This window comes from Halichoerus grypus, chromosome 4 (genome assembly GCF_964656455.1).
Source record: "Halichoerus grypus chromosome 4, mHalGry1.hap1.1, whole genome shotgun sequence".
NCBI classification, from domain to species: Eukaryota; Metazoa; Chordata; class Mammalia; order Carnivora; family Phocidae; genus Halichoerus; species Halichoerus grypus.
In genome coordinates this window covers 93,962,514-94,094,858 of record NC_135715.1, presented here as the reverse complement: position 1 = coordinate 94,094,858, position 132,345 = coordinate 93,962,514, and the positions used below count along the sequence as shown (strand labels likewise).

At 48.3% G+C, this 132,345-nt stretch overlaps 2 protein-coding genes across 2 annotated transcripts; one reads left to right on the top strand and one right to left on the bottom strand.

Annotated features, from left to right (window-relative positions):
• Nucleotides 1–46,140: 46,140 nt before the first annotated feature.
• Nucleotides 46,141–52,283, top strand: TMEM37 (transmembrane protein 37). Its single transcript, XM_036079651.1, has 2 exons — nucleotides 46,141–46,260; nucleotides 51,422–52,283. Exons 1-2 carry the CDS (start codon nucleotides 46,240–46,242, stop codon nucleotides 51,992–51,994), a joined length of 594 nt encoding a protein of 197 aa, XP_035935544.1. The 5' UTR covers nucleotides 46,141–46,239; the 3' UTR covers nucleotides 51,995–52,283.
• A 2,105-nt stretch (nucleotides 52,284–54,388) lies between these two features.
• Nucleotides 54,389–130,441, bottom strand: SCTR (secretin receptor). The gene is made up of 13 exons (XM_036079621.2): nucleotides 130,322–130,441; nucleotides 109,049–109,169; nucleotides 89,370–89,477; nucleotides 82,968–83,071; nucleotides 76,419–76,516; nucleotides 75,337–75,469; nucleotides 73,095–73,248; nucleotides 66,023–66,083; nucleotides 64,700–64,769; nucleotides 61,529–61,620; nucleotides 59,942–60,068; nucleotides 55,752–55,793; nucleotides 54,389–54,669 (listed from the first exon to the last, which is right to left on the bottom strand). Exons 1-13 carry the CDS (start codon nucleotides 130,388–130,390, stop codon nucleotides 54,499–54,501), a joined length of 1,350 nt encoding a protein of 449 aa, XP_035935514.2. The 5' UTR covers nucleotides 130,391–130,441; the 3' UTR covers nucleotides 54,389–54,498.
• Nucleotides 130,442–132,345: the final 1,904 nt, after the last annotated feature.

Below are 132,345 nucleotides of genomic sequence, written 5' to 3'. Positions count from 1 at the left end.
TTGTGATGGGGCGCCTGGGTGGCTCAGTTGGTTAAGCGACTGCCTTCGGCTCAGGTCATGATCCTGGAGTCCCGGGATCGAGTCCCACATCAGGCTCCCTGCTCAGCGGGAGTCTGCTTCTCCCTCTGACCCTCCTCCCTCTCATGCTCTCTGTCTCTCATTCTCTCTCTCGCAAATAAATAAAAAAATCTTTAAAAAAAAAAAAAAAAAAAAAAAAGAACACTTTGTGATGTAGGAAAAAACTAGCAAACTATAGGGCCTACTGGGAGCCCAGCGTTCATGTGGGACAAACATGGAAAAAGGTTTTCCATTAAATATAATTTAAAATGACAGTGGAGGGACACCTGGGAGGTGCAGTTGGTTAAGCGTCTGACTCTTGGTTTTGGCTCAGGTCGTGATCTCAAGGTCGTGAAATCAAGCACTGCGTTGGGCTCTGCGCTCAGCATAGAATCTGCTTGAGATTCTCTCTCCCTCTCCCTCTGCCCCTGCCCCTACTCTCTCTCTCTCAAATAAATAAATATTTAAGAAAAAAGACAGTGGAAAACACCATTAAGAGAAGCCAAAGGTAACCCAGAGTGGGAAAAAAATGTTTGCAATACGTCTATCCTACAAAATACTCATATCCAGAATATATAAAGAACTCCCACAAATCAGTAATAAAAAGACAGATAATCCAATGGGAAAAAAGAGCAAAGGACTTGAACTTCTCAAAAGAGGCTATGCAAATGACCAATAAACACACAAAAAGGTGCTCAACCTTGCTAGTCATCAGAGAAATTTAAGACCACAATATGATACAAGTACACAGCCACCAGAATAGCAAAAATGAAAAAGAAAAAGAAATGTCAAGTATCGGCAAAATGTAGAGCAATCAGAACTCTCATATGCTGTTGATGTTCCATCAGCACAAATATTTCAGCTCAAATATCTTAGATAACTGTCTGATAGTAAAGCTAAACATATGTATACCATAGGGCCCAGCAACTCAATTCCTGGGTATACACCCAACTGAAACACGTCACAAAGACCTGCACAAAAATGTTCATAACAGCACTATTCATAACAGCCCAAAACTGAAAATAACCCACATGTCCATCAACAGGAGAACAGAAGAAGTAATATGGAATATTCATGCAATGGAATAATATACGATAATAAATGGACAAACTACAATCTCATGCAATAATACAGATGAATCTCACAAATATTACAGTGAGTGGGGAAAAAAAGACACAAAACGTTACATAGATGCAAAAATCTTTAATAAAATATTACCAAATCAAATCCAGCAATATGTAAAAAGGACAAAGTGAGATTTATTACAGGAATACAAAGTTGGCCTAACATTCAGAAACAAATCACTGCAATTCACCATATTGAAAGACTGAAAAAACAAAATGTGATCACCTCAGTAGATGCAGAAAAAGCATTTAACAAGTGTAGTTCCCCATCCATGATACAAACTCTAAACAAACTAACACTATAAGGAAACTTCTCCTTATGGTGGTAAGATGTCCATTCTTACCACTTCTATTCAGCAGCATCCTGGAGCTTCTAGCAAGGACATGTGGCAAGGAAAAAGGCATCTAGATTGGAAAGAAAAGAAACAATATCATAGGATACAAGGTCAATATTAAAAAATCAGTTCTATTTCTATGGACTAGCAATCAACAACTGAAAATCAAAATTTAAAAAACTTTACAGTAGCATCCAAAAACATGAAATAATTAGGGATGAATTTAACAAAATATCTGCAAGACTTGTGCAATGAAAACATCAAAGCATTGTGAGTGAAATTAAAGAAAACTCAAGTAAAGAGGTATACAATACTAATGAATCAGGCGGAGAGATTCCAAGATGGCAGAGGAGTAGGAAACCTTAGTTTCATCTGGTCCCAGGAATTCAGCTAGATAGCTATCAAATCATTCTGAACACCTGCGAACTCAACCAGAGACCTAAGAAAAGAATAGCTGCAACTCTACAAATAGAAAAGCAACCACTTTCTGCAAGGTAGAAGGTGCGGAGAAGGGAATCCAAGGTGATATATGGGAAGATAAACTGCGGGGGAGGGAGCCTCCGTCAGCCAGCTCCAGCAAGGGATAGAGCAGCGGAGAACAAAATCAGAACTTCAAGAAGTTGGCTCTGGTGAGGGATGTCCCCACCTGAAAGGTGTTCAGGTGGCGAAGCAGATTGGAATCCTAGGTGGGACAGTGTGGTCTCAGGACCCTCGGGGTCACAGAAAGACTGGGGGTGCCTGAGTGAGGCAGAGCTCCCAGGTATCAGAGCGGGGAAGCCGGCTGTAACCAGTGAGCCTAGGAGTGGGCTCTCAGCTCAGTGTTGCCATAAACCCTGAACCTTGACATGGTCAGGCAACTGCTCCCCAAGCAGGGGCCCAGCAAGCTGCAGAACCGGTGAGACCCTCCTTCCTCCCCCAGGAGGAGTGGTGGGGGAGCCCGCTGCAGGTGTCCGCAGGGTTTGCAGACTCAAAACACGGTCGCATGCCTGAGATAGAAACGCTATGTCAGGGGCGCCTGGGTGGCTCAGTCGTTAAGCGTCTGCCTTCGGCTCAGGTCATGATCCCAGGGTCCTGGGATCGAGTCCCACATCGGGCTCCCTGCTCGGTGGGAAGCCTGCTTCTCCCTCTCCCACTCCCCCTGCTTGTGTTCCCTCTCTCGCTGTCTCTCTCTCTGTTGAAAAATAAATAAAATCTTTAAAAAAAAAAAAAAAGAAACGCTATGTCACAGGCCGGGTGAGCACAGAGTGCACAGACAGCTGAAGGAGACAGGAGTGCTTGACTGCTTTTCCCTGAGGGCGTGCTGAGGAGTGGGACCCTGAGCTCTTGGCTCTGGGGCCAGAGATTGGGAGGCTGCCATTTTCATTCTCATCCTCTAAAGCTGTGCATAAAGGCTTCAGGGAACAAAAGCTACAGAGAGCAAACTGGAGCAGATTACTTAGTCCCCCCCAGAGAGGGCAGTGCAATTCCGCCTCAGGCAAAGACACGTGGGAATCAATGCAACAGGCCCCTCCCCCAGAAGATCAGCAAGAACATCCAGCCAAGACCAAGTTTGCCAATCAACAAGAATTGCAAAACTCCAGCACTAGGGGAATATAAGATATAGAATTCATGGGGTTTTCCCCATGATTCTTTATTCTTTCAATTTTAATTTTTTTTTCTCTTTCCTTTTTCACCCAATTGTTATTTATCAACTCTTTTTTAAAATATTTTTTAATTTTTTGGGGCGCCTGGGTGGCTCAGTTGGTTCAGCTACTGCCTTCGGCTCAGGTCATGATCCTGGAGTCCCTGGATCGAGTCCCACATTGGGCTCCCTGCTCGGCAGGGAGTCTGCTTCTCCCTCTGACCCTAACCCCTCTCATGTGCTCTCTCTCATTCTCTCTCTCTCAAATAAATAAATAAAATCTTTAAAAAAATAAAATAAAATAAAATAAAATAAAATAAAATATTTTTTAATTTTTATTTTTATAATTACATTCTATCCTTTCCTTGTATTTGATTATATATATATATATATATATATACACACATATATATATAAGTTTATATATATATACGTTTTTCTTTCTTTACAATTCTGGGATACAGTTTCTTCTAATAGACCAAAATACATCCAGAATTTAGTGTATGGCTCTGTTCTTTTCACCTGTCTGATCATATTCTCTCAGTTTTTTTCTTTCTTCTTCTTCTTTTTCTCTTTTTTGTGTTTTGTTTTGTTAAAGTCTTTTTTAATTTTCATCTTTACAGTTACATTCTATCCTTTCAATGTATTTAATTTTATTTTTGTATATATATGTTTTTCTTTCTTTATAATTTTGAGATGTTGTTTCTTCTAACAAACCAACAAAAATACACTCAGGATATAGTGTATTGCTCTGTTCTGTACACCTATCTGTTTATATTCCTTCTTTTCTTTCTCTTTTTTTGGTCTTTTAATTTTCATTTTTACAGTTACATTCTATCCCTTCATTGTATTTAATTTTATTTTTGTACATATATAAGTTTTTCTTTCTTTACAATTTTGAGATCTAATTTTGTAACAAACAGACCAAAATAGACACAGGATCCAGTGTATTGTTCTATTCTGTTTATCTGTCTGATTATATTCTCTCTTTTTTAAAGATTTTATTTATTTATTTGAGAGAGTGAAAGAGAGAGATCATGAACAAGTGGGAAGTTTAGAGGGTTAAGCAGACTCCCCGCTGAGCAGGGTGCCCAACGTGGGGCTCGATCCCAGGTCCCTGGGATCATGATCTGAGCCAAAGGCAGACGCTTAACCAACTGAGCCACCCAGGCACCCCTATATTCTCTTTTTTAAAATTATTTTTTCGGTTTTGGGTCTCTTCTAATTTGTTTAGTGTATATTTCTCTGGGGTGTTGTTGCCATTTTATTATTTTGTTCTCTCATTCATCTCTTCCTCTCTGGACAGAATGACAAGACAGACAAACTCACCTCAAAAAGAGAACAAGAGGCAGTACTGACTGGCAAGGACCTAATCAGTATGGACATAAGTAAGATGTCAGAACTAGAGTTCAGAATAATGATTATAAAGATACTATCTGGCCTTGAAAAAAGCATAGAAGATACTAGAGAATCCCTTTCTGGAGAAATAAAATAACTAAAATCTAATCAAGTTGAAATCAAAAAGGCTATTAATGAGATGTAATAAAAAATGGAGGCTCTAAAAAAATGGAGGCTCTAACTGCTAGGATAAATGAAACAGAAGAGAGAATTAGTGATACAGAAGACAATATGATGGACAATAAAGAAGCCGAGAAAAAGAGAGATAAACAACTACTGGATCATGAGGTGAGAATTCGAGAGATGAGTGACACCATAAAGCAAAACAATATTAGAATAATTGGGATGCCAGAAGAAGAGGAAAGAGAGAGGGCGGCAGAAGGTATATTGGAGCAAATTATTGCAGAGAACGTCCCTAATCTGGGGAAGGAAACATGCATCCAAGTCCAGGAGGCACAGAAAACCCCCCTCAAAATCAATAAAAATAGGTCAACACCCCGACATATAATAGTGAAACTTGCAAATCTCAGAGACAAAGAGAAAATCCTGAAAGCAGCTCGGGACAAGAGGTCCATAACCTACAAAGGCAGAAACATTAGACTAGCAAAAGATCTATCCACAGAGACCTGGGCAGGCCAGAAAGGACTGGCATGATATATTCAGGGTGCTAAATGAGAAAAATATGCAGCCAAGAATACTTTTTCCAGCAAGGATGTCATTCAAAATAGAAGGAAAGATAAAAAGCTTCCAGGACAAACAGAAACTAAAAGAATTTATGATCACTAAACCAGCCCTGTAAGGATCCTTTAAGTGAAGAGAGAGCCCAAAAGTAACATAGACCAGAAAGGAACAAAGACAATCTACAGAAACAGTGACTTTACAGGTAATACAATGGCACTAAATTCATATCTTTCAATAGTTACTCTGAATGTAAATGGGCTAAATGCCCCAATCAAAAGACACAGGCTATCAGATTAGATTAAAAAGTAAGACCCAGGGCGCCTGGGTGGCTCAGTTGGTTAAGCGACTGCCTTCGGCTCAGGTCATGATCCTGGAGTCCTGGGATCGAGTCCCACATCAGGCTCCCTGCTCAGCAGGGAGTCTGCTTCTCCCTCTGACTCTCCTCCCTCTCATGCTCTCTGTCTCTCATTCTCTCTCTCTCAAATAAATAAATAAAATCTTTAAAAAAATAAAAAAAAATTAAAAAAGTAAGACCCATTGATATGCTGTCTGCAAAAGACTCATTTTATTTTATTTTTTTTTAAAGATTTTATTTATTTATTCATGAGAGACAGAGAGAGAGAGAGAGAGAAGCAGAGGGAGAAGCAGGCTCCCAAGGAGCAGGGAGTCCAATGCGGGATTTGATCCCAGGACTCTGGGATCATGACCTGAGCCGAAGGCAGACGCTTAACCATCTGAGCCACCCAGGCGCCCGAGACTCATTTTAGATCCAAAGATACCTCCGGATTGAAAGTGAGGGGGCGGAAAACCATTTATTATGCTAATGGACATCAAATGAAAGCTAGGGTGGCAATCCTTATATCAGACAAATGAGATTTTAAGTGAATGAGTATACTAAGAGATAAGGAAGGACACTATATCATAATTAAGGGGTCTATCCAACAAGAAGATCTAACAATTGTAAATATTTATGCCTCTAACAGGGAAGCAGCCAATTATATAAACCAATTAATAAGAAAATTAAAGAAACACATTGATAATAATAGAATAATAGTAGGGAACTTTAACACCCCACTCACTGCAATGGACAGATCATCTAAGCAGAAGATCAACAAGGAAACAAGGGCTTTGAATGACACACTGGACCAGATGGACTTCACAGATATATTCAGAGCATTCCATCCTAAAGCAACAGAATACACATTTTTCTCGACTGCACAAGGAACAGTCTCCAGAAGAGATCACATACTGGGTTACAAATTAGGTCTCAACTGGAACCAAAAGATTGGGATCAATCCCTACATATTTTCAGACCACAGTGCTTTCAAACTGGAACTCAATCACAAGAGGAAATTTGGAAAGAACTCAAATACATGGAGGCTAAAGAGCATCCTACTAAAGAATGAATGGGTCAACCATGAAATTAAAGAAGAATTTAAAAAATTCATTGAAACAACTGAAAATGAAAACACAACTGTTCAAAGCCTTTGGGATGCAGCAAAGTCAGTCCTAAGAGGGAAGTATATAGTAATACAGGCCTTTTTCAAGAAACAATAAATGTCTCAAATACATGACCTAACCTTACACCAAAAGAAGCCGGAGAAAGAACAGCAAATAAAGCCTAAACCCAGCAGGAGAACAGAAATAATAAAGATTAGAGCAGGAATCAATGAAATAGAAACCAAAAGAACAGTAGAATAGATCAAGGGAAACTAGGAGCTGGTTCTTTGAAATAATTAATAAGATTGATAAGCCCCTGGCCAGACTTATCAAAAAGAAAAGAGAAAGGACCCAAATAAATAAAAGCATGAATGAAAGAGAAGAGATCACAAGCAACACTGAAGAAATACAAACAATTATAAGAACACATTATGGGCAACTATAGGCCAATAAATTAGGCAATCTGGAAGAAATGAATGCACTCCTAGAGACATATAAACTACTAAAACTGAAACAAGAAGAAATAGAAAACCTAAACAGACCCATAACCAGCAAGGAAATTGACGCAGTAATCAAAAATCTCCCAACAAACAAGAGGCCAGGGCTGGATGGCTTCCCAGGGGAATTCTACCAAACATTTAAAGAAGAATTAATACCTATTCTTCTGAGGCTCTTTCAAAAAATAGAAATGGAAGTAAAACTTCCAAACTCATTCTATGAGGCCAGCATTACCTTGATCCCAAAACCAGACAAAGACCTCACCAAAAAGGAGAATTACAGACCAATATCCCTGATGAACATGGATGCAAAAATTCTCACCAAAATACTAGCCAATAGGATACAACAGTACATTAAAAGGACTATTCACCATGACCAAGAGGGATTTATTCCTGGGCTGCAAGTGTGGTTCAACATCTGCAAATCAATCAATGTGATACATTAAATAATAAAAGACAGGACAGGAACCATATAATCCTCTCAATAGATGCAGAAAAAGCATTTGACAAAGTACAGCATCCTTTCTTAATTAAAACTCTTCACAGTGTAGGGATAGAGGGAATATACCTCAATATCATAAAAGCCATATATGAAAAGGCCACAGCAACTATCATTCTCAGTGGGGAAAATCTGAGAGCTTTTCCCCTAAGGTCAGGAACATGGCAGGGATGTCCGCTATCACCACTGTTGTTCAACATAGTATTAGAAGTCCTAGCCTCAGCAATCAGACAACAAAAAGAAATAAAAGGCATCCAAATTTGCAAAGAAGAAGTCAAACTCTCACTCTGCAGATGACATGATACTCTATGTGGAAAACCCAAAAGACTCCACACCAAAACTGCTAGAACTCATACAGGAATTTAGCAAAGTGGCAGGATATAAAATCAATGCACACAAATCAGTTGCGTTTTTATACACTAACAATGAGACAGAAGAAAGAGTAATTAAGGAGTCAATTCCATTTACAACTGCACCCAAAACCATAAGCTATCTAGGTATAAACCTAACCAAAGAGGCAAGGGATCTGTACTCAGAAAACTATAGAACACTCAAGAAAGAAACTGAGGAAGGGGCGCCTGGGTGGCTCAGTTGTTAAGCGACTGCCTTCAGCTCAGGTCATGATCCCAGGGTCCTGGGATTGAGCCCCGCATCGGGCTCCCTGCTCAGCAGGAAGCCTGCTTCTCCCTCTCCCACTCCCCCTGCTTGTGTTCCTGCTCTCACTATCTCTCTCTCTGTCAAATAAATAAATAAAAATCTTTAAAAAAATTAAAAATTAAAAAAAAATTTAAAAAAGAAAGAACTTGAGGAAGACACAATGAAATGGAAAAATGTTCCTTGCTCATGGATTGGAAGAACAAATATCATTAAAATGTCTATGCTACCTAGAGCAATCTACACATTCAATGTAATCCCTATCAAAATACCATCAACTTCTTTCACAGAGCTGGAACAAATAATCCTAAAATTCGTATGGAACCAGAAAAGACCCTGAATAGCCAAAGGAATGTTGAAAAAGAAAACCAAAATGGTGGCCTCACAATTCCGGACTTCAAGCTCTATTACAAAGCTGTCATCATCAAGACAGTATGGTACTGGCACAAAAACAGACACATCGATCAACGGAACAGAATAGAGAACCCAGAAATGGGCCCTCAACTCTATGGTAAACTAATCTTCAACAAAGCAGGAAAGAATATCCAATGGAAAAAAGATAATCTCCAACAAATGGTGTTGGGAAAATTGGACAGCCACATGCAGAAAAATGATACCGGACCATTTTCTTACACCATACGCAAAAATAGACTCAAAATGGATGAAAGACCTAAATATGAGACAGGAATCCATCAAAGTCCTTTGTTCTTCTTGCCCAAGATTGCTTTGGCTAATTGGGGTCCTTTGTGGTTCCATAAAAATTTTAGGATCATTTATTCCATTTCTGTGAAAAATGCCATTAGAATTTTGATAGGAAGGCTCCTAGCTGGCTCATACAACTCTTGATCTCAGAGTTCTAAGTTCAAGCCCCACGTTAGGTGTAGAGATTACGTAAAAATAAAATCTTAAAAAAAATAATTTTGATAGGGATTGTATTGAATCTGTAGATTTCTTGGGTAATACAAGCATTTTAACAGTTATAATTCTTCCAATTCGCGAGCACAGAATATCTTCTGTTTATTTGCGTCATATTTAATTTCTTTCATCAATGCATTTTAGTTAGTGTACAGGCTTTTCACCTCCTTGATTAAATTTATTCCTAGATATTTTATTATTTTTGATGCAATTGTAAATCAGATTGTATTCTCAGTTCTTTTTCTGATAGTTTATTATTAGTATATAGAAATGCAACTGATTTTTGTATATTGATTTTGTATCCTGCAACTTTAAAGAATTTGTTTATTAGTTCTAACAGTATTTTGGTGGGGTCTTTCAGGTTTTCTACATATAATATCATATTGACTGCAAATTATGACAGTTTTAGTTGTTCCTTTCCAATATTGATGCCTTCTATTTCTTTTTCTTGCCTCATTGCTCAGGCAAGGACTTCCAATACTATTCCAACATTATAATAAAGGTGGTAAGAATGGGTATCCTTGTCTTGTTCTTTTTTTTTTTTTTTAAAGATTTCATTTATTTATTTGAGAGAGACTGAGAGAGAGAGAGCACATGAGAGGGGGGAGGGCCGGGAGGGTCAGAGGGAGAAGCAGACTCCCTGCCGAGCAGGGAGCCCGATGTGGGACTCGATCCAGGGACTCCAGGATCATGACCTGAGCCGAAGGCAGTCGCTTAACCAACTGAGCCACCCAGGTGCCCTCCTTGTCTTGTTCTTAATCTTATAAGAAAAGCCTTTAGCTTTCCACTGTTAATTATGATGTTAGCTGTGGGCTTTATTATGTTGAGGTATATTCCCTCTGTACCCACTTTGTTGAGACTTTTATCATAAATGGATGTTCCTTTGTCAAAGATCAAAAGATAAAAAATGGACCATTTTCATATGGGTTTATTTCTGGGCTCTATTCTATTCCATTGTTCTCCTTGCCTATTCTTTCCCTAATACCACACTCTCTGGATTACGGTAGTTTTATTAGTCAATTGATCTTTGACAATGGTTCCAAAATAATTCAGTGGGGAAAAGGATAGAGTTTTATTTTTTTTTAAGAATTATTTATTTATTTGACAGAGAGAGACAAAGCAAGAGAAGGAACACAAGCAGGGGGAGTGGGAGAGGGAGAAGCAGGTTTCCTGTGGAGCAGGGAGCCTGATGCAGGGCTCGATCCCAGACCCCTGGGATCATGACCTGAGCCGAAGGCAGACGCTTAACAACTGAGCCACCCAGGCGCCCCACGGATAGAGTTTTAACAAACGAAGCTGAAACAGCTCTATGTCCTTAGGGGAAAAAATTAATAAATCCATCCCTTATTTCATACCAGGTACAAAAAGTTAACTCAAAATGGATCATAGACCCAAATATAAAAGATAGAACTACAAAACTACTAGAAGAAAACATAAGAGACAATATTTGAAAACTGGGGTAAGCAGAGATTAGATAGGACACAAAAAGCACAAACCATAAAAGAGAAAAATTGATAAACTGCATTTCATCAGTATTAAAACCTTTACCCTTTAAAAAAACATAGTTAAGAAAATAAAAGGGGAAGCCTAAACTTGGAAAAAGATATTGAAAATACATTTACCTGACAAAGAAACCGTATCTCTAATATATAAAAAGTTCTTACTAAAAAGAAGTTCTTACACTAAAAAGACAAACAACCCAATTTCTAAAAATTGGCAAAAGATTTGAATAGTCATTTCACAAAAGAAAATATGCAAAAGGTCAATAAGCACAAGAAAAGATGCTTAACATCATTGGTCATCAGAGTTAGTTAAAGCCACAATTAGATAACATTACATATCCGCTAAAATGGCTCAGATTATAAAAGATTAACAGTACGAAGCGTTGAAGATATGGAGCAACTGGAATTCTCATCCATTGCTAATGGGAATGTAAAATGGTGTGACCACGTAATAATTTAGGAGTTTCTTATAAAGTTAAACAAAACCTTAGCAGATGACTGAGCAATTCTTCTCTTTGGTATTGATTAAAGAACGAATGAAAACGTATGTCCACACAAAACCCAAATGTTCATAGCAGTTCTATTCTCAGTGACCAAGAAAGAACTCCACTGTCCATAATGGGAGCATGGAAAAGCAAATTGTGGTGTATTAATACACTGAAACTACTATTCAACAATAATATGGAAATACTGGTCCACAGATGAATATCCAGTACATTATGCTGAGTGAAAGAAGTCAGACACAGAGTACATACTTTATATTTCACTTTTATATGAAACTCTAGAAAAGACAAATCTAATCTGTAGGTTCAGAAACCAGATCAGTGATTGCCTTTGGCCAAGATGGAAGCTGGGAACCATTGATTGAGAAGGGACACATAGAAATTCTTTTGGATGATATAAATGTCCTCTATCTTGATTATGGTGGTCTAACATGGTTATGTAAATTTGTCAAAATTCATCAAAATATGCACTTAAAATGGGTGCATTTTATAGTATTAAAATATATCTCAATAAAGTTAATATTTTTAAAGTAACAAAAACATGCATTAGAGGCAAATATAAAGTTGTACTTTAATTACATCTTATACTTTTTTTTTTTAAGATTTTATTTATTTTTTGACAGAGAGAGAGACAGCAAGAGAGGGAACGAGTGGGAGAGGGAGAAGCAGGCTTCCCACCGAGCAGGGAGCCCAATTCGGGGCTCAATCCCAGGACCCTGGGACCATGACCTGAGCCAAAGGCAGATGCTTGATGACTGAGCCACCCAGGTGCCCTACATCTTATACTTCAAGCCTATTAAAATTTGGATACACTTCGGGTCTTCCTATAGTAGGAAAGGCTATCACATACATGATAACTATTCTAAAATAAATTATCATAGGAGAGATATGTCTTGGGATAACATCTGATAAATTGATTTAATTTGTTTCAGAAATGAAGATAATAGGCAGAGGTCCTTGTGGGCCAGCAAGTTATCACCCTGGAGAAGGCAGAATTTGAGGCAGACATTACATTGAGTAGAATCTGTGTGAGAAGCAGAAGACGGCATTGGAGGGGGGAGCAAAGCCAAGCCTGAAGCTATGCAGGTGACCGTGGCCATGATATACCTGCGGTAGGAGAAGGCTGGGCTGTCAGGAGACCTGACCGCCCAGCGTCCCAAGCAAAGGCCGGCCAGATCTACCCACTGTCGCAAAGGAAGCAGGGTAGGGGTGGAGACAGTCCAGAGAGAGCCAACTACAGTTCTCAGAAGGACATGCAGAGAGACGGTGTCATTGATTTCTGGGGTGGAATGGGCCCCGATCTGGAGGAAAGAAGGCCTGGGGGCCTGATGAGCAAAATGTGTAGCTTCCGGGTAGCCCTAGAACAGAAGGCCTAAAAAAAGCATGAGATTTATTTCAATGCCAGCAGGTTTGGATTCCAATCCTGGCTCCGCCACTTGCTAGTTAACCTCTCCATGATTCCATTTACTCATCCGGAAAGGGGGTTGTTACTAGAATTCAAGGAAATCGGATGTGTTTAGATGTATGTAGTGCTTGGCGTCCAGCATCTGCTCAATAAATCAGGCAATTTTTCTTGTGTGGAGGAAACAAGGACTTGGTGTACAAATTCGAGAAGGTGAGGACAAGGAGTCCTTACTTATTATGGACACATAGCCAACCGCTTCTCTGGGTTCTTATGATATCCTACGTGTATGTCTCTTGCTGGACTCATGACAGGCATGACATGTAAAGGATCTGTTTGCGTCAGTCGCCCCCATTGCCTACTAGACTGTGGGATCGGAGCTGTACCTGACACACGTACACATTCTGTGTATACAGTAGTCCCTCCTTATCCATGGGGGATACATCCCAAGATGCCCAGTGGATGTCTGAAAACCACAGATACTACCAAACCCCATGTATACTATGTTTTTTCCTACACATACATTCATACCCATGATAAAGTGTAATTTATCAGTTAGGCACAATAAGAGATTAACAGCAATAACTAATAATAAAATAGAACAGTTAGAACCATATACTGTAATAAAAGTTATGTGAATGTGGTCTCTCTCTTAAGATATCTTATTGTCCTGTACTCACCCTTCTTGTGATGTTTCGAGATGATAAAATGCCTACGTGATGAGATGAACTGAGGGGAATGACGCAGCCATAGTGACGTAGCATCAGGCTACTACTGACCTGATTATACGTCAGAAAGAGGATCATCGGCTTCCGCTGGGCGGTTGACTGCAGGAAAACCTGGTCTAAGTGGAGACTACCGTATTCAAGAGTGAACCTTTGTGGGAAGCACTGGCGCGCCCTCTGGAGGCCAAGGGAAGAACTATGACGGTGCCAACCTGTAAGAGTCCCAACAAGCTTACTCAAGCCCATCGCTCAGCTCACCGGGCGGCCTCTTCATATGGTAGCACTGTGAGAGTAGATTTCTGCTGAATCCTGAGGTTTTATGCAGAGCTCAGTCCTGGACCCCACCATCTGCCTCTTGCCACCTGCCTGGTGGGACCTGAGGGATGTCTGCTTCCCTAGCCTACCTCCTGGTACTCCTGCCCTCCCTAACCTCCCCCTGCCCAACTATAGAGGCGGCTGGCCCCAAGCTATGGCAGCCTTGTTTGCCTTTGAAACCTGTTTCCTCCTTCCCCCCCGAAATGGGAACTCCCTACTCTATCCCACCCGCTCACTTGGATATATTTCTATCACAGGACACTCTATTTGTTTGTTTGTTTTAAAGATTTTATTTATTCATTTGAGACACAGAGATACAGAGAGAGAGAGAAAGCATGAGCAGGGAGAGAGGCAGAGGGAGAGGGAGAAGCAGGCTCCTCGATGAGCCAGGAGCCCGATGCGGGACTCAATCCCAGGACCCTGGGATCATGACCTGAGCCAAATCCTCGAAGACGGGAGCTATGTCTTCTCTGTCTCTGTATCCTCAGGACTTAGCCACGTAAATCCTCAATAAATACTTGTTGAATGAATAGACGGATAAATGTAAAAATTCCACCTTTTTCTTGCCTTCCTCCACCCTCCCCCTTTAAAGATATTCCAAAATAAATAAATCTCCACTGCTATCCACCATTACCATAATTAAGACAACATTATTGGCTGTGACAGCTAAGCCAAAAATCTCGGTGGCTCAATACAAAAGAATTTTATTGCTCACTCATGGGAAGCCCAAAGCAGATTTCCCACTCAGTGGATGGGGTCCTCCACGTCCTGGCTCTGCCCTCCCTTCCCCAGCTTTAGAGTTGTCCATAGTCAGTGTGTGGACTGGAAAAAAGATGGAGGCTTTTGCAGGCCAGCTCTGGAACTGATGTGCCTCACTTGCACTGATATTCCATTCCCTGGAATTCAGTCACACAGTAGCCTAACTGTGGGGGTGGGGAAATGGAGTCTGGCTGTGTGCTCAGGGAGAAGAGGAAATGGGTTTGCTTAGTAGCCAGCCAGTCTCTGCCACACCATCTTAATGGGAATTCTTTTACTAACGGGAAGATGTGGGAATTTAGATTCCGTCATTTACATGGGTGGAAAATTATAGTACCAGAAAGACTTTGAGTAGAGAGGAACACTTCCCATCACTTGTATAGGAATTCATGTGGTTGTTTTTTTTTAAGATTTTATATATTTATTTGACAGAGAGATAGAGAGAGAGCACAAGTAGGCAGAGAGGCAGGTAGAGGGAGAGGGAGAAGCAGACTCTCCACTGAGCAGGGAGCCCGATGCAGGGCTCGATCCCAGGACCCTGAGATCGTGACCTGAGCCGAAGGCAGCCGCTTAACTGAGCCACCCAGGCGCCCCGGAATTCATGCTTTTATTAAACAACACAATTTTAATAAACCACGTTTGGAGAATATTTTTTTTAAAGATTTTATTTATTTGTCAGAGAGAGCCCAGGCAGGGTGAGTGGCAGAGCAGATAGAACAGGCAGAGGGAGAAGCAGGCTCCCTGCTAAGCAGGGAGCCTGATGCCAGAGATGTGGGACTTGATCGCAGGACCCAGGATCATGAATTGAGCCGAAGGCAGCTGCTTAACCAACTGAGCCACCCAGGCGTCCCTGGAGAATAATTTTTCATAAACATTTGAACAGTGATTACAAACTCAATTCAATACACTAACATGATAGTCTTATCACAAACTGATTATTTGAAGCTTTAAATACTCTAGTCCAGGGGCGCCTGGGTGGCTCAGTTGGTTAAGGTCCGACTCCTGATTTCAGTTCAGGACATGATCTCAGGGTCCTGGAATGGAGTCCCATGTCAGGCTCCGCACTCAGCAGGGAGTCTGCTTGAGGATTTCTCTCCCTCTCCCTCTCCCCTGTCCCTCTCTCTCTAAAATAAATAAATCTTTTTTTAAAATGAAAAATAAAAATAAATAAAAAATACTCTAGTCCAGGAGTCAACAAACTACGGCCCACTGTCTCCTTTTATAAATAAAGTTTTACATGCACACAACATGGTGCTCATGGGCAACAGCCATGCCCTTCATTTGGAAGTTGTCTATGGCTTCTTTTGCTCTACGACAGCCGAGTTGAGTAGTTACAACACAGACCATGAATCCCACAAAGCGAAAAATATTTACTATCTGGCCCTTTAAGAAAAAGATCTAGGGATGGGGTGTCTGGGTAGCCCAGTCAGTTGAACATCTGACTCTTAGTTTCAGCTCAGATCATAATCTTGGGGTCATGGGATTGGCCTGCACCAGGCTCTGTGCTCAGTGCATTGTCTGCTTATTCCTCTCCCTCCCCCTTACCCCTCCCCCAGCTCACTCAATGGCATGCACTCTCTCTCTCAAATAAATAAATAAGGTCTTTAAAAAAAAAAAAAGTAAAGTAGATCGAGGGGCACCTGGCTGGCTCAGCTGGTAGAGTATGCAACTCTTGATCTTGGGGTTGTAACTTCCAGCCCCATGTTGGGTGTAGAGATTACTCCAAAAGAAAATCTTAAAAAAAAAAAAAAAAAAAGATCTAGACTGATATAAAATATCCACAAATCCAATGACTATAAAACTACTACATTTACGTTGAAATGTGTTTTAAAATATCAGCACCATGGGATTCATCTTACAACCATCACTCTTACACTTGTTCTTTTATGTGTGTACAATTATGGTGGTGCTTATTTTGATACCTTCTAGGAATACAGCAAAAGACCTTGAAAAATGAGTGGGAGGGGATAGAAAGGGGAAGAACCAGAGAAGGGGGGAAAGGAGAAGGGGAAGGAGGTAGGGGAGGAAACACTCTTGCCTTCTGAGGTCTCATTTTAATTAAGTAGAACAACTAGAGGTTTCATCTCCCAGAACTCAAGGAATAACATCTAGGCATCTCCTTTTGGAGACTTACCTCATCCTTCACCTTGCAACACACTTTCTTTCTACTTTGTGATTTTGTGTGACTATCAACGATACTCTTCCTGGTCACCTCTTGCCTGCTTGCACATCCCATATTCAACCATTCCCACTTACAAACATAAAGAACACGTTGGACATAGTTTTATAAACAGACAGAACCTGAAGAAATAAGAAAGCCATACATAACACTTTTTTTTAAGATTTTATTTATTTTATTTGACACAGAGAGAGAGCACAAGCATGGGGAGCAGGAGAGGGAGAAGCCAGGCTCCCCACTGAGCAGGAACCCCCCCCCCCCATGCAGGGCTCCATCCCAGGACCCTGAGATCATGACCTGAGCCGAAGGCAGAAGCCCAACCAACTGAGCCATCCAGGCACCCCCATAACACTCTTCTTAATATTGAAATGCATTTAAAATACTGTCTTTGTATACTTTATATAAACATTTCGAACTACCATTATGGTCTCAGGTCTTTTTAGACCAGACTTGCTCTTAACAACTACAATTGTTATTCAACTTTGACACTCAAATTGTGGTAAGTGGTTGCCAACTGTTGCAGTTTGGCCAACCAGACCCTTTGTTCTCTTAACATGACCTGCCCCCAGGCCCACCCCACATCTCAGCAATCTTTCATTGTTAGAGGGCAACAGCAGGATAGTTTAAGCCCATTCTTGCTTTTCTCTTCCCTGGACATGGAATTCGTTACCTTCTAATGGAGTCCTGATTCCCTTTAGGGCAGAATTATGTTAAAGTACCAAACCTGGCTCCTTAAAAATTAAGCAAAATCATAATCTTCACTTTTGAAGTTAGAGACCTAGAAGGTGTCTTTTGAATGTGTCAATGCTCACCTTTCAAATTAATTTCTTTTTTACCCTAGAAAGATAGCAATCTTGAAAACTTGACTTTATGGATAGAAAAGGCTTTCCGATTTCCAAAAGCTTCCCCTTACTTATCAAAAGCAAAGCTTGGAGGACAGAGAGTCGACCATTAAAATAAGCTGCAGTATAAAGAGGATGCAAAATCTGACCTAAGTAAGGGTTTTTTTCACTTCCTTGGACAAGGGGGAGCCTCTACGTAGGTCTGGGGGGAAGGCAGAAGACAGCTGGTAGAGAGAGAGGGAGGGCAGGAGGTGAGTCCTGAGAATCTTCTCTTCCTCTTTCCCTCCTGTGGCTGAATATGGAGGAGGGAGATCAAATCCCCTAAGAGCAAAATACTGCAGTGTCTGGGCGTGGTGACACATCAGACAGGTGGCTCCTCCTGCTTGCAGGCACCCGGTGGGGAGATCTTGGGAAGCCCTGAAGGCCTCTGCCAAGGAAAACACCAGTGTGCCCATGAGGGCTGGACGTGCCCATGGTCCCAGGAGGATAACCCAGGTGCTGATTCCCTCAGCAAGGCGCAAAGGGAATCTGAGGAAGAGGGACACAGGCAGGACTCGTAATCCAGGCGACCAGGCCTCAAGGATGGCAATGCCAGTAAGCAGGACGTGAGGGCAAGTGAGCATAGGGGCCCAGGAGCGCTGGGCTTCGGGCAGAAGGCATCAGCAGGTCCTGAGTTCCTGGGGCCACCCAAGCATCACTAAGGGGCTTAGGCGTGCCCCACACACCGCCTGGGGCCAGAGCCCACCCTCTGCCTCTGACCTCTGACCTCTTAGGAAGGATGGGAGTGCACATGCCTTCAGAGAGGAGGCCTGATGGGGAGTCTTAAATCTGAAAACTATTTGCAAAAGTCTTGTAAACTAGGGGAGACCCGGTACCTTTAACCTGCAAGTTACCGCCTCAGTTCCCACCCTCAGTGCGCTGCGGGCACAGCAAGCTAAGGCAAGTTGAACATTTGCCTGGGCCAAGGCCTCGTCCCCCGGCGCCTTTCTTGTGTGTAAGTCTCGCCTCCCTGTTGGACCTGCCCAGCGTAGACTGCGTGGCTCCTGGAGGACGCGGGCCAAGGGGAGCCGGCGGGGTGTGGGGGTGCCGCGGGCGCTTTGACAGTGACTCGCGCTGTACTTTGGGCTCCTGGCCTCTAGAGGGCGCGCCGACGCCTCCAGTCGCCAAGCCGGCCACGCATTTTTCCAGCCTCCTTGAAACCTCTGTTCCGGGTGGCGCCCCGCCCCCCCAGTCCCCCCACCCCGCCAAGAAGTGTTTCTCATTCTTACCAGCTTACCCGAGCTTCACCGATACTTCTTTACTTTGGTAGGCTGCGCTGCAATTCGGTAGGGCTTTTTCCCTCTTTGAAACATGTTATAGGGGCGCCTGGGTGGCTCACATGGTTAAGCGTCTGCCTTCGGCTCAGGTCATGATCCCAGGGTCCTGGGATCAAGTCCCGCATTGGGTTCCTTGCTCAGCGGGGAGCCTGCTTCTCCCTCTGCCTCTCTCTCTCTGTCTCTCATGAATAAATAAATAAAATCTTAAAAAAAAAAAAAAAAAAAGAAACATGTTATAATTCGATGTCGTTTCTAAATACTCGTGTCCCATCCCACCCCGGAGATTTTCATAACGCTACACACACAGGCCCTTGAGAGTGACTGTGGAAGGCCTGTTTCCCCCCAGTGGCCATTCTCCAAGACGTCCTGGGACAGCCTGGGACAGCCCCATTCACTTCTGAGCTCAGTCCGCCCAGAGCCTCTGGCCTGTGAGCCCCAAGGATGGGAGGGGAACTCCCTTGATAGACGCTCCCTGCCACGGTTCCATTTTCTGGACTGTTCCCCCTCCTCTCAACCCTTCTCCAGAAATGACGGGATTTAATGCTGCCCAGGAACATTTGCTTTTCAAAAGGAGAAATGAGGAACAAAGCAATGTTTAACTTCAAGAGGTGACTCACTCCTCCCTCACGCAAGCATCAGAGAGCCAGGGAAGCTGCGTCTGGGTGATGTCACCTTCCCGGGGCCCCTCCCAACCTAGGCCACTGGCTCTCCCACCTGCACCATCTGAGGGGTGCACCTGGGTGATCAGGCAGATGGAATAGCTGATCGCAAGAAGGATCACCAACCTTGGGAACATTTAGCAGCTATGTCCCGGGAAGGCTACTCTGAGCTTTCACGTGGAGGAGATACTATTATCCCCACCTGACAGGTTCAGAAACTGGGATCCAGAAAGTTCAGTAAGTTGTACCAGGTACGCAGTGAGGGGCAGAGTGGCTGTGACCCAGGTATCTGGCCCCAGAGCCTTTCCCCTAAGAGGAAGCTGCTGAGGCGCCTGGTCTTTGGACACAGAGGTGTACAGAGATCCTGCCACACACGGATAAATCCGACTTGTCCCTGGTTTCCAGAGTTCTCAGTCACCAGAGGACAATGCAAATGGAACCACAGCTCCACCTCTGGTTCTGCTTGCCAGCAATCTCCCCTTGATCTCATCAAGACTCCAGATGGAACTATCAGCTCACAAGAAGTGCAGGAGACAGAGGAACACGTTACACAACTCCAGAGGGAGGCAACCGGCAAAATCCAGGCGTACCAACGCTACCGGGCGAAAACCCAGCTCTCTCCGAAAAATGCCTGGTAGGGGAAAATGAGGAGGGAGGGAGGGAGGATCCCTATGAGACAAATCGACCAAGTGCAATGCATGGACCGTGTTTAGATCCTGATGTGAACAAAATAACTCTTAAAAAAAAAGTGATGAAGGGCACCTGGGTGGCTCAGTGGTTAAGCATCTGCCTTCAGCTCAGGTCATGATCCCAGGGCCCTGGGATCAAGCCCTGCATTGGGCTCCTTACTCAGCAGGAAGCCTGCTTCTCCCTCTCCCTCTACCCCTCCCCCCATGCATGCTCTCTCTCTCTCTCTCTCTCTCTCTCTCTGTGTCAAATAAATAAATAAAATCTTTTTTAAAAAATGATGAGGTAATAGGAAATGTGAATACTGATGGACATTGGATGATACTAAGGAATTACTATTCTGGGGGGAGTGTGATAATGATAGAGTGTTATGCTTTTTTTTATATAAGAGCTCTTATGTTTACATTTAACGATACACAGAAGTATTTATATATGAAATATGGCATATGTGCTTAAAAATCACTGGGGAAGGTGAGTAGGTAATAACATATAGATAAAACAAGAGTGGCTATGAGTTAATAGTTGCTGAAGGGGGGTGATGGATACATGGGGTTTTATCTCTGCCTTTGTGTAGAATTTTCAAAAATTACCATGTAAAATATAAGTCTAAGGGCACAGGTGTGTAAAGAATCAATGACCCTATCTGCAGCCCGGCCCTCAGGCTTGAATCCCCCATCTGTGGAACCAGGCCTCTCCCACCATCAGGAGCTGAGTCTTCCCTGAATTCCTGCCGCTCTTGGGGAAGCCAGGGAGCTTCTGCGTCTCCTGACACCCTGACTTCTTGAGGAGCCAGAATTCTAGAATTCCGTAAGTAACCCAGTCATTCCTTGACTACACCCAACAGAGGGCCAAACCCACGTGCTGCCCACCAGTCGCTAACAGTGAGCACTTGCTGCGCATCATCCCCTACCTACCTGTGTCCACTGAACACCCAGTGATTCGGCACACCCGGCTTGGAGGACAAAAGCAGCTTGTACAAGGCAAGCCATTCATCCAGTTGGCTCAGAACTGTTCTGGTATGAGCACTGACAGTCCCCTGTCCTAAAAAAAGCCCAAACTCTCCTCAGCCCTGAGTTGAGCAAACAAACCTGGACTGTTGGTCACCCTGAGCCTACCGCTGAGGGGCCCATCGTCTTTCCACCACAGAACATGGCTCTCCCAAGTTGATGTGTAGAATGTTCTCAATGTTAAGGGCTTTTCCCATACGCTTATTTTTCGTGGCAACCAATTAAAAACAAAAGAAAAAGTTAATATTAATGGAAAACTGAGAAAATAATGATGAACGTTAGTTCGATGCCCCATTTTTTCTGTGTGGGCTTCATAGACTCGTGGCCCCTTCATATATCCACCTATGTCTTTACCTCATGGAGCCAGATTGTCTACTAGTTTGGGAATTGCTGCTCTACATTCTGCTGTCTCTTCGACCCGCAGCAACCGCCCGGTAGGAAGGAAGAAACCAGCTTGGAGCTGCAACTCCCCGGTGGCCAGGGTTAAAGGGGGCAGGGGCGATAAGCTGGTGCTTTCCTAAGCACTACAGGTGGCCGACTTTGCCGGAGTCTGGAGAACACCCACAGTGCTGGGCAAAGGTTGCTGGTTCCTGACCCCTCCAGCTACACGCCGCCACTCCATCCAGGGCCTCAAGGGAATTTCTTTCTTTTTTTCCCTTTTTTTAAAGATTTTACTTATTTATTTGACAGAGAGAGACGCAGTGAGAGAGGGAACACAAGCAGGGAGAGTGGGAGAGGGAGAAGCAGGCTTCCCGCGGAGCAGGGAGCCCGATGCGGGGCTCGATCCCAGGGCCCTGGGATCATGACCTGAGCTGAAGGCAGACGCTTAACGACTGAGCCACCCAGGCGCGCCAGGGCCTCAAGGGAATTTCTGCTCAGCATTTGAAATACAGAGCCAAACCCCCAAACTGAAGCACAGCCTGAAGGCATTTGGAATGTGTTTTTCCTCCTTCCAGGCATTATTCAGTTCTCCATTCATTCATTCATAGATTCATTCATTCATTCATTCATTCATTCAACTCCTCAGGCATTTGCTGATGGCGCTGTGTACGGGCCCACTGAGCCCAGACAGATCAGCTGCTTTTAGTACAAGCTGGTAAATGGAAGCTTCCTCCATCCCCTTAGTGGTCCCCTGGCCCCTGCCCCTTAAGCCTCCCTCCTGAAAGGGTCCTCAACATCCAGTGACAAAGGGTAAAGGCCAGCCCAGTGAGGAACCTCCAGGGCCCTGCTCCGTGATGCCGGCTCTGTGCAGTTGTCCCAGTGCTGGACATGAGGTGTTGGGGGCCTTACGGTGCAGACACAGGGCTAGCCCCTGGTGGAGGCCACCCAGCCCAGACCCTGAGAGTCCAAGAGTCCCACTGAATGCTCTGGGTCCAGCAGCCATCCGGGCTCTACACGCAGCAGCTTGTCCCCAGGAGGAGGAAGGAGCAAGGTGAACTAACTTATAAAATGGCTTAGAGGGTGTGATCAGCCCCTTCCAGGCCTCACAGAGTCCCTGGGATGAGGGAGCAGAAGGCGACCTGAAGACAAAGCATAAGCTGACACCCAACAACCTCCCCACCCCCACTCCTGACTGGAACAGGTGTGACATTCCTCCAGGAAGCTCCCGACTGTCTTCACGTTAATGCCTTGCCAGAGGGAAAAACAACCTTAACTTGACAAAGGCAAGGCCTCCGTCCTCTTTAGCATCTGAAAAGTTCTTTTGAAAACCTCCCTTCTTCCTTAGCGCCCCAAGCCCCATGGTATATAATCAATTGCTCCTCACAGCCTCAGTGCCTCTTTCTGCCCATGAGGAGTCTAGTGTGGAAATGGAGAACCTTGCTCTTTCGACTAACCAAACCCCCTCGCGTCTCTTTCCCCAGGAGCCTCTATTTTCTCCTCCTCAAAACGAAGGGGTAGGAAAGATTTGGATGCCCCCCTCACGTCCTGGCTCTGGTCCTGCTCTGCCCTCATATCTGCACCTCCTATCCGAGCAGGACCGGCTGCCCAGGCTGTGGGCCCAGAGCAAAATGGAAAAGCAGAGCCCCTACGACACTCCTACGAATTTCGAGGTGGTGACGGCACAGCATTGAACCAAGCCTGGGCCTTCCGGAGCATGGGGTGCGTTGTGACTGCTTGCGCCAGCTCGGGCCCGGCGGAATCGGACAGAAGCAGGCGGCCCCAGTGAAGCGCAAGGTGACGCCTACTGAGCGCTCACTGTGTGGAGGCTCCAGGACCTCAGGCTGTCAGCGTGCCTGCGGGACAGGAAGCTCTGCCTGCGGAGGCCTGTGGCCGACGCGGACAGCGGCCAAGCTAAGAGCCATTCCTTACTCTGTGCTTGTTCGCGGGTGCCCAGGCGAGGAATCCCAGTGGGCCTCCACCAAACATGGGACTCGCACGTGGCCCTGTGTTCTCCTGGGGTTCGTGGGAGGGTTTTCACCCTCTGTGATCCTTATGATGGGGTTTTGGAATATAGGTAAGGTTCAGTGGGGTGGAGTCCGGAGCCGACGACCAAGAAAGCATTCGTTAGACGTCTTTGGTGCAAAATGGTGGTTTTATTAAAGCACAGGGAGAGGACCCGTGGGTAGAAAGAGCTGCTGCACCGGGGTTGTGGGGGGTGGGTGATTATATACTACAGTGGGGGAGGTAAGGAAAAGGGAGGCCTCAAAAGGATTTTCATATGTTAAAGAAGATTCACAGGAGACCGGAGGCCTTACCATTGTCAAGTTAAGGTTGTTTTTCCCTCTAGCAAGGCATTAACATGAAGATAGTTGGGAACTTCCTGGAGGAACATTATACTCTGCCATCTTCAAGTATATGTCGATGGGCTGCAGGTTATAAGGGCATTTAACTGTATCTACATTTCCTTCTGGAAGCTAGGTTATTGATAGAAATGCTTTGCTAAAAAAAAAAAAAAAGAAGATAGCAGGAGGGAAAGAATGAAGGGGCGGAAATCGGAGGGGGAGACGAACCATGAGAGACGATGGACTCTGAAAAACAAACTGAGGGTTCTGGGGGGGGTGGGGGGATGGGTTAGCCTGGTGATGGGTATTAAAGAGGGCACGTTCTAGGGGCGCCTGGGTGGCTCAGTCGTTAAGCGTCTGCCTTCGGCTCAGGTCATGATCCCAGGGTCCTGGGATCGAGCCCCGCGTCGGGCTCCCTGCTCCGCGGGAAGCCTGCTTGTCCCTCTGCCATTCCCCCTGCTTGTGTTCCCTCTCTCGCTGTCTCTCTCTGTCAAATAAATAAATAAATTCTTTAAAAAAAAAAAAGGGCACGTTCTGCATGGAGCACTGGGTGTTATGCACAAACAATGGAATCATGGAACACTACATCAAAAACTAATGATGTAATGTATGGTGATTAACATAACATAATAATAAAAAAAATTTTTTTTAAATGCTTTGTTCTTGTAGATCGCTAAAGTATTTGTAAACTGAGGGAGACTCACATCTTGCAGGATTGTGATCACTGTAAGTTTAACTATTTGTTTTTCCTTTCCTTAGCTTTAAGGCAGCCAGGGGTGCCTGAGGAATGTCACACAGATCCCATGGGGGCGGGGGCGGTTGTGGGGTATCAGCTTCTGCTTTGTCCTCAGCTTGCCTTCTGTTCCTCATCACTTATAACCCCTCTTTCAGCTTCCCTGGTGCCTTCTGCTTTATCCCACTTGTGGACCCGAGATGGTCCCCCCCTCTTCTCCAGACCAATCCTGGATTTGAATGGGCCACAAACCTTATGATCCAAAAGCATTTATAATGTAGGAATTAGGCAAGCTTAAAATTGGGTGTTAGTGGGACGTCTGGGTGGCTCAGTCGGTTAAGCATCTGCTTTCGGCTCAGGTCATGATCCCAGGGTCCTGGGATCGAGCCCCGCATCGGGCTCCCTGCTCCGCGGGAAGCCTGCTTCTGCTTCTCCCTCTGCCTGCCACCCCCGCTTGTACTCACGCTCTCTCTGACAAATAAATAAATAAAATCTTTAAAAAAAAAAAAAATTGGTGTTAGCAAAAATGCCAGGCACTCCGTATCTTAGGGGGGGGAAGGACAAGGGGGTTTTACGCGGATTACCTCAGCTTCCTTCAGGGGATGGGGAGGCCCAAGTGACAGATTACCTCCTGGGGCGTTTATCAGAAAATTCCTGATTCACAACTTAAGGTTTACATTTTTGGGAGAGGTTGAAGCTGCCTTTAGTTTAGGTATTAGCTGGATGTGGTGATTTGGCCTAAGTGACACCATTTGGACCTGTGGTTTTCTTTGTATCACTGGCCACCTTTCGACTGCAATATTCCAGTCCCTCAAAGGCAGAATGCAGGCTGGAGAGGGAGGGGTCCGTAGTGACCCTTGACTAAGAGAGCGAGGTCACCACCACTCCAGGAGCAGCAGGGGTGGGTGGCCGGCCTCGGACAAGTTCCCGTGACACGTGGCCACAGGAACATGGCAGGCTCTGGCTCCTGATCCTCACGGGTGAGACAAGGCTCGTCCTAGGAAGAGGGTAGAGTGTCCCTAGCTTTGAAGATTAAGGTCTTCGAGGGCCAGCAGCCCAGCCGATCACTGCAGGATCCCCTCCCCCACTCTCCCTAATCTCTAGTTCGCCCTTTCCCCAGGGACGACCCTCTGCTTGTCTTCCTTAACTTCGCCTCCCTGATAGAGAGGAGACACTTTTCTGTCCATGCAACACTTGTTTAGAAGCTGGAGCCTGAGCCCTTAACCTGGGCTTAACTGGACCCAGGACACCCCTAGAAGAACACGTTAAAATGGACGACCAGTGCACTTGAGTCTTAATCTGACTAGCGGGTACATAGGTATTTTGGGTTCTGCATCCAGTTCCAATGTGTGGAAAGACGGGGGAGGTTCACATCCAAAGTAATTCTCTGACACCAACTGGGAGTCCTACAATTCAATTCAATTCTGACACTACCCAGAGACAGCATCGGATTCCATAGCTTAAGGGCTGGGTCCCACAAGACTGCCCCCCACCACCCCCTACTTCAGATGCCAGTCACAGCCAGATTATCACCTGGGCTTCTGACCACTGGCTATAAATCAGATGTTCCCACAACCTCCACCTTGGGTTCAATTAATTTGCTAGAGCTGCTCACAGAACTCAGAGACACACGTTACTTACTAGATCACCGCTGTATCATGAAAGGATGTTAAGTCAGAAACAGCCAGATGTTGGAGATGTGTAGGGCAACTTGGGGAAAAGGCAGGGGGCTGCATGCTCTCTCCAGTGGCGTCCCTCTCCCAGCACCTCCCTCTGTGCACCAACACAGTAGCTCTCTGATCGGTCCTTTCGGGTTTTTACGGAGGCTTCATTCCATAGGCATGATTGATTAAATCATTGGCCATTGGCAACTGGTTCAACCTCCAGCCCCTCTCCCCTCCCCCGAGGCTGGGGCTGGGGGGTGGGACTGAACGTTCCAACCCTCCAATCACACAGTTGGTTCTCCTGACAACCAGCCCCCATCCTTAGGTGCATCCAAAATTCACTTATTAATCTAACAAAGGACACCTTTATCACTCTCATCACTTAGGAAATTCCAAGAGTGTTAGGAGCTCTGTGCCAGAATGGGACCAAAGATCAAATATATATTTCTTATCATAAATCATAATATAAATCACATTTTATGTCATATTTAAATCTGTCACAACAGATTTCTTGAGATTCTCAGAGGGCTCTGATTTGCAAAAGAGATCAAGATTGGACATTCTTGAGTTACTCAAATCTTGCCAGCTCCTTAAAACCTCCCAAAACTCTTGCAGTTTTCTCCTAGGTTGGAGGTTCTTTTAACATATTTCTGGGGTTTGAAGGAATGTTCAGGAAGCTATTTCAAACCAGGCGCTGCAGCCACCAGAGCCTCAGAGAAGAATCCTTGAAGATGGTTGTAGAGAGCAAGATGGAATCACTCACGTCAAAGAGTGAGTCATGTCAAGCAGTGATGTGAGCAGCCAAGGGCGTCGTAGTTAAGACCAGTTATCAGCAAAATCAGCACAGGTTGGCGGCACCTTCAACTGATAACTAGGAAAGCTTCGAAAGCCTGGAAGAACCAAGAGCTGGTAATCACCACAACCAGGGGAAGTCTGCAAAGGCCCAAGACTGAATTCCTTTAAAAAGGGAGCATTTTGGCAGCCACCTGTCGGACTCTCCAGACGCTGACCTGTGCCCTATGATGCATTTGAAAGGCAGCTGTCCCGGAGGCTGTGCCCCGTTGACCTCTGAGCAGAACAGAGCTCCTCCACCCCGCAACGAGAGCTGAGCCAGACTGCACCTGATCCAAGTCTCACCTCCCCCGCACCGCACTCATGGACTCACTGCACGTTTGGATCGTTAACTTCTTACCCCTTATCGTGTCTTGTTTGTCATGTGACTTTGTCTTGTGCTTGCTTTGTGTGACCTGTATGAAGCCAAGTTAAATGGGTAGTGAAATGTCATTGACTTTGGAATCCTGGATCTGCTTTACAATTACGTTAACCTTGCTTTATGACTGGATAAAGCTGACATTGTGGAAAGACACAGCCCTTGTGTGCGCCTTCGCAGCACGCTGGGTGACAGTGGAGTGGTACAGATGCCGTGGTGTGGGTGACTGGGGGTGGAATACACCTGGAAAGACAGACAGACTCTTCCAAAAATCCTAAAGCAGATTCATTCACCCCAGAAGGGCTCATGGAGCACACTGCCAAGTAACTGGTCCCAAAATGTTCCTTCGACAGAACAGAACCCTGGCTTTGACAAACATTCGATACAATGTGTTTTATTTATTTATTTATTTTTAAGATTTTATTTATTTATTTGAAAGAGACAGAGATAGAGAGAGCAGGAGCGGGGAGGAGGGAGAAGCAGGCTCCCCACGGAGCAGGGAACCCGATCTGGGGCTCTATCCCAGGACTCTGGGATCATGACCTGAGCCAAAGGCAGATGCCTAACTGACTGAGCCACCCGGGTACCCCCGGTACAATGTTTTGACGGGAAAGTCCTTACCCAGGAACAGTGGGTGATTAGTTTCTGTCCCAAATCAGAGCACTGACATGGTGTCTGAGCATAGTAAGCAAAGGAACTGATCTTTCTCCCCTGGAGTTCCACCCCGTTTGGGCAATCCCATGGTGGCTGGATTGCCAGGGACAAACGTTCAGGAGTAACCAGAGTCTGAGGCACGTCTGAACACTACCGACATTTCCTCAAATCAGATCAATTGTAGTAAGATATACATGACATGAAATTTACCATCTTAGCCATGTTTCAGTATACAGTTCAGTGTAAGTATTTTCCCAGCGCTATGCAACCATTATCACCATGCATCTCTGGAACTTTTTCATCTTGCAAAACTATACCCATTAAACTCTGACTCCCCATTTCGTCTTCCCCCCCAGCCCCTGGCAACCATAATTTCACTCTTTGATTCTAGGAATTTTACTATTTTAGATACCTCATATAAATGGAATCACGCAGTATTTGTCTTTCTATGACGAACTTATTTCATGTAGCATAATGTCCTCAAGTTTCTTTTTTTATTTATTTATTTGTTTATTTATTCGAGGGAGAGAGAGAGAGAGAAACAGCATGAGAGGGGAGAGGGTCAGAGGGAGAAGCAGGCTCCCCGCTGAGCCGGGAGCCCGACTTGGGACTCGATCCCAGGACTCCGGGATCATGACCTGAGCCGAAGGCAGTCGCCCAACCAACTGAGCCACCAGGCACCCAATTTCCTCGAGTTTCATCCATGTTGCAGTATGTGTCAGAATGTCCTTCCTTTTAAAGTCTGAATAATATTCCATTGTATGTTTACACCACATTGTGTTTAGCTGTTCATCTACTGATGGACACTTGGGCTGCTTCCACCTTTTCATGATTGTGAATAATGCTCCTGTGAACATGGGTGTGCAGATATCTCTTTGAGACCCTGCTTTCAATTGTTTGGGGTGCATACCCAGAAGTGGGATCACTGGATCATATGGTAATTCTATTTTTAAGTGTTTGAAGAGCCACCATACTGATTTCTATAATGGTTGCACCATTTTACATTCCCAGTAATGACGCACGAGGATTGTAATTTCTCCACATCCTCACCAACACTTGTTACTTCCTGCATTTTTGATAGCAGCCATCCTAATGGGTGTGAGATCCAGAGGAACAGCTTGTACCCGTGTCTCCCTCGCGTAAGTTACTCAGATCAGTAATGCCATCCAGCCGCCTGCATAAAATCTATCTGTATTTGGGACCCGAACAGAGTATGGAAATAAAGGCTAATACTGAGAGGAGCCATTAAGTGGAGACTCCGGGAGCCATGCATATCTCAGAACATTCCAGCACGGACCAAGTGTGATCCCGTGGCAGACACTGCCTATTACCCACCTGATACCCATGCCCCCTTTCCTTCTTACCATAGGACACCAATTTTGTATGGGAAAGCGGTGTGACAGTGAAAAACTACAAATTCCAGTCTCATTCACAGCTAGAAACGGCCAGTTCTGGCTAAGGAGAAGCCAAGGTTGTTAGATGAGGCATCTGGGAAAATCCTTTCAGAGGGGGCTGACACGTGCCTTTTGCTCTTAGCTTGGACCCTTCTTTCTGCCTAGAATGGAAACACCATATTGAAGGTGGAGCAGTTACTATGGGCCCACAAAGAGACAAGCTTGAGACCAAAACACACTTGATAAAGATGGCCAAGCAGGAAGATGGAGTTTGGGCCCCCAGTGGCAACACGGAGCTGCTGTATCATGCTTGGATACCCCAACACCGGGTTTTGGATGTGTGAGGAAAAATTAGTTTTCTGATTATTGAAGAAGAAGAAGAAGAAAAAGAAAGAAAGAAAGAAAGAAGGAAAGAAAGAGAAAGAAGGAAAGAAAGAAAGAAAGAAGAAAGAAAGAAAGAAAGAAAGAAAGAAAGAAAGAAAGAAAGAAAGAAAGAAAGAAAGAAAGAAAGAAAGGAAAAGAGAAAGGAAAGGGAAAAAAAAAAAAAAACCCACACCATATTTCTACTTTCCACTGTAGAAATTGCTGTTGGGCCCGCCAACAGGAGGTCCCATTTTGGTCCTGCCCTGATGTGTCTTGCCCCAACAATCCTTGTTCCAAACCTTTCAGAGAATAGTAGGAGAGAAAAACAAGAAGGTTAACAATAGATGGCTCTGCAGAAATTCAGCGCCTTATCATTGACTCAACCTCTGCAGTAAAAGATAATTTCTTTATTATGTTATGTTAATGACCATACATTACATCATTAGTTTTTGATGTCGTGTTCCATGATTCATTGTTTGTGCATAACACCCAGTGCTCCATGCAGAACGTGCCTTCCTTAATACCCATCACCAGGCTAACCCATCCTCCCACCCCCCTCCCCTCTAGAACCCTCAGTTTGTTTTTCAGAGTCTATCGTCTCTCATGGTTCTTCTCCCCCTCCGATTACCCCCCCTTCATTCTTCCCCTCCTGCTATCTTCTTCTTCTTCTTTTTTTTTTTTTAAACATACAATGTATTATTTGTTTCAGAGGTACAGATGTGTGATTCAACAGTCTTGCACAATTCACAGCACTCACCATAGCACATACCCTCCCCAAGGTCTATCACCCAGCCACCCCATCCCTCCCAGCCCCCACCACTCCAGCAACCCTCAGTTTGTTTCCTGAGATTAAGAATTCCTCATGTCAGTGAGGTCATATGATGCATGTCTTTCTCTGATTGACTTACTTCGCTCAGCATAACACCCTCCAGTTCCATCCACGTCGTTGCAAATGGCAAGATCTCATTCCTTTTGATGGCTGCATAATATTCCATTGTATATATTTACCACCTCTTCTTTATCCATTCATCTGTCAATGGACAAAAGATAATTTATTTTTAAGGAGAAAGAAAGAAAGAAAGAAAGAAAGAAAGAAAGAAAGAAAGAAAGAAAGAAAGAAAGAAAGAAAGGAAGGAGGGAAGGAAGGAAGAGAGAGAGAGAAAGAGAAAGAAAGAAAGAAAGAAAGAAAGAAAGAAAGAAAGAAAGAAAGAAAGAAAAAAGAAAAATCTTCCTGTAGAAGAGTTTTGCCACCATCCCTGGGATGCAGACATGATGCAGGCCTTCATTAAAATCCGCGCTCTCGCTTGGCCTTGCTGCAGCTGGGACGCCAGCTCTGAGGGCGAGGAAAGCCACATCTTGGCCCTTTGTGGGACACCCTGCCTCCGTGGGTTCCCGCGGCAGTGCAGCCCCCAGCTGTGTGGACATGAGGAGGGGAGAGGTGCTCCTGTCGTAGGGCCCTCAGCCCCATCACTGCGTAAACTGAGGCTTCCTTTGAGGCCCTCCCAATTTAAACACACAGGACCAGAACCACTGGAAGCAAGGAAAGCATCTTCCCCAGCTCAGGAGAGCGTGAGAGAACTTGGCATCTTCATTGAGGGGTGCACGAAAGGACACACATGAGAAATGTTTGAAAAACACAAAGTCAGTGAATGCTAACAAGTAGTGTGCTCACTGACCGAGGGTACTCCCAGGAACACGTGGCCAGTCGGTTCAGCCATATCCCAGGGAAGTGTGAAGATGGGAAACCCTCCAAGGAACCCCCAACTTCCTCCTTCAGGGCCTTTACCTCCACTGGTTTTAGTTCCCACGGCAAAGCCTGCATTCCATTAAGGAACCAGCCCTGTCTGGGTCTAGGAACTCCTATGAGGCTCCTAGTCCATCCCCAGTGGGGTTTCTCTGGGCATTGGCCTTAGAGCGGTGGGCAGGCTTCCTTATGTGGGAGGGGGGTCAAGCCCACAGGGACCCCAGGGTCTCAGCTCCTCCCAGGGAGACCCCCAGGAGAAGGGGTCTTATAAGGCCCCAGGACTGTCCTGTTTGGGTTATGTGCCCACCCATCAGGCACATCGCTATCACTACCTCGGGCGACAGGCCCACTGCCATTGGCAGGAGGCACGGATTCTGTGATTGTAGCTCTATCGGAATGCAGAGACATGGACAGTGGGAGAGAGCCAGTCTCCCCGCAGAGAACTGTAACCAGGAGGGGGGTGTGTGTGTGTATGGGAGGCAGTTGGGTGCCAGGCTTTGGTGGGGGAATGAAACATTGATCCTTTGGCTGTAATCTCAGGCAGAGGCCAGCAGAGGGAGATGTTGTGATTTTCTGGGATTTGTGGGGTCCTCTGCCCAGAGACAAGACTTGGGAAGCCCAATCTACGCCTGGCTGGGACGATTCTGTTGGTGGTATTAGGGAAGAAACATTTTCATCTACCCTTCAAGGTTCTAGTGGTCCAAGAATTAAACTGACAGATTAACAAGAGAAAATCAGATATAATTATGGACATGTGGGGAGTCCACATAAACATAAGATTCCAAAGACAGTCAGGCAGAACGTGGAATACACGTCATCCTGAACTAAGGAGAAGTGGGTAGGGGTCTGGGGATTCAAAGAAAAGTAAGACAATTCACAGGAAGATGAAAAAGAGTAAAGGTTTGGTAAACAAATGTTTGCTGGGCCCCCTCAGGAAAAAGGAGACATAGAGAGGAACTGTAACAAACAGACTGCTGAATTCCTCCCGGTCCACCATCCCCAGTTCATACCATACTGTGGTTCTCTATGGTGATAGCCCCCTTTCTGGTACAGGTCCTCTACCTATGTACTTTTAGGCAGTTAAGGGGAGGGCCAAATTTCTTCCTAAGTCTTTTGTGCCTTGATCATTTTCAGCTCGAAATAATTTTTTTTTTAAGATTTTTATTTATTTATTTGAGAGAGAGAGGGAGCACAGAAGGAGGGTGAGAGGGAGAAGCAGACTCCCTGCTGAGCAGAGAGCCCGATGCGGGGCTCGATCCCAGGACCCTGAGATCATGACCTGAGCCGAAGGCAGATGCTTAACCCACTGAGCCATCCAGGTGCCCCAGCTCGAAATAATTTGTAAGCAAAGTGGTACATCTTGGGGCGACTTGTTCTGAACCCCTACAGTGGTGACCTGGGGTGAGTGGCAGAACAGCCCAGCCCAGCACCCCCCTGCCCAGGGGGCTGTGGGGTGGGCAGACCGAGAGCCACAGACCCACAAGCCTCCTGCCTGGTCCACTTTCCAATGACATTTTGCCCAGAGAGAGACATTTTCTTGTTCTCTGCTCGCCATCTTGGCAGCCAGGCATTCTGGAAAAGCTCTAGAAAATACCATGGTAGGCTTAGGAGACTCTTTAAATAAGCGCTCTTTTTAGAGCACCCAGGATGTGAGCAGTGAGTCCGGGTTGTGAGCGTCATGCTGAGGTTCAGAGTGCTGACCTTGCAGAGAGGCCTGGATTTAAACCCCAAAATGCCATTACCGTCTGTGTGTGCCTGGGTCTGTTGCTTTACCTCTCTGTGCTTGTTTCCTCTCTCCAAATGGATATAATAATAGTACCTGCCTTAAAAGGGTGAGAGGAGGAATAAATCAAACAACATATTCTAGCATGCTTGGCATGGTACCTGGGACAAAAGCGCTCAGCAAATATTACTATATTATTGGGCCTCTAACACAAACCACACATTAATACCTTATTTATCTGACTGCACATAAATCAGTCTTCCAAATATTTGCAGCTGGCCCCGTCAGGCACCAGTGCTTTTTTTTTTTTTTTAAAGATTTTATTTCTTTATTTGACAGAGAGAGAGAGCACAAGCAGGGGGAGTGGCAGGCAGAGGGAGAGAGAGAAGCAGGCTCCCCGCAGAGTAAGGGAAGCCCAATGTGGGCCTCGATCTCAGAACACCAGGATCATGACCTGAGCCGAAGGCAGTCGCTTAACCAACTGAGCCACCCAGGCGCCCAGGCAGCGGTGCCTTTAGGTCCCTAGTGGGCTCCCTGTCCTCCTAAGCAACTTTTCCCATTGACCTGAGGATCTAGGGACACCAAGCAGTGTAAGAAGTGAATTCAGTAATGAATTCAGCAGGGACTCTGTTTGACTGTTGGGGAACTTTTGGAGGGCTGATTTCCCAGTTCTCACTTGTGTTTGAGACATGGGACTCTGCCAAGGAAATGGATAAGCAAGGACTCTTGTCTCTCGAGAGAGATGTGCAAACAGATGTAGCTAGATGGATCCACACCGTACATACGTACACACACGTGGTCTCTGACAACATTTACCGAAATGAAGAACCAACACCCACTCTGCCCTTCTGAACCCACATTGCTCCGTAAGCAGTGGTAAGCAGACACACAAGCAAAACTCTAAGGTCAAAATGTTATAGGATTTTTTTCTCCGTGGCTGCCTGTGGTTCTTGGTCACGCCACTTCGAAGAATGAAGAGGTAGACCAGACAGAGTGGCGGTGGGCAGCAAAACAAGGTTTATCGAGCAATAGCAAAGTAATAGTGCAAAGCTCCCGAGGAGGGAGGGGACCCGAGAGGGTTGCCACTCAAGTTTCTAAGTTTAGGGGTTTTTAGGGGCTTGTTGGCAGGCTGTTTTAGTCTGATTAACCCTCCCTGTGCCCGTCATCCAATCAGGTTTTTGTCACATGGAAAGGGTGGAGGGCTTCTTCCAGGGTGATGTAAAATCCTTTTTAAGGGTGGTTTCCTGTTGTGGGCGCCTGGGTGGCTCAGATGGTTAAGCGTCTGCCTTCAGCTCAGGTCCTGATCTCTAGGTCCTGGGATTGAGCCCCATGTTGGGCTCCCCGCCCAGTGGGGAGTCTACTTCTCCCTCTGCCTCTCTCCCCTGCTCATGCTATTTCTCTTTCTCTCTTTCTCAAATGAATTAAAAAAAAAAAATCTTGGAAAAAAAAAAAGGCTGGTTTCCTCTTAGGGCGGGGTGGGGGGATGGTCCTTGTCCCTGCCTGCCTGCCTTCCAATTATCCTTCATCAAAAACATCTTCTATGAACCCAGAAAAGAAGAAAGTAGGCGAGAAACTAAGGAAAGCAGAAAGCCCTTAGGACAGAGATTTTCAATCTCAACTGCATTTCAAGATCATCTGGGGAGCCTTAAGAAAGAATGTCCATGCCTGGCCCCACAGAGACACTGAGTTGATTGGTCTGGGGTGGGGGCTGGCCTTGGTGTCTTTTTAAAACTTCCCCAGGTGATCCTAATATGCAGGTAGGGTTGACAATCCTGCTTGAAGGTCTAGCGTCAGCCTAAAAACGCTCTGCAGTTCCACTTTTCTACAGGGCCTGGTAGTGTTCATATTAGGGGTCTGTCTCCATAAACCAGTATCTGCATGTTAAAAGTTCACTTCCTTGGGGCGCCTGGGTGGCTCAGTTGGTTAAGCGACTGCCTTCGGCTCAGGTCATGATCCTGGGGTCCCTGGATCGAGTCCCGCATCGGGCTCCCTGCTCGGCAGGGAGCCTGCTTCTCCCTCTGACCCTCCCCCCCTCATGTGCTCTCTCTCTCTCATTCTCTCTGTCTCAAATAAATAATAATAAATAAAATCTTTAAAAAAAAAAAAAGTTCACTTCCTTGAGGGAAGTAAATTGGCCATTTACCACTTAACGCTAATTAGTTCCTCACACCCAGTTGAGTTCCAGGTCAATGAAGGAAGGAAGCTGGGGAAAGGGGAAGTAGAGAATGTTGGGGAGGGGACCTGGGCAGGGTGTGCCCCAGCCACAACTCTAGAGTCTAGGACAATGTTTTTAACTGGCCAGCCCAGACCATTACATCTAAACTTCCATCCACTGAGCAGCCATAGTTGGGAACCACTGATTTAGGGGGAGAAAGTCACCAGGAAGCAGACTGGTAATGAAAGAAGATATTGTTGGAAAACAAAAAGTTTTCCCCTACCCTCTTATGTCAAGTGATGGGGGCCTGTGAATTAAAGAGACAAATGACTGCTTAGCAAGAGCAAAGACAGAGTTTAATCATGTACAAACAGGAGTACACACACACAAAACATGACTGAAGGAGGTAGTTGGAATTTGGTGCTTCTATGCCACTAAATAGAGAAGGGAGCGGGGAAGAAGGTACTCTTGGAAAAAACAAATGACTTCTTAACAGGGGAAGTAGGAGAGAAAGGGCACTCATGGGAAAACAAACGACTTTTGGGAAAGATAAACAGGCTCTTAGGAGAGCAGATGGAAGATGTGATATTGTGACAATGTCTATTTAGGTGGGATGCTGATTTTTAGTCTCTAGTGATAAGAGTCCATCCTCCCTTGTTGCTCCCGGGGAGGGGATTTATGACGATTGGGTTAGAAGGGTAGCAGAAGATGCCACCCCATAATAGGCCACTTTGTCATAAGGATTATTTTGAGCTGAAGGCAACTGAGAAAAAGCAGAGACAAGACAAGCTCTCTGCCCTCCCCCTAGTCCCCTAAAAGCAGAACATACATTTACAAAGGTGTCCGTCCTCCCCTCTCTACTGGGAAGGACAAAACTTCATCACAGGGGACAACTGTAGACCCTTATGACCCCAGACATGGCCCCAGAGGAAACTACCTTACAAGCTTACTGACTAGCCCTTACCTTCCACTAATCTCCCCCGTGGATTTGCCTCCCCACAATTCACTGCTCTGGAAACTCAGCCTTTTTCCTTTGTCTTGTCATTTTTTATTTCACTTGTATGTGGAATCTAAAAAGAAAAAAAAAATGAACAAACAAAAGTAGACTCAAATACAGAGAACAAACTGGTGGCTGGGGGAGGGGAAATGAATGGACTAGATAAAGGGGATTAAGAGGTACCAACTTCCAGTTGTGAGACAAATAAATCATGAAGATGAAAAGCACAGCTTGGGGGATAGATAGAGTCAATAATATTGTTTGTATGGTGACAGACGGTGGCTACACTTATCATGGTGAGCACTGAGCAGGGCATGGAACTGCGGAATCTCTAAGTTGTACACCCGAAGCTAATCTAACATTGTCTGTCAATTATACTTCAATAATAAGTAAAGATCACAAAATAAAATAAAAATGTATTGTTCTTTCATTAAAACGCTGCATAGCCAAGTTCTAACCTACCCCTTTGAGTTACTAATCACTGAGTGCCCCCGCCCCCAGTGTATGTGGGTGAGGTTCATGCTAACAAACTTCTATTTGTTTTTCCTTTGTTTATCTGTCTTGTTTATCAAATCTGTTGTTTATCTTATCAGTCCAACTGACAGGGCCCCAGACAATGAACCAAAGACGGGTCAGGGAAAACAGTTTTTCCTTCCCTTCAAGTTCTTTTGAGGCTGGGCTTTTAGATGGATAAGGCAGATCAGAAAAACACGCAAACAAACGGAACAACCTATTCTCAAACAACTTCAGCTCCAAAGGGTTTTGATGTCCCAGTGGTGAATTCTGGATCACTTCAATATGAAACCCTTAACCTCTCTGAGACCTGGGCCTGTGTTCTGGGAAAATGATAGAAAATTTCTTCTTCTCGTCCTGTACCCCAATTCTCCAAGATGGCAGCCCTGGGGCCATAAGAGAGCTCTAGTGGGCCAGGCCTGTTCACCGTGCCACCACAGATTAACCAGCTTCTAGGAGAGGCACACCCAAGTCAGAGCAGGAAACTCTCCCGCCCCCCATCCCCCAAAAGCTTGGAAAACACAAGGGGAGAGAGTTTGGAACACACTACCTCCATGGTTAGGAAAACCTTTTTATACCTACAAATAAATACGTAAATGTGTAATATACACCTTAGGAAGTTGGAGTTTGGGGGCCTTCTCAGTCCCTACCACGTACTTGTCACCCCACCACCCCCACAGAGCACATCAGCAGGTCTTCAGACTGATAAAAGTTGAGAACAGTGGTTCTTTGATGGGGTCAATGGTTTAGCCCAGGGGTCACCAATCATCAGGGGAGGCAGAACTGGGAGAGCCTTTTGCAATGAATGTCTAGGAGTCCCCACACAAACGTGTACTTTTCTCAATCAAGAAACTATCATGTAGGACTCTGAAAATTTTTTGGAGTTATAAAAATGCCCTGGTTTATACCCATCAAAATAGCAAATTTTAACAAAGAGGATAAAATCAGACGTCGACAAGGATGTGGGGAGACCGAAGCTGACGCAGCTGCTGGCGCTGGTAGGCACCCAGGACTCATTCTGGGGAGCGACAGGCACATTGAGCAAATTCAAGTACATACCTGGGCTTCGTGCCCCGGCATCTTGAGAACAGGTCACGCGCATTTGCTAAGTTATTTGAGAACATTCAGTTCTGCCAGAAAAATGGGAAGGATGAAACTCAGAAGGTGTTGAGTATAGAGCGATAGGACATAACAGACAGACCAAAAGATGGTACTATGAATATAGACAGAAAGGGGTTGAAGGAGCAGAAGATGCTAGCTATTCCTGGTATGTTACATTTCCCCAGGGGCACAGACTGTTTACAAACCTAGATCTACACAAAGCGTACAGGGCACCTGATTCTCATGATCTTGATGGGGCTTCCCGCCGGTGACCCATTCTGCCCCAGGGGTCCTCTGCCAGAGAAAGCCCAGGGCTGTTTGTCAGACTCTTGGTGAGTTACAGCTGGGTCAGGCCCACTATTCCTTTGACTCTAATAGAGCAAGGGTATGTGTTAGTTAGCCCCAGGGCACCTTCTGTCTGCTGGGCCCCTTGCTCAAACCTCAACTCTAGCCGGTATAATTCACCTTCAGTAGAAAAGGCTAATGTCAGGGAGAGAGAGAGAGAGAGAGGGAGAGATAAGACAAATGAGCATTGCATAGTCAGGATCCAGGTAGTACATGCCTTCCAGCCTTCTCACACCCTGTCCTAGGTAGGTTGACGCACTCCATCTCTTCCTGTCTTCTTTCTGTGTGCTTTCAATTGATTTAATACTCCCTGTGATGCGGGCATCCTAATTTGGTCTGTGAACCTTTCTATCTGGTGATCTTTGGCTCAACATGCTTGGTAGTGTACTTGGAGGTTTTCATGGCATAAAGGTAATTCCTCATACAACAGAACATGAATCAAGATATTCATCAGTGTGGCTGGCAGGGGGCGGGGCTCTGAAGTGACCTACTGCTCATCACGGAGATCAATACAATGCAGTGGAGGAGTAGAATACAGCACTCTGTATTCTCCTCAACCAGGAGCATTCGAGCTTTTTTTACTGAGACCCACAGTAAGAAATACTTCTCCCATTGTAATTCATAACTATCTATCTGTCTGTCTATTTTGAAAAAAAAAATTCATGAAACAATATTTCTCCCCCTGCTGTGCGCACTCTCTCTCTCAAATAAATAAATAAATAAATAAAATCTTAAAAAGAAAAGAAATAGGGAACAGAACAAGATTTTTTTTTTTTAAGATTTTATTTATTTATTTGACAGAGAGAGAGAGACAGAGAGAGAGGGAACACAAGCAGGGGGAGTGGGAGAGGGAGAATCAGGCTTCCCGCTGAGCAGGGAGCCTGATGCAGGGCTCGATCCCAGGACCCCGAGATCATGACCTGAGCCAAAGGCAGACGCTTAACAACTGAGCCACCCAGGCGTCCAAAACAGAACAAGATTTATAGCCCAATGCCACTTAGGAAAGCCAAAAGCACGCATCTGTGCGCGCGCACACGCACACAGATCCGCACATAGTTAAGGATACATAGCAAACACATTAAAGGGGGTGCCAAAAGGAAAATGAACAAAAAGAAGGTAAATGCCAAGCAGATCTTGAGTGCAAGGATCATGCCACTGTGCCATGCTTGGAGCAGAATGGTTGACTGTACCCTCACCGGGGTCTGACAAAACAAAACTGGGGTGGGAGAGTAGGTCTCTTGCTGGAAAAGTTGGAGAATCACATAAATCTCCAGAAATACATAGATTTAGAATTCTTGAAATGCATTAATAAAATCAGTTTATAAGGGTCAGAGACAAAATATCATCCAGGGCACACTTGGAAGTGAGGAAGAAGGGTCCCTTCACCATCGACAAGGAGATGCCCTCTGAAAAGGAGGCGATGGGCTTGGAAGCTTGCATAGAGGAGAATCAGAGGCATGATTGGTCAGTATATATACCCTGCCTTGCTCCCATCCCTTCCTTACCCACAGCCTCTGCTGCCCAGGAGGCCATATCTTGTATCATGTGACCCCGTCCCCAGCCCTTGGTCACAGCTTTTCTGGACTGGGTTAACCCCTAGCCCCAGAGTAACCAGCACTAGGCTGTCAGGTTCCCTTTAAACTAAGCAGCTTGGCACTCCTGGACTAAGGGGATTCTGTCTCCAGATCCTGAGCACAAACGGGAGAGAGACATCACTGCCATAAGAGTGAGAACGGCTGCAGGACAGTCATGAATTTGGGCAGGAGAGGCTGGGGTGGGTCTCAGGCAGGCCAGAGTTACAGGGAAACAAAACCAGGGCCACACAAGAGAAGGCAGTGGTGGTGGGATAGAAATATGCAGACACTGAAAACACGACTGGGTTACTTTACGAGCACAGCACAGAGCTGGGCTTACACACTGAAATTACGAGGAGGGCCAGGCAGGCAACACACAGGAGTGGGCAGAGCCCGGGGTGAGATCGGTGGGGCCTGCAGAGAACCGTCTGTCCAAAGAACATCCGCCCAAAGTGGCCATCATTCCCACGTGGGAGAAGGACCCTCAGCGTTCCAAGGTGGTGCATTTTCTAGAAAAGCCAGAAATCAAGGATTTAGTAGAAAGCCTCCCAATTTTTGAATTGACATTTTTTGCTTTTAATTAGAAAACACTGCAGGTGAAACGTGTCCACGGATGGAGGATGGTGAGCAGCCAGTCCACAGAGGCCCTTGCCCCTCTCCTGGGGACACGATCCTCCTCTGGTGAATTCCCTAGAGATTGTTGTCTCCCTTATCACTCCTCCCAGATCCTTTGACCCAGCCAGTTTTTCTTGTAAACATCAAATCTAATAACCTGGGCGGAGGGGTATTTCCTGGGCTTCCCCAGAGCTTAGGCAAAGCCCTGTCTAAACCATTTAATTCCCCCTCGTCATCAGTCTGTGCTCACCAACCATTCCTGCGGCCTAATCTTGATTTCTGGGCACTTTGATCTCAGTGGGGTGACCTGATTAGGGAAGAACCCCACGCTTTTCTCAGGGCTGGGCTGGCAGGCTGCTCTATACAACCTCTGAGTGTACTTGGTTAGCAGGGGACCGTCCCCAAGACACCGGCTGCCTCAGAGTATGCCCACAAGTCCGGTGTCCTGGTCTGAAAAGAAGGTGCTAGAAGTGTCCCCAGCACAGGTATGAAGTCTGCCTGGAAATCTTTGGGTCCCGGTGCCCTGGAGGCCTCCCATCTCAAGGAAGGACTTGCTTTAGAAAGCAGAGAACCCATAGAAAGGTCGCCGTCAGAAGTCCCATCGACATCACTCCCCACCACCTTCAAAACGCATGTGCATATTTGTGTGTGTGTGTGTGTGTGTGTGTGTGTGTGTGTGTGTGTGGTTCCTGCTTCATTCACTCATGGCTCCGACCACAGCCAGGTCTCCCCACTAACCCCCAGCAGAAGCTGGTGCCATGGGACTTGCTAAAGCTGCAGAGATAACGTTACACCTGCGGCCTGCCTGGAAGGAAGGAGGGACAGAGGCGAGCCCCTCGGCCCCCAGCCGCACTAGAATGTGGTAAACAAGGTCTGTGTGTTGCAATTGTGGCGCCCGCGACGACGGGGAGGTCAGAATGCGGGGCTGGAGTGCAGAGCCGAGGAGGCAAAGGGCAGGTGGAGGCCTGGTGTGGAGGCAGCTGGGAGAAGAGGACGACCCAGTGGGTGAAGGCAGGACAGTGGGGAGGAGGCGCGGAGGGGAGTGGGGAGAGGCGGCGGGTGGTGCTGTTCTGTCTCCAAGGCCAGAAAGCAGGCAAGAGCTGGAGAGGTCCGAAGTACAAGGCGAGCTGCAGGCAGGCTTAGTCATCAGCTTGCAAGCTGCCCTGTGAACCGTGGCGCTCCTGGAAGACTCCCTTAGTGCCTTCGAGTCTCTGGAGTGTCTGCTGGTCTTGTGCCTTAGATCAGGAGCCCCTGCCCCCCAACCCCAACCCCAACCCCTCAAGGGAGAAAACTCTAGGGCAGGGATCTCCCTCCGCAGGCTGAAGCTCCTTAACAGCAGGACTGGAGCGTCTTCTCCCATCTAACCGTCCCTGGGGTCGGGGACACTGGATAGTCCAGACCACAGAACGTCAGGCACGTGTATGCCAAGCAGTCTGCAGGGCACTTCACAGCAGTTGCCTCATGTGACCCTCATGACACCAGGAGGGGTAGTTTCCCCATCTGACATCAAAGGGAGGCTTCCAGAAGGGAAGTAATGGGCCCAGAATGCATCTGAAGCCTGGTCCATCGCTTTGCGCTCTGCGAGCTTTACTGAGGGTCCCTATTTTTAGGACTGGGCATGCAGCAGTGAGAGACAGTCCCAGCCCTCATGGGGCTTCTGGTATTTTAGAGGGGAAGGCAGAAAATCCAAGAAGCAAATAGAGAAGCTGAGCTAATGATGAAGAGCATACAAAGGTCATAGAGAGGGGCAAGTGTGTTGGGGGGGGGTGCTGCTACTCAGGCTGGGAAGTCAAGGGAGGCCCCAGCCCAGCCCAGCAGACACCCCTGCCCAGCAGACACCCTAGAAGTAGGGAAGTGGGAGGGCCTCCCGCACAGAGGGAGCAGGGAACACAGAAGCCCTGAGACCAGCTGGAGCTTCCTGCCCTGGGCCCGAGTGGCAAGCAGGCAAGGGGAGCTGGACCTGAGCACGGAGGGGTGGGCAGGGATCAGATAACTCCAGCCTCATGGGCTTTGGGGAAAGGGGATGGGAAGCTGCAAGAAGGAATAGAGGAGGTGGGAGTGGAAAGAGGGAGGCCAGGTAGGAGGCTAGTCCACAGGCATCAGGCTCAGAGATGATGGGGCCTACGGTAGGGAGGATGGATTGGACCCAAGGTGTGAGGGACTAAAGAGATGGAGGATGTGGCCTGAACTGGGGAGGCCAGGGAGGGAGCAGAAAAAAAAGGGGGAAACAGAATTTGACCCTAAAACCCAAGCATTTTACCACTGACAGAGACTTTGTCTTTTTCTTCCCTGTCCCTCATTGGCCAGGACAGTGGTGGGTACAGGGTAGGTATTCAATCAACTCATTGGTGTATTCAGTGAATATTTATTGAGCACCCACTATATGCCTGGCTCTGTCCTAGGCACCAGGGATATATCAGTGAGCACGGCAAAGTCCTTGGCCCCTTGGAGCTTACACTATAGAGGGAGAGGGGATGGGCGCGTGCGTGCCTGCGTGCTTGTGCGTGCATGTGTGTGGTTGATGACTACAGGGGGCTGGTTTTAGATGTGGTGGTCATGGTAAGCTTCCCTGAGCAGGTGATCTCTAAGCCCAGACCTCAAAAGAGTGAGGTGGGGGGGGCCTGGGTGGCTCAGTCGGTTAAGCATCTGCCTTTGGCTCAGGTCATGATCCCAGGGTCCTGGTATCCAGCCCCAGGTCAGGCTCTCTGCTCAGCGGGAGTCTGCTTCTCCCTCTGCCTGCCGCTCTCCCTGCTTGTAATCTCTCTCTCTGTCAAATAAATAAATAAATACATAAATCTTAAAAAAAAAAAAAAAAAAAGAGTGAGGTGGGGAGCCTTACATGTGAGTATCTTGAGGAAGTACATTTCAGACAGAAAGCAACAAGTAGCAAAGGCCCAGAGGTGGGGGAGTGCTTGTTGACCAATCATTTACTTGTTGATTCATTAATCAGTACCTGTGTCTCTGCCTTGGAAGTCTCTGAGAACAATGCCTGTGTCTTTTCCACCAAAAGAGTGGTCAGAAGGGCAGAATGGGAGCCAATTTCTTCCTTTCTTTATGCCATCCCTCTTTTCCCAGCATGGGCCAGGCCTAGAAGCAGGGAAGTGGGATGGACCGATATTGAAGCTGTCACATGGTCCGGAGGAAAGGCAGAGAAAGTCAAGGACTAGGGCCGGTTCTGTGCTGTCCCAGAGGCCATCACTCACCCCCATGCTATTTCTGCTTTTAATTCCTGGGGGTCCCACCCAGTCACCCTGACCCTCGCCTCTGGCCCTGCCATGGTCCCCATGGCATGGGGGAACCCCTCACCCCTCCAGATAGTCATCCTGGAGAGTTATTTGCCTCTCTCACCATCTCCAGGGATTAAGGGTACACCAAGGGGGTGCTGTGCGCCCACTCGGCTCCAAGCCCTGGGAACCAAGGAGGTACCTAAGAAACTCTGGGATTCTAGAATGCAAAGGACCAGCCCAGGTGACCAGCTCCCAGACTTGATGCCTGGTTCTCAGCACAAACTCCACCCAGACTCCTGGCTGTGCCTGGGCCTTCCTATAACAATAAAATGACCATCACTTCCTCCTTATGATGTCTAAGCCATTTCTGCTTCTCCAGCAATCTTGCTGACAAGACATGTTCTAAATTCCACTGATTCAAGACTTTCTATTCTTACCAAGGAAGCATAACAGGCAATGGATCCCCAAACATGCCTGACCACACATGGAATCTTAGAAGGCGTGTGAAAGCACACGGTGGGGACGGATCAGCCAACCTGACAGTTCTTCCTGATTTCGAGTCCAGGCACTCCCCTCTGGGTCATGTGAAATTCTTCAGGCCCCAGAAACCCCAGAAAGGCCCTCCCACAGAGCATCCTAGGGCTCTGGAAAGGGAACCCCAACAGGGCTAGGTCCTCTTTTCCTGTGTGAGCCCCTCCTCTAGAGCCCTGGCTTCTGGGAGCCATAAGTGGGGGAGAAGGCAAGTGAGAGCCATGGAGGGAAGGCCTCCAGCAGAGAGGGGCCGACCTGGCTGGGCCTGGCCAGCTGCCCTTCGCCTTAGCTCAGTGGTTCTCCAAGCGGGGCTCCCAGACCAGGAGCAGCAACAGTCCCCTGCTGGAAACACACACACACAGTGGGGCCTTGCCCTCCACCTACTCCATCAGAAATTCAGGGCTGGGGCCCAGCAATCGCTGTTTTAATAAGTCCCCCCAGGTGATTTTGGTGCAGCCTGGTGGGAAGGGGTGAAAGTTAAGCCCAGGCCTGGCTTTCCACTGAACTTCAATATGCGAGGCTGAGTGAGGCCCTCCTGTGCCTACGCCCAAGGACTGGGTTAAAGGATTTTACAAAGTCTCTCAGCCAGTGATGGGAGTCAGATGAACATCTAACAGGGAGATGCAGACTACCTACTGTAACTCTCCCCCTTTCGTGCACGGCTCTTGGAAAAGAGAGAAGTGCCCTGGTTTTGTTGTCGTTGTTGTTTTTGTGTTTGGTTTTGTTTCGTTCTTAGCATCTGGAAATTCTCTGGTCCAGGAGAAATGTGGTTATTTGGAATGTCCTTGGGTAAAGTCACAGGGAAGCTGCCTGCCTGCCTAATTGAGCCAAATAATTTAATTGATCCCACTTAGTTACAGAGAAAGAGGATCTTGCTTTATTTTAAGCAGACGTCCCCCTCCTAATCCACACACACTTCCCTACAGCTGAGGAAGGAAAGGAGGGTCTTAGCTGGAATCTGTTGCCCTTGGACCCACTCCCCACTCCCACTCCTTTTTGGTTGGGACTTTATGGGCTGCCTCCTCTAGAACTCAGGCCCCATCAAAAGTCAAGGAAGAGTTATCAAGAAAAAAAAAGTCAAGGAAGAACAATGACTTTTGTTTTGTCCTGTTTGCCTTTTCAGTGGTCCCTGAGGCCAGGAAGGGAGCGGGTTTGTACATCCCCCTTTGGGGGAGAGAAAACGATGCAAGGATTGCCCCAGGAAGTTCCCCTCTGTTTATACTTACTGAGGGCCTCGCAAGGCCCCGACCTTTCACACATATTATTTATTGACCCTGGCTCAGAGACGTTAAATAAGCAACCCAAGGCCACACAGCGGGTGAGGAAGACAGCAGAGCCGGGGAGCGTGCCTCGTCTCTCTGGACCTCACTGCCTCCTCCGGACAAGCTGGGACTGGAACCGACTCCTCTGGCGCTGGCCTGGCCCTCCCTTGAGGAATAAGCCCCAGGAGAAGTCTTTCCCCCAGGTTCTGCAGCAAGGAAGTTAACTCCCGGCGCCGAAGTCAGCCGGATCAGCCCTCCCGCGAGTGCCGGATCCTCCTCCCTCAGACTGTGGGGGACCCTTGCCGGCTCAGGCCTGGTCCGCGCCCCCCCTGTCCCGAGCCCTCCCTCCCCGCCCCTGCCCGGGGGCTCCTCCAGGCCGCCAGCGCTGACTCAGCGTAAACCGAGCCGCGAAGGGCGGCGGGGCCAGACGCGCCCGCCCCGGGGCTCCAGTGCTCCGCTTTGATTGCCCCGTCCCTCTCCCCCGCCCTCCAGCCGCCCTGCTCCGCCCCCGGGGAGAGGGCCCGGCCGGGAGCAGGCGCCCGCAGCCGAGCGGCCGGAGGGCTCGAGGAGGAGCGCGCGGCCGAGCCCGGGCGCAGCATGACTGCCATCGCCGTGCAGGTAACCCCGGGGACCCGGCGGGGCGCTGAGCCCGCTGCCCCCGAGCGGCCCGGGGCTCTGCCCCACCGGGGGGCGGGAGGGGACTTTGCGCCGAGCACCAGATCCAGCCGCGGGGGAACGGGGGTGCCGGGAGTGCCCCGTCGTGCCCGCCCTCTGTTGCAAGCTTGCGGGGTTCGGAGGAAGGTGGGCCGGAAGCAACTTGGGGGCGCCCCCCCCCAGTGCTGCTCCTGCGCGCGGTCTCCTTGCGGCCCTGCAAGCACCCGTGGCTCCCAAGCTTCTTGGGTGGATTTTTCTGCTTCTCTTTGGGGGGTCACCAGTAACCGTGGTTAGGCTCACCAGAGGGGCGCCTCCTTTTTAAAAAGGAGAGGCGCGTCTGGGGTGGAGGGATGGACACAGTCCACTTGCAAAGTGAGGCATGTCTTATGTAACGTGAGGATGCGTCTCCGGGGAAAGCCAGAACTTTCTTGGGCAGGGGCTAGAAAGACCATCTCCCAGACGCGTCTTGGGTGCTGGGGCGGGGACGCACTCGCTGCGGCGCGCGGATACTTATTAGAGAAGGCTGTAGCGAGGGGTTGGGGGGGACCCACATCCCCAAAGGTTTGATTTCTCAGACTGGAGAAAGATGTTTTTGTTGGCTGAGAACCTACCCCGTTCCTGCCCCCTCCCTTCGGGCGCGCTGCTGTCCGAAGGCAAATGGGTGGCGGGACCGCTAGCTACCTTGCGAGCGAGCTTCTCCACGGAGGCATCTCAGCAGCTCGCCTCGTCCCGACTGGCCCGACCGTCCTAACGATTACAGAGGCTCGTTGACTTTGCATGCAACTGCCCAAACCCCCGCACCCCAACACTGACTCTGGTAGATGCTGTACCGCCCAGTTGATAGACAAAATAACTGAGGCTCAGAGGTGAAGTAGCCAGCCCATGGCAGCGGGCTAAGGGACATAATCTAGATGCAAAGCAGGACTTCTTGGCTCCGAATCCTACTTGCCCTTTCTACTTTTTACTAACAGGAGAAACCCTACCCGCCGGGCACCCCCCAAACCCCATCTAGCCAGGACACAGCCGCTTAGGGGAGGAGGGGCGGGTTGCAGCGAGTCCCTCCTCTTTGTTCTAGATCTGAACCTTGAGTCTTGAGGAGGGAGCGTCCGGGCAGGCCCTGGGAAGAGGGGGACCCACCGTGAGAAGGGTGGGACAGGGTGAGGTTTTCCCCTCCGGAAGCCCCGCGGTCCAGCTGCGGAGAGAGACTTGCAAACAAGGATTTAGAAGACGTGTGGGGAAGTGAGTGCTAAATTAAGAGGTGCAAAATCGGCAGGCTGGATTAACGGGACGGGGGCGTTGTGTGCGGGCCCGGGAGGGGGGGGCGGGGGGTGCAGAAGACTGGTAGCAGGTGAGGGACCTCGTTAGCGTCGGGAGAGGCGGGGGAGGGCCGTGGGGCGCGCGTGGGCGAGAGGAGCTCAAGCCCCAGGCTCTGCCGCGAGGGTGGCGCGCGGCACAGGCTGCCCTGCGGGGTGGGCGCTGTCCCTGTCCGACAATCGTCGCTGCTGTTCAGGAGTCCCTTAAAGCCGTGCCAGGGGCTGTTCTAAGATCTTGTGTTAACTCATTCCAGCCCCACCCACAATCACCAGGAGGAAGATGCTGTATCTTCCTTCGTAGGCAAGAAAACCCAGAGAAGAGGGATGCATGCATGCCAGAGGACAGACAGCAAAAAGCAGGCTGGCTGGGGTCGTGCAGGCCAACTCTTTAGGAAGCTGGCGAAGAAATTTCTGGTTACTAATGATGGGGGCCTGACCTGGGCCTTCCCAGAGTGGGCAGAGTCTGGAGGCATGCATGGGGTGGGGGGTAATGTTGGGGATATGAGGACTGAATAGTGAGCAGACCCTCTGGGGTTGAGGGGAGCCGGTGGGGTCCTGGGGTATAGAGGAAAAGAAGACCTTGGCATTGGACTCAGTGGCCCAGGACTGTCGAGTGACCCTGTCTTGGAGATCATAGAAATCATTCAGATTTAGAGATGGGAAAGAGAAACACATTTTTTCCGCAGAAGAAAAGAGATTAAAGTGCCTTGGCCAAGGTCCCACAGCTGGAGGCGGGCAGGGCAGGGGCAGGACTAGACAGCCTTCATTCCTTCTTGTCCATTGGCCCTCCGCTGACCACACTGTGGCGAGCTGCCCTCCAGAAGGTTTCAGGCCCTGGGTCCCTGGAAGTCAGCAAAGCTGCAGGCAGCTTGAGTGTGGGGCAGGGTGGTTAGGAATGAAGACTCCAATATGCGTTCATCTTGTTGCTCATATTGTCAGTAGCCCCCAAGCACCGTTATGGACGTGATCTCATTTAATCCTTGGGAGTTTTCTTGGTGATCAGAGAGTTTCCACGAAGCCCTGCGTTCAGGTGGGAGGGGAAAGAAATGAACTGATGTGAGCTGTCTTCTCTTTGATCCCAGTGTGGTGTCTGAAGGGCTGGAGACTAAAGTCCAGTCTGTGCCCAAGGCAGGTGGGGCTGAGCGGGGGACAGGACGTACCTGTTCCCTAGGTCCTGGGTCCTGGGTTTCGTGACTTGACTGGGGCCTTGCATCTGGGGCTCTCCCATCCTAGGACCTTACCAACCAGCTTCTGGGGGCCTCGTAACCTGGCCAGGTAACTTCATGGCACCTGCTGTCCTGCAGGGGTCGCCAACTCCATTTTGTAGATGAGAAACCCAGGGCCAAAGAGATTCAGAAGCCACCCAAGGACAAACACCTTTAATGGTTTGTAGAAGCAGAGGTTTCAAGATTTCCTTAGTCTGTTTCTTAGCAGGAAAGCCTTTTTTTGGTTTGTTTTTTGTTTTTTTTTTTTCTCTGATGGAATCCAAGACAGACTCCTAGGCCACCAGTGTCTCTAGCAGGTAAGAAGGACCTGTTGTGGTTGAAGTGGGAAGCGTCCCCTACCCCCTCCCCCCCCCCCCCCCCCCCCGCCCCGCTTCAGCACCTGGAAGCCGCTTAGGAAGCAGAGGGTCACAGTTTGAGAAACCACAGCCAACTCCACTGGGGTGTTCTTTATAACGCCCCAGGCTACCTTTGGGGATGTGAGTTGGGGCCCTGACCCCGCCTCGGGCATCCCTCTGCACTCTACTCCTTTTCCTCACCAGTCATACTGAGCCCCTAACACAAAGGCCCCGAACTTGGAAGGCCCCCGTCAGTATGTATTGGCTGGATGCATCCCATGCCGTGCACATTATACAATTGTCCAGGCAGCTGTAACAGGCTTTACTGTGATTTAGGTGAGTGACCTTGGGGAAGTCATCTGACCTCTGCGTGACAGTTTCCCTCTTTACACACCCCTGCTGGAGCTCCCTACTCTTAGGAACCTCACAGGTTTGAGTAAAATAGGGCCCTGCTTAGGCAGAAGTGCTGAAAGCAAACCGGGTCCTTACTCACATAGCCCTCAGGCTGAAATTTATCAGTCGCTCCTGCTCAGGTGGGCAGGTTAGCAGCCGGCCTGATGTTCCTGCTGGGGCTCCGACCGCAGGAGTCTCCCAGGAGCATGGCTTTGCTTTCTGTCCCTAACTGAGAGGTGTTCCCACCGACTGGCCTCTGGAAGCCTCCATTTGCACATGGTACAGGGTGCACCCCGTCGTCCTTGTTCGGTTTCCCCCGCGGTGACAGATGCGCATGAGTTACCTGCTTTGCTTGCCTCCCAGACTGGGGTGTGACCTGGGCTGCTTCCATACACACTGTAAAGGAGGTAATTTATGACTGGGTAGGAGACTCATTGAGAGGGAGCTTCGGGTAGCAGTGACAGTGGTGACAATGACCATTCATCCCACGGCTCTGCGCAAGCTGTCACTGAATGCCCAGCTCAAGCTCTGCACCAAGCACCAGGGATGCAGCAGTGCCTGATTGGGAGGCCCTGCCCTCCTGGAGAGCACAGTGTCTGCATACGGTAGGCAATATAGAAGTACAAGTCGGAAGGGAATGGACAACTGGTGGTCAGAACAGTGAAGAAAACAAGCCACCTGACTGGAGGAGGCCTGGTTTGGATGGGGTGGGGGAGGCAGGAAAGATCTCTGAGGAAGGGACATTTCCACGGAGACATGAAGAATGGAGAAAAGGAGGTAGCCTGGAGAAGAACCTTTTAGGCGGAGGGGCCGGTAGGTCTGAGGAAGAAAGTTCTAGGCTTGTCCTTGGGTCTAGAAAGAGGGCTGCTGTGTCTGAGCAAGGGGGACAGGAAGAGTGTGTTGGGTGAAGTGGGAGAGGGAGGCAGGGCAGAGGGTGCAGGGCTTGGCAGTGGTAAGGAGTTTGACTCTTTGAAGTGTTTTTCTTTTTTTGCTTTCTGGTTGGGGATGGAACCCATGCCTGGGTGGTGTCCTGGCCCAGTTTGCCAGAAGAGAGGGGTGGGTGCACCCTTAAGGGCTGAAACTAGAGGCTGAAGGAGAGCCTCAGGGGCCTCTCCACGCCCAAAAGCTGCTAGACAGACATATTGATTGGCGAACTCTGGGTGGGGTTCAGGTTCAGGCTGAGCAAGACTGAAGGGCAAAGTGCAAACATCATTTTCAGTACCGAGGAAAACAAGGTAATAACATGGAGTCTGGGACATGCAGAACCAGCTGGGTGGAGATTAGGGTAAAACTGAAGTGTACTGGGAAGTCCTGGGAGAAGGGGAATGTAGCCTTGTATTAGCGTGCTAACTGGAAAAAAAAAAAAAAAAGAATACTAATAATCCGGTGCCCGGATTCTTGCTTTGTGTACAAAGAAACCCAGGGGGTACTGCAAGTTCAAGGTCACACTAGCCTGGCCTGACGAGTTTTCTGAATTCAGAACTGACGAGGATCTGCCAACCTGCTGGTCAATAGAATTTGGATTTCTTATTCGTGAAGATCATTAAAGAAAGAAGGGTCAGGGAACTTTTCATGCCTGGTGAATAGTTGGATAGTCGGTGCTTCTAGGTCTTGAATAGAGGACAGGAGCAGGTGGAATGGGGGAAAGGCTCCCCAAGGGAGTGGGTCTGTGCTGAAAGGTAAGGAGGAGTTGGGAAGGAAGCTACTTGCAAAGGTGGGCATTCTGGGCCTCGAAGGAGACTGCAGCAGAAGAAAATAAGGCTTTGGGAAGCTGGGGGCATGGACAAGGATTTTCCCTAAAAAGGTTGGAGGGGTGGAGGAGGGCCCTCCCTGACATGCCCTCCGTGGTGTCTTCCAGGCCCAGAGGCTGCTGGCCCAGAGGAGGCCCCAGCGGCCCTTCTTGGAATCCTTCATCCGGGCCCTCATCATTGTGTGTGCTGCCCTGGCCTTGGTCCTCTCCTCCGTCTCCATCTGCGATGGCCACTGGCTGCTGGCTGAGGACCGCCTCTTCGGGCTCTGGCACTTCTGCACTTCGTCCAACCAGACGGGGACACACTGTCTCAGAGACCTGAGTTGGGCCCACGTGCCCGGGCTGGCCGTGGGCATGGTCCTGGCCCGCAGCGTGGGCGCCTTGGCCGTGGTGGCCGCCATTTTGGGCCTAGAGCTCCTCATGGTGTCCCAGGTGTGTGAGGACCTCCACTCACGGCGCAAGTGGGCCATGGGTTCTGTCGTCCTCCTCGTCTCCTTCGTCCTCTCCTCCGGGGGGCTCCTGAGTTTTGTGATCCTCCTCTGGAACCACGTCACGCTCACTGGCTTCACCCTGATGTTCTGGTGCGAGTTCACGGCCTCCTTCCTCTTCTTTCTGAATGCCATCAGTGGCCTTCACATTAACAGCATCACCCATCCCTGGGGCCAACCAAGGAAATTTTAGGCCCCCCTCCCAAATCCGAGGACATCAGGTTCTACGAGAAAGTGTGGTCAAGATGGGACGTTTCCAACACGTGACCTCTGGTGGGGGGGGAAGGGTGGGGCAATGACCTTGAAACTGCTGCCTCTCAGCCAATAACCTTTGGGTGGTTGGCCAGATTCAGCCCAGCAGCCTTTGCAGCTGGCCTGCAGGGCCAGAGGCCAGGAGGGTGCTTCAGTGCCACCAGCTTTAGCCCAGTTATTAGGATGTTGATTTTAGGAGAAGTAACACGTTTTAAAACCCTTTTCTTGAATCCTTCTTTTAAAATCCTTTCTTGAATCCTTCCAGGATGGGAATAGATTTGGAAGCAGTGTGGGTAACGGCGCCTGGGCTGGCTGCACAGCTAAGTGCAGCTCCCAGTTGTTTTATTGACTCTGTGCCAGGATAGGGGCTGTGGGGCCCCTGGGGTCTCCTGGGATTAGGCCCGGAGTGGATCATTCCTCCAGCAAAGCATATCCAGTCAGTGCCTCAGACTGTTCTTCCACCAGCTCAAAGGGCCTTATGGGCACATTTCCCTGCTATAGCTTCAGTCATGATAGGGAGGCAGAATTCAGGATTCCCTCGATCTCTTCCACATGCTAGGTTTTCAAACCATTTGACTCGATTTGAACCCTGCCCTTTGCTGTGTGTGTGTGGGGGGGGGGGGGGCGGTGCATAATCCTTGAATAACTGCAACTTCCTGCAGCCGGCTGTCCTGTCTGGGGATCCTGCCTGAACCCTTCCAGCAAGCTTCTCAGGACAGCCCTCCAGCCCAATACACGGTCCTCCCGAGGCGAGCGTGTGTGCGCGTCCGGCTTTGATAAGGGTCAAGACGGCCTCGGGTACCATTTTTGATTCTAGAGCACATTTCCAAAGAGTTCATGTCTGGACCTGCGGAACTCCAGGGGGGTCAAGGGGCCTTGCTGGGCCTTGAGTAATGATTAACAGCCATCCTGGGGATGAGTGCAGGTGAAGGGGACCAGGAACCAGTGGAGATTTCCATCCTTGCCAGCAGATGTGCATTTCTGGGGAACCAGTTGCCCCCTTCCCAGTGTCTTTTCTGCCCCAGAGCTGGGGGATTTGCCCTCAAGCCATTTCATTCCACACTAACCCCTTCCCTCTCCACCGGCTCCACTCTAGCTACTTCTGGTATGGGTTTTTGGTCTCTGCCCCGCCCTGGTGGGCAGGCTCCACTTTCTGGGCTGGGCTGGGTGCTTCTCTCTCTCTCGTGGGTTTTTAAAAAACTTGGACTCCAAAATGTATATGGAGTCCTTGGAGATCACTGAAGAAAGGTGTCATGGGCCAACCCGGTTTTCAGAGAACAGAGCTCATCAACCAGACGGGCTGGGTTCTTAGCCCTGGGAAATAGGCACCTGACCTTTCATTCCAGGGGCCATTCATCTGGCACAAAGGGGTGTGACCTTGTCTCTGCAGTGGGGAGGTGCGGAGGTGGGAAGCCAGGGCCCAGAGGGGGGCAGCACTTGTCCAGGGTCACCCACCAGCAAGATGCCTTCTCTATGTTGTGCCTTCTGTCCAGAATGCTTCCCCCCCGCCCCCGAAAACACTGGTAGGCTTTGTTTTATAAAAGGGTTCAAATGTTCAGTTCACTTTAATCCTCACATGGCTGGTGATGAGGGTGTGCTTACAGTCAAGGGAACTGAGATCCAGAGAATAAAGGGGAGACAGGCCCCTGTCCGGTGCCCAGGAGTGAAGAAACAGACGCAGCCTTAGAGCATGGGGATTTGAAACCAAAAGCCCTGGACTGAACTCATGCCCCTTCTTGCAGAGTATATTGGGCAAGTTGCGGGACCTTGGTGAACCTGTTTCTCTTTTCTGTCCCCTGGAATCTATGCTCTATTCCCAGCTGTTGTGCCCCCAGGGCTGTAGATAACTGCAAGCAGGAGGAATAGAGGGGTGTCTTGTGCCACGCTAGGGTTACTGAGGAAGCTGGGGGTCTTGGGGCTCTCTTGGCCTCACTGACTTGATCAGATTAATTCAGTCGTCTTGAAGTGTAGGGTCAGAGCAGCTGGGCAGGTGAGTTGTAGTGAGGCGTAGGGAGGGTCCACCCAGGGCCAAGGGTCTCCATTTCTCCTGTTTCATGGGCTTCAAACTTAACCCTGGAAACTCCAGGAAGGGGTAGGGAAGTGAGCGGGAGCATCCTCCTTCACCTTGTGTCTCGAGGGCCAAAACGAGTGGGCAGTTAGAGACCAGACCCATCCCAGCTACCATTTATTTCCCTGTCCTCTTCTGGAGCCCCTGACCCAGGCCCTCTTCCTGCCCCATGGTCCCCCCGTTATTTTCAGTTCCGAGGAACCTCTCACCAGAGCCCCCTCCCCATCCCAAGGCTCAGAGGAGGGGGGGTTGTTGGTCACAGGAGGAAGCAGATGATGTCTGCTGAGAAGACGGCTCCGGGACTGTCCCGCAGCAGTGTCTGGCCTTCTCATGACCCGTCTCGGTGTCTGTCCCGTGGATGGCCCTGCTCCAGACTCTCAGATGACACCGGCCCTGCAGGTGGCCCCGCTCTGCTCCGAGGTGCTGGCCTTGGTGCTGTGGGCCAGACCGCTGGTGCCGTTGCTGAAGGAGGAGCTGAGGGCCACGGGGCGCAGTAGGGACTCACGGAGGTGCCACTGCCGCCACTTCTTCTGAACCTCCAGCTGCACCTGGCCCGGAGACCAGCCGTCAGCTGGGCAGACGGGCACCTGGTGCCCACAGGCCCGTTCACTCGCCCGGGACCGCGGCACGCGCCCTGCCTCTGCCGCCCAGGGGTCCTGCCGCCCCTTCTCCCGCAGGCCACTCAGATGGGCCGTTTCCAGCCCCAATGTCCAGTAGGGATCGAGGGCCCCCTCTCGCCTGGACGCCTTCACCTGCCACCTTACTGCTTGTGTCCCGAAGGGGCCTGGGCTTGTTTCACGAATTCCAGAACTCCAACGTCCAGATCATCACCCGGGACAATGGGACCCATTCCCATAAAGCCACCCTAGTTCAGACCTTATCTGGGGACCCTGGAGTTGCTCTTTGGAAATCTTCACAGTTCCCAGCTGTAGCAGCCCAAAACCTTTGAAGCCAGGCTTTAGGCTTGGAGTTTGGAAAACAGAGGTTCTTCCCATTCAAGTGTGGGGAACCAGATAAATGGTCACCAGTTACAGAAAGGCCTTACTTGTGTGAACACTATTCAACTAATGTGGGCTGCACGGCTTGTGTGGGTCCCCACCCAAATGCTCTGGGGAGGAGCAGAGACCTCGAGGTAAGTGTGCAGCCCTCCTGGGGAGTCAGCACTCATGTGGGGGTCAGTGAGCAATTGAGTGTCAGAGATTTCATCATCGAGTCACTCATTGAGCAGAGGGGAAGACTGAGGCCCAAAGAAGGGCAATGAGCAGGATCACCCATCAGGCAAGCAGCAGTCAGGAGCCTGGGTTTTTGTTGGGGTGCTTGCCCTTTCCTCTAGTTCCTGGACTCGCCCAAGGATAAGAATCATCTGGAATGCTTGTTAAACATTTTCAGGCTCCAACCCAGACGTACAGAATCCTTCTTTTGCTGAATTAGAAATGGGGGGTGAGTAGGGCCCAGCAATTGTTTTAATTAGGCCTCCTGGTTCTTCAGTGCTCCTAGGAAGTGAGCTCAGGGGACCCAGGCCTCCCCCAGCCACACCATCCATGTCTCCCCACCACCCTTTCCAGGGAGCTTCTGAGCAGGAATCCAGTGGCTAGGGAGCTCCTCCATCGAGGCAGCCGAGGACACTCACCTCCCCATTGAGGAAGCAGTAGAGGACCGCCACCACCAGGCCCTGCAGGGGGGCAGAGCAGTAGGGGGTCAGTGCAGGTGCTCCGGCACCCGGCCTCCTTCCAACCTCCTCCCCATGTCCTTAAATTGCCAGCCCCAGGCTCACTTCTCCCCAGGAAGTGCTCCAGAGCCTTCCCACACCTCTCACCCCCCGGGGGGGGGGGGCGCCTGGGACTACCTCTTCTGGGGTCCCCACAGTGTCTCTGGCTGTGGCGGCATCATCCAGCACAGACTCAGCTCCTTGGGGCAGGGCTAGGGTCCAGAGTGGGGCGTTGCACACATGGGATTTCAGAGTAGAAGCAGCTAACGGGCCAGTGGGGACGGGGCAAGTCACCTGAATTAGTAAGGTGGGCCATATGGGAGAAGCAGGGAGTGGCGGCCCCTGATGTGCACCTGTCCCTCAGGTAGGGGGTGGGGCCAGCCCATGGGAGACCCTGTGCCCTGTGTGGGTGGGCTCATTTTCAAGATAAGCTGGAAATGGAGATGTTCCAAAACAGGCAACCATTCAAACTGAAACACGAATGTGCGAGCGTGAGGTCCGGACAAAGCCCGGAGTGTAGGTTCCGGCCAGCAAGCAGTGGGTGTGACTTCCTGCTTATATCACCTTGGCTGGGGCCGTGAGGCTATATACACATTATGTTCCCTGGTGGGGTGGGGGTCAGTACCTGTTAGGACCCTCCTTCCCTAGTATCTGGAGCGCCTGTTTTCCCAGGGGTGCCTTCCCCTGCCCCCCAATCCTGGCATGGAGCTTTGCCAGGACAGGGACTCTGGTCTCGAGATGCAGGATTTGAGGCCCAGAGGCCCGCTTGGGACCATAAGCTACGGGCAGGGTCCCTTCAGTGCTTATGTCCTGCTCACCTCCTCAGGGAGCTGCCTTGGGCCAGCCTGCCTTTCCTTCTGCCCTGAGGCTTCCCTCCCCCTCAGAGGCCTGGGTGTCCTAGCTCTGACCTCAGGGGGCCCTAAGGCCCCCTTCCGAGTCCCATCCAGGCCTGCCCTCACCTACTTACTTGGAAAAGACCCCCAAGAATGATGAACCAGCCCTGCTGTGGTGAGCTTAATACATACAATTGCTCAGGGCTGCGGTCGTTGTAACAAGAGTTAGTGACAGACCTGGAAGAATTTGCTTTAGAATATCGGGCACCGAGGACCGCTACCCAGAATGGGCATCATTTGGAGGAGGTGAGCGGCTGGAACAGTTACTCAAGGCCGCAGTTTCCAAATTTTGTAGCACGTTAGAATCACCTGGGAGTAAACACTCCATACCCCAAGGCCAAATGTCTGAGGATGATGGAAACCGCAGCAGCTTTGAAAAATCCCTGGTGGTTCTAATGGACATTCCCAGTTGGGAACCACTGTTGGAGGGTGTGAAAGGCTAAGAGATGAAACGGAACAGGATGCGGCGTGCCACCTGGCCTGCTTACTTGTGGGGTGCTGGGTCCCAGATGCTTCCTTTAATCCTTGCCAAAGCCCTAGCGGGGAGGAGCCCTGTCTCCCTCAGGGAGGAACTGAGTCACAGGGGGTTTCGGCAGCACTGGCGCTGTGTGCGATTGGCCCAGAGCTGGTGGTCAGGCTGCTGGCTGCGGGGGCTGCCCATCTCACTGGGCCCAGCGGGTCCTACCCCTGGGCCTCCAAGATCCTGGGACACATCTGCGCAGGTCAGGTGAGGGAGCCCCGAGGGAGGGAGAGTTAGTCGTGCCCCAAATATCGATAGGGCAGGCCTCCCACAGCCAGCAAGTTTAAGAAATTCCACAGTTTTTATACAATCATTAAAAATGAAGTCTTGGAAGACAGAGAATTAGAATAAGCAAGTTAGAAAACCGCACACAGCATGACCTCAGTTATATGGGCTGTGTGTACATGTGTGTCTTCCTGGATAGAGAAGAGACTTAAAAAGAAAAAAAGAGGGAGAGAGAGACTTAGAAGTAAACCCATCATCATTTTAACAGGTAATTTCTGAGGTCATGAGATTATGGATGATTTTTTTTTCTTTTTTAACTATTCCTTATTTTCCAGATTTTCTACAATAAGTGTTATTTCTATAATCAGAAAAAGCAAATCAACTTTCGTTTCTAGAAGTCTATGACTGATAATATATTGTGGTTCTGTGTGTCTTTAAGCCCCTGTCTTCCAGAGATGCGTACTAGAATATTTACATTTGAGTAAATCCATCCCTTTGATGTGCTTAAAATGACGGGGGATGGGGTGAAGGGAGAGGATGGGGACAGAGATGGAACCAGCCAGGACTTGAGTGGGCAGTGGTCACATAGTGGGTTCACTATCTACTATTCTCTTCACTTTAATATATGGGAGACATTTTCTATAATACAGAATTTAAAAAAATATGTACATTATATAGAATATACGTGTATAATATACAATAAAATGATATATGTTTGTATGTGAACAAAGGTTTAAAAGCCTCAAAGACTTGCGTAAACATTTCTATGGGAACATTAGGAAAGCGCTTTTGGTTTTCTCTTGACAAGCCATTTCCTTAGAAGCCGAATGGCCTTCACTGGCAAGCCTCGGCCCCAACCACAAGCCCCAACTCCAGGGGACAGGAAGTTCCCTTTCTATGCAGGGAGGTCTGGGTCTCCATGCTCGAAGTGAGGTCACTACCCATTTCTGGAAGCCAGTTCAAGGTCTTCCACCCTTGTGGACCTGGAATCCCCACCCCTGCTAAATGGGCCATTGTGTGAGCCCAGCCTCCCCACACGTTACAAGAGCAGGTGGGCATGAAAGCTCCCTGGTCCAGAAACAAAGAACATGGATTATGCAAGAGGCTGCGTTCTCTGGAGGCCTGGGCGCTGGCAGGGAGCGCTGGGCAGAGGAGAACCCAGTGAGGAGAAAGGGGACAGCCCTGGGGTAGGGTCTGAAGGCAGGGTTAGGACAAGACCGGATTCTGCTCAAGAATGTGTTCCCAGTGTTCCTGGAAGCTGAAAGTGACAGGAGGATGACCCTGATCCCCGCCCCCCCCCCCCGAACCGAACTCAGGGACTGGGGGAGACTCTGAGCCCCATCCTGAGACCAAAGTCTCCCCAGTGAGGAGGACTTTGCAGGATAATCAGTGTTGTTGAGGACAGTCTGGCTTCTTGAGGAAAATCCCCTGGGAGAAATTTCTCTCAGGCCCCAAAGCCTATAATGTCTAGGCTTTTCCTGAGAATTAGCTTGTCCCCATCTATAGATGTTATAAATCTTGGAACAGATTGTGTTTCTGTCTTTGCTTTGGCTACTGTGAAGCTCCAAACCAAATGTCTGACCCATCTCTCCTACCTTCATAGCACTCTATTGAATTTGCTTCTCTGTATGAACTCAATTTTGACTTTTATTTTATTTTTTCACTGATCCTTCATCTACTTTTTTTGGGGGGGGGTCCTCTGTATGGTCTTCCTGAAAGCTACATCATATTATTTTTGGAAGGAGACAGCTATGAGAGTGTAAACAAAAGTCCTGTCCAAACATGTTTACTATTTGTTTTTTGTTGTTGTTGTTTTTACCATTTGTTTTTTAAGCCTCACAAGATCTCACTGAATTAGGAGGTAGGTGATTTCTCCCCTCACTCTCCTTTTTTTTAAAGTTGGTTTTTATTTTTGATACATTGTGTGTGCACATAGTTTCAAAGAGTCCAATGATTCTCCTCACAAAACAAGAGCAGCCTCCGAACACCCCTGCCCCCATTTCCTGTGCCTCAGAGGCAACTACTTGGAATTCTCTTTGCTGCTTCTGAATAATATGCTGATGCTGCTCCTTCTGGATTTTTCAGTTTGGGGCACTTTCATGGACTTCCCAGAATGAAGAGGAGGACTTTATTCTCTTTCAGACACCCACCCTCGCCCATTCCCACAATGCCCATCTTCCTGCCCCGCTTTTTGATGGCTCAGCCACAGCCCTCAGCTAACGTCATTTGACTATGTATGTACCCTTTTGTCTTCTCTGGAGTCAGTCTCTCTCCTTAGTTTTATCTCCCACCCCTATCTCACCGGTGCGGGGACTTGGGTCCCACTCAGGGTCCCACAGCACAGTGAGGTCCTGCCCACCTCCTCTTGGGTGTGTGCCTGATGAGGCATCCCACACCGCAGCGCCGGACCGTTCCGGGGAGACCTGGCTTGCTGTCTCTATGAACTCCCAAGGGTCATAATCCCTGAAACTTACCTGGAACGAGCCAAGGGCCAATTCAAAGAACCACTGGACCTCAATGGCGTCCTCTGGGGAGAAGGCGAAGATGATGTAGTGGACTCCAAAGAGGGGGATCAGCAGGAGGGTGGACTTGGCCAGGCGCCTGCAGACACAGACCCGCTGGTGTCCTGCCCCCTCCCGCCCGGCACAGCTCTGCAAGCCCCAACCTGCCAGATTGCAGAGGCCTGCAGCGGTGCCCCCAAATCTTTGTGGTTTTACTTTGTATTTTGGAGAATTTCCAACTCCCACGTACCCATCACCCAGGGCCAGTCCTCTACACTTTCTGATCATGCACGCCATCAGGAAAAAAAAATGTGAACACGTATCCACCCAAATAACTTTATTATTTATAAATTACGTGCATGTGTCATTGAACCTATTATTCACGAAACCAGCATTCTTATTTTTCTGATAATAAATATCTATAAGGAGAAGTTCTTTCATTTTCTTCCCAGATCCCAGATTAGGGTTGCTAAATTTAGCAAATAAAAATACAGGATGCCCAGTTCAATTTGAATTTCAGATAAACAAGGAATAATATTTTGGGGGAGTAAGTGCTAAAACACTATTCATTGTTTATCCCAAATTCAGACTGAACTGGGCATCCTCTATTTTATCTGGCAACTTTATCCTGGATTCCCCAGCTCCACCCTACTGTGGTGCCCACTGCCCTAAAGATGTCCTGGAGAATCTGTCACCAAGCAATCCAGGTCACTACCAGATTCTCAAAGCCCAGAACATCACAGAGAAGTCTTCGTTGGACACTGATTTGCCTTTAAAGATTCTGTTTTGAATTGTGTCTCCCCCACCCAAATTCACCCATTGAAGCCCTAACTGCAGGACCTCAGAAATACCTACCTGTATTTGCAGGTAGGGCCTGTAAAAAGGTGACTAAGGTAAAATGAGGTCATTAGGGTGGGACCTTAGTCCAATCACCTGGTGTCCTTATAAGAAGAGGAGGAGGCACCCAGGATTCCGGCACACAGGACAAAAGGCCAGGTAAGGGCACAGGGAGAAGGCACCCGTCTACAAGGCCAGGAGCAAGGTCTCAGAAGAAATCAAACCTGTGGGCACCTGGATCTTGGGTTTCCAGCCTCCAGAACTCCGCATAAATAAATTTCTCTTCCTTATACCATCCCATGTGTGGTTATTTTGTTATGGGGGCCCTATCAAGCTAATACAGCATCTCCCTTTAACATCTTAAAGGTTTTAAAGTATTTTTGGATCGCACATCTTGAAAATCAGATGAAAGCTAGAGCCTTTCTCCCCTGAAAAATACACAGACCTATACACATTTCTCTGAATTTGGGTCCCTGAAGCCCATTGGCAGACTCCCTAACGCTGCCCCAAACACAGATCTCTGCTCCCTGGGATCCTGAGAGATTTCTTTATCTTCCCACTGCTGAACCTGCATCTAAGGCTTCCCAGTGGACCCACTTCTCCCCACCCCCATTCCCAATTGCATCATAACCTCCTTGGAACCAGGGCCAGTTGGGTAAACCATAGGCACTCTAAATACCTGTTGACTGACTGAGCATGCCTGGGTCTTTGCTCTCCACTTACTTATAATGGCTCACTTCATTTCCTCTTGTTTCTTGGGTTCTAAGTTTTCTCATCAGGATTCTTAGAATGTTTATGAAAAGGATGAAGTTAATCTGTAAAACATAAGAGGAGAGTGTGGGCTGAAGGTGATTGCCACCTCTCCTGGCCTTGACCCCTTGGCCCTGAGGGCAGAGAAGGCATTGCAGACCACACCCGGGATTGCAGGTCGCTGAGCCACCCGGCCCAGCCTGCCGCCCCAGAGTCCCGGTGGAACAGGCTGTCTAGAGGTGACAGCTGACACAGCACCCGCGCCTATCCCTGGCTGCAGGAGCTCTAAGGTCTGCTCAGTTGTGGCAGGGATTCCTCACACTGGAATGCATTGGCGTTCCCCGGTGACCTTGTTAAAAGGCAGGTCACCGGTGACCTGAGATGCTGCATTTTTTTTTTTTTAAGATTTTATTTATTTATTTGCCAGAGAGAGAGAGAAAGCACAAGCAGGGGGAGCGGCAGGCAGAGGGAGGAGCAGGCTCCCCGCTGAGCAAGGACCCTGATGCAGGGCTCGATCCCAGGACCCCAAGATCACGACCTGAGCCAAAGGCAGACGCTTAACTAACTGAGCCACCCAGGCATCCCGAGAGTCTGCACTTCTATCAAGCTCCAGGTAATGCCAAATCCAGTCCTTGGCTACACTTTGAGTGGCAAGGCTTTCTTCTCTCAGAGGTTCTTAAAGTTTTGGGTGCGGATTGGGGGTCTCCCTCCCCCAGAAGTTCCAGGTCAGTAAATCTGGGGTGGGGCCCCCAAATTTGCATTTTTTAACAAGCTTGCAGGTGATGCTGAAGCTGCTGGTCTGGGGACCACACTTTGAGAACCACTGCTTCAAAGCCTTATAGTCACTTTGCAGTTTAATCACCAACTCCAGGAAGCCGCCCTTGATTACCTATCTTTCCTGATACATTGCAGTTAGGGATCATGTTACTGCGTAAGCACTTGAAATATTTGAAAGAGGCCAAACACATGCACCTGTCAAAGTTGTGTGTGTCTACTTACGTGTCAATTCAATAACTTCCTAAAGGACAGGAATGCAGTCTCATTATTTCGTTTGGTGTCCCCTTCCCCCAGCCCAGTGCCAGAATGTTATAAAGGTGCTCACGTGGCGCCCAGTACCTCTCCTCCTCTCTCACCCACCTGCCAGCTCCAGAACCATTTAGAGAAGCAGGGATCAGTGGAATCGCCCAGCCGGGCACCCTCATTGTTCACACAACCAGCCTGGGGCCTGGAAATGCTGGCCAAAAGACAAGGATTAGTCGCCTGTCCAGGACTTCTAGCCCAGCTGCCTCTTTGAGAACTTTGCTTCTCAGCTTGTTGTTTGTTTATGCATCTTGCTCGGAGCTGGCGATGCATGGTGTAAATGAATAAAGGCTATTTTACTTTTATTTATTTTTTTAATCTTAGAGTTGCATTTAACTTCATAGGGAGCACTTGAAGGCAAAAATAAAAACAAAAACAAAAACAAAAAAACCCAAAAAACAAAAAATAAACTTTAAGCTCTCAAGAATGAGTCCTAAATAGTGGAATTCTAGGCCCCATGACCTACTGGTTGGGAGATGTTTTTAAGTTCTTATTTATTTATTTAAGTCATCTCTACCCCCAGTGTGGGGCTTGAACTCACAACCCCAAGATCAAGAGTCGCATGCTCTACAGACTGAGCCAGCCAGGGGCCCTGTTGGGAGATTTTGCATCAGGAGTGCTCACCAAACATCACTAGAGAGACCAGAGTCTGGTGAAATCCGCCAGGACCCCCAGGGTCCATCGTCCCTCAGCCGGGGCTCTCCTGGGCGGCGCGGTCAGAGCCCCAGAATGATGGCAAGGAAACGGGCCTAACTAAAGGAAGAAAGACCCTCCTATGGGAGTACTATGCAGCCAGAGCACATCGGTGGATCAAATAATTTCAAAGGCCACGGGACAGCTCACATCTGCTGCTAAGTGAGAAACACGAACTAGTATACAAAACTATATTAAGCATTTTGAAAAAAAGTGTGTGTGCTCAAAGAAAAAGATAGGAAGGAAAAGCACATGTGTATTCACAGTGTGTGTCTCAGTGCTAAAAGTATGTGTGATTTTATTTCCTTTTGGAAAACACATTTTTTATCTTCCAACTTTTTTTGACATGAATTCTATTATTTTGGGGAAAAAAAAAAGAAGAAGAAAAGAAAAAAGAAGGAGGTCCTGGAATGGCCGCCTCCTCCCAGCTGCCCCCTGGAAGGTCCACGAGCCAGCCAGTGAAAGAGGTGGGTGGGGGCTGCTGCCCTGGGCTGCACCCCACCCCACCCCCCACCCACCTGCAGCAGATCCACGAAGGGAGCTTCCTGCCAAAGGGTCCTGCGGCCATGGTGTCCCTCGGAGCCCTGCACACAGCTGAGGGGCTGATTCCTTCCAGGAGACAACCCCGGTGGGTCCCCCGCCCTCTGTCCCCCTATTTCCTGTCTCTACCCACAGGCTCAGCTCCAGGCGTCCCAACCCTACTGCAGAGCAGAAGCACCTGAGAACTTAAACCCCCGCTGAGCCCTCAGGCCCCTTCCCAGAACGAAGAGAGCCCGAATCTCTGGCTACCCAGAGATATTTGAAACAGCTCCCAGGGGATTCTGAAGGGCAGCCCAGTTGAGACACTCTGAGCTCCCGGTCCATAAGAGTCGCTCCTGTATCTTCTCCCTGGGGGCCACCCCTCCAGGCCTGCCCCCCCCAACAGCACCCCAAAGGCCCAAGACCAAGCCTCACTGAGCTTTCCCCAGCCCCATCCTATGGCCCCAGCTCAGTGATTCTTCTCAGTTTAACAAGAGGAACGCCTAGAAAAAAGATCAGGACCCAGAGATCCGAAGGGGGCGCATTTCGGGCCAGCACAGAGCCAGCCAGTGTAGGGCAAGGAGCTCTGCTCGCCACATTTTAGTGGCCACTCACGAACCAAAGAGAGTTATGTAAACTTTTGCCCCTCATCCCACTCGCACCCCCCAGCCCCCATTCTCCCATCCCCCATCTAGACCCTCCTGCTGCTGACCAGCCTCTGGAAGCTCTGTGGTTCATCCCTCCCCGCTCCTGGAGGGAACAAAGCTAGTGGTCTCTCTTGGCCTTCTGTCCAGGCCAGTCACTCTTTCCGTCTCTCCCACTGGAGCCCAGCTCGGCAAGACGGCCACTCACCAGGATGGAGAGGATCACGGGCCCCCGAATGACCCACCAGATGGACGCGTTGGCGTTGATGTCCCAGCACCTGTGGAAGGACAGCCAGGCATCGTTAGGAGTGGAGAGCTGAGGGGACCAGGAAAGACTAGTTCCCTCAAGTGCTCTTCTGAGGAAGGGACCATGCTGGTGGCCCCGAGCACTGCGGCTGGGGGCCCAGCCCTGTTAGAACTGACCCTCTCCGGCCGCCCGGGAGCACTTCGGAGGCCGCTGGAGCAGCCCCCCGGTCTCCACACTCGCCCAGCGAGTGTCCGGGGCAGCGGACCTGTGTGGCACCTGACAGCCAGAAGATCCCAGAATCCCAAAGCGAGTGCAGTGACAAACTCAACTGCCAACAAGGGCCAGGCAGGTGACATCAGTGAGTGAAGTGGCTGGGTAACTGACATGTGGCCTCAGGACCCTGGGACATCAGGTGTGGGGGGCTACCTGGCAAGCTGGAGAGCATGTGTGGGGCCTAAGGCAGCCACATTGGCTCCGGCTGATTTTTGCCACAAGGGAAAATGAGAGATGTTGGTAGAACTTCCCATGTTCTCCAGAGAAGCTAAAAATCCAGATTTTACAAAAAATCGAATTCACCCAATTAAAGTAATTCTTTTGAAATGATTATTTGGGGCCAGAGGTGGACCGAAAGACACTGGCAAGCCTCCTCCGACCGAATCCACATCCTGGGCTGGTTGCATCAGCATGTCCGTGAGAAACTGCCTCTGCTCTGTCAGGCCGCCTCACTTCCTCCTCGGCTTCTCTCCTCGTGCCTACTTCCCAGCAGGCCCCCCTGCGCTTACCTCCATCCTCAGCGCCTGGCAGCTTTAGAGAAAAGACTAGATCTCTCTGTCCCCATCGGGAGTCACTGGGGATGCCACTATCCTACACCCACCTCCTGGACTCTCACACAGCAATCCCCCCCCCCCCGCCCCAGGGGTAGGGAGGAGCAGAGGAGGGGATCCCAGGAGGAAGGAAAAGCTCGGTTGGCCCAGAGCTGCCTCACTGAGTGGCACCTGCCTGGACTTTCACGGCTCCTGCCTAGCACCTGCTTTCCACAGAGCTGATGGTGTGGGCAGGCCCAGGAGGGTGCGGACGCGGTGGAGGCCACCACCCATCTGCAAGCTCACACCAGCCCAGCACTCCAGAGTACTCGCCTGTGGGCCCCCTGCACCCCCCGCCCCCCCCCCCCCCGCCGTTTAAAAAACAGGCCTCTTCTAGATAGCTCCAAAGAAGTGCCCATCCTGCTTGAAGAACTGGACAATATAAAATACACTCTTGTTACCTCTCCTTCAAACAGCTTACCCGACATCTTCCAGAAAGTGCCTGCTGATAGCCCACGAAGCAACAAAAATGACCGGGGAACCTGAAGATTAAAAATAAAGGAGGGAGCGGGGAGAGGGGACTCAATTTTCAACACCCCCCGTAAGGGAACAGGGCAGTTAACCCAGCCCGGGAGTGAGCAGGTGTCACAGAAACCCCCTTGTAAATCCTGTGCAAACAAATCCTTGTAACTTCCTGCTTCTAGGGCACCAGGCATGCCCTGCAAACTGAGGCAGAATCAGAGGTTCTTGAACGCCAGGAGGGGCTCAGAGTGTCCTGGGAGCCTGAGGCAGACCCAGGAGGCCCTCTGCAGGGAAGAGAAGGGAGAAGTGATGGTCTACAGCTGGGCTGTCCTGGGCAGCGGCCGCTCTCCCCACGTGGCTATGGCCTGCTCGCCATGTGGCTGGTCCCACAGCACATGTGCAGTAAGTGCAAGCCACCCGATTTTGAAGACTTAGTAGAATGTGAAATATGCTAATTTCTATATTAGTTATATGTTGACATGAAAATATTTTTTTTTTTAAAGATTTTATTTATTTATTTGAGAGAGAGAGAATGAGAGAGAGCGAGTACATGAGAGGGGGGGAGGGTCAGAGGGAGAAGCAGACTCCCTGCCGAGCAGGGAGCCCGATGCGGGACTCGATCCAGGGACTCCAGGATCATGACCTGAGCCGAAGGCAGTCGCTTAACCAACTGAGCCACCCAGGTGCCCGACATGAAAATATTTTTATACTGGGTTAAATAAAATAGATTATTGAGGTTAATTTTACCTGCTTCTTTTTACTGTGTTTACTGTGGCTACTAGAAAATTTTAAGGTATATATGTGGCTCATTCTATTTCTAATGGACGGGCTCGCCCGCACCAGAAAATGGTAACAGCCCCGTCCCTGGGCTGCTCAGGTTTCAGACCTCCAGCAGCCAGGTTTACACCCAGGCAGGAGATGAAAGAATTTTTCTCTGGAGGAATCTAACAGCCCCAGACAAAGGGCCTATAGATGGCGATGCTGGGGACCCCTTCCAACACAGTGGCCACTTCCAGCCCAGTCTCCCTTGAGAGACATGCCCCGCCACCCCACACATGGGGCCTTCAGTCCGCTCTGAAGTGACTCATTCTTAAACATGAACAGACAGTCAAGGTCACGGACATCTGAGGAAAGCTGATTACATAAAAGACAGGGACCAAAACAATCAGAGAGAAGGAACTCAAAGGAAACAGACCGTGCAGGCTGCAGGAGGAACTTGAACAAAACAACTCTAAGGAATATCATCAGAGAGATAAGAGGAAAGATTACATCTGCAAGACCCAAACAGGATGCCGAAAATAGGGAGCAGTCTGAGAACAAGGAAGAGGGCTTAGAAATTGAATATATGATAACCAAGATAAAAGACTCCATAGATGGGTTGGAAGATAAAGACCAGGAATCGCCCGGAAAGCAGAACACAAAGAGTGGAATGAAAAGTAGGAGGAAAGACATGAAAAAATCAGAGGTCAATTCCAGGATATGCACCATCTGATTAAAAGTTTCAGAAAGAGAGGATAAAAACCCAAGGGAAAGAAATCAAATAGGTGATGTAAGAACATGGTCCAAGAAATGAAGGATGTGAATTTTCAGATGAAAGGACCACCAGATGTCAGCGAAAAGGATGAAATCACCTCGAGTTGGGGCACATCCCTAGGGCATTTCAAAACAGAGGGGACAGAGAGAAGATCCTGCAGCTTATGTAGAAAGAGATGAGTAAAAATGCCCGGGGAAGAAGAATAACATGGCAGGGGCACCTGGGTGGCTCAGTCGGTTAAGCATTTGCCCTCAGCTCAAGTCATGATCTCAGGGTCCTGGAATGGAGCCCCACATCAGACCCCCTGCTCAGTGGGGAGTCTGCTTCTCCCTCTGCCTCTGCCCCTTGCCTTCTGCCCCTGCTTGTGCGAGTGTTCTCTCTCTCTCACTCAAATAAATAAATACAATCTTAAAAAAAAAAAAACAAGAATAACACGGCACATCCTGTAACATCAGATGCCCAAACAGAAAGCCTCCAAAATCCTAGGAGAAAACGATTTTTTCAACCTAAATTTTTGCCTAGGAAAACTATAAATTAGGTGTGAAAGTTGAAGATTTTCAGATATGCAATGCAAAAACATGTACATTCCACGAACTCTTTGCTAGACAGGTGCCGGAGCATGTGCTCCAACACCACCAGGGAGCAACCACGGAGGAGATAAGAAATAAAGGAGGAGCACCGGGGTGGCTCAGTCGGTTAAGCGTCTGCCTTCAGCTCAGGTCATGATCCTGGAGTCTTGGGATCGAGCCCCCAGTTGGGCTCCCCGCTCAGCAGGGAGTCTGCTCCTCCCTCTGCCATTCTCCCTGCTTGTGCTCTCTCTCTCAAATAAATAAATAAAATCTTAAAAAAAAAAAGAAAGAAAGAAAGGAATAGGATTTATAGAGGGAAATGAAGGAAATTCTCAGCATGAAGGGTAAGGGAATTGAGCAAGTCTAGAGAACAACCAGCCCAAATAGGGCAGGAAATCAGAAGGCTCTAGAAAGAACATTGTTGGCTCTATCAGGTTGAAAAGCATCCTCCCTAAATTCCTATCTACCCAGAACCTTAGAGTGTGACCTTATTTGGAAATAAGGTCTTAGCAGGTGTAATTAGTTAAGAAGAGGTCATACTTAGAAGGATGCCAGTCATATGGGGGACCTAATCCAATATGACTGGCATCCTTATGAGAAGACCATGAGAGACACAGAGCAGAAGGACACACAGCGGAAAGAAGGCCACGTCAACACGGAGGGAGAAATCACAAGGATGCAGCCACAAGCCAAAATCCGCCAAGGACTGCCAGCAGCGACCAGAAGCTGGAAGAGAGAGAGGCATGGAGCAGTTCAGAAGGAATCAACCCTGCCAGAACCTTGATTTTGAACTTCTGGCCACCAGAACTGTGAGAGAATAAATTTCTATTGTTTTAAGCCACCAACTTTGTGGCAATTTGTTTACGGCCACCCATAGGAAACGAATACAGCAGGAAGAATCCAACAAATAGGAACTAATAGATTTCCTGTTGGCATGGGATGATCTGGGAAACAGCACTGGAGGGTTTTCCAGTGCTCTGGGTGAACTGGGGGGAATTAAGGACAGCAACATAAAACAAATAAGTCAATCAAAAGTGACTCCGTAAAAAACAAAAGGTTAACTATTGGAAGTAAAATCATTGTACACCACTCGGCTCAGCAGTAAACATTTACATAGATATAAGGATACATACATAGAATAGGACTTTTTTTTAAAGATTTTATTTATTCATTCAACAGAGAGAGAGTGCACAAGCAGGGAGAGTGGCAGGCAGAGGGAGAAGCAGACTCTGCTGAGCAGGGAGCCTGACGCGGGGCTCGATCCCAGGACCCTGAGATCATGACCTGAGCTGAAGGCAGACGCTTCACCGACTGAGCCACCCAGGCACCCCGCTATTTAATTATTTAAACCAAGTATGTGCATGACTTTAATAAAAATAATATATATATTTTTTAATTCCTTGGCTCAATTTTGGATGCTTTGGGCAAAGAACATGGGTTCTGAAGGGCCACCTGTTCGTTGTCTCCCATCTTTAACAGAGTTGGCAGAAAGTGGGAAAACCAATAATGGCTCGAGTTAGGGTTTCTTAGTGTGGTCCCCAGACTATCAGGATCAGAGTCACTTGGGGCCTTGTTAGATGTGAAGAGTCTCTGGCTACACCCAAGGCCAACTGGCTCAGAGGCACTGGGCGTGGGATCCAGCCAGCTGGGCTTGACACACCCTCCATGTGACTCTGATGCTGGCTCCAGTTGGAGAGCCACCAACTCAGTGAGTGGGAGCTTGGTTCATCCCCACAAAAGCTGAGGTGTCACCCTTTTCTGGGTGCAGACAGACACCCCAGCCACCTTGAAAAAGTAAAAGTGTTGGGTAAGTATTAAAAATCTTGGGGCGCCTGGGTGGCTCAGTCGTTAAGCGTCTGCCTTCGGCTCAGGTCATGGTCCTGGGGTCCTGGGATCGAGCCCCATGTTGGGCTCCCTGCTCAGCGGGAAGCCTGCTTCTCCCTCTCCCACTCCCCCTGCTTGTGTTCCCTCTCTCACTGTGTATCTCTCTGTCAAATAAATAAATAAAATCTTTAAAAAAAAATAAAAAAAATAAAAATCTTAAAAGTGCCCACTCCTTTTGATCCAGTGATCCCAATTCTAGGATCCCATATTACACATGGAAATAAGCTTTGTCCATAAAAGTATTTATCACTGTGTTATTTATAATAGTGGAAAATTAGAAACAACCAAACGTCCATACAATAGGTATTTGGTTAAATAGGTCCAGAGACGAGTTAAAAATGTTTATGGCAGAGGTGGAAGAATACAGAGCATGCCTGTGTGTCAATAGAAAGAAACAAGATTCAGAATTCTACATTTAGAATGACCACAACAGGGGCGCCTGGGTGGCTCAGTCGGTTAAGCGTCTGCCTTCAGCTCAGGTTATGATCCCAGGGTCCCAGAATCAAGTCCTGCATCGGGCTCCTTGCTCAGCGGGGAGCCTGCCGCTCCCACTGCTTGTGCTCGTGTTCTCTCTCTCTCTTTCTCTGACAAATAAATAAATAAAATCTTAAAAAAAAAAAAAAAAGAATGACCACAACAATGCAGAGAAAAACTCAGTAGGAAAAATAGTCTGGAAGAAAACCCCCCAAAATGTTCATTAGATGAGACCAGGGTAATTTTTTTCTACTTAACTTTATTTTTTGCAGTTGTACAGTGAGCATGTACTCATTTAAGCAACCCATCTCTGGGGAAACAAGTTGCATACAAATTGAGGAGGGGCCCCTGCTTTTGCAAGAGAAAGGCTTCTCCCAGACGGAAAACTTTAGACCTTCCTAAGTCCCTTCAAGGTCTCCTTGGGGCGGTGCAGGCAGAGAGACCAGGAGGGGAGGAACCTCTGCTTTAGGTGCTGTTCTATCTCAGGGCCTCGCATATAGTAGATGCTCATTAAATATTTGAGAAAGAAAGGAAGGTTCTCATAATCTCACTTAAACCCTCCTAAAAATCCATGGGGCGCTGGGTGGCTCAGTTGGTTAGGCATCTGCCTTCGGCTCAGGTCATGATCTCAGAGTCCTGGGATCGAGTCACATCAGGCTCCCTGCTCAGTAGGGAGTCTGCTTCTCCCTCTGCTTCTCCCCATCAGCTTGTGCTCTATCTCTTCTCTCAAATTAATACAAACCTTTAAAATAAAATAAAATAAACCCTCCTAAAAATCCGTGACGGAGATGTTGCAATGCAATTTTGTCTCCCTGCTTGACTATGACCCCTTTGAATGATGGAACTGTTTTTGTTTCTGTAATCTCTAGAAGCCCCTCTGAGCACAAAGAAATGCTCGAAGAAAGTTGAAAAAATTATGATCCTGATATTACAGATAATGAAACTGCCTATATTCATATGATGAGATCCTGGCAGATATGGGAGTCAAGGTCAGTGAACGAGGTTCCAAACGGGGTCCTTTTTTGGGGTCAACTGCATAAGGCAGGTCCCTGGTCCCCCAGTACTCTGGGACTACTGTTCTCTGCAGAAATCCAAAGATCTGCAGAGTACCACAGCTCCCACTGGCTAAGGGTTATGTGCTAATCAGGCTGCCAAAGTCTACAGGAAGGCTCGGCAAGTTCTGGCAGCTCAGGTGACTTCCCTGATGTGAGGAGATGGGGCCCTTGCATGGAAAGATTTAGACAAGCAGAAAAGAGAGGGCTTTCCTGGCAGGGGCATTTCTTAATTAAAGGCACTAAGAAGAAAGCAAATGAAATTAATGGCTGGTACACATGACTATCCCTGTAAGCATATGAGTCACTCAGAGGAACCTGGCTATCTTTCTAGAACCCAATGGGTAACTTACATATGTTTATCAAATGAACAATGGATGGATGGATGGATGGGTGGATAGACAGATGGATGGATGGGTGGATGGATGGATGGACGGACAGACGGATGGATGGGTACATGGATGGACGGATGGATGGATGGATGTTTGTTAATGGCAGAATAAGAGTTAAGGGGCCTTTGGAAACAGGCAAGCCTTGGTTTGAATCCTGGGTCTGCCCTTGACTACAGTGTGAGCTGAGCATATTACATCCCGTCTTTTAGCAGGCTTCTTTGAAGGGCCTCTGGAGGTTGTGGTGGCAATTAATTAATGCATGTAAACTGCCCTGCTCATAGGAAGTGCTCAAGAAATGGAGTTATCATCTTCATTGATCAGAAAGCAAAGGGGGAAGAGAAAGAATGGGGCCTGCAGTTGGTTATCTGACTGCCATTTCCCCTCCTTCCTACAAATGAACCCTGAAATTCCTTTGGGAAGCCATGTGGTTTGAATAGCTTAAGCCAATCAGTGTATTCCATTCACTCAGGCCTCTGTGATTGGCTCAGAATGTGTCTGAGACAAGCTGGTCCAATCAGAGTGAACCTCAGAGTATTCGTTGGGAATGCTGGGCCTTTTTCTCTCATTAGGTACAACAAGGAAGCTGGTAGCCCAGAAGCTGTTGGCAGTTACACTGGGAGCACCAGCCTAGAGATCAAGCTGACGTTACAGAAGGCGAAGTCGAAAGGCACAAAGAAATGTTGTTGAGCTGCTGGATCCAGCCTCACCTGAAGCTGGTGATCCCTGGACTTTTCAGATACATGAGCCAATGCTTTCTTTTATGTTTAAAGCTGATCTAAGCCAGATTTTCTGATACCTACAATCAAAAGTACACTAACTGATATAGAAAGGAAGCAAGAATGAAAATACATGAATGGAACGTCTAAGGAAGATGAAGCAACAAGTGTTGGGTGGTATCAAATGGTAAGAGACTTTGGGTGGCCAAAACTGGGGCTACATTTTAACTGTGAATTCCTACTTGACATACAAGTAAACCAACGCCAGGGGGTTAAACAAGAAGCAACTTGCCTAAGATTCCACAAGTTAGCTAACTTAACTGTGTGTGGAGCTGGAACTAGAAACCGAATTCTCTGGCTCAGCGCCTGTTTCCACATACCCCCGCCGTTCTACCCATGGAGAAACATACCCCATCCGAGGGCAACAAATCCCCGGAGGCACTTCCTTTCGGAGAAGAAGGAGATGACGAGGAGAGTGTGAAGGTAGAGGCCTTCCACCAGCAGCCAGGCGTAGTTGGCCATGATGCAGTACTGGAAGAAAGCCATGACCAGCTTACAGCCCACCTGCACAGAGAGAGGCAGGTGAGCCCCAGGGCTGGGCAACAGCGGGCTCCCCACTGGCGGCCACCCCTGAAGGACGTGACAGGGCGTAGTAGGGGTCAGGTTGCAGAGAGAGTCTCTAATGGCCTTTCCTTTCTCCTGGCCATCCCCTGTGGCTGTCCACTCTCAGAAGGCCAGGCCCAGGAGTTCTCTAGAGGCTGGAAGTCCACATGCCAAGAGGCCCAGCCAAGAAGGCTAACGGGCCATCCCAGAAGGAGGCGGTGCATTCAAACCCTGGAGCTGACCGCCAGCAGTAAAATCTGTGTCATATAGGGCCCAGCTCCCAAGTGCCTCCTTTGCAGATGAGTACCAGGCCGAGAGAAGGAAAGGGATTTCTGAGCCAAAGAGTAACAAAATCCTTTCCAAGCTCTTTCCCCGGAAACAGATGAAGAAGGGACGTACCAATTATGTTAGGAGGGCAACATTGATTATAGTGAAAATGGCCCCCGATTGGCACACTGCGTCTGTTCTGGAGACCTCTAACTACCAGATGGGGGGCCAGTGCTGGCCTTGCCTGACGCAGTGACTTGTTAGAGGCCTGTCTCTTGCGGGGATCGCCGGAAGCTGTGCCTGGGGACTTGTGGGGCCCGAGGCTACCGTCCCAGCAAGGCAACCATTCCCATGCGGCAAGGGTCCCCTTTCCTTTCCCCGAGCTGTCCCCTGGGGAGAGGACAGTTTCTGGGATGGCCCGAGGGCTGCTACATGGGCTACGTGGAGGTCACATCCACGGAGGAGGAGAGGCCGGTGTTGCCCTCCGGCCTCCCGCAGACTCGGATTCCGGGGGACGCCCGTGGTTGGCCCAGGAGTCTGATGTTTGGTGGAACCCAAGAAGGTTCCCTGTGGGGCACTGCTGGACTTCTCCACTGCTGGTCAGTGAGGTGGGGGGCCTGAATTTAAGTCTTCTGACTCTCACTCTGGTACTCTTACTTCATCCTGACAATATCCTGAAGGGAGATTCAGCTGGAGTCAGAAAACACACACACACACAACTATGAACAACACAAACTTAACAGATCCGTAAGGAATTACAGATTTGAGTGGTGGGAAGTGACAGGGAGGTTGACCGAACCAATCTCAAACTCCAATCCCTTCTCCCTTGTTTTCCTCTGCTATGGAGACTATGATGGTAAAAAAAATCCGATCTCCCAGCTTCCTTTGCAGTTAGGTGTGGTGCCATGACACGGTTCTAGCCCATGAGATGTAGATAGGTGTCTTGGGGCAGGCATTCTTTCCCACCCTAAAAAGGCAAAGCTGCCCAAAGACAAAAACTGTTTAACCCTGACTCTCTTTTTTGACTGGAACATGCATGTGAGGCCTGGGGCTGCAACAGCCATGTTGTAAACAAGCAGTGTTAAAGCATGGCATCAAGCACGCTGGAGCAGAAAGAGGGCAAAGGACTGTGTCCACCACTGCATCACGGAGCCGCCGTACGACCTCTGGATTGCCCATCTGTGGACGGCTTATGTGGGAAACAACCCCCATCCGTTTGAGCCACTGATGTGCGGTGTTCTGGTATATGCTGCGAAAGGGATTCCCAACTGATACACAGAGCAATATTGCAAAGAATTAAGAGTTATCTGAGCATTCAGAAGGAGGAAGGGGGTTAGATTTAACAAAACAATTGTTTTGCTACAGACCTGTGTTTGCAGAACCTAGGCATATGTTCGCACTTTTCTTTCTACACCCAACCCCAGCCCTCTTTAGACCTGGCCATCTGTCCATAGCTGGGACTTGGCAGGTGGAGGGAAAAGACAAGCCTCACTATGTATCTAATTGCCAGAGTGGCTAAGCCACTCCTGGACGCTGGGAGTTGAAGGGCAGCCCCCAGGGGCCTCCTGACAAACTGCTCTCATACATGACCCAGGCTGTGCACATGGAGACATGGGACTCTCCCCAGGCCCCCTGGCCCAGCACTGGCCCCTCTACTCTAGGCATTAAGTGCAACCTCAGCTGGGACGTGGGGGAAGGGCAAGGGGGCCACCACCCTCTCCCGGAGTTGGGCTGAGGAAGGTGGGCAGCCTGGCCACACTCGGGGCCATGCAGGCATGTTACCCTTTGGGCATCACAGTGAGCGACATCGTCCGAGGAGAAGAGCACGGCGTCCTTGATGAAGTTGGACAGGGCACGCAGGATGAAGGACACAAAAAGGTGCATGTGGATGTAGTTGCGGGTGCAATGAAGCCTCCTGGAGAGAGAGAGTGCAGGGCCATGGGGGCCAGAGCCACAGGCGCATGGCCGCTTCTTAGCTAGACGACCTTGACCTCGGGCAAGCCTTTTCACCTTCCAGAGCCTGAGTCTCCTCCTCTGCGGGAGGGGTCAGAGGTCTGTTACTCTTTCCCCGTCTTCTGGTACCAGAAGCAAGCTTTCTTATGGGGAACCCATTCCAGCTCTGAGTGGGGGTGATTCCATCCTCCCACCCTGTTGATAGACCTGACCAATCAGAGTACTCCACCTCTGGCTGCCGTGACTGGCTCAGGTTGGGCATGTGACCCAAGCCCAGCCTATGAGATATCCCCACCCCCTCCCCACCCCAGGACTTTGATTGCAACTAATGGGGAAGAAGCTCTCCTTGTCCTGGTGTGGCCGAGCCGGTGGAATGTACCCCTGAGGCTGCTGGTGGTTGTCTCTGCCACCCCTGCTGAGAGCCTACCTGAGGATGAGGCCAAGGCAGAGTCGAGAAAGGGAGGGAGATAGACCTAGTTCTGCCGATACCTTTGAGCACCTAGATACAGCCATTCCTAAAGCCAGCACCCCTGACCTTGTCAATTATGTGGGTCAGGTCACCTTTGTTTACTTAAACTGTTTTAAGGTGGGTTTCTGTTTCTTGCAACCAAGAGTCTGGCTAACACACTTGTAAAACGGGGGTAATAATACCCATCTTATAGCATTGTGTGAAAATTACAAATAGTACATGTGCAGTAAGTTCCTCGTTACACGCAGTAACTGTGGAATGAATAAAAAATATGAACAAGGTCACAGGAACATCAGTGTTTGGCCACGGGTAAGGTTAAGATCAAGAGGTCACCAAGTGGCCCACCCAGACCTTCCTTTCTCTGGCCTGAGTAATTTAAAGAAACCCAAATTCTGTGCCTGTGGAAGGCTGGGGAGACAGAGAGATGGCAATGTGTTCTCACCGGAAAGCACAGAGGATGCTGAGGGCGACCAGGAGCATCACCAGGGAGGAGCTATAGCCCACGGTGTACATGACCTTCAGCTTCATCAGGTACTCGTGCTGCAGAGAGAGGCATGTGTCAGCCCCACCCACCCGGTGGCTGGGCTTCTTTCTGCCTCAGAGTGTACCTGCTCAGGCAGCTGGAACCTTTCAATACTGACTGCTCTGCTGATCAGATTCCGCGGACCTCAGCTCATAGACTCGGAACACCTTGGCTTTGGAAAAGATCTCGGGGATCATCTGATGCCAACTCAAACTTCTACCCCATGCGTGGTGCCCCTTACCATCACCCTGAATTCAAGCCTTTGCTTGAATACCTCCAGGGATATAGGCTCACCTGGCCTTCTGAGGAAGTCATCTGGTATACAAGGGTGCAAAATATTAGGTAATTTTTTCTCACGTGAAGCTAAAATCTATTACTTTTAAATTGCTCCTATTGGTCTTTTTTCTGGACCTACTTTTGGAGCCACTTGAAATAAATTGAATTTGTCTGTACCTAAGGCCTAGCATTATTTTTTTTTTTTTAAGATTTTATTTATTCATCTGACAGAGAGAGACACAGTGAGAGAGGGAACACGAGCAGGGGGAATGGGAGAGGGAGAAACAGGCTTCCTGCTGAGCAGGGAGCCCGATGCGGGGCTAGCATTATTTTTTTTTAAATAAACTTTGCATTTTGGAATCGTTTCGGGCTTCTAGAAGGGTTGCAAATATTGTACAGAGAGATCTGTCATTTCTTAATACAGCTCTTCTACCCGCTCGTCTCTCACATATAGTCTCAGCATTACATTTTTCCTGTGTCTTCAATCTCTTTCCACAATCCTTCACCCTTCTGCTCAATTAATATGCTATGTTGTCAACGTCCTTCCTAAATAAGACACCCAGAACCGAGAGCTGGAAAGCTCCAATGTACTCTCTGAGCAGGAAGGAGAAGAGTGGGACCATCACCTCTCCTGATCTCTACACTGCACTCATATGGATGCAGCCCACAGCCACTTCCCATTACTGACTCATCTTTGATTCAGAAAGAATCTCAATGGGATGGGAAAAGGCGACATATAAAGATAAATGTAAAACCTGCATCTTTTAGGTTAAAAAAAAACCAAATTGTGCGACAGCCTTAAAAAGAATCAAAGAAATGAAAATTAAACCAATAATGCTATACCATCTGTTCCCAACCAAATGAACTAATATTTAAAGGCAATAATATTCTATGCAGCTGAGGGTAGAGTGGGACCCAAAATTGCTTCAATCTCTCCTGAAAGTAGCATGTATCCAGAACCTTTGAAATATGCATTCCTTTTGACCTCCCTTCTACCTCTAGGAATTAATTCTAAGAAATTAGCACACACACACACACACACACACAAAGAAATAAGCACAAAAGGAAAAGCGTATTTATACATCAAGATGTTCATCACAGAACGATTAGTGATGAAAAACAAATGTCCAACAATAGAACAATTAACTAAATTATTTTAAATCATTGTTTTAATGTATGCTGCCATTAAAATGCTGCTTACCAAGCATTTTAAAAGATGTCAGCAAGTGCTAAGAATGTAACGTTATGTGAAAAAGCAGAATACAAATTTTTTTTTTAAAGATTTTATTTATTTATTTGACAGAGAGAGACAGCGAGAGAGGGAACACAGGCAGGGGGAGTGGGAGAGGGAGAAGCAGGCTTCCCATGGAGCAGGGAGCCCGATGCGGGGCTCGATCCCAGCCAGGATCATGACCTGAGCCGAAGTTAGACGCTTAACTACTGAGCCACCCAGGCACCCCCAGAATACAAATTTTATATGTACAGTGTGATTCCTGCTATCTGTTAAAAAAAAGTATTAGGTTGAATTACATGAAATTGCCCTCTTTTGTAGGTCAAATGATTGAGTACCGGCCATTTCATGTGGTTCAATCTCATACATGCATAGACCATAAGGCTGTAAAAAGATGTGATAGAGGTTAATAATGGTTAACTTTGGAAGATAAGTTTGTGGACAGAGTTGTTATTTTTATTTTATTTTTTTCTACACTTTTCATTTCTCTCCAGGGGGTAAGTACTATTTTATAACCAGAAGGAAAAGGTAATTAATTAAAAAAAAAAAAAAACAGGCACAAGAATAGTATTGGGGAAACCTTGCTGACAGCTCTTCATATGAAATGACCTTGAGGTTCAAATGTCCCAAGCTCCATGGCGTTACGAAGTGTACTGCAGGGAAAGAATGCAGGCTTCAGAGCCGAGACAAGGTTTCCAAACCCAGGACTGTTACTCACCAGCTATGTGACCTTGGGCAAATTACTTAACTTCTCTGAGCCTCAGATTCCTCATCTGCAAAATGGGGGATAATATCTACCTTGCAGGCTTGTCGGAAGAGCAAATGAAGTATCAGTTAGAGTATCTAGACAATGCCTGACACTTACAAGACACTCAGAGCATGTTAATTTTTCCCCACCTCTACCCCTCACCCCCATCATCCACCCTTCAACACGAGTCATGGGTCCAAGATCATGGTATGAAGTATGAGTTATAAAGAAGCTATATTGCATTCTCAGTTACAATAACGGAGTGCTGTGGGACACCAGACAACACTGGAACGTTTGGAGTGTTTCGTCCAGTTCTGGGCATGCTATTTTAAGAGGCACATTAATAAACTGGAACATTTCCAGAGAAGGGAAGAGTGCATGAAAAAACTGGGTACATTGCACCCCGAGGAAACAAACAAATAAACTTGGGAAAAAAAGTATTAGGACGATTGACAGGTAGAAGCATTAGCTCCAGGGGGAGGAAGCTACCAAAAAGATATCTGACTCAGTGACCAAAACTTTTCTGAGAGCAAGAGGCAACCTTTGATGGGCTGGCTGCCATGTGACATTGAGCTTCCCCACTGGTGTGACTATGATCCCAGAAGCCAGGAGCCACCTCTCAGGAACGTAGATGAGAGCCAAAAGGGCAGTAGGTTGCCCTAGATTCATGGTGCCTTGACTTTGGGACATCAAAGAGCAGTCAAATGTCAAGAAATTAGTGGATCGATGATGTGTTGGCCTATAATCTTGCCATGGGCAGGATGAGCCCCAGACCTGAGGGCATGAGCCTCGCTCCTAGGACCACCTGGCTAGTAGCTCTCAGTTCAGAAGCAGATTTGGGCCAGTCTGTGACAGCATGAGAAGGCATGGGGTGACAGTATGGGGCGTTCAGGCTGAATGTTCTGCATTGGCCTGAGGCTGGGCGGGTTGTCTGCCAGGGAAGCCTCAAGACACCAGCTAACTCTACTTGTCCCTGCGTTATGTGTGTAAATTCTGATCCAGAAAGAGTCCTGCTCCCAGGAGGCCTGATGTGACCTCAGTGCACCTGCCCTCCATATCTGCAACGGGCGCCACCTCCCAGGGGGCTTGGGGTCCAGAAGCCTCACTGCTGTCTGTCCTGGATCAAGTTGCCTGTCTCTCCGCCATGTTTCCTGACTAGACCACCTTCCTTCTGCATCCTCTAGATCAGGGGTCAGCAGACTTTTTCTGTAAAGGGACAGGTAATAAGTGTTTTAGACTTTGGGTGCCCATTTGGGCTCTTGCCATCACTCAGCTCTGCTCGTAGTGCAAATCGCCGTAGCTATGGCTCAATAAAACTTTATTTGCACAAGCAGGTGGTGGGCTGTGTTTGGCTCAAGGGCCACAGTGTGCCAACCTCAGCTCTAGGTAAGCAAACCCCATGTTATTTACCCAAACATCAGCCTGGTCCTTTCTGCTAACCTGAGTCCACTGTGGGCTTTTGTTAGTGACTAGAGGGGCACATGCCAAGTAAGGAAATCGAAAAAAAGACAGCCAACAAATGCTGATTTCCATCATCATTTGATTAGAAGAAAAAAGACATTTCAACAATAAGAGACAGGATGATTCAAATCTCTGAGTACAAGACAAAGCTTGTGGACCAGCGTCTAGGCACCAGTAAATCACATGGCCTGGAAACCTTTCTGATCTTAGGGATTTAATTTTTTTTTTTTTTTTTTTTTTAATGTGAGTTGAAGCCAAGGTAGGTCTCCTTTCCGCTACTTTTGGCCAATTAATATTCTGAGTTAAGTCCAAACTTTGCATTTACCTTTGTTAAATTTCAGCTCCTTGTTTCGGGATTTTACAGTTTCAACCCTGGAGGAATATCATGGTTAAGGTCCTGGGCTCTGTTCTTCCCCAACTGATGAGTTTAAGCCAACAGTGTCTCCGATGTGGTTTCAATAGACATAACTCACAAAACCAAAAGCTCTGTGGGGTCCGCAATAATTCTTAAGGGTGTAAAAGGGTCCCAAGGTCAAAAGGTTTGAGAACCACTGGCCTAGGCCAATCCTGTATCCCAGCCCTCTGCCAGGGATGGTCCAGGGGTAGGCAGGCTCTAGTCACTTTGGGCCAGTGAGATGTGAGGACAAGCTTGCTGGGGTTTGGGTGAAGAAGCTTTCTTGCTCTTGGGAAGGAGCCATAGGAAGTCTGGCTGTCCCTCCTCCTGGACAAGCAGGCATGGGGAAGCATGTGGCTGTCATCACCAAGGCAGTCATCCAAATCGAGAAGTGGCAGCCTCGAGAAGAAGCCACCAGGATAGCAGGAGGAGAAATGGAAAGAACCCGGTCCTTTGGCAGCTTCTTAGTGCTGCTTTATGAAAGAGTTCTGAAACCTGTTCTCTGCATCCCCAGTTACATGAGCCACATCTGTTTATTAGGCAAGTTGGAAATTTCTGTTTCTTGCAGCCCAGAGCATCCTTTCGAACCTCTGTGCTGCCATCCATCATAAGAATGTTCTCTCTTAATTTTATGGATTTTGCCAATGTGATCACATAAACTTCCTGTCCTCAGAGAAGTCAATGATAGAAATGGTCACCTGCAGGGGTCAGAGCCCATCCACTCTTCCAAAACCATCTGTACCCACTGATCAATCCTTGCCGGGTCTCGTTATTAAAGTACCCTGCTCTGGTCAGACCTGAAGACCTCCTGTGTGTCCCCCAACTGGATGACAAGCCCCAGGAGGGAAGAAACTCGAGTCTCCAGCTTGGTCCCCCGATCAGTCTCCCTCACGCAGAGCAGGACTGACTGGCTAGATAGAGGAGTCCTAGAAAAAATTCAGAAGTGGGTATGGTCTGTCTCCCAACCTCATCCTTTCTCCCTTCACTCTGCTGCTTCCCCCCCATGCTGCTCTCACATGCCCCCACCCCATCCTCCAAGGGACCAGCAAGCCTGTCCATCCAGATTCCCACTGGGGAGTTTAGCCCATGGGGCTGCAAAAGAGCATCTCCCAGGGGGACACGCACCATACCAGGGAGGCAGCAAAAGCTAGAGGAAGGACTCAGGATCTTTTTGGAACTAACTTGGTTTGACTCTTGCCTCCACTAGTTTCTGAGCGTGTTCCTTCACTCCTCTGAGCCTCACTTTCCTCATCTGCAAAATGGAGAAAATAACGATCTTACAACGGATCCTTTTGAGGGTTTGGCGTCATTGTGTATCCATGGTAGGTGTTCAGTACAACAACAAACATTCACTGGGCACCTGGTAAGTGCCAGGCATTGTGCTGGGGCCTGGGGGCCTGAAAATGTATAAGATTCTGATTTGTCCCTGCAATATCCCTACACCTCGACCCACGCTGGCTCACAGTAGGTGCTTGATAAATGTTTAAGTGAATTCATGCCTTTGAAGAGCTTGCATTTTAGTGAGAGAGATGGATGCCCATGGCACATGATGACGATTTCGTTTAACGTAGTGGGTAATACTTTGGAGGCCAACGCAGCATATTAAGGGAGTCCTTCCTGGGAGTGGGGGGGCGGGAAGAAAGGGCTTTCAGGAGTTGCTGGGCTGGAATGGAGTCTTGAAGGATGTGTATGAATCAGGCAGGAAAAGTAAGGATGGAAGGGCTCTCTGAAACTAATGGCCCCTCAGGGGATGCCTCTGGAGGCACCTGGAGAAGCTCAGTCCACTGCTCAGCGTCCTCTCTCAAATCAGGCCTGCCCTGCAGCCACCAGCCCGCTCCTTCCCCTCAGAGCCCGAGATGCCCTGAGAGCAAACATTTATTGAGCACTTCCCATGGCTGGGCACCCTTCTCAGCACTTCCCTGGATTACCTCGTTTGGTTCTCTTGGCAAGTCTGTGAGGTCAGAACCATGATCAGCCCCATTTCCCTGATGGAAAAACTGAGGCACAGAGAAGTTAAGTCTTCCCAACCCCCGCCAAGGTCACAGTCAGGGTTCAGACTCACCAGCCTGGCTCCGGGCATTTAGCCAGCACGTTGCTTCTCCTTTGCTTTCATGACTAAATCACCCCCAGTGTCGTGGCGGCCCAGGGCAGTTCTCACTGTGCCCGGGTCTTCATGCACACCATCTCCAGGCTGACAGCAGGGCAGTGAGGCAGGCCCAGCGAACCCCGGATGATGAGCGGGGTGGGGTGGGTGACAGGAGCAGCTCCTGGTCCCCTGATCTTGCCCCGGGGCTGGCTCCACTCTGTCTTCTCACCCTGCAGGCCCCCAGCCAGGGAAAGAGGGGCAGACAGGCTTACCCGCTTCTCATTGGACGAGTCGTTCACGTTAACCCCACAGGCCAGGTCAGGCCTGGGGAAGGTTTCCGACCAGCCGTCCTGTGTGCAGTTTCGAAACATGGAACCTGTGGGGGCCAAGCATCCTGCAGGTGAGCAGTGGGGACAAGGCACAGATGGCCTGGGGTCCCGGGTACCCTCAGCCACACCTTAGGGGTGGCCTGGTGTTTCCCCATTGCTGGGCCCCAGCTGCCTTTCTTTGAACCACAGGGTTAGCTCTCAATTGGCCCAGCTGATCCTTGAAGAATATGTAAGGGTCAGTAAGAAGGAGCGGGAAAGGGGCGCCTGGGTGGCTCAGTCGGTTAAGCATCTGCCTTTGGCTCAGGTCGTGATCCCAGGGTCCTGGGAACGAGTCCCACATCCCACTCCCTGCTCATTGGGAAGTCTGCTTCTCCCTCTCCCTCTGTGATCTCTCTCACTTTTGCTCTCTTTCAAATAAATAAAAATCTTAAAAAAAAAAAGGGCAAAGATGCAGATGTGTGTGCACAGGTGAGAGAGAGACAGATCCGTGGACCCCCGAGGCCTCAATCTACAAACAGGCCGGCTCTGAACAAATACCCTGTTCAGCCTCCAAGCACTACCTGCCCTCCCCCGGAGTCCCACGACCTCGCCCACCCCCACATCCCTCTGTGGCAGGCACAGGGCTCCACAGACGGGGTTGACACACACCACAGTCCCCTATGGTCACAGCAGCTCTTCCCCACTGCACTCCCAACCCTGCAGAGCTTCTGGTCACCGCTCCCCAGCCCAGCTGGCTGCCCCCAGGCCCAGCTCCACTCCAGGGGTCTCTCAGGCCCCGGGGCACCACGGCTTCACCCCAGGCATGTCCACTCCCACCCTACCCCTCAACTTCCCTTCCCGGGCTCCAGTCTCAGCATCAAGCCCCCTCAGTGCTCCAGCGGGGACCCCCCTGCCCATCCTCCACACCCACTGGCTGAGGGGCCACTTCTGGTTTTTTGTGGGTTTTCCCAAAACAGGGGGTGCTACTTGACCCCCTGGGTGTTCACAGGAGATAAATATAAACCTTCGCAATGGCAGCACACCAGTGCTCTTGCAAGGGATTACAGTGTCCCATGTCATACAAGGGGCCAAATGTCGTGCTCAAGGACAGTGGTCCCAAGCAATTCTGATTATACACCCCCAACCAAAAAAACCCCATTGATCTCACTCTCTAAGGATTGTGTATTTGCTCAATTATAAAATCCCGTGCTCTACTATAATAATACCTGGTGATTACTATGTGCCAGACACTGTCCTAAGCCTGTGACAGGTAGCGACTCCTTTAACCCTAACAAGACTATGAACTAAGCAGTTACCTTTGTAGTAAAACATATTATAACATGTAAATACTGCATCCATTTCACAGTTGGGGAAACTGAGGCACACCGTGGTTAAATAATCTGCATAAGATCACAGCACAGGAAATGGAGGAAATGGGATTTGAACCCCGGGTCTCAGACCCTCACTCTCAACCACACACTATGTACAGATCCCCTTTCTTTCTCCTGCTTTCTCCTCTTACTACGTACTGATCCCAGGTCCCGCTGCCATTTAATGGGTGGGTTCCCCGAGAACCTGGCACGGTTGGCAAGGACCCGGCCATTCCCATAGTGAAATGTCCCACACCGAGGAAGTTCTATTTCAAATCTCACTTCCTGCCCTGCTCCCCAGCACCTGAAAACCTCCAGCAGAGCAGGGGCACTGAGGTAGACCGTCCAGGGGGCCGCCCCTCCCAGAAAGGAAGGAGTTCTCAGTCCTCCGGCCACACCTCCGCATTTCTCTGCATTGTAAATCACAGGATAGCTGCCATCCTCCGATCCTCCTGCACAGCTCACCGCCCTTCTCCCCGCACAAGGCCAAGGCCAAGTCCTGTGCCCTTCACACAGTGGTGGCTGGCTTCCCCGCCTCCCCTAGCAGCTGATGAGCTCCGGAGGGCTCCCGGGGCCAACCCAGGGCCCTTGCTCATCCGTTTGCTGGCTGGCGGGCCAGAACAGCAACTGAGTGGAGAAGAGCCTGCTCTAAATTCTTTTATAAGGGAACAGGGAAGTTTGCCCACACGGAGCTTTTGGAGCAGAAGTCCGAAAACTGGGGAAGGGGAGCTGCCAGCCACCGAGAAGGAAGTCTTGGGAAGCGACCAAGAGGAGTCGCCCTCCATGGACTGACGGCCCAGCTGCATCCTCTACTCCAGAGGAGGGCCAAGCACTGGTCCCAGGATCTGGCTGCTGCCCGTGTGGCGGGGGTGGGGGGGGGGGTGGGGGGCTGGTCTCAGCCCTGGAGACAGGAGCTCTGACACCCACTCTGTTCTAATTTGTACCCTCCCCAGGGGCCTTAGCCACCCCAGTTGGGCCTTGTATGCTCCTCTCTGACAGGCCTCCAGTCTGGACCACTGGTTCACAGGGTTCAGGGTCAGATGGGTTCCACTGAACTTGAGAACTGTGGCTGGCATTTCTAGAACCAGCCACCATGCTCATCTCCAGATTTTGATCTAATCCTCCCAGCGCTCAGTGAGGGAGATACTGCTGGCTTATTTTCCAGACAAGAAAACCAAGGCCCAGGATTGGGTAACAGGGCCCAGCCAGGATGTGACTCTTCACTGTGCCTCCCTCCCTGCAGTCCCGGGGGCAGCTTCTACCACCAGGAGACCTCGGCCTTCCGCATCCAGGAATGCCCGGCCCCTGAAGGCTCCTGAGACCTGGAGCACAGGTTTCCAGCTAGCCAGATCTGAGTGTGAACCCCAGCCCTGCCTCTTGGTCATCTGGGTGTGAGCTTAGGTACCTCACTTTTCTGTGCCCAGTGACAATAAAACCACCCACCTGCAGGACCGAGCGGGGAACACGATAGCACCAGGAAGTGCCCAGGCTGGTGCTCGCTGGGCCGGGAGTGTGACTCCCTCCTCTTTTCAGCCTTTCCAAAATGGACCAGCGGTGGTGGGGCTTGGGGAGGCATGGAATTTAGGAGGGGGTGCAAGATTTCTATAGTTAAATCAAGGGAGCTAGGTTGTCAGACAGGAAAACATGGTGGTCCAATTTCGGCTTGGTTGGATGGGAAGTTGGATTAAGAAAACACAAACTCCCTGGAGCCCAGAACCGGTTATCAGCCAGCGTGTCCCTAGAGGCTGGGCTGGGCTGCCTGTTTTGGGGCCTTCTCCTCACTGACCCAGTGGGATTCCCCAGACAGATGCTGCATGTGATCCAGGCCAGGCGCCCGGTGTGACTAAAAAGACGGTGCCCTTTGCTGACCGGGCTCTTGGCAGAGCTGCTGAGAAGACAAGGGTTGGGCTCTCTCTGGAGTCCCTTCAACCCCACCCACTTCCCCTGGGGTTAATTCCTAATAGGACAGGGGCCCGTCCTTACCCACGTTCAGGTCAATGTACACCTCAAGGGCCCCTGAAGGTACAGGCAGTATTTTTGTGCATATACGTATGTGCAGTTTGGGGAAGAGCCAATCCAAAGCTTTTATCCAATTCTCAAAAGGCTCCAGGAACCTAATCAGGTTATAAGGAACGTCTACTAAGTTAAGGCTCAGGGAAAGGCCAAGGCCTGACCCTGCCGCGGAAGTGTATTTTCTAACAAGGAACTCTGGAAGACCAGTGCCCCATTAAGAATCAAAGGAATGCATCCTGGAGGGAACATTCTAGACCTTGGCACACACAGAAAAATATCTGGGGGCAGATTCTGGCCTGCAGTTTCTCCAGTCACATGGACAACCATCCTGTCTGGGCCCCTGTAGTGGGGTCCCTGGGAAATAATTTATTATTATTATTTTCTTCTCTCAAAAGGAAGGGTCAGTCCAAAACACCAGACTATCCTCACTGGGCGCTCCTCCCTGGGTTGGGTTGGGGAGCCCTGGAATCCTGTGGGAAACCACTGAGGGGAGCTTTCCTTCCTGAGAGGAGTCCAGGGGGCTGCGATCTATGGGGAGGGAAGATGGTGGTAGGAAGATGGTTCTTGGTGGCTAACTGAGGCCGGACTGGTCCTGACCCGTGCTCCTGGACTGGCTGGTGCCCTGGGCTTGGGGATGGGTATGAACAGAGTGGCCCTGGGGTCACTGGGTGGGGGGGTAGTGACACTGCCCCCCAGCAAGGGCAGAGCCCTGGGGTGGGGGGGGCAGGGCCTCCCTGTGGACTGGTAGACGGGTGGCTCCTGCAGCCCCACAGCGACACCATGTGGCAGCACGAAGAAACTGCAGCAGAGGTACACGTACCACCCCAACTTCCTCCCCCACAGTGGCAGACCTAGAAATGCACTCCCGGCTGAACTCCGGGGGGTCTTGAGCAATTAAAGGGTTGGGGATCCTCAGAAAGGAGTCCGTGGGCTACTAGTTAATGAGGCAGGCCGGCGTTCTAGCAGTTGATTGGGAAGGATTTGGCCAGGAGCACGGCTCTGCTTGGCCCCTCCGCAGAAAGGTAGGAGGGACGTTGATAGGAGAGGTAGAGGCACTGCGGCTCTGGGCGGGTTGTGAAGGGAAGGCTGGGAAAGGAGGAGAGCTTCAAGTCCCTCCAACTGGAGAACTCGGTCAGCGAGGGAGGGGCACTGGATGGGGAGTCCAGGATCTGGTCCTGGCCTTGCACCTGACCAGCATGTTGCTGTAGGTCAACCATGTGTGGATTAATCTCATGTGTCGGGAGCTCCATGGACCCCAGACATAGACGTGGAAGGGTCACGCTGGGAGAAAAAGACTGTTGGTAAGTTTGCTGGCATGTGTTTGCAGGTGTGTGGGGGGGTAGGAAAGAAGGGAGAAGAGAGGAAGAGAAAGGACAAAGGAAGATATTTAAAATTCATTTCCAAGCACAGCCTGGTCCTGTTTGTTCTCCCCATTTTCCAGATGAGAAAATCAAGGCTGAGAATGAGTAACTTGGGCTCTCAGGCCTGGGAGACTGACACTTGGCTGGACCACACTTTCCCTCGTCCCTTGCAGGTCGGTGTCGCCACATGACTGAGTTCTGGCAGAGGCAATGTGGGCAGAAGCGGGATCATATTCAGGCCTGGTGCTAATCAGGAGCGCCCGGTTTGCACGTTAGGTGGGCAGGCATTATACATACGTATGAAGGCTTTGAGATTTGGGACATTGTCTGTTTTGGCAGCTGGCGTTATCCAAGCAGTAAGTGGAGAAGGGGGACTCCGACCTATCTCCCCGGTCCCCTGCAGTTCCTGTCTGCTGGGCATCCAAGAGGCTTGGCGGGATTGTGAGCTACCGCAGTGTGCTCCCCAGATCTGGGTGTGTGTGTGTGTGTGTGTGTGAGTGTGCACATGTGTACTAGAGAATTATGGAGTGAGGAATTTACACTCCTCTCCCACACTGCATGGTCTTGTTTTCCTTGCTGGTCAACCTTTCCTTACCCGGCTTTGGGATGCTGGTGGGTTTTAGTGTAAAGTCACCTTTTCTGGTTTGTTCTTGTGAAGGGCCTCACTGGTCAGCGTTTCCTGCCCCACATAGATGAGGGGAGGGGTTAGCAGGGCCAGGTCAGGCTTTTGACTTTAAATGACCTCATGGAGGACAGGGGCCAAAGGCCATGAAACCACCTTGCCTCCACCCAGCATCACCCCCCACCACAAAGCTGTAGTCCCACCTTGACCATTGCATTGAAGGACAGGGCGCTGGTTTTGAAGTCGGAGAAATCTGAGTTTGAATCTTAGATTCTCCATCTTCTAGCCGTGAACCTTAGGTAAAGTGCTAAACCCCTCTTAACTCCCTGTTGTTTTTTTTTTTCTTTTTCCTGGGTCAAGTGGAGGAGACAAGTTCTGTGATTGGCAGGGGAATTGTGATGGTTCAACTGGGCCTGTGTATATAAAAATGCCTGGCAGGTGGTGGGGCTTTAGCCAATGTTAGTCCCTGAACATCCCCTGTCTGACACAGTCTCCCCCCTCCCTGCCTCAGATTAAGAAAATCCTTGTAAACTGCAGTTTTCCTCAGGCAAGAGATCACCCAGGAGGCGAGGGGCTTTCAGGGAGGGCACAGTTTATCAGCAGGGCCTGGCAGAATGGACACATAGAAAGTAAGTGTTCTGGAAAGCTAGGTTGTGCCACGTGGGACCCAGACCCAGGGGCTGGAACAAGGGTCTGGTTGCTAAGGGGGCAGAAACGTGGAAGGAAGTGGGGGAGCCCAACTGGGGATGTGGGACAGAGAGAAGCAAGCCCAGTCTCCTTTATCACTTCCTAGTACATTGCCTCCTGGCCCCCTTCCTTGGGACCCTGCGAATTGAGCCCACCTCACACCCCCAAGCAAGGCCTCCAGGCCCCAACAAGGACCACCTCCCACCAGTCCGTTCACCACTTGTCCCCAGAGGTTCTTTGGTCTCCAGGCCAGGGCCCCACCCAGAGGGCCACCCACTGCTTCGCAGCCGGGACCCGTGGGCTGAGTGGTTACCGTTTCTGCCAGTGAGCATCTGGAGGAATGGGGGGCACCCCACTTCCACAGTCCGTCCCAGCGCGGAGGAGGGCCAGCAGCTCATGTTGTCCCACAGCCCCTCGCAACCTGCCAAGACGAACACAACATTAGACAGGGAGAAAGCGTGGGCCAAGGGCCTCCCCCCAAACCGCCTGGCACCATCCCCAACACTCCGGCCTGCTGGGAGTTCCCGTGCGGTCCTGACTCTTCGAGATCAGGAACCAGTGGGGTCTAATGTGCCTTTTTATCTTTGGGGCCTTCGACTCTGCCGTCTACACAGTAAGTGCTCACGTTGAAGGCGTGAAGGAAGGAGAGAACACACATTATCTCATATAAGCCTCACCAGGGCAGGTCTGGATTTCTCTAGAGACAGAACACCCCTTGGCCTCAGCTTGCATTAGACTCAACAGCAGGGGGCCTCCAGCCTGGCTGCACAGTGTAACCATCTAGGGAGCTTTATTTATTTATTTTTTAATTTTTTAAAAGATTTTATTTATTTATTTATTTGTCAGAGAGAGAGAAAGCACAAGCAGGGGGAGCGGCAGAGGGAGAGGGAGAAGCAGGCTCCCCGCGGAGCAGGGAGCCCCATGCGGGGCTCGATCCCAGCACCCTGGCATCATGGCCTGAGCCGAAGGCAGACGCTCAATGGACTGAGCCACCCAGGCATCAGAACATACAGAACTGGGCCCTACACCCAGGGATCCTGATTTAATTGGTGTTGGGAGGGGCCCAGGAGTGATACTGTGTTAAAACAGGAGTCTGTTTCCCCACATGCGTTCCTCGGAAACGGGCTTTGGTCTGAGCACTGACTTCTGGATTCCACGTTAAGGTGCTGGCCTTCCAGTCCTCGGCCTGTGAGCTCTGGTTTAGTGCTAGTGGGAGTCCGTCACCCTGTGCTTTCACACACATGAGCTCATCTAACCCACAGCAGTGCTCCGAGGCATCCGGCCCTGTCCTTGTTTTATAAATGAAGTGATGAAGCAGAGAAGAGAAACAGGTTCCTGGAGTCACACAGCCCAGGAAATGCAGGGGCTGGAAAGGGGCTGTCCAGCCACACTGCTCCATGCCACCTCCCAGGCTTCACCCACCTGCCCTGTCTCCTCGGGGGCACCAACCCCAGCTTCCGAGAGCCTTCCTCATGGAGCCAGGCTAAGGGAGCTGGAGAGGGGCCAGGAGGTGGCGGGGAGGCAGGGTATGAAGCTGGGCCAGGAGGGAAAGAGGGAGGATGCAGAGAGCTGGGCTGAAGGCAGTTGGGGCTCTCCTCTCGCAGGGGGGTCGGCCCCCAGAGGGATGGGGGGAGAGAGGAAGTGGGAAGTCAGGATGCCCGGCTGGGGGCTCTGGAGGTAGAGCTGCCCCTGAGTGGCAGACAGACTGTGGCCCCAGGGCAAGGTTGCTGGTACGGAATGAGAGAGAGCTTGGACACAAAGGCAGGGCTTGGTCGGGGCTTGCCCAGGACGGTGGAAGCATCTTGGGACTGAGGACCAGGGTTTGTGTCACTCGAGGAATGTGGGAGATGAGCAACCCCTTGGATGTCCCTGAACCTTCACCCCAACTCTCACAGTGAGGCCTGAAAGAGGAGGGGCTGGAGCTGTCCGTCTGAGCTCTTCCCAGAGCACCCAGGCAGGGTTTACCATTGTCCAGGCAACTGGTCGTCCACATTCCAGCCGTGGACGCTGCCTGCCAGACGTGAGCAGGGTCCTTCAGAGCTTGCAGGCTCCCAGTGACTCTGGCCTCCCCAGATGGCCCTGGGATGGCGACATCAGGCTGGGAAGGCCCGTAACAGATGACCCACTGTGTCTGTCTACTTGAGATATTCCAGGATCTGGAGCCTGGAGGATGACGCTGACCCACGTCCTTTCTCCTTCTGCAGAAGTCTCCGTATGACAGCAGGGTGCCTCATTTACAAGGAGCCACATGTCTTGTATTAGAAGTGGTTGGGGCACTTCCCAGCTGTGGAAGAATTCAGGGGCCTCTTTCCTCCCTTTGGGAGAAATGAATTCAGGGCTGGGCCCGGCCAGCTCAGCCAGGGCCTGGGCCCAGGGCTCCTGCCCGTGAGGCCAGACAAGCCCTGTCCAGCGGCCAGACAGTTGGGAAGGGTACCAGGGCATCTGGCAGGCTTCCTGACCTGGGTCATGTCAGGTTGGGCCAACGGGGACACTGCCCCGGTGCTGGCAGAAGGCGGTGGAGGAGGGGCTGGTAGTAAGGGGGGAGCAGCTCCCCTCAAGGTGAGTGGGGTCCCCTGGCGGCCGGTTCACTGACACGCCCTTCATATCAGCCCTGCAGAAAGAAAAGCCTGGACACGCATCAGACACTGCGGAGTGTGCAGGGGTTGGGTAAGATCACTGCTCCACAGCAGAGGTGATGGAGATGCGTAACCCAGGCTCCGAGAGGCAAAGTGACACGTGCAGAGGGACAGAGCTGATACTGCTGGAGCTGGTATCCCACCCTCCAGGCTGACCCTTGGTAGCAGCCCACCTGATGCTCTGGCCTCCACGTGGCATTGCTCGTGTCTTGAGCACGGTATCGTGCTGTGGCAGGGCCACGCTCTCTTCCAGCCTCAGCACCGGGAACAGACCTAGTGCTCCCATCCCCAGTGGCATGTTCCTCTAGCCCCTACTGGTTGAATGCTTTTAATTTTAATAGTTACACGTTTTTTAAAAAAAGAGAATTTAATATGTATTAAGCAGTTATAGGACGAGCATATCACATCTGTGATTTTATAGCTATTATTGTTTGGAAGGAAGCTAAGTTAAAAACTGAAAGTCAGTTGAAGAAAAGGGAACCCTCGGGATGCCTGGGTGGCTTAATCGGTGGAGGATCTGACTCTTGATTTCCGGCTCAGGTCCTGATCTCAGGATCCAGAGCTCAAGCCCCGTGTTGGGCTCTGAGCTCAGCGCGGAGTCTACTTGAGATTCTCCCTCTCCCTCTGCCCCTCCCCCTGCTCATATTCTCTCTCTCTCTCTTTCTCCGAAAAAAAAAATTAATTTTTAAAAGTGGGGGGAGAACCTCGTACACTATTGGGGGAATGCAAACTGGCCATCATAGAAAACAGTACGAAGGCTCCTCAATAAATAAAAATAGAACTACGATATGATCCAGCAATCCCACTTCTGGGTATATACCCAAAGGAAATGAAATCAGGACCTCAGAGAGGGAGATCTCTGCTCTCGCATGTCCACTGCAGCATGGTTCGCAATAGCCAAGGTGTGGAAACAGCCTACGTGTCCATCGAACAGTGAATGGACAAGGAGGATTACAATGCAGTATTACTCAGCCTTAACAAAGAAAGAAATCCTGCCTCTTGTGACAACATGGATAAACCCGGAGGACAGTATGCTAAATGAGCTAAGCCAGACACAGAAAGATAAATGCCGTGTGATCTCACTCCCATGTGGAATGTGAAAGATTCAAACTTACCAAAGCAGAAAGTAGAATGGTCACTGGGGGCTGGGGTTGGGGGGAAACGGGGAGAGGTTGGCCAATGGGCACTGAGTTGCAGTTCTGAAGGGTGAATGAGTCTAAGATCTAATGTACAGCATGATGGAAAAAAAGAAGTCAATTGATTGAAAGAGAAAACATTCAGGCAAGCAGGACAGGTGTGCGCTGGGCTGGAGGGACTGTGGCCAGAGCAGCCAGGTGGTTCTGTGTGGCTCCTGGCTGCTTGCAGCGACCCCCTTTGCACTGTCCAGGGTGTGAGTGGAGGGCCTCAGACCCCACTTCCCACCAGGCTCCTGCTCTGAGTAGGGGGAAGGCCTGCACAGGTAAGGCAGGGATGGGAAGAAGGGAGGGCGTCCTGGCACCAGACTCCTTCTGGTGCTCTGGTGGGAAAGGGACAAAGCTCAGAACTCGGGTCACTGTGCGTTCCTGGTAGGTTTAGATCTTGACCCCAGAGCTCGCTGCCTGAGTTTGGGGTGAGGGGGTATCCAATGAAATAAGGGATGGAGGAACTTTGTAAATGGGGCTCCTGTTCACTGAGCCAGTAGGGAGGGCTCCCTGCCTCCGGAAAGCAGGGCTGAAATGCATACAGATTAGCTGCTTTGTGGACAAGCAGGGCCCAGGGCAGCGTGAGGGGCAGCTCTCCACCATCCTTGATGGGCATTGTCACCGCTGACTGCCTGGCTGGAGGGTGGGGAGGGAAAGCTGGGGATGGTTAAGTGGGGAGACAAGAGAGGACAATGTTGGCCCACAAATGCCATCTGGGGGAGCAGGGGGTGCCTGCCGAGTGCCCGTGGCCACAGAGGACAGCACGGGATCCTGAATTGAAGCGGTGTTGTGGTGGAGAGAGAGCGAACTTTGGACCCAAATCTAGCTTGGGCATGCCCCTTACCTCTACGGGCCTCAGTGTTCTCATCTATAAAATGGGCATAGTAACATCCCCCAGGATTTTGGTGAGGATTAAATGATTTGTGTGTTCAGGAGAATATTTTCTGATCTATTAATCTCCATCCCCGCCCCCCTTCTTTTGTCCTTCCTCCTCAGCCTACTGGTTCACATTCTCAGAGGTGGGCAGAAAAATTTAGAATCTTCCTGGCTTGGGTTTCCAAAGGCTGGGCAGTGGGGGGGACGGGGACAAGAATTCTAGTGTAAACAAAATGCTTGGGAGAAAACAGAAAAAGAAGCAAGACTTCCCTCAGTTTGGGGAGACAAGGAGGGCAAGCGATGAACAGGATATACAAGGTTCCAGCAAGAGGCATGAGTACCCTGCTGCCCAGCCAGTCCTGGATGGTGGGGTAGCCCAGGGAGAAATGGCTGTAGGGATCTTTCTAGACGAGCAGGACCACAGACAGCCTTGCAGAGCTCACGCCTCCAGCGAAGCACAGAAGTCCGTTGGCCACCACTCTGTGGAGCAAAGCTCAAGACCACATGGGCTCCCCCAGATACCACACTGCCATGTGAATCTCTGATAGCCTGGCCAAGTTGTGGGGAAGATCCAGAAAAAACCAAGGCTTAGGTTTCTCCATCCCAGGAGAGTGGAGTCAGAATTAAAGGTACAGAAAACTGAGAAAGTTCTATTTTTGCCCACTGGAGTTGATGGACAAAGATTGGTCTCCTTTACACTTGTGAAGCCCCCGGCACGGGGCCAGGCTCAATGACATCTGCTCCTTCTGTCCTATAGTCCTGCTGTCCTGCCCCACCCCCTGTCCCCATAGAGAGGTGGCCCCAGAGGCAGGTCTGCTGATGGGGACGGGGTTGGAATACAGGTAGAGGTGATCTGAGAGGGCAGGACCGGGCCTGGGGCATCTCTCCATCCCCACCCAGCCTGGTGCCTGGCATACAGCCAGCCCTCTGCTAATTGCCAGTCTGCCCTGCATCCATCCAGAGAAGAGCATCCATCTTCCAGTTCTTGATTTATTTATACATAAGCTCAGATGGCCTGGCGATAACCTGGGAGTATTTCCGGAGCCATGTGTCAGGCTGCAATGCAACGGGGCCAGGACCAAGCCAGGCCCCAGGGCCATGCTGGGTTGACCACTGGGTTCTCCGTCCCTCCAAGGCCCCTGCACACCCCCCGCTGCTCACTGGTCACCAGGGAACCCAAGTTCTCCCTCGCCCTGCCCTTCTGGTCCTCCCCTAGCTTCTGCTTCTGTCAGTGTTAATGCTCTCCTCCTACCTAGAGCTGCCATATCCATCTCCCAGGTGTCTCCTACCCCTACTCACCGCCATTCGCCTGTCTCCTTCCCGAGACCTCTCGGTGGTTCAGGGGCTCCTGCAGCTGCCTGTTCCCTGGCTTCATCCTGCCTCCCTTTGCCTTTCTCGGCTACCCCGGCCCCATCCCTAGGCCATCCAAGGGGCAACCCGGTGAGGGCTCTGCTGATGAGCTGATCTACAGCACTGAGGTCAAGAAAGGTGTTGCCTCCCGGTGCTGGCTGGACCACACATGGAAGCGGTCAGGAGGGAGTCAATGGAACTGAAGTCCCGGGTGGCAAAGACATTCCAAAGCACAGCACGGGGAGGAACAACTAAACAGTTGGGGGGGGGGCGGCGCAGAGTTCTTTTTAAACCACGAAGCCCAAGCAGTTCCACGGGATAAACTGTGTTGGGAGTAGCGAGCTCCCCACCACGAAAAGTATTCAAGCAGAGAGGGGCACGGAATTAGCAGACTGGAAAATACTTCAGATGTTGCACGGAGGCTGCAGGGGATAAGACGAAGGAGGCTTCGAGCCTGAGGCTGAAGTCTGCTTTCCTTGAGGCGGGCTCCTGAGCGCTCTATGCCGAGCCCTTCCCCCCCCCAGGGACTGGGCAAACTGTACCCTGCCTCACAGAATCCCCCTCATGCCCCCTGATAGCTCTTCCTCACCTGGCCTAAAGCTCTTCATTTCATGCCACCTCTCCCATTAATTAAAGATTAACTGGCATCAACAATCTGTCTTTTTTTTTCCTAATTTCTAATTTTTAAATCCCTTCTTGGGAGAGTGAGGATATCAGTCACTCACAGCTCAGTCTGGGTTGCAAACTACAAAATCCTTAGGATTTAGAGTCAAAAGATGTGGGCTGAGAGTCCTGTTTCAGCTCTGGGAAATCCTGAGTCTCTCGGAGCCTCTATTTTCCTCATCTGTGAAATGGGGTTAATAATGGTACTTATTATACAGGTTAAAAACTAAAAAAAAAAAAAGTCTGAAATGTCACAGAGACATTTTTTTTTTTTAAACGAGATTTTAATTATTTATTTGACAGAGAGAGGGAACACAAGCAGGGGGAGTGGCAGAGGGAGAAGCAGGCTTCCCACGGAGCAGGGAGCCCGATGTGGGGCTCGATCCCAGGACCCTGGGATCATGACCTGAGCCGAAGGCAGACACTTAACGACTGAGCCACCCAGGCGCCCCATATACAGACATAAGTTACTTGTTTCTGAAAAATGAGCCAAGATCCGTTGTGCCCAGGAAAAAAGAGGGGAGGTGAGCTGTGGGCAGGGTGGGCGTGTCGGGTGCTGGGGGAGGAGCCAGAGCGGAATCCAGACGAGGAGCTGGGAATGTTTGCTATAAAAAATCGCATGAAAAGCCAGCGTGTCTGAAATACTGGTACAGGCTACAACGTGAATGAACCTCGAAAACATGCTCAGTGGAAGAGGGCAGATGCAGAAAGTCACCTACTGTAGGATTCCGTTTAGAAATCCAGGGTCAGCATAGAGACAGCAAGCAGATTCCTGGTTGCCAGGGGCAGGGGAGGGGGGCAGTGAGGAGTGATTACTTACTGGGTATGGGGTTTTCTTTTGGGCCGAGGAAAATGTGTTGGAACTGGAGGGGTGCTGTCCGCACAGCGTTGTGAATGTCCTGAATGCCATGGAATTGTTCACTCTGCAATGGTTATTATGTGAATTTCATCTCATTCACCCCTTCCCCTGCCCCGCCCCACCCCTCCCACCAAAAGGAGTCAGCCTGTTCCCTCCTGCCCATGTTCTTCAGGCCCGGACAACCAGCTAGCAGAGACAAGAAGAAAAAGGGCATGGCATGTCCCCACTTTGAAGGCAAGGATACTAAGGCCCAGAGAGGATTACTGTCTTGTTCAAGGTCACACAGCCCCTAAGAGCCAGAGGAACGCACATGTCTTTGTAATTGCCGAACCCACACCTTTCCTGCCACCACACCAACTCTCTGGAATATTCTTCCCTATGGAGAGCCAAAGCCCTTCCACCAGCCAGCTCTGAGGGGGTACCAGCTTCTGTAAACAGAGCAATAAATAGCCCGTTAGAGCAGTCCACACAGCTAATAGGGTGACCCTGAAATGTTCCCACAAAATGCTGGGAAGGCCTTGGCCACCTAACCCGGAATAGCTGAAGAGTTAATTTTTTATTTGTGATAAGTGTGCTGGGCTTGGTGACAGCTCCATGAGTGGCATTTCCTGTGACTCGTCTGGCGATCAAACATTAACCTCCTCCCCTGGGAGGACTGAGCAGCTTAACCATTAACCTTGTGCCCCCAGCAGAGAGCCCCTCCTGCTTCAGGCGCCAGGACAGATCCTTGCTGGAGCTGGAGGTCCTGTGGGCCCATGGGGCTCGGTGGCCTGGGGACCTGGGCAGTCTCGAGAGCAGGGCCCGGGGCCAGCCTGCAGGCGGCCTAGCCCCAGCCCTCCGCCGGCCTGGTTCTGACGTGGATGACCACGCCAACGGTTCGCCCCCTTTGCTGTTTCTCCTCTCCCTCCGTCTCTGAGGGAGTTGTCCGCCCCCCTCAGCCACACATTCATTCCAAACTCTGAGATCGATATTCTGCTCTGCGTTCTCAACCTCTCAGCAGAGTGAGCCTGAAGACTTTTCTAGCAGGCCTGGTACTCGGACATCCTCTGCCTCGAGGGCTTTTAAACTAGGCTTTCAAAGCAACAGATCCCCTTTCCTAAATGAAAATTGCTGAAGGCCGACGTGCCAAACAGATCCAAGAGGCTGAGCCCTGTGTGGTGCGGGAAGGGGAAGGTGGGGAGAGGAGCCTGGCCACCTTCTCACTCACCTTCCCCAGGGCCTTGCCAAACATTCTTAAATACTGCAGATACAACACAGTGCTTTTCCCAGACGAGGAGAGTGAGGTCCGGAAGACAGGCTGTGCTCAGGGCCTTCCCCACATCTCCCCAAGGGAGTTAGAGGCACAACGAGGGCAGGAGTCCCTCATGAGCTTTCTCAGACCTGGATGCACAATTAGGACTACGTGGGAGCCTTAAGGAAAAAGGATGACAAGACCTGCTCCAGATCAGTCAACCCAGAACCTGATGTAGGCATGTTCACAGCCACCCCAAGCCCTGTGAAGGGGAGGTCAGCATCCGTCTGGTGCCTGGATAGTGGTTCATGGATAGAAGAACCTCCCAGGGAAGGGCTGAGCGTACAGGTAGACAGAGGGCCCAAGCAGAGCCTACCCATCCATGGCAGAGGCCAGCTAAACCAGAGCTGCGGGCGTTCAGGAAATTGTTCCTGGAAGAGCCTAAAAAGCAGAGTAGTTGGCAGAGTGAGGAAGAGGGAATGGTGTCGTAGCAGAGGGATCAGCATGTGCAAAGGCCTGGAGGCACCAAGAAATTGATATTGTCATGATACTGTAAGCAACGTGGTTGAGCCAAAGGGAAATGTTTGGGATGGAGGCATGGACAAGATCCAAGTAGGCACTGGACCTCATCCTGGAACCACTGAAGAACAGTGGGACATTTCAAACACATCAGATGCTAATTCTTTTTTTTTTTTTTTAAAGATTTTATTTATTTATTTGACAGAGAGAGACACAGTGAGAGAGGGAACACTAGCAGGGGGAGTGGGAGAGGGAGAAGCAGGCTTCCCGCCGAGCAGGGAGCCCGATGCAGGGCTTGATCCCAGGACCCTGGGATCATGACCTGAGCTGAAGGCAGACGCTTAACGACTAAGCCACCCAGATGCCCCCATCAGATGCTAATTCTTAAAATAAGCGTCCCTTACTTCTCAGGAGGAGCTGAAGTTCCCCCGTATCTCTCCCAGAGGCCTGGCATTCTAGGCCTTCTTTCTCGGGGCTGAATGAAAGGCCCATGCCCTGTCACTGGAATTTTAGGCATTCATGTGCGGGACATGCAGGCAGAGGCCAGCTGCCAACTCTGCAGCACCCAGGGCTGGCCTTGTCGGTACCTCGTTCTCTGCTGTTCCAGACACAGCATCTGGGGTAGCAGGAGGGCTCAGGAAATCAGCAGGCTCAGGCTCAATGGTGCCCCCCCAAGACCACAGCCTGCCTCCCCACGAGCAGCTTTCGTAGCCAGCAAAGAGGAAGGAAAGGCTCGGGCTATGGGAGAAAGTCATCCTGCCCTGTCTGTTGTGCAAAGGATGGGCGAATCGGTTAAAGCACGTTGCAATATCCTGCTGTCCAGCACTCCCCGATTTCCCCCTGCGTCTGGCTGCTCCTGACAATGCATGCTGGGGACCTCGAGGCTGGCGCCCGGGCACCTCTTCTTCCCTCTCACCCCCTCAACTTGTGCGGCCTCAATCCCTTTGTCACCTGTACAGAGGGCTTCCCCAGCCCTGACCCCTCCTCTGAAGTCTCAGCTCTGCATGGCTGGCACTCACCTCCTGATCTTTGTATCTCCTCCCCCCCGAATACCTGGCCTTCCTTGGCCCCATCTTCCTGTTGCTCAGGTGGAACACTTGAGGGGTCATCCTGGACCCGCCCTCTCACACCTTGCTCCTGAGTCAAGTCATCACCACGTCTTGTCTGGGTTACCATCTAGACCTGTCTCCCATGTGCCAACTCCTCTCCACCTCCACCTCCCCTCAGGAGAAGACCTTGCTCGTATCTCCTTGGTCTTTACCTTTTCTGCACACACCAACCTCATTTTCAAATTGCTAGCCCCCGAATCCCATTGTCTGAAGGCTTTCTCCAGCCACTGGAGCCCACTTTCCCCCCAAGTACAGCAGGCTGGGAGTGCAGGAGAATCAACGCTCCCTCCCCAGAAAGCAGCCCAGGTTCTGACTTGATGGGGAATTGGTGGGTAAATATCCCAGCTCCTCTGCCCCTCCGAGGCGTGTGTCCTGTGCTGGCTCCTAACGTGGCCCCAGAGGGCTACGAGCAATAAAACTGCCAGGTTGCCCCAGCATGGATGGCCGGTTAGCACCATTCGACAGCGGTCTGATTCCCTGCCCTGTGTGGAAAGCATTACACCCCTTCCTTACCCTGTTCTTCCCTGTCCCTCAGTATCCAGCAAGGTGGCAAAAGCTTGAACCGCTTGGAAAAAGATGGAAAACTGTCTTCAGTTGAGCAGTGGTTACTAAGTATCTGTTAAAGTTCTAGCTGTCCTGAACGCAAAAAAATAGAGAACTAAACAAAAAGAACACCAATGCTCACAGTGATAATGCCAAGTTTAAGGGCCTCCTTCCCTTCTCTGTCTCAGCTCCCCACACTCCTACTGGTGGTTCCTGGGATAGCTGCCAAATTAGCTACTTGCATTTGAATCCTCTTCCCAGCACCTGCTTCCGGGAGCCTTGCTAGTCCAGATGACCATTATCCACTGCCCAGACCACTAGCTTTTTTTTTTTTTTTTAACATTATGACACCACTTATGTAGTTTTTTTCTTTCTTTCTTTCTTTTTTTAAGTATCGACTATGTTTTTTTTCTTTTAAATTTAAATTCAATTAGCCAACATATAGTACATCATTAGTTTCAGATGTAGTGTTCAAGAATCCATCAGTTGTGTATAACGCCCAGTGCTCATCTCATCACGTGCCCTCCTTAATGCCTATCACCCAATTACCCCGTCCTCCCACCCACTTCCCCTCCAACAACCCTCAGTTTGCTTCCTATAGTTGAGAGTCTCTCATGGTTTTTCTCCTTCTCTGATGACTTCCCATTCAATTTTCCCTCCCTTCCCCTCCGATCCTCTGCACTTTCTTATGTTCCACATGTGAGTGAAACCATATGATAATTGTCCTTCTCAGATTGACTTATTTCATTCAGCATAATCCCCTCCAGTTCCATCCATGTTGATGCAAATGGTAGGTATTCATCCTTTCTGATGGCTGAGTAATATTCCATTGTATATATGTACCACCTCTTCTTTATCCATTCATCTGTCGATGGACATCTTGGCTCTTTCCACAGTTTGGCTATTGTGGACTCATTCAATGCAATCCCTATCAAAATACCATCAACATTCTTCACAGAGGTGGAACAAATAATCCTAAAATTTGTATGGAACCAGAAAAGACCCCGAATAGCCAGAGAAATGTTGAAAAAGAAAAGCAAAGCTGGTGGCATCACAATTCCGGACTTCAAGCTCTATTACAAAGCTGTCATCATCAAGACAGTATGGTACTGGCACAAAAACAGACACATAGATCAATGGAACAGAACAGACAACCCAGAAATGGACCCTCAACTCTATGATCCACTAATCTTTGACAAAGCAGGAAAAAATATCCAGTGGAAAAAGGACAGTCTCTTCAATAAATGGTGCTGAGAAAATTGGACAGCCACATGCAGAAGAATGAAACTGGACCACTTTCTTACGCCATACACAAAGATAAACTCAAAATGGATGAAAGACCTAAATGTGAGACAGGAATCCATCAAAATCCTAAAGGACAACAGAGGCAGCAACCTCTTTGACCTCGTCCACAGCAACTTCTCACTAGACACGTCTCCAAAGACAAGGGAAACGAAAGCAAAAATGAACTATTGGGACTTCATCAAGATAAAAAGCATTTGCACAGTAAAGGAAACAGTTGACAAAACCAAAAGACAACTGACAAAATGGGAGAAGATATTTGCAAATGACGTATCAGATAAAGGACTAGTATCCAAGATCTATAAAGAACTTATCAAACTCAACACCCAAAAAACAAATAATCCAGTCTAGAAATGGGCAAAAGACATGAACAGACGTTTCTCCATAAAAAACATCCAAATGGCCAACAGACACATGAAAAAATGCTTAACGTCACTTAGCATCAGGGAAATACAAATCAAAACCACAATGAGATACCACCGTACTAGTCAGAATGGCTAAAATTAACAAGTCAGGAAACAACAGATGTTGGCGAGGATGTGGAGAAAGGGGAAACCTCTTACACTGTTGATGGGAACACAAGCTGGTACAGCCACTCTGGAAAACAGTGTGAAGATTCCTTAAAAAGTTGAAAATAGAACTACCCTACAACCCCAATGCAGCAATTACACTACTAGGTATTTACCCCAAAGATACAAATGTAGTGATCTGAAGGGGCACCTGAACCCCAATGTTCATAGCAGACCACTAACTTTCCAGTGGGTGCCTCAGAACATCCTCCTGTCTTTCTCCAACCCACCTTCCATGCTGCAGCAAAGGTGATCTTTGCATAATGCAGAGGATCTTATTGCTCCCCTCTTAAGACTCTCTAGGGCTTTCCATTGCTCTAAAGATCAGGATGAAAATCCTCTACATGGCCAATGCGCTCGTGTGTGCCGTGGTTCTGCTGCCTCTCGAGCTCATTTTGTAATAAGCTCGCTCTCATCCCTAGGCTGTGTTCTGGCCACCTCGGCTTTCCTCCCATCACAAGTGTACTCCACTGTTCCCCCAGCCCCCCGACTGCTCTTTCTCCTTCTTTTTGCATAAGAAAGATTACTCATCCTTAGGTCTGGGCTCAAACATAGCTTCCCAGGGTCCCAGGAAAGCCCTCCCAGGGTTGCAGACCAGGTCAGGGTCCCTCGCTGCATAATTACACAGAGCCGCACACCACACTCAACTCATCTCATTCCCATTTTACAATAATTTGTGATTATTTGATTAACCTCTCCCTCATCAACCAGTCATAACAGCTGTAGCAGAGACTCCATCTTGCTCACTGACAGAGCGTGATTTTGTTCAAGGCGCCACACACACAGCTAAAAAATCTCAATCTCCAGCCTCAGCTGCAGCCAGAGGTGGCCATGCAGTCCAGTTCTGGCCAGCGAAGAATGAGCAGAAGTCACCTGGAGAGCTTCAGGACTTCCCAGTGTATCTCACCCTTTCTTCTGGTGACTCTCCTTTTCCTGCCAGAAACAGGTACTCTCACCTCCTGCCTGGAGGTATGGCAGCCTTTTTATGACCATGAGGCAAACAGCACACACTAAGCAGAAAGACAGAAGGAATCTGGGATCTGATGACACCCTGGAACTTTGCACCAGTTCTGGACTTTCTGTAATGTGCAAAAAAAAGTCAACTCCTATTTGGTGAAGCTAGCCTACCACGCTTCTGCTACATGTGGAAAATACATCCCTCAGTGATTAGAGAGGAGTCTGTGGTCCTTTTTTCTCACCATTGTATTCTCTGCTCTCACCATTCCCACCTCATAACAGTAAGTGTTATATTTTGTGAATGAATGCTTGTAATTTCACACCAACTCCATAAAAAACATTTGGAACTGAGGCCCAGAGTCATTAAGTAACTTGTTCAAGGTCACACAGTCTATCTAATTTATTTACTTATTTTTATTTTATTTTTGAGACAGAGAAAGTGAGGTGGGGGAGGGGAGGTGCAGAGGGAGAGGGAGAGAGAGAATGTTAAACAGATTCCCTGCTGAGCATGGAGCCGATACGGGGCTCAATGCGGGGCTTGATCTCACAACCCTGAGATCATGACCTGAGCCAAAATCAAGAGTTGGATGTTTAACCGACTGAGCCACCCAGGCACCCCCAGTCTGTCTAATCTAAAAGCCTAGGCTCCTCTCCTCCACTCCCCTCCTCTTCCTCTTTCCTTGTAAACAGTAAGGTAAAATTCACATAACAGAGATGGAGGCTGCCTTCCCTTTTAGCTCACAGCACATTCCACCATCATTGCCACCAGTAGTCAGGTGCCATGTGAAGGTGAAGTGGGAAAGACAGAGAGGAGGAGGAGGCTGAGGTGGAGGAGATGAGAGGAGGGAAAAAGCATTGTACAGCAGGCAGAGCCACTGGGGCACGGCCGAGTTCTAGGGAGTGTCTGTGCCACCTGCTGCTAGACAGGGGGAGGAGTCCCTGACCCAGCCATGGTGCACAGTGAGAAACTGGATAACCAACAGACCAAAAATTTCAAGAACAAAGGCCATGACTTGGAGGGAAGACTTTCGCAAAAGGGTATATGTGGCCTTTATGTCAGCAAACTGCATAACCTAGATGAAATGGGTAAGTTCCTAGAAACACACAACCTACTGAGACAAGCATGAACAGATAGAAAATCTGAGCCGACCTCTAATTAATAAAGAGATTGAGTCAATAAAAAATTTCCATTTCCCAATAAAGAAAAGTCCAGATGGCTTTGCTGATGAATTCTGCCAAACATTTAGAGAAAAATTGACACCGATCCTCCTCAAACACTTCCAAAAGAGGGAAAAAGGGGAATAACTTCAAAATCATTCTATGAGGCCCTTGTTATCTTGCTACCAAAGCCAGATAAAGACATTACAAGAAAACTACAGACCAATATCCTTGATGAACATTAATGCAAAAATCTTAAACAAAATACCAGGAAACTGAATTGAATAGCATAATCCATTAAAAGGACTATATACTATGACCAAGTGGGATCTATCCCTGCAATGCAAGGATGGCTCAACATATGAAAATCGGTCAATGTAATATACTACATTCACAGAATACAGAACAAAAACCACATGATCATTTCAATTGATGTAGAAAAAGCATGTGACAAGGTTCAGCACTCTTTCATGATAAAAACACTTAACAAACTAGGAATAGAAGGAAACTGTCTCAACATAATAAAAGCCATATGTGACGAGCCCACAGTGAATATCACACTCATTGGTGAAAGACAGAAAGCTTTTCCTGTAAGATCAAGAACAAGACAAGGATGTCTGCTATCACCACATGTATTCAGAGTAGTACTGGAAGTCTTAACCATAGCAATTAGGCAAGAAAAGGAAATAAAAGGCATCCAAATTGGAAAGGAAGAAGTAAAATGATCTCTGTTCACAGACAACATAATCTTGTATGTAAAAAATCCTAAATATTCCACAAAAAAACCTGTTGAACTAATAAATGGACTCAGCAAAGTTGCAAGATAGATACAAAGTCAACACACAAAAATCAGTTGTATTCCTATACACTAATGAGGAGCAATCTGAAAAGGAAAGTAAGAAATGAATCAATTTACAATAGCATAAAAAAATAAAGCACTTAGGAATAGACCCAACCAATGAGGTTAAAGACTCGCATGCTGAAAGTGACAAAATGTTGCTGAAAGAAATTAAAGACACAAATAAATGGAAAGACATCCTGTGTTCATGGATCAGATGATTTAATATTGTTAAGATGTTGATACTACCCAAAGCAATCTCTAGATTCAATGCAATCCCTTCAAAACCCCAATGGCATTATTTGCAGAAATAGAAAAACCTATCCTAAAATTCATATGGAATCTCAAGGGACCTGGAAACAGCCAAATCAATCTTGAAAGAACAAAGTTGGAAGTATCACACTTTCAGATTTCAAAACTTACTACAAAGCTACAGTAATCAAAACAGTGTGGCACTGGCAGAAAGACAGACATATAGATCAATGGAAAAGAATAGAGAACCCAGAAATAAACCCTCATATATATGGTCAAATGGTTTTTGACAAGGGTGCCAAAACCATTCAGTGGAAAAAAGTTTTTCAACCAATGGTGTTGGAAAAACTGGATATCCACATGTGAAAAAATGAAGCTGGACCACATATAAAAATTTCCTCAAAATGGACCAAGGACATAAATGTAAGAACTAAAACTATAAAAATCTTTGTATAAAACATATGGGAAGAGCTTTGTGAGATTCAACTTAGCAATGATTTATTGGATATGACATCAAAAGCACAGAAAGCAAAAGTAAAAAATAGATGCATTGAACTATATCAAACTTAAAAACTTCTGTTCATCAAAGTACACAATCAACAGAATGAAAAGGCAACCTACATAATGGGAGAGATTATTTACAAATTGTAGAGCTAATCAGGGGTTAAGACTAAGAATATATAAAGAACTCCTATAATTCAACAGCAAAAGAGCCAAACAACCCTATTTTTAAATGGGCAAAGGACTTGAATAGACACTTCTCCAAAGAAGACATACAAATGACCAACAAGCTCATGAAAAGATGCTCAACATTCATCACTCATTATCAGGGAAATGCAGATCAAAACCACAATGAGATATCACCTCACACCCATTAGGATGGCAACTATCAAAAAAAACCCAATAAAGTAGCAAGTGTTGGTGAAGATGTGGAGAAATTAGAACTCATGTGCACTGCTGGTGATAATGTGAAATAGGACAGCCACTATGGAAAAAAACAGTATGCCAGACCCTGAAAAAATTAAAAATAGAATTACTGTATAATCCTTCAATTTCACTCCCAGGTATATACCCAAAAGAATTGAAAGCAGAGACTTGAAGAGATATTTGCCCACCCACGTTCATAGCAGCATTATTCACAGTAGATAAAAGGTGGAAACAAGTCAAGCGTTCTTTCATGAATGAACGGATAAACAAAATGTGGAAGTTCTGCTATATGCTGCAATATTGATGAATCTTGAGGACATTATGCTAAGTGAAATAAGCCAATCACAAAAAGACAAACACTGCATGATTTCAGTTATATGTGGTATCTAGAATAGTCAAATTCATAGATAGTAGAATGGTGGTTGCCAGAGGATAGGGGAAGGGAGAAAAAGGGGCAGGTTTGGTTTTTTGTTTGTTTGCTTTTTAATAGGCTCCGCACTGGGCTTGAACTCACGACCCTGAGATCAAGACCTGAGCTGAGATCAAGATTGGAACGCTTAACCAACTGAGCCACCCAGGCGCCCCAAGGGAGTTGTTGTTTTAACGAATATAAAGAGTTTTAGAGACTAGATGCCCAACAAGGTGAATGTCCTTAACACTACTGCATTGTACCTCCAGAATGCTTAAGGTAAATTTTATGTTATGCGATTTTTACTAAAATTCAAATTTTTCAAATTCAAAAATGATTACGATAGCACATTTTATGTTATATGTATTTTACCACAATTAAAAAGAAAAAAAAAACCACTGACAACATCAAATGGTGGCAAGGATGTGGACCAACAAGAACTCTCATTCATTGTCATGGAGTGCAAAATTGCATGGCTACTTTGGAAGACAGTTTGGCAGTTTCTCACAAAACTTATGAACATACTCTTACTGTATGATCCAGCAATCAAGCTCTTTGGTATTTTATCCAAATGAGTTGAAAACTTCTGCCCACACATAGGAGCTTTATTTATAATTATCAAAATCTGGAAGCGACCAAAATGTCCTTCAGCAGTAAGTGAATGGGTAAACTGTGGTACATCCAGACAATGGAATATTATTCTGCTCTAAGAAGAAATGTGCTGTCAAGCCATGAAAAGAAATGGAGAAAACCATAAATGCATATTACGAAGTGATGGGAGCCAATCTGAAAAGGGTACATATTGTATGATTCCACCTATATGAGGTTCTAGAAAAGGCAAAACTATGGAGACAGTAAAAAGGTCAGTGGTTGCCAAGGGTTAGGGGAGAGAGAGGGATGAATAGGTAGAGCACAGAGGATTTTTAGGGCACAGAAACTACTCTGTCCAATACTATGGTGGTGGACACATGTCATTATACATTTGTAAAAACCCACAGAATGTACACCAAGAGTGAACCCTAATGTAAACTATGGACGTTGGATGGTAACATTATATCAATGCAGGTTCATCAATTATAACAAGTGTATCACTGTGTTATAGGTTGTTCATGAGGGAGGAGGCTGTGTTTGGGTGGGGAGCAGAGAGTATATGGGAACTCTGCATTTTCTGCTCCATTTTGCAGTAAATTGCTCTAAAAAATAAAGTCTATTTAAAAATTCATATAACATACAATTAGCCATTATCCATTCTAGAGTGTACGATTCAGCGGAATTTGGTACAGTCACTGTTAACACACAACCATCACCTCTATCTGGATCTAAGATATTTTCACCACCACCAAAAGGGAACCGCTAAGAATTACTCCTCATTCTCCCTCCCCTTGGCCCCTGGCAGCTACCAATCTAATGTCTCTCTGTATGGATTTGCCTGATCTGGACATTTCATATAAATGGAATCATACCATACATGGCCTTTTGTAACTGGCTTCCTTCACTTAACATGTTTTCAAGATTCATCCATGCTGTAGCATGTTCAGTACTTCATTTCTTTTTAAGACTGAATAATGTTCCATTGTGTGTATAGACCACATTTCCTTATCCATACATCAGTTGATGGACACTTGGGCTGTTTCTGCCTCTTGGCTATTGAGACTAGCGGCTCTATGAATATATGTGTACAAGTCTTTGTTTGAATACCTGTAATAGATTCTTTTCTTAATGCTACACACCTCCTTACCTTTAGATGGGGAAAGTTAAAAAGCAGAATAGAAATAAAATTAACATTTCAGTATCAAATGTTTAAAAAAAATTTTTAGAGACTTTATTTATTTATTTGACAGAGAGAGAGAGATCACAAGTACACAGACAGGCAGGCAGGTAGAGGGAGAGGGAGAAGCAGGCTCCCTGCTGAGCACGGAGCCCGATGTGGGGCTCGATCCCAGGACCCTGGGATCATGACCTGAGCTGAAGGCAGACGCTTAACCGACTGAGCCACCCAGGCGCCCCTTCAATATCAAATTAATGGTATTTTTCAATGATTAATAATAATGTTTAAATGAATAATATTTAAGAATCACCAGTATTTAACATACTTTATCTCATTCATCATTATGAACCCAAAGTAGACATTATCACCTCCATCGTGTACATCAAGAAACCGAGGCTCAGCAGGTTAAATAACTTGTTCATGGTTACACAGCCAATGAGTGGGAGCCAATGTTGGACCCCAGGTTTTTCTGACCCCTCGCTGCCTCTCTGACTACCTCACTCATCAAATTGGCAGAGGAGGTGAGAGAATGGATAGGAGGTACACTGCCTTGACTAGTAATTCTCACCAAACTCTTACCTTGGTGAAGTCATTATGCAGAAGTTGGTGGTATGAAAACACAGACTGTATTTACGAGCCCAGAGAAACGGTGAGTGGTGATGATCTGGCTTTTTGGGTGTGTGTCAACTGCTCATTGGGATCATTCCAGATCCTCCCCCCCAGGTGATTATCTGAATGAATAGAGCTAGTCCAGCCCCCTACATCCCCAACCCGTCAAGCCTCCCTTACCCCAGTGGGACTGGACACTATCCACGTCCAAGCGTGGACTGAAGTGAGCCACATACCTGGGGCTGGCTGCTCCGTGCCCAGGTCTCCTGGCTTCTCTTTGGAGAGTTCCCGTAGGCACTGGTCCCGTTCCTCCCGCAGCACCCGCAGCACATCACACAGTCCGGGGAGAGTGCCCACCTGCAAGTCCAAAACCCAGAATGCTCATCGCGGCCTCTAACTCCAGGGTACCACAAAAAGACTTTCTGTGAGCAAGAGTGGGGCCAGACAGTGGGGATTCAACATGAGGAAGGCAAAATCTGCGCCAGCAAGGATTGGATGCAGCCACTCCTGGGAGAGAATTCAGACCACAGCTGGGACAGCCAGGATGCTCAAACAATCTGTAGCTTGTCCACTGCAAATCTTGCTCTGAAGTTTACCAAGACTCCCGAGCCCAGTGAGTTACTTGCTTTCTGGGCACCTTACTATTATTAGTCTGTAGGACTTCATTTATTCCAACAGTGTTTTTTTCTCAGGTTTGGCAAGCTTGGTTTTGGTTGGAAGGTCTTTGAAAGCTCCTCTTAACCATCTCCAAGCTCCCCAGAAGAGCGTCTACGTCCACCCCAGCCAAACAGCGACGGACGGAGGAGTTGGACAGGAAGGATTAGCACACAGTCCTGGCTTCCTAGCTCTTCCTAGAGTAGACTTCCTGAGCATGGCTCGCTTCTTTTATTTGTGCCTGACACATGATAAATATGTGAGTGATTGGTGAGTGAATGAATGAGTGAGTGAGTGAATGAATGAATGAGTGAATTAACAACTGAAAAGATCAATGAATTGGACTCCTACTTTACTTCCTACAGAGTATGGAATTTTATTTTATTTTTTTTATTTTTATTTTTTTTAAGATTTTATTTATTTATTTATTTGACAGAGACAGACAGAGTGAGAGAGGGAACACAAGCAGTGGGAGTGGGAGAGGGAGAAGCAGGCCTCCTGCGGAGCATGGAGCCCGATGTGGGGCTCGATCCCAGGACCCTGGGATCATGACCTGAGCTGAAGGCAGATGCTTAACGACTGAGCCACCCAGGCGCCCCCAGAGTATGGAATTTTAATATTAGAGTTTTTTCACATACATTATTACCTTATTTAATCCTCAAAATAACCCTATAAAGAGATCCAGAAAAGGAAACTGAAGCCCATAGTGGTTAGGGCATGTGACCAAGGTCCGACACCCAGGGTTCTCAATTTCAGAGATCAACCTTCCAAGAGGTCAAGGGCCAGGTTTTATAGCCTCTTGTCGACCCTGCACTAATGCTTTGTAGGTGGAAATGTCAACATAATGGAGCAGGAGGAGAAGTCTCTGGGGACAAGGCCATGCTCCAAAATGGTGCAAATCAACAAAACTCTGGGCCAGAGAAGGGCAGCTAAGGTAGTACTGCATTCCAAAGATTCCAAAGGCAAACATAAATGATCTGATTATCTCTTAAGTTTGGATCTTCCACACCCTTCACTAATGCTGTCAGGGAGTATCTATCCGCAGGCTGCCTGGGTGGCTCAGTCGGTTAAGCATCCAACACTTGATTTTGGCTCAGGTCATGATCTCAGAGCCCTGTGTTAGTCTCCGTGCTGAGCATGGAGTCCGCATGAGATTCTCTCTCTCTCTCCCTCTGCCCATACCCCCCAACCTCGCTCTCACAATCTCTCTCTCTCAAAAAAAAAAAGAAAAAAAAAATTATCGGCTGTCAGCATCTGCCTCTTCTCCCCGACTCCCTGATACCATGAGACTGGGTCTGTGATCCCCAGGAAACACACACATCACACCCCCTGGCCCAGAGCCTGTGATGAGCCGCAACAGAGCTGCTGCAGGAACGCACCCAGCATTAAAATCATACTATGCTCGTTCCTTCCCCCATTCATCTCCCCTCGTTTCCATCTCGCACCCGACACTATAGCAAATGACTTCATCACATTGCTTGTGGTGACTCTTATATTTAGACTCTTATATTGAAACAAGCGGCTTCCCTAAGAATATAGTCACTGTTAGGAGAACCGGCATGCAGCCCCACATACTCGGGCCCTTGTCCCCTCGCGGGGCTCCGCCCGGTCCTTGCTGAAGCCCATCATCACCAGCACCCTCTGGCTTTTCGGCGGAGGCAGTAGAAGAGCTTCAGGGGAAAAATCCACCTACAGGTTGGCAAGCGGCCTGCAGTTTACAAGGACCTCAAGTAGGCACACATTCTATTCAGTGCCACTTTGAAACTGACATTATCCTTAAAAAGGCGAGAAACTGCCGGAGGTAGTGTGAACAGGTACAGTCTTTTAAGTGATGTCATCATGTCTTAAGTGTCACAAAAACGTTCAGACCCTTTGGCCGACTGACTTTCCTTCTAGGAATCCATCCCATATGTGGGAAAAGATTTATACAGAAGGATTCTGTATACGTTTAATAGAAACAAAGAGGGCGCCTGGGGAGCTCAGTTGGTTAAGTGACTGCCTTCGGCTCGGGTCATGATCCTGGAGTCTCGGGATCCCTGCTTGGTGGGGAGCCTGCTTCTCCCTCTGACCCTCCCTCCTCTCATGCTCTCTCTCTCTCTCTCAAATGGATAGATAAAATCTTAAAAAAAAAAAAGAAACAAAGAGATAGACTTCTGCTTTCAGGAAGATGTAACACATGTATGTTTTCCCTCTCACTCCTGTTAAGTACAAGAAACCCTGGACATTATATACAAAACAAGCATCAGAAGATTCTGGAAGGTGGAGAGAAGGCAAAGTGGTTAAAGACCTCATGACTCAACAAGTGGTGAGTTCCCTGAAGTTTCTTTTCTCCTTGTATATCCCATTACTGCAGCTGCAGAAGTTAGCAATAAGGAAATGCAGCCAGATGCAGACCAAAACAAAGCCCCCAATAAAAGCCTGCTCTCTCAAGCCAAGGACCAGGAAAGAGGGAATGTAGCAAGACAGAAAACGTACAGACAACAACTGCCCTACAACAGCCAAACACCACAGAAAAAACTGTGGTCAACTGGGGAGCCAGGACTTCCACCTTCCCCAGGCTGTGACATGGGTCCCCAACCTCCAGGCCAGGGCGGTGTCAGATGGCCAAGTAGGAAGTTGGCACTTTCATCCCTGCTGTGTGCTAACAAAGATCCCCCCAGCCCATGATGTCAGTGGAGACTGGACTTCCACTCCAATTCAGAAGTAACGAGGTGCTCCTCCATCTCCCCCCTGCAAGGTGGTGTCACAGGTGCTAAAAGCAAAGAATCCTATACTCAGTAAAAGATCATCTCCAGAAATGAAAGGGAAATCAAGACATTCTCAAGTGATAAGGAAAGCTAAAAGAATTCATTGCTAGCACCCTACCCTAAAAGAATGGCTAAAGAAAGTTCTCTAAACGTGGAGGGAACCTAGTGGGCACTCAGGACTTTCACCATCACCAGTGGTGATGAGACCCTACCCACTGCCGTGTTATAAGACCATGTGGGGAGCTGATATTCCCACCACTCACGCAGCAGTAAGGGGAGATCATCTCTTCTTTGCCAGCATTAAGTAAGGCAGAGTGGGGTAGCTGGACATCTACTTAAACCTGGCAGAAATGAGGCAGCCCCCACCCCCTTCCCCTATCAGGAAAAGCCAACTGAGAGAGGCCTAAATAAGACGCAGTCTTACAGCAATACAAAATGTCCTGCTTTCAATCCAAGATCACTCATCATATTAAGAACCAGGAAGCCATCACACTGAAAGAAAAGAGGTGATTCATTGATGCCAACATTGAGGTGACAGGGATCTGGAACGATCTGACAAAGACTGTAAAGCAGCCATCATAAAAATGTTTCAGTGAGTAATTATAAGTATACTTAAACAAATGTAGAGATATAAACCTCAGCAAAAAGAGAAAGTCTCAGCAAAGAAATAGAAGATGTAAAAAAATCAAATGTAAATGTTACAACTGAAAAAGACAATAACTGAAGTAAAAAGCTCAGTGGAAGGGCTCAACAGAATGACAGTGGCATGGGGAAGGGGGGGACAGAGGAAAGAGTCACTGAGCTAGAAGACAGGAGAGTAGAAATCATTCAATATGAACAACACAGAGAAAAAATAAACCAAAAATAAAAATGAACAGACTTTGGGGCTCCTGGCTGGCTTAGTCGGTAGAGCATATGACTCTTTATCTTGGGGTTGTGAGCTCAAGCTCCGTGTTGGAGCTTAAATATTTTTTTATTAAAAAAAAAATAAGTGAGGCACCTGGGTGGCTCAGTTGTTAAGCGTCTGCCTTCAGCTCAGGTCATGATCCCAGGGTCCTGGGATTGAGCCCCGTGTCGGGCTCCCTGCTCTGCAGGGAGCCTGCTTCTCCCTCTCCCACTCCCCCTGCTTGTGTTCCTGCTCTTGCTATCTCTCTCTCTGTCAAATAAATAAATAAAATCTTTAAAATAAAAAAATTAGAAGTAAAATTAAAAAATTAAATAATCCATAGATAAATAAATAAAAACAAAAAATGAACAGATTTGGGGCGCCTGGGTGGCTCAATTGGTTAAGCGACTGCCTTCAGCTCACGTCATGATCCCGGAGTCCTGGGTTCGAGTCCCACATTGGGCTCCCAGCTCAGTGGAGCCTGCTTCTCCCTCTGACCCTCTCCCCTCTCATGCTGTTTCTCTCAAATAAATAAGTAAATAAAATCTTTAAAAAAAAAAAAAAAAAAACAGACTTTCAGGGTTATACGTGACAACAGAAGCACAATCCATAAAAGGAGGCTGGATAAATTGGACTTCATAAAAATTAAAAACACTTTTGCTTCATGAAAAACCATATTAAGAGGATAAAAAGACAAGTTAGACTGGGAGAAAATATTTGCAGTTACATATTCAAGAAAGGACTAGTACCTAGAATTTATAAAGAACATTCAAAACTCAACAGTAAATGAACAAAAAATCTAGTTAGAACATAGGTAAAAGACATGAAGAGACATTTCACAGACAATATAGAGATGGCAAATAAGCACGTGAAATTATTAGCTATTAAGTGAATGCAAATTGAAACCACAATGTGTTATCACTATATTCCTATCATAATAGCTAAAATTAAAAAAACAGTAACAATAGATGTTGGTGAGGTTGTGGAGACACTAGATCACTCATACATTGCTGGTGGGAATGTAAAATGGTATAGCCACTCTGGAAAACAGGTTCACAGTGCTTTTACAAAAGCTAAACATGCAACTATTATATGACCCAGCAATTGCACTCCCAGGCCTTTATCCCAGAGAAATGAAAATTTATATTCATGCAAAAACCTGTACGTGAATATTTATAGCAGCTTTATTCATAACAGCCCCAGACTGAAACAATCCAGATGTCTTCCAATGGGTGAATGATTAAACAAATGATGGTGCATCCATACTGTGAAACTCCACTCAGCAATAAAAAGGAACAAACTTTTGATAAATGTGCCAAGCTAGATGAATCTCCAGAGAAGTACGCCGAATGAAAAATGCCAATCCCAAAAGGTTACATACCGTACTGTATGATTCTATCTATGTAACTCTTGAAATGACAAAGCTATAGAAATAGAGAACAGATTAGCGGTTGCAGGAATTAAGGAAGGGGTAGGAGCGGGAGGGAAGTGGCCGTGACTGCAACAGGGCACCTTGAAAGACCCCGGGGGTCATAAAAATGTTCTGTATCTGAACTGTATCAGTGTCGATGCTGGGGTTGTAATACTATAATACTACCTATAGTTTTGCAAGATTTTATCCCTGGGAGAAACTGACAAAAGGCTATGGAGGCGGGGATCTTTCTGTATTATTTCTTGCGGTCTATGATTATCTCAAAATTAAAAGTATAAATCTTAAAAAGAGACAATTTAAATATCCGAGGGAACACTCAGCTAACATTCAACATAATATATAATACTATAATCTTGAAATTACATTCAATGTGATAGTTTCAGCCATTATCCGTGATAATTCAGAAGACTATTCAGCAGTACAGACTATTAGTGGTGACACCATGATATTCAATGAGAAGAGCGTGACACAAAGTTGTATACACAGTATGATTGTAAGGATGTACAATGTACCATATTTTCAGAGGAAAATCTGGAAAAGAATACATGAAAGTATTATGAAAATTACATGAAACTTTAAAAATAATATGTAAATATATAGAGGAAGGTAGATACTTCATTCTATGTCTCTGTTCCCATTCCTACCTCCAGTTATAATCTCTCTGGAAGACACTGCTCTTTGTCTCCTTAATAATTATTCTTCTCTTCCTCTACTGCAATCAGAATTTAAAGATTTATTTATTTATTTATTTATTTATTTATTTATTTATTAGAAAGAGAGAGAGAGAGCATGAGGGGGGAAAGGTCAGAGGGAGAAGCAGACTCCCTGCCAAGCAGGGAGCCCGATGTGGGACTCGATTCCGGGACTCCAGGATCATGACCTGAGCCGAAGGCAGTCACTTAACCAACTGAGCCACCCAGGCGCCCTACTGCAATCAGAATTTAACTGGGTATATGGTTGCCCATCTGGAGACTAGAGTTTCCAGTTTCCCTGCAACTAATGCACGCCCATGTGACTAGGTTCTAGCAATGGGTTAGAACAAAAGACACATGTGCAAATGCTATCTTATGCCCTTAAAAGGAAAGAAACCTGCCTCCCTCTTTCATGTGTGGATATGGTGAATAGCCATATTCAATCATGGGGATGAGGGCAACACTTCAGGCTTGACTCTCCTCCCAGATTCAGAGGACAAAATCCATCCTGGACTGCACTTGTGAATGTCCACATTCCACTGCATCCTTTTGGTATTAATAGAGACAACGTAACTCATAACAGACTTAGGAGGTTTACTGTCAAGGACAGGGAAAGAGGCATTATTGTAATTAGAATTATTGGTCTCAGTCGCTATAGGAGTTTATACATATGACTTCATGGTGGGTGGAGTATACTTCTTTGCCTTGGGCTTGGCCATGTGACTGGTCCCTGAGATATTAGGGGGATCTGATATGAAGAAAAGCTTGAAATATGTTTGCACAGCTGTGCTTGCTTTCTTGCATTTCTGCCACCTGGGGTATCCTGCTGGTCTTGGAAGAATGAATAACACACCAACAGCAGACTTGAACCTGACCCGGGGGCTGGAGCCGAGCCAGCTGAGCCTGGCCTGGATCAATCAAACCCTAGCTCACTTGCAAACAAAGAGGGAAATAAACACTGATCGCTGTATGCCACGGAGCTGTCTGTGATTGTTACGCAGCATAGCTGACCGACACAGGGTAGGAAAGAGATTCTAGGGTGGCGCCAACGTATACCATTTAGGCAGTGAAGTTTCCCCCAAAAGGTGGCGATTTGCACTGTGGGATTCAAGAAAAGAGTACTCCCAAAGAGGGGACGCTTAAGAAAAATGGAGCAAGGTTAGAAATGAGAGGACACCTGCGCTGGGAACATTGCTCCAAGTTCAACTTTCTTGGCGTTTTTCCCTTAGACTGCAGGAAAAAAATAATAATCAGAGGACAGTTTAGCTTTTTCTTCTTATCCTACACTTCTTTTTTTTTGAATTGGAGTAAAATATACATAAGATAAAATTTAGCACTTTAACCATGTTTAAACGTACAATTCAGTGGCAATGTTGTGCAACCATCATCACTATTTCCAGAACTTTTTCAACATCGCACCAGAAACTCTGTACCCATTAAGCAATAACTACCCATTTCCCTCCTTCTGCAGCCTCTGATGACTTCTAGTCTACTTTCTGACTCTCCAAATTTGCCTATTCTCGGTATTTCATGTAAGTGGAATCATACGCTATTTTTTCTATGTCTGGCTTACTTCACTTAGTATATTTTGAAGATTCATCCACATTGTAGCATCTATCAGAATTTCCTTCCTTTGTCAGGCTGAATAATATTCCATTCTGTGTATACACCATGTTTTGTTCTTCCATTCATCTGTTGATGGATACTCGTGTTGCTTCCCCCTCTAGGCTATTGTAAATAATGCTGCAATGAACGTGGGGGTGCAGATATGAGTCCCTGCTTTTGATTCAGAGACAGAACTGCTGAATCACATGGTAATTCTATGTTTACTTTTTTAGGAACCACCAAATGGTTTTCCACAGCAGCTGCACCATTTTACATTCCCACTAGCAATGCACAAGGGTTCTGTTATCTCCACATCCTCATCAACACTTGTTATTTTTTATTTTACTTTATATATTTTTAAAGATTTTATTTATTTATTTATTTGAGAGAGAAACGAGGTGGAGCAGAGGGGGAGGAAAAGAGAAGGGAAAGAATATGAAGCAGACTCCCCACAGATTGCGGAGCCCAACATGGGGCTCGATCTCACTATGCTGAGATCATGACCTGAGCCGAAATCAAGAGTCAGAGGTTTAACCAACCGAGCCACCCAGGTGCCCCTATTTTACTTTGTATGTTTTTAAAGTAGGCTCTACACCCAATGTGGGGCTCGAACTCAGGACCCTGAAATCAAGAGTCGCACATTCTACCGACTGAGCCAGCCAGGATCCCCTGTTTTTGTATTTTGTTTTAATAACAGCCATCTTGATGGGTGTGAAGTGGCTCATTCCACATTTCTATTTCCCTTGATCCTTCCATTAGAATGTAATAAACCAAAATACTTTTGTGTTGTGGTGGCTTGCCAGCAGAAGCATTCTGCTGAAAGGACTGAGCCCATGGCTCCATATGGTGACCAGCAATTAAGAAAAGGGGCCCTTCCAGGGGTGCCTGGGTGGCTCAGTCGTTAAGCATCTGCCTTCAGCTCAGGTCATGATCCCAGGGTCCTGGGATCGAGCCCCGCATCGGACTCCCTGTTCAGCGAGAAGTCTTCTTCTCCCTCTCCCACTCCCCCTGCTTGTGTTCCCTCTCTTGCTGTGTCTCTCTCTGTCAAATAAATAAATAAAATCTTAAAAAAAAATGGGGCCCTTCGGGGTGCTGGGAGAGGCTGGGAGGAGTGTGTTCAATGGAGCAACCACCCAGTAGGGGCATTGGAGAGAGAATAAATGGGAAACAAGCCCTCTTGTGATCTAAATTAACCTAGAGAAGGGAAGGAGAAGCTGCATGTATATTTATATGTATATTTCTATATCATTATTAAACATAATTTTACTTAAAATTCACAGGCGAGGGGCGCCTGGGTGGCTCAGTCAGTTAACTGTCCAACTCTTGGTTTTGGCTCAGTTCATGATTTCAGGGTCATGAGATCGAGCCCAAAGTCCGGCTCTGCGCTCTTCACTGAGTCTGCTTGGGATTCTCTCTCCCTCTTCCTTTGCCCTTCCCCACCGTGCTCTCTCTGTCCCTCTCAAAAATAAATAAATAAAATCTTTATAAATAAATAAATGAATAAATAAATACATACATACATAAAATTCACAGGAGAAACAAATGAAGATGAAAGAACTGCTAACATTGTTCTCAAAACAAGAGCTATTAGTCCTTAAAAGTTACCTTTAAACAGTTAAAAAATTTGTATTTGTGTATATGTGGTTTTTTTTTCTTTTACTTGTACGAGTGCCAAGGAGTTTGTCATGAAAAATAGCAGTTTCCTTCCCTAATCTTTATCTACTTTCCAGAGGCAACCATTTCAACTCTTTGTAGCTGTTCATTTTTGTTTTTAATCTCCATATTGTTTTTAAGATTTTTTTAAAGTAATCTCTACACCCAACGTGGGGCTCAAACTCACAACCCCAAGATCAAGAGTCACATGCTTCTCTGACTGAGCCAGCCAGGCACCCCTCCATATTTAAATATTATATTCCTATACTGCTATTTCTTGGTTTATTAATCTGAGACACTATTTAAAACTCTCTGTTATGGAAGATAAAGATTTAGATGTTTTTAAATCTCCCTACATATACTTCTGTCCCCCATATGAACATACACTTCTCTTGATTTAATTTTTAGTTAAATGAATGGTCTATATTTATAATGTCTTGTTTTGACTGTGAAATATCATTCACCGCTAAGTCTAGCCATGTAAAATGATTATGTCTCTTCTTGTACATATTGTTTTTCTTGAGGTTAATAATTACTTTGTTTTTCTCATTTGATTAGTGTTCTATGTACATATGGCTAATTTTTCCAAGTGCTCCAACAGCTCCGAGAGACATCTATCAACAGTTGTATTTGTTTTACTTCTGGAGACCTCCCTGCCGGTCCTCCTTCCTCTTGCTCCAATCTGGGCCTGATGCCTGGCTGTGGTTTGGGGTACCTCTCCCCAACTCTTCTGACTAGACTTCACTTTCATAGATTCCACATCTTTTTCCTTGCTTCACTTCCTTGTTTTGCAGAAGCACATTCTCTAGTCACTTCCTATGAAAGCGTATGTAGGAGATAAACTTTGAAATCTCTGCAGGAGTGAAAAAGCTTCTATTAATTTGATAATTAATCAAATTTGGGCAGAGAATTCTGGGTTGAAAAGAAATTTCCTTCCATATTTTGAAGGCATTTCTCCTTCTCTCTTCCAATATCTATAAGAAATCCAATTGTGCTTCCAAACCTTCTGTATGTGACTTCTGTTTTCTCTGTAGAAATACTCAGGACTTTTCTTGTTTTTTTTTTTAAAGATTTTTTTAAATTTATTTATTTGACAGAGAGAGAGATAGTGAGAGAGGGAACACAAGCAGGGGGAGTGGGAGAGGGAGAAGCAGGCCTCCCGCAGAGCAGAGAGCCCGATGCGGGGCTCGATCCCAGGACCCTGGGATCATGACCTGAGCCGAAGGCAGACGCTTAACGACTGAGCCACCCAGGCGCCCCAGGATTTTTCTTGTTTTTAGTTGCTTTTAAATTCCTTGCGGAAATGTTTTTTTTATTCGTTCATTAGATACTCTGGGGACATTTCTATCTGAAGATTTGTGTTCTTCATGTCTGGGAATTTTTTAAATGTTATGTGATTTATTTTACTACTTCCTCCCTTCATCTTCTCTATTCTGTCTTCCTAGAATTCATATTATTTGAATAATGGACAACCCAGATGGACCCTCTAGTCTTTTCACCTTCCTCTACTCTTCTACCATTGTGTCACTTGACATCACTTGTTGAGTTTCCTAATAAATGTTTTGTCATCATACACTTAATTTCCAGGCAGCCTTTCTTATTCTCTGGTGATTCCTTTTGTCCAGCACCCTCTTTCCCACACTCTTTCTTCTTAGATCTGGCATCCTTTTTTTTTTTTTTTAAGATTTATTTATTTATTTGAAGAGACAGAGCACGAGGAGGGGGAGGGAGAAAGGGAGAGGGAGAGAGAGAATCCTCAGGCAGACTCCCTGTTGAGCGTGGAGACGGACGCAGGGCTGAATCCCGGGACCCTGAGATCATGACCTGAGCTGAAATCAAGAGTCAGACGCTTAACCACCTGAGCCACCCAGGTGCCCCTAGATCTTTTTAAAGAACTGTATTTCAGGATATTAACTGTAGTCATGTGACCTTTTTCTCCTCTCTGCATGGTGGATATTTCCTCTTTCCCTTCTGTTTGTTTGCTTTCACATTGGAGGCCTTCCTTAATGCCATATATATATATATATACATACATATATATACACACACACACACACATATACACACATATATGTTATTGTATATAATATATGTATGTATGTATATTATGGAAGTATGGTTGACACACACTGTTACATTAGTTTCAGGTGCACAACGTAATGATTCCACAAATCTATACATTAATGCTGTGCTCACCTCCAGTGTAGCTGCCATCAGTCCCCATACAACCCTATCACAATCCCATTGGCTAAGGTCGCTGTGCTGTGCTCAACGCCACAGTTAAGCTTGAAGCACTAATGGGGTCCTTAGAACCACCGTGGGCCTGAACAGTTTGTGGCCTTTGCTATACAATAAATAATCGGGCTGAGAGGGTCCCCACAGTCAGGATCTCTGTTTGTCCTCCGTGCTCGGAGCCTTTCCAGGGCTCTGCAGGCCGACCGGACCACTGGTCATCCACACCCCTCCGCCCGGCGCACACACGTAGCTTGGTATTTTTCCCACAATGCTACCCCTACTTCATTCGCTTTCCATTCCCAAAGATTTCTTGAAATCTCTGCTTTATTGTTGTATCATCTTGTTCCCTTTGACTCTGTGGGTTTGTACCCTTGTGATTCCTTTACTATCATGTTAAGGATGTTCCCAGGGACAGAGTAGATAAACGCCTGTGGTTATCTGCCATTTGAAACTGGATGTCCTAATGTAACATTCAAATATAATAGAAATATATATTTGGTGTTCATCTCTGGTTCCTGGCCTAGTGATCCTAAAACCCTTGTAATTTTCTGAGCATTAGGGGTGAGAAAAGCATCTTTTGTTATAATATTGGGTCTTACTCCTCAGTTCCTAATACAAGAGCTTCTAAGACCCTTGGGATCTCCAAAGTGATGAGTGACTTTGTATATGCTGATAAGACGACTGGTGGCTGGAGCCCCTAGATATCTGCAGGATGGGGGCTGGTCACCAGAAAGACCAACCATGGGGTGAGAGATTGGAACTTCCAGCTGCCCTTCTGACCACAGGAGATGGGAGGGAGGGCAGAGACTGAGTTAGTCACCGATGGTCAGTGATTTCGTCAATCATGCCTATGTAATGAAACCTACATAAATACCCTACACAAGAGGGTTTGGAGAGCATCCATGTTCCCCCTTCCTCACCCTCTGCATCTCTTCCACTTGGCTGTCCCTGAGTGGTATCCTTTATGATAAACCAGTAATGGCAAGTAAAGTACTTTCCTGAGTTCTGTGAGCTCTTCTAGCAAATTACCGAATGAAAGGAAGAGGTCATGGGAATCCCCGATGTATAGCAGATCAGCCAGAAGTACGGGTGACCCAGGTTCGTGATTGGCATCTAAAGTAGAAGCGGTCTTGTGGACTGTGTCCTTAACCCACAGGGTCTGTGCTGATTCCAGGTGGTTAGAGTCAGAACTGAATTGAATTTGATTTTTTTTTTAAGATTTTATTTATTTATTTGAGAGAGAGAGCATGAGCCAGGGGAGGGGCAGAGAGAGAAGGAGAAGCAGACTCCTCGCTGAGCAGGGGGCATGTGACTTTTGTGACTCGATCCTGGGGCTTAATCCTGGGACTCCCAGAATCATGACCTGAGCCAAAGGCAGACGCTTAACCAACTGAGCCACCCAGGTGCCCCAGAACTGAATTGAATTTTAGAACACCCAGCTGGTGTCTGGCGAGTTTAATTGGTTGTCAATGTGAGGAAAAACCACATATATTTAGCACCGTAAGTGAAATATTTTGAGCAGAAAATCCCAAAATAGTTGGTACCAAGAATGGGATGCTGCTTCGTAGTAAAAATGGCATCTCGGACCAAAGTACACTTAAAAATATGTATTCCTCATAAGTTCACTAAGAGAGTATAAGAAAAAGGGATTTTACTAAATGGTACTTTTCTTTATTATTTAAGTTAACCAAACAAAAAGACACGTTACATGACTTTCCTCTTCAGTTTCAGATTTTGAGTCCAGGCCATCTTTACATCTGGAGTTTTAAAAATATTGCTGCAATCATGTCAAACTTTAAAAAGAATACTGGCATCATGAAATTTTTCATATAACTTTTGTCTTTTGCTGGAATTTTAAGTTAACTTTCTTTTTTCTTGTTAATCACAAAATTCATAGGCCTTCACCTTATCCCTTGCATAGCATAGTTGCACTCCATGGTCCTGAATAGAGCAGCTCTGCCAAGGAGCCTCTCTGGAAGTGACTTCAAGGAGTCTTCGACTTTCTGGACTAAGTCCTCTGTTTCAGAACTGTGGAACTGATCTGCCCATTGCCATCCTGGGTAAATTACACTTTTTTGTATCCCATATTTTATTTTTATTTTTTTAAGTAGGCTCCATAGCCAACATGGGTCTTGAACTCATAACCCTGCGATCAAGAGTCACATGCTCTACCGACTGAGCCAGCCGGCACCCCTGTATCCCATATTTTAGATTCAGTTTTGGCTTTGCTGGGAATAACCTCTAGTAATTTTTTTTTTTTAAGAAAGGCACTTAAGTTGTAATCTTTCTTAGACTGTGTATCTAGTAGTGTCTCTGTACAAGTATCACTCTTTGATACTTCAGCACTGACCTTGGCCCCCAGTCATGGCTGGCCCACTACAGTGAACAAGTTCATACTTGTTGCTTCATGATTGTGTGATTAGCTTCCACTGTCCCATTCTTTGGGGTATTTTCTCAGATGGTAGACATATTTTGAGGTGTCTGCTCAACCTATTAGGCAACAACTCTTCTCTGAGAAGACCCCTTCACCCTTAGGTGTGTGGTGAAGTCCCATTTCAATGATCAGACCTTTGGAGAAAACCTAACCGAGATTGGGACAATGTGCTTTCCTCTCTTGGATATTTGGTATTGTAAGGGGGAGTAAGGTCAATCTCTCCCATTCCTAAAGCATGTACTCTTGGAAAGCTATGGGGCAGCCATATTCTATCCTTCAGAAAGCAACAGAAAACTTCAGTCTGCAGAGAGAGAGAATAATTAAGCAAAATAAGAGAAGAAAGATGTCAAGAGAGAATTCTACTAGTTTAACTTTGGACTCTTGAATCTGAAAAGGTAAAATCTGGGAGGAGATAAAGTGAAAATCTATTGGATTCCGAAGAAGGTGAAGAGACTCAACATCACTCTGCCAATCACACTTTATGATATAATCACTTGCCTGCCAACTTAGACTGGAAAAGAATTTTTTCAAGGGGGAAATAAAAGGAGACATGGTACTAGCTAGTTTATACAATGAGAACTAAGAAGAGGAAACTCATTACCAAATAACCAGTTCAAAATGCAAAATTTCATCAAATACTTATTGGGCACCTACTCTATGCCAAGCAATTGATTCATCACTGGGGACACGAAGGTGAATGGGACATAGTTCCTGCTCTTGAAGCTCATGGCTTGAGGGGTCCAGAGAGGCCATCGCTGAAGTACACAACGAAGGCAGCAGCGAGATCATAATGGACCAAGAGTGGAGGCAGGGGACCCGCCCTCCAGGAGGTGGCTCCACAGCTTCGGGAAGAAATGAGAGTCATTGGACCCAGAACAGCAACACCAGAACATCCCATAAAGAATAGCGCCCGGATGTGACAGTGAACAGGCAGATTATGCAGCAGCAGGCCGTGGACTGAATGTTGGGGTAAGGGCAGGGGACAGCGTGACTCCCACGAGGCTGGTTTGGGTGCCTCCATAGTTTCAAGAACAGGAAAAACAAGGAAAAGAGAAGAGAAGAAGGCTTGGGAGCTGGGGTAAGATGAGTTTGGAAGGCTGGATTTATGACAGGGTAGGACTGCTGAGGAAGATCACACAGTAAGAGTGAACAGAGTGAGGAGAGCAAGGACAAGCCTGGACAAGAGATCCTTACAGGACTGAGAAGATGGAGTGCAAATGGTGATCAGAAACTCGTAAAGAGCAGAAGCCAACGGAGTGCGGAGTGGAAAGGAGGGAGGGTCCCGCACGGGATACCTCGAGAGGCAGGGGTCCCATGCCCGCTTTGCCCAAGACAGTCAGGTGTATGCCCGCCATCTTGACATCATTACTGACAACCTCCCGTCTCTCTCATAAATCATGTGGTCCCTCTAGGTCGGACCAGGGCCAAAAAGGGTGTAATGAAGACAACGAAATTAAGGTCACACAAGAGACTGATTTCAGCGGGTGGTGGGGTGGGAGCGGGCGGTGGCAGGCTAAGAAATCAGTGTAAGTGGAAGCAAGCATCATGGATGCTTCTTCCCAGAAGCTGGCCGTCAGGGGGCAGAGATGGAACAGCGGTTGGAAGGCCCAGAGTGCAGAGGGAGGGCTCTTTACCACCTGGTTGGACAGACTTGGGCAAGTTGACCAGCTGATGGGGAAAGACGGTTAGAGGAAAATGGTAAAGACTGGGCACGATGGCTTGGCTGTGTCCTCTCAGGATGGGAGTGCCCATGGATTTGGGCCAAAGGATTAGGAGCACAGGTGCAGGGACTGGCCACACCAGCTGCAGAAGTGCCTCTCTTCCACTCAGCTGATGCTAGGGACTGAATGTCTGTGACACCCTCAAATTCCTATGTTGAAACCCTATCCCCCAGAGTAGCTGTATTTGGAGACAAGGCCTGGAGGGAGGTAACGAAGGTTAAACATGGTCATAAGGGTGGGCCCCTGATCTGATAGGATTAGTGTCCTTATAAGAAGAGACACCAGAGAGCTTGGGTAGTGATCCCAGGGTCCTGGGATCAAGCCCTGCGTTGGGCTCCCTGCTCGGTGGGAAGCCTGCTTCTCCATCTCCCACTCCCCCTGCTTGTGTTCCTGCTCTCGCTGTCTCTCTCTCTCTCTGTCAAATAAATAAATAAAATCTTAAAAAAAAAAAAAAAGAGCCAGATGTTGGTCGGAGGAAGTTCATTCTCTGACTCTCAGGAAATAGGAGGCAAGCCTGTCTATTGAAAATGAAAGAGGGGGGGCGCCTGGGTGGCTCAGTTGGTTAAGCGACTGCCTTCGGCTCAGGTCATGATCCTGGAGTCCCTGGATCGAGTCCCGCATCGGGCTCCCTGCTCTGCAGGGAGCCTGCTTCTCCCTCTGACCCTCCCCCTTCTCATGTGCTCTCTCATTCTCTCTGTCTCAAATAAATAAATAAAATCTTTAAAAAAAAAAAAAAAAAAGAAAAGAAAAGAAAATGAAAGAGGGGTTGGTAAGATCAGGAACATAGACATCAGGGAGAGCCCACTGGTGAGGGATCGATGTCGGACATACGGGGATTCTGGAGAAAACAGGAAAACTTAGGAATGTTGGCAGCATGGTGGGCTGGGACTTCAGGACAAGGCCAAGCAGAGATGTCCCTTCCCTGAATGCTCCTTGGAATCTGCCGGACACGGAATATTGAGGCTGGCTGAGCCCCAGGATATTATTATTTTCTGGAGTCCACAGGAACACTGAGCAGCCCTCTGTTTGTAATGTAAGCAAGTAGATAGGATCTGAGTGTTGTGGATTTTACCTTGGGCTGCAGGTTGTCCCAATGCCCGAGTGAAGGTCAGTGGTGAGAAACCTCAGCTTGCTAAGGGCAGGGAAGCATGGAGTAAGTCGGGGGACATTGGAGGGCGCCACTGTGGTGGTGGAACTCTAACCCTGGTTATGAAGTCTGGGCTTTCAAAGACGGGGACCAGGAAGAGAGCTATGTGCTCCCTCCTTCCTGGACATGGAGGAAGCCATAGGGCAGGGATAATGGGGACAGGGTGGAGAGAGGTGGGCTCCATGGGAGCGCAGAAAGGCGATGCCAAAGCTAAGAGAAGGAGCCCCCTAAGGAGTCTGGGAAGTGTACTGCCTGCTTGATTGATTTTGTGACCCCAAGCTCATCTCTGGCCCCTTTAATAAAACGCTGTGTGTAATTCAGTATTTGTTTTATGTTTTATAAAGCGATTAGATTAAACTGAAATTAATGTCACTTTGAGGCTTGGGAGAGCATTTTGCGACAGCCCCTTGGGTACCAGAAACCAGTGCAGGCCTCTTTCTGGGAGCAGATGCGGGTACTGGTGAGGAATCCCGGGGTTGGGTCCTCACACCGCGTCTGGGTGGGTGGCCCTGACAAATGGCTTCACCTCTCTCTGAGCCTCTGCTCCTTCCTCTGCACAATGAGGGTTATGAGACTAAAGTCAGAGGGTGCTGGCAAGGACTTGGCAGAGTATCTGGTGTGAAGTGAGTGCTCAGTAAAGGACACCTTTATCATCATCATCTTCATTCACATTCATTTTAGAGATAATAGCAATTTCAAAAGAAATCCACAAATATTTCCCCAGAAGATGAGAGGGTGATCTTTCAGGGATATAAAAAATCCCAGGGGCGCCTGCGTGGCTCAGTCATTAAGCATCTGCCTTCAGCTCAGCTCATGATCCCAGGGTCCTGGAATCGAGCCCCGCATCGGGCTCCTTGCTTAGCAGGGGGCCTGCTTCTCCCTCTCCCTCTGCCTTCCGTTCCCCCTGCTTGTGCGCGCGCTCTCTCTCTCTCTCTCCCTCTGTCAGATAAATAAATAAAATCTTAAAAAAAAAAAAAATCCCAGAGAGCCTCATCTGAAGAGTTGTCAATAGCCAGCTCCTCAGATGACCCTTGCAGGTCTTCCTAAAATTCTGCTCGCCCGGTTGCCACCGAGCTTGTTAGCCCCTGGGGGTGGTAGCACCATGTGCCAGACCCCCAAGCCAGGACCTTTTCTGTTTCTGAGCCATCCACTGAGACAGAAGGGAGAGAGGTGGGAGAGCAGGGAGGGAGGCTGGAGAAGATCAAGCCCATTCTCAGCACAAGTCATTTTGTCTGCAAGTGGGTGTTCATCGAGGACCTTGGCTCCGATTCCTTGTCACCAAGCCCACTCTCCTGAATCCAACATGCAATTGACCCCTATTGTTAGTTCTGCTCATGCATTTCCCCTGAAACAGGACAACCTTTAAGGCAGTGGTTCTCGACCGGGGCAGTTCTGCCCTCCCTTCCTCCCAGAGGACATCGGGTAATGTCTGGAGACATTTTTCTGTGGGCACAACGTGGACAGGTGCTCCTGGCTTCCAGTGGGTAAAGGCCAGGGATGGTGCTAGATGCACACAATGCACAGGACAGTCCCCCAAGACAAAGAATTCTGTGACTCCCCCTCTGTCCTCCGGATCCTCATTAGTACTTCCCTCTGGCTTCCTCCATGCCGGGGGAAGACCTAGCTCCCTTCCTGGCACCCTTGCTGAAAGCCCAGATTTAATATCCGGGGTTACAGTGTCAAAGTTAAGAAACCCCATTTGAAGGAAAAGGCAACCCTCTCCACCCCACTTAACTCACTATGGTTATCGAGTTGGCAGTTTGCCAGATGCCACGGATTAAAAAGCCCTACCTTGAGTGACTGTTTTTCATTGGCTTGACATGGTTATGTACAATTTTATAAGCAAGGGTTACCTTCAAGATGTCATTGTTTATTACTTGGTGCTATACGAAAGTGCCACAGCTTACGACACTCCCTTTGGATGTCGTCACTTCATTCATTCACTCACTCACTCATTCACTCAACCAACACAAACTCATTGAGCTCCTTCTTACGCTGAGACAGGCTCTAGGGATAGAGGATGAATAAGACATCTCAAAGTGTGCGTACTGGGGAGGAGGAAGAGGACAGATGTGCTAGTGAATAATCTCAACATCCTTCCAGGTAAAAGTCCTCATGAGATTCATGGGGGTGGGATAGCAAAGGGGGGTGTGGTCCATGTTTCCTCTGGCGGTCTCAGAAAGCTGGCCCCTTCAGCCATCATCACTTTCTGGTTTCCATTTGCAAGGGACCCTCCTGACACTTCCCTATATGGAAAGGCAAGGGGGGAAGGTGGGTAGCAGTAATAAGCAGTTTGGCCTAATGATGCCCCATTAGGAAGATGCCTATGATCTCACACAATGCGGGGGCCCCATATAAATAAAAAATTGTTTGAATGCCCTTAAATTTCCAAATCAAATGTCCAACCACTCAGAGACAAAGAAACAGAAGGTAAGCAGGGTTTCAAAGCCTGGGAAATACTCCAAACAAAGTAGGTCAGTTCCATTCTTGTTTATTAAAGGAGTTCTTGCCAAGAAGTATGAGACCTCAGGTCTGGATAAGCCCATAAAATACCCAGAAGACCAAGACTTACACACAGGAAACCATCTTGTGATAATACAAGGCAGGACATGAGTGTATGAAAATGTCATGTAAAGACAAAGGACGTAAGGGAGAGCACCCTGGGTGACCGGGATCAAGCGATCTGGTTGCTAGTCCCAACTCTACAGCTAACTTGTTGATTTGGGGCAACTCTCTTTTCTCTGTGGGTCTCAGTTCGCTCATCTGTAAAATAAGGGAATTGGACCAGAGCGTCATGAAGCAGCCTTCCAAGGCACACTGAAGAATCAAACCAAGTGAAAGCTCTTATTTCCCCCTCTGCTTATTCCTAACCTGGGGGCCCCTTGAGACTAAAAATGTAGGTTGAACCTCAGTCCTGAAGCCCAGCCACCTGTTGATTTCTTTTGACAACCTCAGGGTTACTGCAAATACTTAAGAAGGAGGTGGGGAAGGTGATAAGGAAGAAGCTATTACCTCTCCCATCCCTGGGCACTGAATAACAGCACACGCAGAGGCTTTGAATTGTCCCCAGGGTCCTGGGTGGCACTTCCCCAAATTGGGGGTTCCGATTAGTGAGTGGGTACTATTGCTCTAGCACCTTCCAACCACCAGGCCCTGCCGCTGGTGAGAAGAGGCTCCAGGGTTACAAGGGAGCTGGGAACGAGAGTCCCAAATTCTACTTTTCCATACTACTGCTGCTAGAATGTCAAGGAGCTGCTGGATGGGCAGCTCCTGAGTGTCAACACTCCCATCAGTTCTGGGAGTGAAGGGTTTTCTTATAATCAAACAGGAGAGGACTACAGGAAGGCAAGGTCATTGGACACCTGGAAGGACTCACCCAGGACAGAGACTGGAGACTCCAAATTGGGTCCCCAAGTACTTTGCCTGGGGAGTTTCTTGGGACAGAGGCCTTAAAGGCCAGTTTGCAATGCTGGTGGGAAGAAGTGGTTCTGGAATCTGCACCCCCCCCCACTCCCCGCCCCACCACCCCCTCCCCATTCCTTCCATCCTGGCTGTCTGGGTACAGATCCCAGTGGGAGAAGCCCTGGATTCCAAGGCATTCCTGTGGGAAAGGAAAACAAGCCACCCACTCTGCCTTTCTCTGGACCGGGTTTTCGGAGATCAGCTCCTCCCAGGACGCCCCAGACATGCAGACTTTAGGGAGCCAAATCCCAAAGGGGAGGGAGGGAGTTGCTAATGGTCCCACCATAGACAGAGCCGGCAGCTCCAGCCAGAGCTTTCTGAGGTTTCCCCTTCTGCAGCCCTGGGGGTGCGTGTGTGTGTGTGTGTGTGTGTGAGAGAGAGAGAGAGAGAGAGAGAGGGAGAGAGAGAGAGAGAATGTCAAGGCTTTGGGGCCAACGGACATGGGCTCCAATCAACTTTTCCTAGGGCAAGATTTTTGGCCTCTTAAAGTCTCTGTTTCCTTGTGCGTAAAGAGAGGGGGACACTACCAACCTGGAAAACCCATCAGGAGGTAGCGATGAAATAATGGAGGCAGAATGCCCAGCGCACAATGGGCACTGCTAGGGGCGCCTCCAGAGTTTCCGTCGGGGCACAGCCTGGAGGGAGGGGATGGCGTGGAGGGGAGAGGGGGTTTACCTTAGGGCTGCCTTCGCCGGGCGCACTTGCCGTTTTTACTCCGGGGGAGGAGGCTATCTGGAGAGGAGCCGATAGAGATGATCCTTGGGGGAAGGGGGAACGGGGTGTCAGGGTTCCCCCTCCTCCACGGAAGATCTGGGGACCCACGGAGGGGAGCGGTACTCACCGTGTGTGCAGCGCAGGCGAGCAGCAGCAGCAGGGGCGGCCGCAGCCACAGAAGCAAGCGGGGACGCATGGTGCTCGGCGCGTTCCCCGCGGGTGGGGGGGGGAGCGGGGAGAGCGCCTCGACGGCCGCCCCTCCTGTGCGCACCCCGGGTCCGGGAGCTCAGCGCCCTCCGCGGGGGCCCCGGCCGCCCGCCGCGTCCGGAGGAGCCATGGCTGTGGGCCACCCAGCCCGCGGCGAGCCCCAGGACTGCTCGTCCTCGGAAGAGGTGGCCGCGCGCTAAGCCGCCCAGCCCATTGATAAGGACGCGCGGCGCGGCGGGCGCTCCTCCACCCAGCCGCGACTGGCGGGCAGGGGAGGAGGCGGAGGGAGCGCGCGGGGGGCCGCAGGCGGCTCCGGCAGGCTCAGCCCGGGGGCGGAGGAGACCGGCAGAGGGCACGCTGCCTCAGCCTCGGACGCTGCAACACCCCCGAGTCCCGAAAGAGCGCTAAGTTCTGGGGCAGCCCTGCCGCAAGCTGGCCACCCGCCGACGGGCAACGTATGACACGGTTTTGAGTCTCGCATCTACTGATGCCCACGTTCGGGTTAAAAGAAGCTTGTGCCGGTGCCCTGCGGACGTAGCGGGGGCTCCGTAAATGCCTATTGCATCGATCGGGTGGGACAGCTACGTGGCACTTCGTTTCCAATTTTCATTTTGTGTTTCTTCCTTATTCAAGTCATACCCTCTCATTCTAGGGAATTTCATTCCCATGGGCGCCATCACACGAGCAGGTTTAGATGATCAGGTGAGAAGCCTGTGGTCCACCCAGGCGTTTTGGGGGCTGCGCTGAAGATGAACGAACCCCTGGAGGCTTTGTGCTCCTGGTGTCCCTGAGAAGCTATTTAAGCACCAGGCAGGTCTCTCCAGTAGCCTGCTCAACCTGAGTCTGAGTGCCCAGGTGACCTGGAGGCTGGCTTTTATTTTATTTTATTTATTTATTTTTAAAGATTTTATTTATTTATTTGACAGAGACACAGGGAGAGGGAACACAAGCAGGGGGAGTGGGAGGAGGAGGGGGAGTGGGAGAGGGAGAAGCAGGCTTCCCCCGGAGCAGGGAGCCCGATGCGGGGCTCGATCCCAGGATACTGGGATCATGACCTGAGCCGAAGGCAGACGCTTAACGACTGAGCCACCCATGCGCCCCTGGAGGCTGGCTTTTAGCCTCTCAGTACAAGATACCCTCAAATGGCTCTTACACACCCAATTTTTTTCTTTCTGTGTTTTTGTGCCCACTCCTTTCCTCTTGGCTCTCCTATGTTGGCCTTTCTCCCGGCACTTTAAGCACACATCAGCTGCTTGAATTCCCCCCAAGCCCCTTAGTGATATTATGCCCGTTTGACAGAGAAGGGCATTGAAGGTGCAGGAGGATAAATGACGTTGCTGGGTACCCGAGACTCAGAAGGTCAGATGGGAAAGCCTGGCTAACCCTGATACCCCGATTTTCTGTGACTTCCCTCTGGTCAGATGGCTAATCTGCCTTTTTTTTTTTTTTTTTTTTAAGCTAACCTGCTCTTAAAGCAACATATTCTAGCCCATAGCAGCCTTCCTTACCTGAGGAGGCTATTGATAAGGTAAGGTTGGCAGATCACAGCAAAAATAAGAGGGAAAACAGTGCTTTGAGCTCTCAGGTCCACAATCAATGCCCAGGATATATCAGCCTAAAGTATATATGAACATAAACTCATTTGTAAGAACTTTTGCTATGGAAATACTCACCCAAAGACTCAATGAAATATGTGCAAGGATGTTTGTGGAAGCATGAGTACCGTATCGGAGAACAGGAGATAATGCGTGTGGAAGGGGGACACTCAGCCCCACCCCTGATGTTTCCTTCCTCCCCTAGTGCAGCGATTAATGTAATCCTCCTGACCTTTCTCAAGCCCCTCATTCAGGCCCTCCCCCTAGCACACACACACACACACACACAAATGCGGAGACAGGAAGAGCTCTATGTGTTTCATGCATTTGGGATAAGGACTGACATGAG

Bases quoted from the DNA above. Each gene is read 5' to 3' on its own strand.
- SCTR (XM_036079621.2), bottom strand. From the start codon at position 130,390: ATGCGTCCCCGCTTGCTTCTGTGGCTGCGGCCGCCCCTGCTGCTGCTG. The intron at 83,072-89,369 runs GTAACCACTCAG...TGGCCCCCACAG, and splicing joins GATGCTCACTGGCAGAAACG to GTTCCATGTTTCGAAACTGC. The intron at 64,770-66,022 runs GTAAGCTGTTTG...GTCCTTCCACAG, and splicing joins CACTTTCTGGAAGATGTCGG to GTGCTGGGACATCAACGCCA.
- TMEM37 (XM_036079651.1), top strand. From the start codon at position 46,240: ATGACTGCCATCGCCGTGCAG. The intron at 46,261-51,421 runs GTAACCCCGGGG...GGTGTCTTCCAG, and splicing joins TGACTGCCATCGCCGTGCAG to GCCCAGAGGCTGCTGGCCCA.